The sequence below is a fragment of the Pleurodeles waltl genome, chromosome 4_1 (genome assembly GCF_031143425.1).
Source record: "Pleurodeles waltl isolate 20211129_DDA chromosome 4_1, aPleWal1.hap1.20221129, whole genome shotgun sequence".
Taxonomy (NCBI): domain Eukaryota; kingdom Metazoa; phylum Chordata; class Amphibia; order Caudata; family Salamandridae; genus Pleurodeles; species Pleurodeles waltl.
In genome coordinates, this window is record NC_090442.1 from 422,950,738 (window position 1) to 423,094,916 (window position 144,179).

The window sequence follows — 144,179 nt, forward strand, 5'->3', positions numbered from 1 at the left end:
AATGTATATTTGTGAATGTTGAGATGTTATATTGGTTTCACTGGTAATAATAAATAATTGAAATGGGTATATATTTTTTTTTGTTAAGTTGCCTAATAATTATGCACAGTAATAGTCACCTGCACACACAGATATCCCCCTAACATAGCTAAAACTAAAAACAAACTAAAAACTACTTCCAAAAATATTCAGCTTTGATATTAATGAGTTTTTTGGGTTCATTGAGAACATGGTTGTTGTTCAATAATAAAATTAATCCTCAAAAATACAACTTGCCTAATAATTCTGCACTCCCTGTATATTGCCATAAGCTCAGCATAAAAGCGACAGTCATCAGCTACAGTCAAGGTTTCTGTAGCAGGGTGCGGTGTATATGGGGCCAATAAAGGCCAGCTATGACCATCATTACTTAGAGAACCTAACCTAACATGTAGAATTGTATGGGGTAGGACACCATCAAGCCAATTATTATGGTCTTGATAAGATAGAGGTATTTCTAACTATGCATATGCTCTGTATTGTGCAGGTATGTTTGCAGGTGTATAGTGATGAAATGTGTTTGTGTTCCCATCAGCTGCTGGAAATGTGGCCCAAGAATAGAACATTTCTGTTCTATAGGCTGGATGAGCCTCAATGACAAATGTAACTGGACCCCCCTTGGCCGTTAGGCCATGTGCCAATAAATGTGCAGCAAGGGGTGGTCACATATTGACTGCAATTGCTACTTGTTGTGGGTTTGTCATGATGAATGGTACATTTTGGCCAGAGATAAGCACACCAAATGGGAATTATCCTTTTAGAGTTCAAGCTTGAACAACCTACAAGGTTAGTTAGGTACTCCCTACTTAGCTGAGGAGGGGAAAAATCCTCAATAGCCCAGACGTCTCCGTATATTGTACTGCGATGTCTTTCCATGTAGTGAGACAGAGATAATCAGGAGGACCCGAAAATGAGTGCCTGACCAAAAGTTGGCGGTGCCATGTCGTGTAGGGTCTCATTATCCCAATGAGACTACTGGATTAGGGCGGCAGAATCACCTGCGCAGTGGGGGAATGAGTATGAACCCACTACAGGTGACACCTGTCTGCCTAATACGGGTTTTGTTCTAGCTAACTAGCAGTGCTTCATCTCCGCCCTAGAGCAGGGATGATTGGGTAACTGAGTGCATGACACAATTGACTACTCAGGGAAATCATGGCCACTCAGATCTCATCCGTTTCTCTCAAATACATTAGTCTCACGTATGCAAGGACAAGCAGAGGCAGAGTATAGTTCAATAAGGTTTTATTGAAGTAACTGCATCTTAGATAATAAAGCATGTAATGCAACAACGATGAAGCATGACAGGATTAAAATTGTGACAAGAACAGTAAAGCATAAAAATAATGCTACCATATTGTCACCATGACCGTTAAGAATAGTCCTACCTAAGCTATGTTAGAGCACAGCATTTTAAGCTCTAATTCTGCCCTTCAGGTTCCCCTGGGAAGACATCATCCCTCAAACCTGAGCAAGAGGCCTGTACTCTACAAAAGCAGCTGCAACGAAGCACTCAGCAATCAGCATACAGTTGTGGTCATCTGGCTGCAATCTCCCTCTAATGTACATGGGTCAAAGTATGTTTTTATAATAAAACAGCTGACGTTCCAAGAAAGGATCCCCACGTAAGAGTGTGTATGTCTCTGTGAACATTAGAGACAAAGCGTACCCCATTTTGCTGGCAACCTATCTTACTGCATCCTTGAGAAAAGCGCAGAGTGAAAGAAATGTCTAGTTTAAAAACGCAGTGCTGGCCTAGGCAAAGAACAGCTAGATACAGAAATAAAACAAGCCGCAAATGTGGCTATTGTTAAAATAATAAAAACAAAGCTGAATAAAATATGTCTATGCTAAAGTGCACAGCGGCAGACCTAGTTTGCTAAACTAACGTGTAAGAAGCTATAGCTTAAATGGCTACACAACACCTCCCTTCCACAGCTGGATCTCACCCCGACCTGGGAGAGCTCTCCAGGCCCAGGGAGAAAGCTCTATGGTCCTGGTGGCGTGGCTTCTTCTGCAAAACAGTGCACACCTCACCTGGAGGTCTCTCGGCTTCAGACCCCATCTCCCTTTTCCTTCTTGTGAGAAAGTCCCTCCTTTGTGCAAAGCGTTGCGCTTCTCAAGCCAGTCCCAAGCCGTCTCGGTGAGTCAAAGAAAAGGGTCTTGTCTTGGAAGATAACCTTCAGGCAAGCTGGGAAGAGAAACATGTAACCGGTGTCCATGGCTCTGAGTTTTTGCTTTGCCTCTTGGAATGAACAGCATTGCCATTAGACTTTAGGAGTGTAGTCCGAGAAAATAACCACAGGGGAGGATTTAAATGTCAACGATCCCACTTTATGTGCCGCACGGAGGATCGCATCTCTATCTGCATAGTTAAGCAATAGGGCAATAAAAGAAAGGTGCACCCACTGGGAGCTTCGCGATCAATGCTCGATGCGTCCGTTTGACTATGAAGCAAGTGGAGACCTCTGTTGATTCGTCTGCTTGACTATGAAGCAAGTGGAGACCTCCGTCGTAGGTATCCAGCTCTTTAGGCAGGCAGATTTGAAGGAGGTGGACTCAGTCTCCTCTGGAATGCCCACAATGCATTGACTGTTGTGCCTTGATCTGCCCTCAGTGTCCTCCACTCAAGCCTCCAGCTGCCCCACTAGGCGTTACAGAGCTGTGAGGCAAGATCTGTGCAACTTGACTGTATCCTCAGTCTCAAAAAGCCTATTCTCCATCCTGTGACCCTATGTGGAGTGTTCCGTAGGTCCTGTCAGATCAGGGCTAGAGCTACTTTTAGGTCTCCCATTTTATCCCTCATGGAGTCCTTGAGATCTTGGATTGGTTGTAGGATGGATGAACCTGGAAGGCCCTCGGTGGGGGGCGGCTGCCACCAGCGTCATCTGCCAGGGCCAGCTGTTTAGTGAATTTGTCGATTTTCTGTTGGGATGCAGATCCAGGAGGTTTGTCTCATGCCATGTTGAGCTGGGGTGGGAGGGGTGCTGGTAGGAAGATCCGCCTATGCTGGGGTAAAACACACCGGGGGGCACTCAGGGGGGCCACCCTCTGGCCAATCATAGGGTGTGCACAGTCAAATGCCTGCTCCTGCTGTGCCTGATGGATGTGGCCCCAAGGTCACCCCGGAGAATGGCTGTCACAGGAGCAGCTCCACATCAGGTCCAGACACACACCTCCACGCAGCACTCTGGGCAAAGCGTCCATGAAATGTTCCTGTTGACAAATCCAAATAGAGGGGCCCAGTAACATTTACCTTGGGTGGGCCCGCTCTGCTAAGGTCAATCACCATGTGGCTCAAGCATGCTGCTGAATGAGGGCTGGCCCCGCGGATATCGCGGTTTCAACTAAGGGGCTCCGGACAAGCTTCATGCAGCCAGCTCTGACCCCAGCAACAGAAGCGGAATCACCAGGCAACAGTCGGTGGTGGGGAAGGAGGCCAATCCCGGTTACAAGCAGCCAGCAAGGAGCTAAAGGTGTCTAGGATCCCCTGCAAGCTGACAGAGTAAAATGCATTCAGGTGGCACACACAACGAGGAACAAGAGGGACCAAAGAGTCCTCAAACCAACAATTCTGCCCCCTCATAAGCAGACCACTCTGTAGTTATAGGGCCGTTGTATCAGTCTGTAGCTGTGTCCCTGCCCGTGGTCCCACCATCTCATTTCTGGGCTAGAAAGATCAATAGGACAGTCCCAGGGCCAGCTGCTGACGGAGAGGAGCATATTCTTGAGAGGCAGCTGAGCAAGGTCATGTCACTGGCTTCTGCACCCTCACTCAATTGCCCTGAGCCACCGATGCAGCCCAACAACAGGCCACATGGCAACTTAGCATCACTGCTAGCTGCCCGGCTTGGGAAACAATCAAGGGATGGTCCAGTTTTTCCCAAGCACCCCCGGTCAGCCAACAGCGTGTCTGTGGCCCACATTGCAGTCCTCGAGCCCATGATGTGTCTGGGTATCTCCCTCAGAGGGTCCCAGCCTCTGTGCAGAAGATTGGGAGGGTTTTGAAGTGGGGGGCCTGCTCCCACAACAGTCCACAGGGCCCTGAGGCACCTCAAAGTTTCTCCTCAAGCCAACCACAAGGCGTGGCTGTGCACTCTCGTCAGTGCATCCCCAGAGGCCTTCAGCCGTCAAAGCCTCTGCGCCGCTCAGTGAGGCAGACCTCTACTAAAGGGCGACAGCCATGTTTGGCTCTGAAGCCATGGCACCATGTTTAACATCATAAAAAACCTTACTCATGTCATGGTTATCCAAAAAATTATTGTATACATCCTCCACAGTCCACTGTTTCACACTAGAAAGAAATAACCAATCAGGATTGTGGTTCCCATCCTCACATCATTACAAATGGTGCCAAACCAGTGTTTTCATTGCAAGTGACTCGATTAGCCCAAATCATCTTAGCAAGTTATTTGATCCAATCCATATTGCAATTCATGGCAGACTGAATAATGCATTTAATAACGTGGTTGAACTTTTCCACCATGCCATTACCACTAGGATTATATAATTATGCAGTTTTGTGCTTTATACCAAGTTTTTCAAAACTAAACTTGGCTTTCTGAGGCGTAAGCTGGACACTAATGTTACTATCTAATGATGCTAGATTACTTTTAATCATGAATGTTTGGTCCAAAGACTCTTAAGCCAAATCTGTATATGGTGCGTCTACTTCTTTAATCACAGGCCGTTTTGTAAATAAATCCAACAATACAATAATCTATTTCATGATTCTGTGTAAGACCCATCATGCCAATGGCCGAACACCCATCAATACCTGGGAATCAAAATCACATTTGGGTGGTTGTAACATATGTTAAGATTCGTTACCATGAAACAATGCTTACAATACCTCACAAACCTTTCAATAGCCAAATCAACTCTAGACCACCAAAACATTTTTTTAATAGCAGCTTTCATTCAAGTTATAGCAAAACGATCTACATGACATAATAATCCAATGTAACTCACCTCCAAAAAAGCTTTACTCCAGGCTTTTCCAACAAGTAGACCGAAAGCTACTAGTAGCTCTCAAGCGACCTGGAAGTAGCTCTCAAGCGACCTGGAAGTAGCTCTCCTGTGTGAGCCTCAGCCTACTAGGTAAAAATCATTTGTTTGGTTAAATCAAAGTACGTATTCCTGAAAAGTGTGCATTCAAGACTAAAATGTGTCTTTTCAGAACTTGAAACCTGATGTTTAGAGAAAAACAGATTCCCAAAAGATATTTAAAGTTGATATTTGAGTGAACAATCACGCAGTATTAGTAATACCACCTTGGTGACAAGGGCATTTCAGCTATAGCTGTCATGTATTACACATGTAGAGACATTTCAAATTGAACAAGCTTCTTATATTACTGGCAACCCTGTATGTTGCCGGAAAAAAAACGTAATTCAATATCCTGGAAAAGCACTCAAATGGAAGGAAAGATTAGGTAAAGCTTGTCAGATATAAACAGGAATCACATAAATTACCTTAACGTTTTTTTACCCGCATTAGCATGTGAGCAGGAGACCCACTCCCCGATACTGACCCGCTCACAGGGCAATGTCGGCCCCTGCTGCGCTGCTCACCCTGCTTCCTCCGACATGCCAGAAACGCAACGATTGCAGATTCGGGCGTCCAACTCGGCTCTTCTACATCTGGTGCTCCCGACTCCAGTTTAGAGAAAACTCAGCGAGCACAGACTGAAATGCCTAAACGCCGGCTCTCGTGCGACTGGACCACGGATTCCGGATCAGAGCGATCTCTTCCGGTGCAAATTCAGTGGCGGGTTTTTTGCATACAGAGGGCTTGTCTCTTTCGTGGCGGGTAATTTCTTCTAGTAGTCTGTTGAGTTTACTGGGAAGCAAAAACAACAAAGCCCATCGTGTAATCGACACTGCCCGCCAGGTATTTGAAGCCCAGCTTTCTGATTACGTCTTCGTGCCATCGGATGTTGAAGTCGGATCTTCCGAATTAACAAATAGAGGCACTCGGGTATTTCGACATCTCTGGTGAGGATTCTGACGGTAAGTCCCATCCATGTTCAGAATCTGCTGCTCTAGTTGATTAGTTTTGACATGTAAGATAAGATGTCATGATGCTCAACAGCAGCTAGTTAGTTGTCATAAGGTCTAATAGTGATCTTGCGGCTCACATCTTGTAGGCAAGCTGCATTAAATACTTTAGCACTGGCCCCTTGTGTGTTGTGAGTCACATTCTTAGTTAATTATATAGCTTTTAGCGTTAATGCGTGTTTTAATGCTAGATGGGAGCAAATTAACAAATTATCAAGGCATGGCGTGCCCAAATGTTGAGTGGATTTGGGATGGTGCTAATCTGACATCACAAGGCATTGTGTCCCAGGGACAAGGTTTAAAACAGCGCTTCAAAATACCAGTAATAAGCAAAGGACTGACTCAAAAAGTGAATCGTAGAGCAGAATTTAGTAAAACCATGAAGGTACAATCAGGGCTAAAAAATCTACTCAACCACTAGTTATGGCAGTCATTTGATCAGCGCAAGCTATTTTTAGGACTTACTCGCCCCTTCTGTCGAGTTGACAAAGAACAGGTGTTCTGTTCGGTCAGAAAGTGGAAGAGCAATAAAATACGCTTTTAAATCTTGTTCTTGTATGTCACTTTTGCTCTTTGTTCACAGACAGAGGTCAAAAGTAAGTTTGTCTTACAATTAATTTTCCTTCTAACTGCAGGATTTTGTAAGGTGAACTGTCTGACCTGCTGTTTAGAATGTGGCATACCAAAACACAACAGTGACCTAACACAACATTTAAATGACAGTCATCTGTACAAACATTTACAAATATATTTCAGTAGCTGTGAAAGTCAAATTTTTGTATTTCTGTGTGATGAAACAATTATTTAATAGGATGAAAACAAATCAGAATACGTTATGTGTTGATGTGCAAAGGATATTTTTTTTGAAACCCAGTTTTCACAGATTGTTAATACAATATAGATTTATCAGTAAAGCTGCAAGTTAATGAAAAGGGTTTTGGACATTTCGTGGAAAATTACAGTGTGTAGATGACAGTATGCTACCACATAATAGTTTAGTAATATATTTGTTAAAACTGAGTGTTTAATCAAACTGAGAAACACTCCTGCCCCGATGGCAATGCTTTTAGTAAATTAAAAGCAAGTCATGGGTCATGTGTACCCTATATATGGGCTAGATTCTTGTGATACATGCAGCAAGCTTTAGTCTACTTAATCAAACAAAAGAGGTTTTTTTGTACTGCAGAAATGCTGAGCTTACATATTTGAAGGTGCAATCATGTGGGAATGAAGAAAAAGGCGAGTCTGTAACCTATTTGGCTAGGAGCACACAATTCGAGACCCATTTACGGGTCAAATACATTACAGTTAGGTCGAGTAGGTTATTCAAGTTACTTGACCTGCTGGCCTAGTAACATTTTTGTGGTTTTTGTTTTAGGCCTTTACAATACAGAAGTAATAAAATGCAGATGCAGTAAGAGTCTAATTAAATGCATAGTCATTGCCATGAAGGCTCCCAGTGATAGAACAAAGTAGAGTAATGGGCAAATTTGGAAATAGACGCTCAATTGTGCAGCAAAATCAGGAAGAAATCGGACAGCATCCCAGTAGAGACCAAAAAAAATCCGACTGGCTCCCAAATTCACTGTTATGTATTGCCATTTTCTCCATAGGAAAACATAGAAACTGCAAGTCACCATGGTGTGAGCAAAGAATTATATTTTCATCAAATCATATTATTACAGTATAATGAATAGTCTCATAACCCTCACCTTAACACTAACCCACTATATGAATATTGATTCAGCTCTTTTGACCTATAGTCATCCAGAGGTAAAAAGGACAAACTAGTTACAATGGTGAGTTTCCCTCTGTTAGCGGAAGGTAAGGTGAATAATGTGTTTTTTGGAATACAACCAGAAATGGAGAAACAGTTGCATCGGTTGGAAAGTAAAAGTATAATAGAAGAAGCAGAGGAGGCAGAGTGGTTGGCTTCTGTGGTGACAGAGAGGAAGTCAAATGGTGAGGTAAGGTATGTGTGTGTCTTAACGAGTTAAACAAACATGTTGTGGTGCATAAGTTTCCATAAGTTGCCGATCCCTAATATTTTGGAGATGCTGACTAGGTTGATTGGAGCCAAAGTATGTTCCACCATAGACTTTGGTTCGGTGTACAATCAGATTATGTCGGATGAGAAATCCAAGGGTTTTACAGCATTTTTTGTTTTGGGAGAATTCCATTTGGATTGGTTTCAGCAGCCTCTCTGTCTTCCAAAGATAGATTGAAAAGAAGCTGAGAGGGTTTGCTGAACTCAAAGTTTATCAAGATGATGTGTTAGCTTTTGGAAGAAATGAACAAGAATATTATGCAAGGATGAGGGAAGTTATTAAAATATTCAGTATGGTAAATCTTTTGGTAAACGTAAAGAATTGCAAGTTAAGGAAAACTGCCATTGAGTATTTGGGGCATAACATTTCTGGAAGTGGAATAAGACCTGAAGGGGAATTAATAAACACTATATAGAAATTAGTATTGCCCTTAAATAAGGAAGAATTTGTCCATTTTTTGTGAATAGTGGAGTACTATAATAAGTTTTGTAAACTACTGCAGTGAAAACGAGTAATAGGAGAATTTTTTTTCTTTTTAAAGGGTTAGTTGGATATGCGTGGCATGATGAGTGTGAAAGGGAATTCATTGCTTTAGAGGAATAACTGAATGCAGCACCAAATGTGAAGAGTTTTAATCAATTAGCTAAATCAGCTGTTATAACAAATGCTAGTGTTAGAGCAGGGGTGTGGAATTCCCCTAGTCCAACGCCCAGGACATATTTTGTTTGGGGTCAAGGATAACAAGTTTTCAGGTTTATTTTGTCCTTGGGACAAGTAGACCCGCCCCCCTGCAGCACAAACCTTTTGGCTGCCAATTTACAGTACCATATTACAGAGCAGGGAAAGGAGTTGTCTGCAGTTGAAGTAATAATTGTGTCTACATGTAAATGCTGTTGGAACTTGTATTTCTGGTTCATTAATACAAAGCTTTTATTGTTGGAGTAAGTGTTCTAAATATATGTTGTAAGCTCCAACTGCACTACTGACAGTGGTTCGAGGGAAAAAAAAATGTGTACACCGATATGCAAAATTTAAAAATATGGGGCAACATATAATGCTCTCACAATGCTCATTGATGAAATGCAAATATTTGCAGAAGCTTGAAAGCAAGAATGATGATTTCCAGCTTTCAAAATAAAATGTTCACAAATAAATGCAACTAGGAGAAAAAACATTTTGCTAAACTACTGGTAAATTTTAGGTAACATTTCTTTGAAGCATCATTTACTCTAATGTCTTGACGCATGCTAGTATTTCCAAAAAATATTCACAATCGAAAGTCAGTGTAAACAAGCATTGGCAAAGTTAATGGGTCTGACAATAATGGTGAGTATTTTGGTTTTGTAATTGGTGTCTTATTTTGACACGACTTTTGTAAAGCTTTATTGTTGTGGGAGCTGCTGGGCCTTCATCACTGTAAACAAATTTGAGCAAAAGCCAACATATTTTTTCGTTTAAAAAAGCGCACATTGCTAATCAGACCTTGGCACTGAACAAAACTACTTTGTGTGCCAATATGCTTCTCGTGAAACAGCAGATTGGGATAATAGTACTGTAAGATAACATGAATTTGTAGAGCTCAAAATGTGTCACCTATGAGGGGATCCTGGTGCTGAGTAGGAGTGGGTTCTGCAAGTAGGATCAGTCACAGTGAAGCCAGCCGATAGATGGCTAGGGAGAGAGAATTTTAATAAATAAGAAGATCTTCGTTAACACCAGACCTAATTGGGGTCAATTCTTAAAGAAAGTCCCAAAAATGCACCTATGGTTTATGTTTTTGGATTAGTGCAGATTTGTGTATTTCATTAATTCACCAGAATTTATAGAAGTAGAGCAGGAAATCGTACTCCTAGAAAATATTTTTTTAAACTGTACTTTAGCACAAGCAAATCTGCAGGTGTAGATTTGCTCATGCAAAAATCTGTTAAGCATTTACAAGTTCACTTTCTCTGGAAGAAGTTTTACTTCTGACCCTTGTCAGGAGTACATTTTCGACCTTTCTCCGTAAGTGGTTAAGAGTGCTGAGCGTGATAAAAGTGGGTAAAACATTAAAAAGTGCACAAGTTAGTAGGTTTGCACAGACTCGAAAGGACATTCCAACCCTTGAACTATTGCTTACCACTGCCTCCAACCCCAGTATGTAGACTTGCAGATAGGTGGCGAAATAGGGAAGCTGCTAGTATTCAAGCCCTACTATAGTTAGCCCTGGCATAATCAGAAAGGCTACTATCAGAGCTTTTCTTTACTGATTATTGCTGCCATATCTTGTTGCCGCACTCCATGGCACCAAAGGGACAAGTAGATTTTTTTACAGGACAAGTAGATTTATGAAGCAAGATGTCCGGCAGGCAAGTATATATATTATTCATTTCTCCATCCCTGTAGAGCAGTGATCTTCAAAGTTTTTAATGCAGTGCCCTCCAGTGGGGAAAACAATCATAAGGCCCCCCCTCTGAATTTTTCATTATTATTCTAATAAATTGGCAATGTTTAAATATGTCTAGACTTATTTCAACATTGCAGTTAAGTTCTGTTACTGTTTTAAAAATGCAATCACATTCATGATGCCAAACATACTATTCTGGTCAGGCAGGCCTTACTAACGTGTACAAGTATTCACATTGTGATTATTAGAAGTGGGGGTGGGGGCTTTGATGTGCACACTTTCCAGGTCCGGCACTCCTCCGCAGTCACTCATTCCAGAAAGTCATCCCTTCTTTTAGTGAGAGTCGGTGAGGTGGGGCTGGCCCAGTGTATGGCTATGCATCGTCATGCTTGCACCAAGTCCAGTCGGGCAAATTTGCACCACATTTTTCACTTCTTATTGGGAAGAGGCAACAACCCCAGTAGGCAGTGTTGGGTGCTAAGCTCCACAGTTACATTTGTCACACCTCTTGCCTTACCTCACCCCAAAACAGCTGTAGCCATACGTAGTGCCACGCAACATGTCCGAAATCTGCTGGGATCACACTGCACCAAGCGCAACCTGCCAGGCGTGTCAGATAAGCCCTGTGCAAGTGTTGTGGAGTCAAGTATGCTCTGTAGAGAAAACAAAACAGCACCAGCTTAAATTGGGCATTACTGGCTACTTCTTGCACCTGCGCAAGGACTCTGTTCAACTTCCCGTCTGCAAGCGGGGAGTCTAACTCTCTGTCTCAGGTGGCACGTTTCAGTGCAGTATTTGTCTGCCAATCATATTTTAGGGTTGCATTTAGCCGGGAGATAATACTCTTAAAGGAGCTGGGATCTAAAATCATCTGTAGGACTTGAGACTGCTCCGGTTCCTCAGGGAAAGAAGTCCAGATCTGACAGGCAGTGTGGGATATACTCGCATATTGCAAAAACTGCTGCCTCGGAATCGTAGTGAGCGTCAACCACCCCAATGGACATAAAGATGGCATTTAGAAATCAATCTCCCGCTTTCTGGCAGCTCCCCTCTAGCCATTGTAACATCCATTGAGTCAAGTTTTATTTTATATATGTTAGGAAAAACTGCAGAGGTCCACATAAAAACTCAAATTCTTACAAGTAAATAAAATACAGTTATATACATACAATAAAACCACCCGCCCCAGCCTAGAATATCTAACATCATGAAGACGAACCTGAATTCTAAAACATTCTTTTAAAACAGATTCCATTCTAACAACAGTAGAAGGTACCTGAGGGCACACACAAGTATCTTCAATTTCATAGGTGCAAAATGAGGCCATCCCATCAAAGAACAAGAGGATGTTCATAGGGAATGTCCAGAGTTCAAAGAGCTAACATCTCAATCCCATTCAAGATCAAGTTTGAAAGGGACACATGGACTCTTATTGTGTCATCATTACAGAATGTATCACTAAAACCCAATGATTATAACTTATAAGAACACTTAAAAGGTAACAAGTACTATTGCAAAATATTTAATTTGGGAATATACAGTGACTTAACAATGCAGAGACAGTGAGAAGAAAAGAGGCAACATATCAACTTGCCTGGAATCCACTACAGACCAGGGAAGTAATATTCCAAGGGGAACATCCAGAACAACGACCAACGTTAACGCAAGCGGAACCACGCTTGTGTTAACAACGACTCACTTTTTCTCTGTCTTAACCACGCATGTGTTGAACATCGCACATGCGTGGTTAAGGCAGAGAAAAAGGGAGTCAGCAACTGGAGAGGACGCGGATTAAGTGGGGCAGAGTTGGGGGTAGTTTTTAGGGGTGGGGTGGATTAAGGGCTTGGGGGGAGGTTAGGATATTTTTTTTTAGGGGCGGGGTGGGGCATCGGGGAAGTTCATGTTTTTAGGGGTGGGGGATCAGGGCAGTTCTGTTTTTAGGGGCGGGTCGGGTACTTTTGTTTTTGGGGGTGGGGCATCAGGGTAGTTTTTATTTTTTGGGGGTGAGGGGATCGGGTAGTTTGGTTTTTTGAGGGTGTCGGGATAGTTTGTTTTTTACGGCTGGGGGATCGTTGGTTTTTGGGGGGGTCGGGGTAGTTTGGTTTTTGGGGGTAGGGAGATCGGGTGTAGTTTGGTTTTGGGGTGGGGGGTCGGGATACTTTTGTTTTTTGGGGGATGGGGGTTGGGGTAGTTTTGGGGGGCGAGGGGTCCGGGTAGTTTTGTTTCTTGGGGGTGAGGGGCCGGGGTGGTTTGGTTTTTGGGGGCAGGTGTTGATGTTTTTTTGATGGGTGGGGGTTGGGGTTGTTTGGTTTTTTTGGGGGTGGGGGATTGGGTAGTTTTGTTTTGGGCGTGGGGCGTCGGGGTACTTTTTGTTTTTGGGTGGGGGATCGAGGTAGTTTGTTTTTTGGGGGTGGGAGGTTGGGGTAGTTTGGCTTTCGGGGGTTGGGGCCAGGGTAGTTTTTTTTTGGGGGGGGGTCGGGGTAGGGTGGTTGTTGGGGGGGTGGTAGGAGATCGGGGTAGTTTTGTCATGGGGGATCGGGGTAGTTTTTTTTTTTTGGGGCGGTTGGTTTGTGGGGGGTTGGGGTAAGTTTGTTTTTAGGGGCAGGTAGTGTTTATTTTTGGGGTTGGGGTCGGTGGCTTTTAGGGCGGGTGGGGGAGGGTTGGGTAGGTTTTAGGGTTCCAGGTGGGTGAGGGTATCTGGGTAGTTGTATTTTTAGGGCAGGTGGGGGGATAGCATGTGAAAACCACACATGCCGTTCCACACATGCCTTTACTAGGCATGCCATTACAACAAAAAATCGTTGTAAGGGTATGCGTGGGAAAGGCATTCGTGGAAACAACACGGTCGTTGTTCCGACCGCGTTGTTCAGGCATGTGTGGTTGGCGCATGCGTTGTTCCAACATACATTTATATTCCAAAGATACATATAGCCTCTTTTCATGCTGTCAGTACCAAACGTGCCACTAATATCCCATTAATATAACTTTAAAACGCTTAAAAAAATTAAACATTATATTACTGAATATTTCATTTGGGGTTACGGAAAGTAACTTTAGCAATGCAGAGACAGAAAGAATGGACAGCAACCTAAAAATCGGCCTAGGCCAAGTCCGCCGGCACTGTAAGAGGGTAGGGTAAACAAATAAACATGATTAAGGTTTTTGGCAGCCCTTTTGGCACAAATTACAGACTGCTGAAGAGCCATACCACTTGGCCAAAAGTGGGTTCAAAGGAAGCATGCCCTGCCTTAACAGAATCCAGAAACAATGCACTCCATGTGGAAGGTTGCAAGAAATATAAGTCTGTGCTGTATTTATTAAATAGGAGTCGATAGCCGAAGAATGGCCCCTATTTAAAGTGCAAACCTCTTTATCCAAAGGAAAACTTAAAGCCCAAGTAGCTTGTTTTAGAGAAACTTTTCGTTGCTGCCTAGTTAAAGTAAAGATTAAAGAGGGATCTAATTGCAATAGATTTGCTGTAGCAATGAAGTCTCTATAGATTATTGAATACTCTTTTGGACCATCTAAAATACATTTTCCTAGCCAGTAACTTAGAGAATCATGATTACTCTTTGCTAGGCACAGGCACACGATCCAGCGCACCACCCCTGCGAGAGCCTGGACATAAGCGCTTCTCAGGCCAATTTCTAATCTTAAAGCAGCCACTGAATGAGTTGAATTAATTGTAGTTTCTCTACGTTCCGTCCTATTTAAAAAAAAACAAAAAAAAAACACTTCAAGACATCAGTCAGTTCTATGCCATATAATAGAGAAGCGGGGATCTTAGCTCAATAGACCATGCAAAATTTCCAAATGCAGTTTTTTTTTTTCCCCCTCCTACTATGAGCGCACATAACTTTACTTTTAGATACATTAATCCTCCGGGAATTGGGTCTCAGCAAATTGTTGTAATGTCTTTCGGCGTAAGGTCAAAACTGACTATATCGTCAGCTTACAATAAGGCAATGGATTTTCCCCAAACTTATGGTGCGATAACCCTGCTCCGGGCCACAATATCTGGAAGGTCAGAGATATAAAGGGGGGAAAAGGAGAGGGGTAAGCAAACACCTGTGTTTAACCCATTTGGGGTTGGAATTGTTTGGGCTAAACGCCTATCCCGATCCAAGAGAACGCTACACCAAGTGTCAGTGTGAATATCACAAACTAGCTCCAGGAGGGAACCTGGCATACTCAAACTAGAAAGCTTATTCCACAGCGTGATACAATCTATCTTATCAAATGCTGTGGAAAAACATATGAACGTCATATAGGCCATTTCCCCACAGACCTATTTTTCATTTATTATTTGAAGGTCAGACATATTGCTAACTGTTCCATGCTTTCTCCTAAACCCTGTTTGCTCCATTGGGATGAATTTATGATCTTCCGCCCATTAATTAATCTATGTCAGCAAACACTTTACCAACTGCATCCAGAAGAGCGATCTGGCAGTAGTTTTCTGGTTAAATCGGATTCCCTTTTTGAAGAGTGGAACTAAAACTCTCCCCTTCCAAGAGGGGGGACTTTTTTGTTGCAAAGCAACTTCTAAACACTGGGCAGAGAGTTTTACTCCAGAGAGGTCCGTTTAGTTTATAACAGATGCTGGCATTTCATCAGGGCCCATTGCAGCAGATAGGCACATTCCCCTAATTACTAATTATATCTCTTTTTGAGATGGCATACCATGAAAGGAAGAGTCTTCTGCTCTACATCTATTAGTGGCTCCCACATTTGCAGCATAGATCCCCTGAATATAATTGACCCACTTTGTTTCTTCAGTGGCTACCGGTAAAGAACTGGACCTTGTTCCGCATCCCTCTCCAACAAGTGCCCAAAAGAACCTCATCTGACCTTTAGATACCACCTCCCTAAGTCTTACCCAGAACCTATCCTCCTTTTTCTTTCTGTCTTTCTTTCTTTCTTTCTTTAAATAAACCTTCAGCCGACTTTTTAGGGTCGAGCCTGCAAGTGCATGCGAGACACTGTTGTGTTCAGTAAAGGGCTTGGAGCCCATCTGTCGCTCACCATTTGTTGGTTTGCGTGGCACTCTTCTTTACAGCCTCATAATTTATTAAGGCATGCATGAAATTGTTTCCGTTCCTCTGTGTGGAGCAGGGATCAAGCACTAATTGATTTCAACTTAATTAGCGCCTGTTCGCTGCTCCAGACGTGATTGAGGTACTATTTTATTCTAACCTCCAGTGCCCGGCAAGGAGAAGGCTTTTGACTGGCCAAAACGTGCCCATCAGGACAAACAAAATTGCAAAGTTTTATATTTTAAAGCTAACTTTATTTTCGTTTGTTAAGTCCACTTTTCTCAGTTTCCACTCATTTGTTTTTGCTTGTGGGCGCTGTTGTCGAAAGATGACAACTTTGAAATATGCGAGACCCATTGCATTGCAAATGCTTGTTAAAAGCTGCACCTTGGCAAGCCTCTCCGAAATGAAATCCAAATATTGCTCCCTCACTAGCAGCATTTATTTCCCGGTTTAGAAGGAGAAGGGGACTGAGAATTCCCTTCCATCTCACAGCTGAATGTTTGTTTAACAACTTTAATTATCTGCTTTATGAGGGTATTAAAACATTCTATTTCTTTTCCCATCCAATCAGGGTGTTTATCAAGGGTGGCCTCTAAGAGATCTCGTATGTCTCCAGTTGCCCTAAGGTCCCAGTGCATTCTTCCAGTTTTCCTACTAAACCTCGCAGCCTGCCCATATAACCTCCAAAACCAGCAGGTGATTACCTAACATTTACAGAAAAAATAAGGGGATTATGGGTGCTAAGAGAAAAGTCAATAACATTTAAATCACTCAGTAAAAAGAAGGAGGCACATCCCACCACTGCATAGTCTAATATGGATGCCCCCCAATGCCTTATGTGTATTTGAAGCTGGGGAGTCAGAGGGGAGGCTCCCATTCACTACCAAACCTTCCACCTTTTTCAACTGAGTCACCAAAATCTTCCCACTCTTACTAGTTTTTATTTTAGGAGGGAAAAGAGCTGGGGGTATCTGCATGGCATCTTCTTTGTCAGGGTCATGCAACTGGTCAAGCACAAAGTTAGATACTTTGCAATTCAGATCCCCCACCAGGATTATATGTGGGGACAGTACCATATCTGTCTCTTTCTTAATATAAGGGAAGACCTCACCTAAGAGAGCATCATAAGGAGCTTCAGGAGTGATATAGGCATTTGTCAACAATAGCGGAGGGGTTTTCTGATTTCCCCCACCCATGCACATGGTTACTACCATGAAAAGATTACTAGGATCTTTGTAACATTCGAAACTCCACTGAATTTTGTTGATCAGAAGGCACGCCACCCCTCCCTTCACATGCCCCCCTCACCCCTCCTTGATGGGGAAGCTTTGCAATCTAAGGCAATATAATCTCCAGAAACCCAGTCCTCAGAATATTGGGTCTCCTAGAGACAAACTACATTGGCGTCTAAGGAGCACAAATAATACAACTTCTCCTGGCTGTTCTTTATTCCAGCAGCATTGCAAAATATAATTTTTAGCTCATTGCTAACAAAAGACCATGGCAGATGACTACTCTGCGAAACACTAGATAATGCACCAGGTAACCAGTTCCACTTGGTGGGATCCTCTTTCAGGGTTCCTTGTACGGGAAGTGTAAGAGGTTCTCTAATGGTCACTTGTCTACCATACTTATCTAGATAGATGTTCTACCTCCTTAGATCAGGCACCAACCTCCAGCCGAGAGCGGGGGTGCCTGATAAGAAACTTTGCTTCATGAGAAGCAGCCTATCCTCGTCTCATACTGGAATAATATCAATCCCCATTGATTGTAGGCATTCAGGAAATCTTAGAACCAGATTTGCTTTAAGTTTAGAGTAAAAAGTTACCCTTGCTTTAAAACCAGCTTAAAAGGGTATTAGGAAAACCAAACAATGTCACTTCTTTGAATACGCTTTAAATTCAGTCCCAGAAAAAAATTGAGGCCCAAGTTCCTACTTAGAATTAGTTCTGCATCAAACGAGGGGATGAAATCCAGCCTAAGCGAATCTACAGTACAATAATCCTTCATGCAATGGTAGACCCCTTTTCACACCCATCTCTGTGAAAGGTGCAGCCAATGGGTTCAATGAGGATGGCAACTTGGACAAAAGCTCGCCATATTCTTCTGTCTGCACTGCTGCCCTTTCCTCTGCCACTACATTAGCAGAACCATGAACAAAATCCGTGACTTGAGGGGGTGCTTGTGGAGATCCTATTATGCTTCTACGTGCTGTATGACATCCGTGCCCTCTCTAAAACAAAGCCTCCTACAACCATTTTTTAAAATCTATGGAGGGGTTTTTTCTTCTTCCCTCTTCGTTTTTCCTTCCTCTTCTCAGCCTCAACCTCCGGGGCAACAGGCTCACCCTCACTCCCTTCTGATTGAAAAATTGGAAATAAATTACGTACAGTTCCCTGACTCTCCCCATCCAGACTCTTTGCATTGGGAGTAGTATTAAAAATGTTAAGTATTAAAAATGAACGTTATAGATTCTATGGAGCTTTCAATATGGGAGACGTTCTTAATAGGCTTCTTACATTGTGGTTTACTGGCCTGCGAGCAAAAATCCATTTGCCAGGCGGCTGCTTCCTGATAATTTCTCAAACTGTGAATCAAGGCCCCTTCTGTTATCCCTGAGTCACCTGGGCTCATGATGTTTTCCAGTTTACTACTTACATGCTCCCCTGAAATGTTTGTTACCTTATTAAGAACACAGTCAGAACCAGTTTTTGTAACAACTTTAAAATTGAGCACAAAAGCCTTTTTAAGCACAGTAGGGAAGCTGAAACGTATATCTCTTCCTCGGGAGGGTGGAAAAGTTGAAACCCCCTTACATCAAGGTCTGGAGTTAGAGAGATGCCATTTCAAAGGAGAATTCTATGAGGGGGTGCTACTATAAAGCTGCAAGCCTGTGGGAATCATCACAGACATGTACCCCCTGTCTTCGCAATCATTTTTTCGTCTTGCAGATCATACCTCCTACACAGATCAATGAAAAATCTTCCTGAACATAGGACACTGTGGGGAGATCGAGCTTTTCCTGCGGGAAGGATGGTGATTCTCAGGTGCCACTATTGTGGCTGACCGGGTAGAATTTAATGTAGAAAAGGGCGGAATTAAACCTATGGGGGGGAATCAGTGCAACACCCTCAACATTATGTGCAGAATCTTTCTGCAATCCAGACCGCTTTTCCCCTTCACAGCCAAACGAGGCAGAAACAAAAGGGTGCAATTTCACATTCCCATTACACCCCTGTTTTGCTTCACTGCTGACCGAGCTGAAATACACCCACACTGAGAAGAATCTCTGGATTGCAACTCTTAGTCTAGGAAATACATTTAATAAATCACTCTGCAAGGCTTGTAAAGGAAGGTCAGTACAACTTAAAGAGCATGTTTAAAATGTGTGCAACAATAAAATGAAAACATGTACAAACAATATTCAATCTACAAACAGCAAATATATATAAATACACAATGCAAAGCAAATAATTAGTAACAATTCATCACCATGGGGCACAGTAGCTCTTTCATCTTTCTCTCAGTAGCTTCAAGCCGTAGACTCCAAGATCCGCTGTCGAGAGAGAGAGATCTCATGGGATGTCCGGCATTAATGTCTCAATCTTGACTGAAGTCTCTGAATCTCCTCACCGCCAATCCTGGGTCTCTTATAAACCTTAAACAAGCCAGGGAGGAGATTTCTAGAAACCGCCCGCCCCTCTCTGCAATTGGTTATTCAAAACTGCTGGCTACTTCAGGTCCGTTTTGAAAGGAACACGTCGGAATTGACAAAGATCCCAAGGTGCCCTCTCTCAAAACAAAATCGTTCCTTGCTATACCATAATCATCATCCTAGCACATTCTTATCTTCCTAAGCCCTTGGTGAGAAAGAACACGCAGAATAAAAACATGAGCAAATAGCACATTGCATAACTTGGACATAGAAAAATACTTGCAACTTTTAACTTGGCGTTGGCTAATGCTAAAAGAAAGTCAATAGGCAAAATTAAGCTGATGGTTACTGATGTGACGTACTCTGCTAGACTAAGTGCAACGTGGAGTCAGTGGGCAAAACACAAATATCATTACAACCCCCCATTTAGTTCCACAATCAAATTCGCCTCCTCTTGCAGCTGTTTGTCTTTTACCCACAAGCTGAATAGCTGTTTTTTTTCCCCTTTCAGCATCATCAGAGAGGGGCATCTTTATTCCGATGAAGATTTGATTTAGTCTTTGCGCAGACCCTCCCCTGAAGTAAACAACCTAATCTTTGCTTTCTTACATTCATTTTAATTTTATGTCTTTAAAATTTTACAGTCCTAGAACTCCGCCTTGTTATCAATGACTGCACTCTAGACTTAAGATGCCGGAGCCCCCCAGGCCAGCACTACACTTGACTGATCAAACACCCACACCGCTGTTGCCGAGTAGCAGGGAATACTGTTGTGTCTCCCTTTTCTGGCAACGTTTTTCCCCTCAGTGCTGAGACTCAGGTTTCAAGAGGGTCTGTTGTAAGCACAAAGCTATGCAGAGTAGTTAAGTTCTAAACCTGCAAACATCCCCCACTAGACAGGCTGCTTCCACAGCGATGTACCTCTTCCTTCACCTAGCATCAGTTGTACTTGACAAATTTGATTTTTTTTCCGAGTGCTAAGTGCTTGGAGATACACCTAGTAATAATAAAATTCCATTTGAAACTTGCCAGATAAGCTTGTGATGAGACTTATCAGGCTTCGCAGAATTAAGTCAATTATGTTGATAGAGGTTGTTTTGCAATTGGTATAGTCGAGCAATGGGGCAGATTCAGCAGCTTCAGCAAATCACGGGTGCCACTAGAGGGGGCTCCTTGAATAAATAGTGGCACTGCCAAGAACAGAACAGAACAGGCAACCTTGCCTGAGCAAGACGCACTGGCCTAATCCAACCACCACTGCTGCCGCCACCACCACCGCTGCCATTTAAGAATTATGTGAATACAGAAGGCTCAAAAGTATGGCATTTGAATAGGGTAGTAGTCTTTAAATAAGGTAACCCATGAGCTACAAGTGTGGAGAAAAGAAAGAAGGAATGTGTGCAAAATGATGGTAAACAATTACGTGGAAGTTTAAGTAAAAGCAACAGAGAGAGAAGAAATTTCCTAAACATCTTGAAGACTTTGTAATGAAGGTTAGAGATGTGTAGATCTCTTTTGATACAAGAAAATAGTAATGTGTGTACATAGAGAATATTTTCTCATGTATTTGTGTTATTTTCAGTTTCTGTGATATTTCTAATATAGTTGTCTTGTCAACTTGCTATGCTTTTGTTTGTTGTACACACAGATGTTTGGTATCTAGCTTTCTGTAACGTAAACCCATTGGAATATGAGTAGACAAGGGGAGAACTAGAATGTTAAGGGGAGAGTGAGTGAGGGTAAGGAGTTGAGTGGCTGCTGGTTGGTACACTCACTCATTGGACAATAAAACGTTAATCCTGCCTCATCTGCATTATGGAAAGCCACATCATTGTTACAGAAGGCTTTTCTTAAGTAGTATGAAAATGCATTGTGTCTTAATATTTCACCAAATGGTTCAAAGCTTTTGAGAGGGCTTGTCCGACCAGAAAAGTAAACAGGTCTCACTGGGGTGTTCTCCTTTGGGAAATGTTCACTGGAAAGTGTAGGGATAGATTCCTCACACTCTCTGGTAAAGATGCAGAATCTTATGACCTCATGAAGGCTACCCTGTTTGAGGGCTTTGGATGCTCAGCTGAGGAGTACAGGATTAGGTTCAGGGGGGCTAAAAAAAATCCTTGAGCCAGACCTGGGTGGATTTTGTTGACTTCTCCGTCAAAACACTAGATGGTTGGACAACTGGCAGAGGTGTAAATGATTATGATGGGCTGTATAACTTGTTTATGAAAGAACATCTGTTAAGTAATTGTTTCAATGACAAACTGCATGAGCATCTGGTAGACCTGGTTCCAATTTATCCCCAAGAATTGGGAAAGAAGGCAGACCCATTGTGTCAAGACTAGTGTGACTAAGAGTTCCACAGGGGATGACCAAAAGAAAGGGGTCACAAAGCCTCCCCAGGGGAAGAGTGGTGAGACATCCAAGGGAAAAAGTAAACTGTCTTCAACAGGGCCCCAAAAACCTGCTCAGGAGGGTGGGCCCGAGCCTCTTCACAGTCCTCAAATGGGTATAAGGGTAAAAACTTTAATCCTAAGAAAGCCTGGTGTCGAATCTGTAGTCAGCATGGACACCAAACTGGAGACAAGGCCTGTCCCAAGAAAAGTCCCACAACAAGTACTACTCCAGTTAGCACTGGAATTGCCAGTCTCCAGGTGGGATCAACTGTGTATCCAGAGGAAATCAGGGTTCACACTGAAGCTACATTAGTCTCTGAGGGTTTAGCCACACTTGCTGCCTGGACGCCTAACATGCAAAAATACAGGCAGCAGCTCTTAATCAATGGAACTAGAGTAGAAGCCCTGAGGGATACAGGTGCTAGTTTCACAATGATGACAGACAAACTGGTTTCCCCAGGACAGTACCTGGCTGGACAGGCATATCCAGTCACTAATGCTGACAATCAAACTAAAGTCCATCCCATGGCAATGGTGACATTAGAATGGGGAGGGGTCACTGGCCTTAAACAGGTGGTAGTCTCCTCTGCAATTCCAGTAGAATGTCTGCTAGGAAATGATCTGGAGTCCTCAGCATGGGCTGAGGTAGAGCTCAAGACCCATGCAGCCATGCTGGGTATCCCTGAACTGGTTGTGTCAAGACAAGGGCACAGAGCAGGGCTCAGGGTGAAAAAGAAGTGTTAGAGTCTGGAAGAATGGCCCAACCTTCCAAGAGAAAAGGAAAGAAGACTGGAGAACCAGCTCCAACGCAGCAAAAGAAACAGAACCTCTCTTCACAGGAAGACGTTCTATCCCCTGGGGGGGCTGAGTCCATGGAGCCTTACCAGGTTGAGCTCTTGGGCCCAGGGGGACCCTCAAGGGAACAGCTGTGTAAGGGGAAAGAAACTTGTTCCTCTCTTGAAGGCCGAAGACAGCAAGCAGCTGTGCAAGAAAAAGGAACTGTCAGTGGAACCCACGGGGTCTGTTGGGAAGATGGGCTCCTTTACACTGAGGCAAGAGATCCCAAACCTGGTGCCACTAGGAGGGTGGTAGTGCCTCAGGAGTTTAGGGAGTTCATTCTGATCTTAGCCCATGATATTCCCCTTGCTGGGCATTTGGGACAAACCAAGACATAGGAGAGATTAGTCAACCATTTCTACTGGCCCAATATGTCCCAGAAGGTAAAAGAGTTTTGCACCTCCTGTGTCACCTGTCAAGCCTGTGGTAAGACAGGTGGCCATCTAAAGGCCCCCCTCATTCCACTTCCAGTGGTGAGGGGTGGGGGTCCCCTTTGAGAGAGTGGGAGTGGACATAGTGGGTCCACTTGAACCTCCCACAGCATCAGGGAACCAGTATATGTCCTGGTAGTAGTGGATCATGCTACCAGGTACCCTGAAGCAATTCCCCTTAGTCCCACTACTGTCCCTGCAGTAGCAAAAGCACTCATTGGTATTTTTACCAGAGTGGGATTTCCTAAGGAGGTGGTTTATGACAGAGGTCCCAACTTCATGTCAGCTTACCCGAAACACCTGTGGAATGATTGTGGGGTGACTTATAAATTCACCACACCGTACCCTCGAAAAACCAATGGGCTTGTGGAGAGATTTAACAAGACATTTGAGGGCAATGGGGCTCCCTGAAAAACTCAAAAGGAGATGGGATGTCCTCTTGCCATGCCTGCTTTTCACCTAAAGAGAGGTGCCACAGAAGGGAGTAGGGTTTTCCCCCTTTGAGTTTCTGTTTGGCCATCTTGTTAGGGGACCACTGGCACTTGTAAAAGAAGACTGGGAGAGACCTCTCCATGAGCCTAAACAAGATGTGTTGGACTATGCACTAGGCCCACGTTCAAGGATGGCAGAGCACACGGAAAAGGCAAGCAAAAACCTTGAGGCCAGCCAACAACTCCAGAAGATGTGGTATGACCAAAAGGCTGCTATGGTTGAGGTATAGCCAGGGCAGAAAGTCTGGGTTCTGGAGCCTGTGGCTCCCAGGGCACTTCAGGACAAATGGAGTGGCCCTTACCCAGTGCTAGAAAAGAAGAGTCAGGTCGCCTACCCGGTGGACCTAGGCACTAGCAGGACCCCCAAAAGGGTGATCCATGTTAAACGCCTTAAACTCTTTCATGACAGGGCAGATATAAACATGTTAATGATTACAGATGAGTACCAGGAAGCAGAGAGTGAACATCTTCCTGATCTCCTCTCCACTGACTCTAACGATGGCTCAGTAGATGGAGTGATCTATTCAGACACCCTCTCTGACCAACAGCAGGCTGACTGCAGGCAAGTCCTGCAGCGGTTTGCTGAGCTCTTTTCCATGGCCCCTGGTCAGACACACCTGTGTACCCATGATGTGGACTTAGGAGACAGTATGCCTGTCATGGATAAAATATTCAGACAGTCTGACCAAGTCAAAGAAAGCATCATAGTGGAAGTCTACAAGATGTTGGAGTTGGGAGTGATTGAGCACTCTGACAGTCCCTGGGCTAGCCCAGTGGTCTTGGTCCCCAAACCTCACACCAAGATGGCAAGAAAGAGATGAGGTTTTGTGTGGACTACAGAGGGCTCAACTCTGTCACCAAGACAGATGCTCACCCCATCCCAAGGGCAGATGATTCATAGATAAATTAGGTGCAGCCAAATACTTAAGTACCTTTGACTTGACAGCAGGGTACTGGCAAATAAAAATGGCACCTGGAACAAAAGAGAACACAGCATTCTCTACACCTGATGGGCACTACCAGTTTAGTGTGATGCCCTTTGGCTTAAAGAATGTCCCTGCCACCTTCCAAAGGTTGGTGAATCAAGTCCTTGCTGGCTTGGAGTCCTTTAGTGCAGCTTATCTTGATGATATTGCTGTCTTTATCTCCAACTGGCAGGATCACATGGTCCACCTGAAGAAGGCTTTGCATGCCCTGCAAGCAGCAGGCCCCTATATCAAGGCATCTAAATGTCAGATAGGGCAGGGTACTGTGGTGTACTTGGGACACCTTGTAGGTGGAGGTCAAGTTCAGCCACTCCAACCCAAGATCCTATTCTGGACTGGTAGCTCTAAAAATCCAGACTCAAGTCGGGGCATGCCTTGGCTGGATACTATAGGAGGTTTGTGAAGGGATATGGATCAATAGTGACACCCCTCACAGAACAGACTCCCAAGAAAGTGAACTGGACTGTGGACTGTCAAAAGGCCTTTGGCACCCATAAGCAAGCTATGTGTACAGCATCAGTTTTTAAAGCTCCAGATTATTCTAAGCAGTTCATAGTGCAGACTGATGCCTCTGAGCAGGGGATAGGAGCAGCCTTGTCCCAAACAAATGATGATGGCCTTGACCCGTCTGTTACTTTTATTAGCAGGAGGTTTCTCCCCAGGGAGCAGCGTTGGAGTGCCATTGAGTGGCAGGCCTTTGCTGTGGTTTGGTCCCTGAAGAAGTTGAGACCATACCTCTTTGGTACTCACTTCATAGTTCAAACTGGCCACAGACCTCTCAGGTGGCTGATGCAAATGAAAGGAGAAAACCCTAAACTGTTGAGATGGTCCATATCACTACAGGGAATGGACTATTTAGTAGAACATAGACCTGGGACTGCCCATGCCAATGTTGATGGCCTTTCCAGGTTCTTCCACTTAGAACATGAAGGCTCTCTTAGGAGAGGTTAGTCTCATCCTCTTTCTTTGGGGGGAGAGGGGGGGAATGCCTTCCTTGGCATGGTTACCCCCTCACTTGTTTCCTTTTGTTGATGCCAGTTATGATTGAAAGTGTGTTGGGGCCCTGCTAACCAGGCCCCAGCACCAGTGTTTTTTCCCTAAACTCTATCCCACAATTGGCACAGCCCTAGCACACAGATAAGACCCTTGTAAATGGTACTGGTACCAAGGGACCTGTTGCCAGGGAAGGTCTCTAAGGGTTGCAGCATGTCTTTTGCCACCCTGGGGACCCCTCACTCAGCACATGCACACTGCCTCAAAGTTTGTGTGTGCTGGTGGGGAGAAAATGGCTAAGTCAGCAGGGCAGTCCCCTCAGAGTGCCAGGCCCACCTCTCACTTACCTGTGGCATAGGTAAGCCTCCCCTCTACCAGGCCTTTCAGCCCTAAGGCAGGGTGCACTATACCACAGGTGAGGGCATAAGTGCATGACCACTATGCATCTACAGTGTCTAAGCAAAACCTTAGACATTGTAAGTGCAGGTTAGCCATAAAGAGTATGTGGTCTGGGATTTTGTCAAACACGAACTCCACAGTTCCATAATGGCTACCCTGAAATCTGGGAAGTTTGGTATCAAAGCTGGAGGAGATAATGAGGAAAACAAGGAGGAGCCACCCACCAGTCAGGATAGCCCCTAAGGTGCCCTGAGCTGAGGTGACTCCTGCCTTTAGAAATCCTCCATCTTAAGATTGGAGGATTCCCCCAATAGGAATAGGGATGTGACCCCTCCCCTCTGGGAGGAGGCACAAAGAAGGTGTAGCCACCCTCCAGGACAGTAGCCATTGGCTACTGCCTCCAGACCTAAACACGCCCCTAAATGTAGTATTTAGGGGCGAAGCTGAACCCAGGAAATCAGATTCCTGCAACCTGAAGAAAGAAGGAGGACTGCTGACCTGAAAGCCCCTCAGAGACGACAACTGACTTGGCCCCAGCCATACCGGCCTGTCTCCAGACTCAAAGAACATGCACAGCGACGCATTCGACAGGGACCAGTGACCTCTGAGGACTGCCCTGAACCCAAAAGACAAAGAAACTCCAGAGAACAGAGGCACTGCTCAAAAACAGCAACAACTTTGCAACTTTTTAGCAACTTCCAAAGAACTCACTCTTCCCGCCAGAAGCGTGAGACTTCACACTCTGCACCCGACGCCCCCGGCTCGAGCTCCAGAGAACTAACACGCAGAGAGGACTCCAAGGTGACTATGATGACATAAGTAACCTGAGTCAACCCCCTGCACCTCCACAGCGATGCCTGCAGAGAGGATCCAGAGGCTCCCCCTGACCGCGACTGCCTGGTAACAAGGAACTCAACGCCTTGACAAAGCACTACACCCACAGCCCCAGGACCGAGAGGAACCACCTTCCAGTGCAGGAGTGACCAGCAGGTGGCCCTCTTCCTAACCCAGTCCGTGGCTGGCCCGAGAAGCCCCCCTGTGCCCTGCCTGCATCGCCTAAGTGACTCCCATGTCCCTCCATTGCCCTCAATAGCAAACCCGAGGCCTACTTAGCACACTGCCGCCCCAGTACCTCTGAGGGTGTGTTTTGTGTGCCTGTTTGTGTCACCCCCAGTGCTCTACAAACCCCTCCCGGTCTGCTCCCCGAGGACGCAGGTACTTACCTGCCAGCAGACCAGAACCTGAGCACCCCTGTTCTTCATAGGCGCCTATGTGTTTTGGGCCCTCCTTTAGACCTCTGCACCTGACCGGCCCTGTGTTGCTGGTGCAGTGACTTTGGGGTTGCCTTGAACCCCCAAAGGTGGGCTGCCCATGCCCAGGAGACTAACTAAGTGCTTTACTTACCTGAAAGACTTAACCAAACTTACCTCCCCCAGGAACTGTTGATTTTTTTCAGTGTGTCCACTTTTAAAATAGCTTTTTGCCATTTTAACCTAAACTGTGTGTACTACTGCTTTAAATCAAAGTTCTATACTTACCTGTGTGAAGTACCTTGCATTTTATGTACTTACCTCAAATCTTGAATCTTGTGGTTCTAAAATAAATTAAGAAAATGTTTTTGTATATAAAAACTATTGGCTTGGAGTTAAGTCTTTGAGTGTGTGTTCCTCATTTATTGCCTGTGTGTGTACAACAAATGCTTAACACTATCCTCTGATAAGCCCACTGCTCGACCACACTACCACAAAATAAAGCATTAGTATTATCTAATTTTGCCACTATCAGCCTCTAAGGGGAACCCTTGGACTCTGTGCACACTATCTCTCACTTTGAGATAGTATATACAGAGCCAACTTCCTACAGTAATCACTTCACTGTGTAATAGGCATAGGATCCGGAGACCCTCCCATCTGGACTTTTCTCTGCCCACTACTCCATCACTTCTGTTGTGACCAACACACCGTCACCACGGCACTCCACTCAGTCAAAAATCAGTGTGAAATTCATGCTCTATGTAGTGTCTACAAAACATTGCTTTCAATCATCCATTGTTTCCCCCTGAACTAACAACCCCAACATTATGAGTGTCTCGCACGTTAGCCATCGCGCCATGACTTACTTCCTCAAGGGAACAGCGCCTCCGCCCACTGCCACTCGCAGCTTCATGAAGATGCCGGAGTGGGATATGAGTCCGTCATTTATGACTCCCCTGTACTATGCCTATCCTCCCGAAAAGCCCTATAAAACAAGGTAATTAAATGTTTCCCTTATCCCCCAGTTTATCAGTCCCCCAGCACCTTAGAGGATAATAGGGCAGCCGGGAAATCCCGCCAGACCACTCGCACAACACTTTCAAGCTTTGCGTATTGCAGGAATTGGCCTGGACCCAGACCAGATGTGTTCTGCGCCTCTTGAAAGGAAAGGAACATCTCATTAGGAAATAAATTCCCCTGGCAAGAGGCATCCACCCACTTTCCAGTGATCCATAGACATGTGGTTTTCAATATCACAAAATGAAGCCAGGTCCCATACCTTCAATTCCCTGTCAAAGGGTGCACAACAAAGGACCTTCTTGACAACCTGTTCTCAAATTCTTGCAGTTTTGTAAACCAGGTGAGGGATTGCTCCCTCCGAGCGGCCACCTCTCATCAGAATCCGCGCTAGTGTATCTGTGCCCAGCATACCCTCAAAAAGTCGCCTCTTTCATGTATTGGACTCAACCAACCATTTTGTAGCATGCTGCAGGTGTGCAACATAATAATATAGCCGAATAATGAGCCTAGCCAACCCTCCATCCTCCTGATCTCTGCAGTGTGGACAGAGCCACTCTGCTGTGGTGCCCCGCCCAAACCAAAGAAATCAGAAAACTATCCAGTCGAGCAAATAACCGAGGGGACAGCGGAAATAACAAGTTTTGAACGGGATAAAGACAACACAGGAGGAACACCATCTTGGCGATAGCTGCCCTGCCCATTACAAAGAGTGCCAATCTGTTCCAAAACAAAACTGAGTATTCCAATCCGGCAAAATTCTTTCCGCATTAAATGTCTCATGAGCGGTCGCTGAGTGACCTAAATGCCCAACTACCCAAAACTCTCCAATTCCCAATGAAGACCTACCACAGGCAAGTCATCCAGAGGTCTCCCACGAAGCGTACCCAGAGGGAACAGAAGCGACTTAGGCGCATTCACTCGTAAGCCCCAAATGCCCACAAACTCAGTCAGTAGCTGCAATAAGAGGGGAACCGACTCGTCCAGTGACCGAAGATACCAAAGCGCATTGTCCGCATAAAGAGAGATGAAGTGAGTGGAGAGGCCCACCCGTACCCCCCAAGAAGACAGATCCCCACTCAATAACAAGGTCAAAGGTTCCACTGCTAAAGCAAAAGGGAGTGGCGAAAGAGGGCATCCAACTGCTGACCACCCAGGAATCCGAGAGCTCATCCCCACCCAAACTCGTACTGTGGGCTCTGTATAAAGAAGGCGGACCCAGGCACAAAACCTGGGGCCAAACCCCATTTCCTGCAACACAGCCATCAGGTAGCTCCATTTAACAGTATTGCAGGTCTTTTCAAGGTCCAACGATACCAGTGCCAACTCTTGCCCCATAGGCATGTATGTAGGACATTGGCCAAATGACATAAGTAAAATGTCGTGCTGCAGGCCGGTATAAAACCACATTGATCCTCATGAACCAAACTACTAACAAGCCTGCGCACCCTAGTAGCTAATATCTTACTAAGAATTTCGACATCACTTTTTTAACATCGTGGGTGCCCACCCCACACAGGCCTTGTATTTAGGAAGCGCATCATTAGCTTCATCTATCTCTTCCACAGTCATATCACTGTCCGACTCCCTTCTGCACTCAGAGAGCCTCAATCACTGCAGAAATCCCTGCATAGCCTCCTCAGATGCCAGAGGGCCAGCTCGAGACACTGTCTGCAAATGCCCTGCTGCCAACACGCTTAAGATATCCCTACGCTTGTTAACCAGCATACCCACCTAATATGCAAAATAGGGGACGACTCTACCTCTTGTTACAGGATCCATGCCAGCAGCCTACAAGACTTATCCCCTTCCCTGTGCAGTCTCTGCCGATAAGATTTAAGTGCTAGCGTATCTAGTGCCCCACAAACTCTGGCCTACTTCCCTACTCAAAGATGCTCTCTTCACCTTCTTTGTAGGGGATTCATGCTGTTGTACATCCGCCAGTTGCACCTCCCATTTCTTAAGGGCTATGATTATTGTTAAGAATTATTCTTAACATTCAAGACAATCCACCTGCATAATCATCGATAAAAAATTGCCCGACAAAGGGGAGGGAGCTCTCTCAAGCTTCCTTTAGTCAGTACATTTACAAGTACAAGATATTTACACTTTTAGCAAAATAATCCCTTACAAGAAATGTATATATATATACAGAATTGCATTGAAAATCGTTCTGTGACAAATCGCAACTCATAAATATAACTTGTTGCTGATCACATGTGAAAATTACAAACCTAGCCCCAAATCTAGAAGCAGGCCCTTCCGATGCCTTCCTCGTGTCTGCACCTATCCACTTTAGGGGAGCCTGAACCCGCTAAAGCCACCAGTTTTACGTTTATAGATTTACAGATACACAACAAAACAATGGAACCATCCTCTAGGACATCAGCCCTGTTTTGGAATTCACTGCCGCCAGCTTCACATAGCTCTCCACAATAACATTGAGTTCAGGAAAATGTTTAAAACCTTTCTTACCCAATAATTTAGTCCATAATTGAAGTAAGTCCTTTCACATGGCTGTGATACTTAAATATCTCCACTTTTTGTGGCATGCACTTTCAAAATTCTGGAAGTCTCATGAAGTATGAAATATTTGTAACTTCTTCAAATTGCTTTTTCTCAACTTAAGAGATATAATATGTTTGAATAAAGATTCTTACATGGTGATGTTTTATTTTCTTTATAACAGAATCATTTGTATATCAAAAAGGCGATGTCTGGAAACATGGAAGGTATGATTTTACTTTTCCTTTTCATCTGACCACAATTTGCTTTTGAAGAAAAATGTCCAGGAACCACACATATCATTTGCACCATTGAATGTTTGTGTTTTGAGCACAATTTCTTTATTTCTCTGGATGTTTGGTGCACTTCATTACATCTCCTTGAGGATACCTCGAGGACTAAGGTCAGTAGTAAATACATGAGGGCATTGGACCCAAGTGTGATGTATCAAAGATCCTGTGGCTGGCCTTTTTTCATATCTGACATAGATCAGCTGTTCAAACTATTGCCTCAACAGTTCTGTTTGTAGGTGGGCAATCCACAGGGATTGGTATTTTAGGGTTGACCTCAGTATGGGCATGAGAGGCATTAGATTCCCCATTGTCAATATTTGGCCTCAAAATTAATCTTGACGCTCTGGAAAGGTTGTCTGCCAACAGAAAGTGCTTGTTTATGGAATCCTTCTCTATCTGTGGTGAGACGCAAGTAGCAGCAAAAACCAATCTTGTGTCCCGCAGCTGTATATGCATTGTATCTTTAAAGTCCTCAGGCAAGGGGAGGATTCAATTACTGAGCCTTATTATTGGTCACATTGTATTGTACTGGGCAAGGGGTTTGGGTATTTGTCACTGAGCAGGAGGAAGCAATGAGATCTGCTCAGCCTCAGTCACTTTTTTGAGGATTAATCTGCAGAAATCTAAATGAGCTGCATTTGAGAGGCAATGCATGCTGTGAAGTTTGTACTACCGGAGTGGGATTCTATGGATACAAATGTTCAGATAACAATTCAGGGGAATTTTTGGGCTTGCTGATCCTGGAATGATGGACAAAGCACCCCTTTAAAAAAGAGAGTGCAGATAGCTGCTGAGACCTAAAATTCTGTCATGAGGATCTATTCTGTGGTGCAAGAGAAGCCATAGCCTTCTCGGGTGATCTTAACTGGGGTGATCCATGACCCTGAACGGCCTAACTCAATCTACATAAGCTCATGCAGTTGCAAGTTACAGGACACCCATCAGACAGACTTATCAAGGGTCTGAAGGCGTGCCCTACACTCAAGGGGGTTTGTGGAGAAGTTCCAGCACAAGGTAAGAGAGTACACATTAGAATGTTTAACCTTTACTGGAAGAATGGATCTCTTTACATCAAGTAATAGGTATGGGGAATCTAGGAGCTAAGTAGTGGCTCAGTGCTATAGGACTTCTTATTGGGGTTGTATTATGACACACCCTGGTTCAGCACCTTAGCATGACTAATTCCAAAAACACTTTGCTGGCATGTTGCTTTCTCTAGATTCAGTCTGGAGGAAATATCAGAATTCTGTTGCATCTTTATTAGCTGCAGGGCATTAGCATGGCAGGATGTCAGAGTAAAGACACCTTCATTTCACGTCCCCTTTTGGAAACATCTTTTGAAATTTTGTACATTGTCAGATCCCTGTAGGCTAAGCCCACCTCAGGAAACCAGTTCATCTGGGTGGTTGTGTTCAGGTAACTTAACCTGAGGCAGTTTTTCAGAGGTCAGTTGTGACAACTACAATGTCCATGAACCTATTGGTTATTGTTAGTGTAGAAGGATTTCTCAAGGGGTAATGTCCATACTACAAATTATAAAACACTGCTACGTTACCACTACCTTTGTTTGGTATAACACCCAGGAGAAGGACAGCCCCCGTTGTCTATCTCAAGGGAACTCTTGGTGCACATCTCCCGCCACAGTCGGGTCCTGAACCTTTAATTGTCAAGGACAGACTTCGGCCTCTGGGCTCAGGCTAGAGTAGTATAAGGAGGGGACAAGATCCTAAGTTGGGACATTCTTACTATACTTATTTAAATCAATTCCCTGGATCTGGGGTATCGCCTCCATATTGCACTGAAACAAAAAACATTTGAATGTACAAGGACACTCGTGCCCCAGGAATCGCTATTTACTTAATTTAGTGTGATGCCATGGCCAACAAAAAAAGGTCTGGATAACTCATTTCATATGCAGTTGGGCTCTCATGGCAGGGATACAGTACATTTACAGTGCAAGGGGTGTTCAGCATCTCAACAATGTTGGTTTTTGTTTAAATTGACCTTGGATAACTACTGAATGATTTTTTTTGAATTTTTATTGAAACTACTTTTAGACCCCTTTTAATAGTGTTTTACTCAATATGTTTTCCCCTATTGCATCCGTTTTCCTATTGTTTGACTTACAGGCTATATCATACATTATTCCATCTCATTCCTTAATTGCTTTAGATCTTAAGTTCTGTACGTTTAAACTGTATTGCTTAATTAGCTGTGGAATACTCACACTTACTGTGTAGACAATTTACTGCTTAGACTGAACTGATAATGAAGCATCATGTTGCTTCCTAGAGAAACCAAATTGGGTTGTTGAGGACTAGTGGAAAGTCAGCCACAGCTCACATCAAGACCTTAGCTTCAATTCTATTGCAGCCTGACCTCCAGCCTGCAATTCTTACATGGGGACCACGCAACAGCTTTTATAATTGTTTCCCATTTCTCGTGCTTATTGTGTTTCACTTACTGTTTCCTTTCAGATTCTGACTTGGATTTATTGACATCATTATTAGAAGAGAACGAGGGTCCCCAAGACCGAGATTCTGTCAGTGGGAGTGACCCACCGTCTGATGCTAATGCCCAGCATGATGAATTTGATGACCTCTTTGATGCAGATGAGGATGGCTCTTACACAGAGGAAGATATTGCTTCTGGGGATGCAAAGTTGTGTGGCATGCAGGAAAATGTGGCCACCCTTTTTGGGGAGTTGGAAGATCTAGAGGATGAGGAGAAAGAAGATTGTGTACAAGATTTTGCTGAAAAAAATGTAATTCCCTCACCAAAGTCTCCTCATGAGAAAACAAAGCAGGACCTGGAAGGTATTTTTTCTTATGCTTTTCTTCATTCATGCACTTAAGTCCTCAGCAAAAGAATGTTCACCTTTGCCTATCTGGTTTCTTTTATCTAAGGGAATTGCACTAACAAATTCTGTGTGTTTATATATGTGTGTGTGTAAGTGCATTTATAATTTATTGAACATTAATTCAGTCCTTGGCATGCAGACATTAATGCTGTATAATACACTTTGTATAAACTATGATTTTATATATCTAAGACCAACAAATGGTAAGTCTGCTTTGCATTAAACCAGGTTCTTCTCAACACTTGTTACTGCTCCTGAGGGGACAATTGACTCTTCTTTTTGAATACGCTTCTAAAACGGCTGTCCGACTTCTACAATCGGTTAGCCCCTTACACCTCGATCATAACACTCATTTGTCAGAGTTTAAAGAGTTGTATTTCCATTTGGCCTTGTAATTAATTCTCTCCCCCTGTGTAGAGCAAATGTGGTCGAGAGCCCAGATCTCTTCTTTAACATCAAGCACCCACATGCTTTGCCATCTCAGGTTTTCTTGGGAGTTTTGATGGGTGTACCTTACATTGTAATTGTTCTTCTACTAACTAGTTTCTAGTCCAATAATGGGTAGAGTTGTACTTAAAAAATGACTTGGTAGATTTATGAATGATTCAAGTTCCCTGATAGCAACACATTGTTTTCATTGTAGAAGAATTAAAGCAAATGCAAGAGCAAATGAAGAAATTACAAAAGCAGTTGCAGTCAACAGCCCTTGGACAGTTAACAAGAAAATCTCCAGGGGCCAAGAGTAAAACTACAGGTAAGCCTGAAAATAGTCCTGTTGTGCTTTCTTGTACAATGAACAATTAGAAGAAAGGGCCTACTTTGCATTCGCTGAAGCATTGATGAGTGTAAATATACTCGGCTATATGACTATATTGAAGATAATAATATCAACTGACATGAAGTTTGTGTCAAAAATATAATCTACAAAAATATTAATTTTAAGGGCCTGATTACGAATCTGGTGGTTAGAAGACTGCCAGATTTGCGGTGCAAGTTGGACCGCCGTGGCTCTGGCCATATTGCAAGATTGGTGGTTGGTGCTGCCAAAAGACCGCTGTCTCCACCAGGATCTCTGATCCCGATGAGATGACGGAGTTCGTGGTTGTAATCAGCCACAGCGGAACAGAAGTCCTCTCCGCCGTCCTAATTACAACCATGTTCTCTGCCAGCCTTTTCATGAAAAGGCTGGCGAGAACAAGTGCAGGGGGTCACAGGGGGAAGGCTCACTGTCTGCTTTGCCTACACTGCGCATTCCAAGAGTGCTAGGAACCCCCTGTGCGACGACATTGGACTCTCCTCCATGTGGTGCCGAGTCCAATGCCGCCGCACTGGGCTGACCAGTGGAAACCTTGGTTTTGCGGCAGTCTCCTCACCACGGTTCTGGCGGTAGAAAATTCCAAATTTGAAATCCGGCCCTTAGTGCTTCCTATGTAAATGATAAAACTATTGTGTCAAGAATATTGTGGTAATTTGTTTAAAATATTAAAATACTAAAACAATATAATTTAAAATAGTTTTAATGCTAATATATATATATATATATATATATATATATATATATATATATATATATATGAACTAAGTAAATAAGAATGTATAATACTAAAATACAAATATAAAAACAATATTTGAACAATGAAAAATACATTGATACTAGTAACTAAAACAAAAAACCTAATTTTACAAAACACATCAACATTAAATAAAATTAATATACAGAAGAAAATAACTTCAAATAAAATTATAAATAAACATTAAACAAAATATATTATTAACATTTAAACATAGCAGCAAAAACGAACAATGAAACTCCATCAAAAGTTTAAAAACCTTTGTACTTTTGAGCAGTTAGCTTTACAGTTCCCACTCCAATGTAAGCATCATCAGGGAAAGTGTTAACTCCTAATTATTTTTTCCAAATATTTAAATAACTAACACAATATTATGAAAGTACATTCAAAATAAGAAATATGTGGTATAATTCAGGGCTCGAAAAATCTACTGGACCACTTGCATTGGCCAGTTTGATTTTATGAGGTTGAGCTATTTTTAGATTCCACTTGACCCTTCTGGCAAGTGGACAAAGAACAGGTGTTCTGTGCAGTCAGAAACTGAATTAGCAATTAAGATGCCTTTAAATCTTATTCTTGTCACATTTGCTCTGTGTTCAGAGACAGAGGTCAAATGTCAGTTTGTCTTCTTGCAGTGGAAATACTTTTCCTTGGGACTGCAGAGTTCCAGGATTTTGTAAGGTGAACTGTCTGGCCTATGTGAAGTGAAAGGCGTTTGGTATCAGCTTTCCCCTAACACACAGCATTTATATAACTAAGTCACCTTTACAAACCTTTCAAAATATATTTCAGTAGCTGTGAAAGACCGTTTTTTGTACTTCTGTGTGATGAAAAAAATAGTTTGATAGGATGAAAAGAAAATTCAGAACACTTTACTTGTTGATGTGGAAATGATAAATGTTTTCTGAAACCCAATTTTCACTGATTATTGGTAATGCATTTTATAGTTTTATCAGAAAGGCTGCAATTTAGTGGGAAGTTTTTTGGACATTTCTTGGAAATGTACTGCCTGTAAATGAAAGTGCGCTACCACATCATGCTTTAGAAATATATTTATTTCAAGTGAGTTTTTAAACATAAACTGAGAAATAGTTCTGTCCTCATGTCTAAGCTATTAGTAAACTAAGAGGCAAGTCTTGCATGGATCATGTGTACCCTATGTGTGCGCTAGAATTATTATACATGGAGCAAACATTTTATGTATTTAATCAAACAAAAGAGGATTTGTTTTACAGCAGAAATGCTGAACTCACATATTTAAAGGTGCACTTGTGTGAGAATGAAGAAAAAGGCGAATGTAAAATACAATATTTGCCTAGGATCACACAATTTGAGACCCGTTTCCGGGTCAAGTACATTAGTTAGGTTGAGTAGATTATTCAAGCCACTTGACCGGCAGGTCTAGTAACATAGTTATGATTTTTCGAGACCTGTATATAAGTAAATTGTTGAGTAATACTTTAAAAGTAAAAAACAAAACATTAAAATAATTGCACTTTCCTCTCTTTTCAAACCCAAAATATTCACAGCCGGCCCCAAAAGATGATAGAACCAATATCAACATTAAATTAAGAATTGACTAAAACAAACAAAACCAATAATAAATATAAAATACATTTAATAAACTTGATAACTATATACACTTATCAACAAATTAAGTTATAGTACATCAAACAAATCACATAAATCAATTTACATAATGGACATATAAATAACTAATATAAACATAGTTTTTTTTAACAAATTATACATTAAATTAATTCCCATTCTGTTCCCTACAAACAGAGCATCCTGTCACTAAACAGTTACACACATTAACTTCCCATTAGTGTTATGAGTGTGTGTGTGTGTGTATGTATATATATATATATATATATATATATATATATATATATATACATACACACATATGTACTAAAATTATATTAGTGATTGATCTATAAAACAATATTCTTCAGAAAAATATACACATAAAAGCATTCTTAGCTTTGGTATACTTATCCACAATATTTTTTGAGTGATATTTTTGACTTGATTTTCCAGGTCGCGCAATATTTTGGAGTCAATGTTTGTGTCATTCATCTATAAAATCAAAGCACCAGGTTTCTTAGAGGTTCATTCGTGAAATTCTAAGGGAACGTATCAATTAAAATGTTTGGATCGAGTACAAAGGGAATAAGTCAATTATGTATATTCAATACATTATTCAAAAAGTGAAGAAACAAATACAAATATTTTGTATACTTTCTTAAAGCAAATACTAGTAACCGTCTCACATTATCACCTACCTGTTCTAATCCAGGGACACCTACTCCATTTCTAGTAGTAGTCTTTAAACATTGGCTCTGCATTTGCTTTTTGTTCCTCTCCCACAGGCATTCAAAATTCATAAATAAGATGATTCATGATTTTAGGTTGGAGTGGGAGTTTTGAATTGGGCTAAGGAATGGCTCCCTGCTTTCTTAGATGAAACTGTATAAAGGGGTTCCACTTCCCCTGACAGACTCCATCCCTTTAAGACCCAGCCACTGGGAGGGACATTATAATGGAAAGTACTGGGCATATCTCCTTTCCACATTTCACCAACTTTCAAATAAACGGTCAAGGCATTTGAAAGAAGAAGGCATTTCGGTACTTTTAAGGTCTACTTTGGATATGGTATCCCTCTATGAATATTTTGTTTTACAGAAAAATCGAACTTGAATCCCTTAAAGGAACAGAATGCCAGGAAACTAATGGAGTCCGATGTTTTCTCTGCTCAGCTTGTATGTCCAGCTGTGCCAAAGGTCAAACATCAAGGAGCACCAAACGTGAAGAAACATCAAACAGGTACAGTGGTGATGTATCTGGTTTTCCATATTCACATATCCTTGTGCTACCCCTTTTGTCACCAACATATTTTTCACATCTGTGTATAATTTGCAATAATATTAATATCAATTTTTGTTACATTATTAAAACATAAGCCAGTCCATATTCTTCATGCCATTTCTCTAGTTTCCCTCAAAGTGGCCCATATATTTGGAATCCCTGGGGTTGGTGAAAGAAAAGAGAAGAACGTTGTTAAACAGTTAGGGGTCATTGCTCATTTAGTTCCGTAACCCCCTCGCAAAGCTTCCCACATCCCGTAAATGAGGAGTGATGGTGCCATGGTTGTTCTGGCCAATGGCTGAAGGAGGCTAAAAGCCCTATGATTTTTTTTTTTATTACTATTTGTTTTTACATGGGGTCCGGCAGAGACTACAAGTTGTCTCTAGCCAGATTTATTGCTTCTGTGAATTGATCAAATAATGTGATAAAGCAACTGAAGGTCGTTGACCCAAATCACTTCTCTGTATACGTTTTTGGGTTGATAATGTGAGCTGTAGCTGACAGCTAAAACTGTTTGTAGCCAGACCTAAAAACTAAGCATTTCCTTCCTCGTGTAAGTGTGCAATGGTCATATCAAGAGATGTTTTCTTCTAATTATAATCCAAAGCATAAAACAGCTTTTTATATTTACTATAAGAATAATTTTCACTGCATCCAATTTTCCACATGCATTAAACATTCCCAGATGTAAAAGAACTTGTGTACAAAGGAATGCTGGATGTCACTACTGTGAGAAGGAGCTCTTGTACAGGGTTTTCTTTCTTTTCTTTCTGAGTTGACTTTCAGGAGTGAACATTTTACACTGGCAAGGTGTATAGAACACCTTTATGTATAAAGGTATGTGGGTGGGATACACTGACAGTGCTGTTTGCTGCCAAATGTTCAAACATGATGTTCTGTGTCCCACTCCAAGTGTGTAGAATTGTAGTCTATTTCTTGCTGTCCGGATTCTATCTACCCAGACCTCTTTTGCTTCTTTACTTCATGGTGATAAACCTGGGGATTGCAGCATTGTTTGATGGTTTGGATGCACATCTGTTACTCTACTTGCATCATATATGGTTATGGCACCATATATTGGTAAGTTGCATCTAAAGGGGTATGTAGTGACTTACCAGTACATCTTCGTGGCATTGGGTGAAAGGTTTTGATACAGTTCAGAAGAGGTACTTTACATTGAAATGGAACCTGCATCTAAAATATTCCCTACACACGTTCCTTATGTGTGAGCTTATCTGGGTAACCAGTAACCAGCTGCTGGAACACAGTTGTACCCAGAAAGGAGAGGTAGCAAGCCACAATGTTTTATTTCATGAATGTTGATTAATACATTGTGTCTATTGAAGTATTTATTGTGAGTAATATTCAGAAGACAAGTGTTTGAGCTGAAAGCTATTCTGAAGCAATTGTTTGGCATCAGATTTGCAGTAAACTTTACCCACTTTTCTGTAGATGATTAAACCTTGAGTTTCATTACGTACACGTATGTATATTCGAGCTCTCTCATTTGTTACATTTAAGATCTTCTCTGTTGCTATCTTGCTTACCACACAATTTATAAATAGCATATTAATATTTTGCATCTACAGAGAACAGGAGTCCTCCTCCAAGACAAGATTCCAGCGTGTCAAGCCAGCTTCTGAATCCAAAAAGTTGTATTAGTGCTAGAAAACAAGAAACTTGTCCTGATGCCGCAATGTCTTCAGTGACCAAGAGCCCACAACCCAGACAGGCACCAAATTTGTCTTCCCAACCAATGAGGTCAAATGCGCACCCCAGTGTTGGAACAGGAGAGAGAATCTCTAAGTCTTCTCCCAGTATAGCAAATAAAAACACACCCCCAAAGCCAGTACCAAACATATCAACCAATCAAGTGAAACCCAACAATCACTACAAAACTGCTACTGGTGGGACCTCTCCTGGAACATCTGGAACTTTTAATGCTACGAATGGAAGCGCCTCTGTGGAGAAATTCTCAGGGCTTCGAATAAGGTAAGTGAATAATATTGGATGAAGGAGGCCAAGTCTTAGCTGGTTTGCTACCTTGGGTTTTGTTTTTCAATCATATTCAGTACATACAATAGTTATGTTATACAGATTTGTAGAGCGTGCTATCACCTAGGAGGATGTCCTGGTGCTAAGCAGGTGCGAGCCAAACCAAGGGCCTAATGGGACTACTCAAAACCAGGCATTCAGCTTCTTGTAGGATTCAAGAAGTGAGGAGACTCTTATGTGTAGTGTCAGGTCGTCCACGCTTTCAGAGTGATGTAGAAGAAGGCTTGACCGCCAGATCAGGTTTTTCATGTAGTTTGGATGTGTGCAAGTAGGAGTTAGGATGAGAGGAGTCTGGAAGGTTTGTGAAACTAGATGTTTCATTGTTGAGGTATGCTGGGTCAGTGTGATGTGGTGCTTGAAGTTGGGGATGTGAAGTTTGAATTGTGCTCATTTGTGTATGGGGAACCTGTGGAACCTCTTCAGGAGCGTGTGATGTGAGTGCGATGAGTAGGTTTGAGAACGAGTTTGGTTGCCACGTCCTGAATGGTCTAAAGCCTTCTGGTGCGTTCTTTTCTGATCCTGGATTAGGTGCTCCTGTAGTCCAGCTTGTTTGTGACCACGGTGCCAGACGCTATTCTGGGTGCTGGTTGGGAGCCATGTGAAAAATCTTCCTCTGCTTCTTCAAGGTATGGTAGCATGAGGCAGCCTTGGCCTTAACTTGGGCGGTCATCTTGAGTTTGCTCTTGATGACGATACCAAGGTTTGTGGTAAGGGTCAGTCTTAGTTCTGCTGGCCACCAGGTGGACTCCCAAAGTGAAGTGCTTTTCTCGAAGATCACGATTTTGATCTAGTCATTGTTCAGCTTTAGGCAGTTGGGTTTCATCCAGTGGGTGATTTCAGTAATAGGGCTTTAACCTTGATCTGGATATTAGGCACCTTGTCCAGTAGGGAGCAAATGAGTTGTGTGTGGTCAACATAGGAGATAATGTTGATTTCGTGAGAGCGATAATGCTGACAGTACAGATCTTGTATGTGTTGGAGAGGGTTGAGCTCAGGTAGGATCCTTGTGGAAATCTGCTGATGAGTTTGAGGGTGCCTGAGATGTACAGTGCCTGGCTGACTCACTGGGTCCTTCCAGTCAGGAACAGATCCATTGGAGTGCATCTCCTTGGATTCCGATGTTACGTTGGATGAGGATGGAGTGTAAGACTGTGTCAAATGCTGCAGAGAGGTCTTGAAGGATGAGGGCTGCAGTGTCGTGCTGATGTCACCTGTGGCGCTGATGAGGGTTGTTTCCATGCTTTGACTGGGTGATTTGGAGAGGTATTCAATGAGCCATCTGTTGATGATTTTCTCTAATACCTTGGCTGGGAATGATAGCAGAGGGGGTGGCCTGTAACTGGTATGCATTGAAGGGTCTGTGGAGGGTTTCTTTATCAGTGCACGTTTCTAAGCATCTGAAAAGGTCATGGAAGAGGTGGGGGCATTCGGAATGGGTGTGAGCATGGTGCTGATTTGATTGTAGTCCTCTGGAGTAGGTGAGGAGTGTGGTGTGGTGGGGTAGGGGTCAATGGGGTCCCCTGAGAGGATGAAATTCATGGTGGCAGCGGTTTCTCCTGGCGTGATGATAGGCCATGTGGGTAGCATTGGTTCTTTGGATAAGATTGACAGGCATTTGGCTAGGTCTTTTGGGTCTGGTTGCGGGTTGAAATTGCTGTCAATGGCATTGATTTTGTTGCTGAAGATTTGAGAGAGATTGTTGCTGAGATCCTGCGAGGGAGTGATCAAGTTGAAGGTGGCCACTGGTGAGGTGAAATCCTTCACAATGGTGAAGATTTCTTCACTCCTGTTGGTGCTGGCATCGATGTGATTCGCCAGAGTGGCACGTTTGGTGGTCCAGATCATTTAGTGGTAGCATCTCAGGGCAGATTTGAATTGAATTTCATATGGTAGATCTTAAAATTTGAGGTAAAAACATGGTTACAAGTGATCTGACAGGCAAGTACTGCTTCGCAACACCATTAATCCTGCAGCGAATAAGAGTGAATGAGGAGACAGGAATATTATAGCATCACACCTTTATGGCGTTATCAACAGGCAGCACAAGCTGCATATGGGAAACCAGTGACCTATATGCCAGTGGCAAAAAAAGCTGCAAAAGAAGCTACAGGATGTGGCTGACAGAAGAGTTGTCACCTTCTGCTACTGGCTGTTATGTGCCAAGCAGGATGATGATCAGTACAGAATACAGCAGAAGAGACAAGAGGTATAGACACTTAATAATGCTGCTACTACCTACTGTGACATAATGAACCGAGTGCAAAATGAACACGAGGACTGTGAAAGCTGTTCGTTTTAGTTGGGAGGACAACAACAATTTGGATTAAGATAAGTACCATTGAGAATGCTGGATGAAGAACATTGTGAGGGGGGAAAAAAGTGTTAGAGTGGCACATTTTGGTATGGCCCAAATGCCAGGAAGCTGGTTAAATGTTAGCTGCCGCCTGCTGTTTGTGGGAATTCAGAGATGACATAAGAGATCATCTGGTGCATAAAGACAAGAATAGCAAGCTTCAGAGGGCTTTCTTGCTACCAAAAAAGTGACTTCAGGTAAAGAAATGGATTGCGAAAAGGGCTAAATGAGTTAACCAGCGGATAAATCAGGTCGTAAAGCAGGAGAAAGAAAACTGAGTGTGTATTGAATTAGATTTGGAGCTAGTGATGGAGGTCATAGATTTATGAGGCATGCAGCTGCAAACAAGGAATGTACAACGTATTTGCAAACCTCCCGGAAGCGCAATTAAAAGAGGGTGTATTGAGTAGTATGCAATGGTGGTTATCTGAAGAGTTCATGAAATACTGTGACAAAGCTATATGAAAAAAGTTCAAGAAATGGTCGAAGTCGGGTCATAGGGTCATATAGCTTTGTGGGTCTGAAATAGTACTAACTGCCACTTGTAGAAAGATGATGGTTAGTAGTTATGGTGTTACTTTCATTGGTCGCATGGCAGAGGCAACGCGTGATGCAGGCTGCAGTGGCCTCCTGTCGAGAAGGTTGTCATTGAGCTGATTGAATCCTCAGACTGGCTGGATGTTTTTGGACAAGAGGGGCATAAATGCAAGCACATTAATTAAGAATTTTTTGTAGGCTATTTATCTCCTTTCATTTACTTCAAATTGTAAAGCAAGATGCAGCTTGGAAGAGTTGGAACCAAGCAGTAAGGGGACATTCCCAGTCCTATGTTTTTCAGTCACTTCCCAAAGACGTGTGGGGTTGGGTAAACATACATTGGAAGAGATCAGTTCCAGGCCTTTTCTGAAAAAGCGTAAGTTGGTTGCACCCTCTTGGAGAGATGTTGGATATTCCACGTAAGGACATATTTCTATTTCCCAAATAATAGTGGGTTGAAAAAAATGTTATTGTTGGAGGTAGTTAAAGGGGCAGATTGAAAGGTTTGGACGTTGGCTGTAATGAAGATAATTTGAGCATATTGCAAAATGCCTCACAGCAGCACTGGGAAGGGGGTCTGTTAAAAAAAAATGGAATCCCTATTGGACAAGTAGAAGTGATGCTGGTTTAGATCAGAGCAAGAAGAAAGAGAGAAAATTGAGGCAGTATGGAAAGGGGAGTTGTTTTGGGGAAGCAATATTGGTGTCAGTGAAGATGTTGCAGGCCACTAGAAAAACATTGTCTAAATATTAATAATATTGAAAATATTTCTAGATAATTAGAGCAAGCACATTGCAGTAAAGTTGATTGATGGTTGTGATGTGTAGGTTTCTACTGGTGGGATGTTTCTTTTTGCCCCTGATAGTCAGTGCCTTTGTCCCATTTACTTTACTCCCCCAATCTTCAAAGTGATTACGTTTGTGCAAAAGAAATACCTCTTTACTTGTCATAAGGCTCTCCTGTCCCAGTACATGCGTTGCAGTTCTCACCAGTGAATGTCATCAATCACTAGAAAGAAGGCAAAGGCAGGACATAAGGAGATGCACTTGCTATCGCTGAAACCCTCAGTTTGTTTCATGAACTCAGACTAGTGCATGTATTTATTTTGATTGTTTATTGCTTCCTGCGTACCATAATAAATCGGTTCATTTCATAGACCTCAAATACAAACAGTACAATACAGAACTCTGTTAGCCCAGGACAGAACTCTGTAAAACATTTGGATCGATCACAGACCTCATACAGCCTCTAGGAAGCTCTTCTGTTTGATACGACCGACCTGTTTCCTAAGTAACATAGCTGTCTGGTGCAATGAAACGTCACTGTTATGGTGTGGAAAACAAATATGCATGTTAGGAAATCTGCATTCTCCATGATTTTACTGCACTATTCTTTGTCTCTTTCTGCATCATTCAGTCGCTTTGAATAGTCGATGAAAGGCTGCCCAGTGCTAGATTATGTTAAAGTTGTTATCATTGTGGGAACTTGGTTCCATTAGCCAGTTTGTGCAGCTCACACTTATTGTAGAAATCAGATATATAGTAATGTGGGCATCGTGGTTGGAATTGGGCAGTTTTCAGTTTAATTTGAAATAAATATGTATTTCCTCTCCTCCTTCCTTGGAATGAATGAGGTTCAATGTGAAGGATTGCTAGGGTTGTTTCTTCTTCAAAATGTAATAGCCTGATAAACAAGAGTACCTAAACTCTGTAAACTTACTAATTAAGAACCCTTAACCATTAGAAGTAATAGGGCATAAGAGGCATCCTCCTACATGTTGAAAATCGGGTCTCTACTTGGCAGACGTTTGGACTCTGTCCAAGTAGGGATCACAATTCTAGTCAGGGCAAGTAAGATACACACTAAAACCTAAACGGTGCTCACCCTCTGGTAGCTTGGCACAGAGCAGTTAGGCTAAACTAAAGAGGCAATGTGTAAAGTATTTATACACATGCACAGTGAAAAAACTACATACGGACTCAACACCAGTTTTGAAAAATAGCAAACATTTATCTGAGTCAAGCAAGAACAAAACCACAAAGATTCAACAACATACATAAGCCAAGTTATGAATTCAAAGATTAAATCAAAATGCAGTCCTTAGAAGACAATAGCTCCAACTGGAACTATCTTGTCCGGGGCAAATTCAAAAGTGCAGTCCAACTGCAATAGAGTGAGGGCCGGGTACAAAAGTCATGCACACCCGTTGACCGTACCTTTTTTGCATCAGTGCTCAATGATGATGTGTTGTGCTTGCAGGCGATGTGTTGTTTCCTGATCGGGCAATGTTGTTGATGTGTCGATTTCCAGAAGCGATGAGTACTGATTCCAGTGTGTCAGGGCTGCGTTGTAAGTTAAGGTCGTTGCTTTGCGCATTCGGCGAGCAGTGTCTGCAGCTTCGGTGCAGGCAGTGTCAAAAGTGGTCTTTTTGCAGCAGGATGCATCGGTTCCAAGTGACACGTCTGTGTTGTTTGTCAGTTCTTGTGTTGCAGCGTCACACTCGCCTCCAAAGGTAGAGGACTGGATTTGGCACCATGTGACAGAGCAGGACTTTCAGCAGAGGAGTCCAGGTGCTGGTAGCAAGATGCAGGTGAACTCTTTGATGTCCCTGAGACTTCAAAAACAGGAGGCATGCTCAGTCAGACCCTTAGAAAAACTTTACATTGCATGAGAGTTAGATCCAGTCCTCTCACTCCCATGCAAGAATTAGCAGGCAGCAGGCCTACAGAGCAGACCAAAACCGCACAGTGATCCTTCTTCCTGGTAGAATGTCCTCAGTCCAGACGTGTTCCTAGTGAATGGTGTCAGAGGACCAGTACTTATAGTAGACTTAAAGAGGGGATTGAAGTTCCCCAATTCCCTTTCAGCTCAGTCCTGTCTTCCAAGAGGTCTGTGCAGGGTTATCAGTCCTTTGCGCGGGGTCAGGTCACTACCCTTGGAAGAGTGAGTGCTAGTCCCTCCACCCTTCCTGCCCAGATAGGCCCACCAGTATGCAGGGGCTGCGGAGTGTCCCATATTTATGGCTGTCTGAATGGAATCCACAGATGTAGCTGTCACCTAAACCTTACACAGACCAGATGTGGATTGGAGGCAGTCTAAGAAACAGAATGGTTAAAGTAAGGAAAATGCCAACTTTCTAAAAGGGGCATTTTCAGACCTGCAATTTAAAACCCACCTTTACCAAGAGATGTGTGTTTAAATTGTGAGTCCAAAGACACCAAACTCCATGTTTCTATCTTTTCCCAAAGGGAAATTACACTTAAAAGATGTTTTAAGGCAGTCCCCATACTAGCGTATGGGAGACTAGTTCTTGCACTAGTGAAAAATGAATTTAAATGTTTTTCACTACCTGGACATGTTAAACTTAAAAGTACATGTCCAACTTTTAAATATATTGCACCCTCCCCTGGGGGCTAACCCCGGGGCATACTTTAGCGGTGTCACTTTAAAAAAAAAAAGGGAGGTTTGGGCCTGGCAAGTGGATACAGCCTGAGACATGTTTGAAAGGCAACTGTAGTGGGTGGCACAACCAGTGCTGCAGGTCCACTAGTAGCATCTGACTTACAGGGCCTGGGCACACATAGTGCACTTTACTATGGATTTACTAGTAAACCATATATGCCAATTGTGGAGAACCCTAGGTCGCCAAGTTTTGGACACAGAGCACATGCACTTTAACACCGCATAGCAGTGGTAAAGTGCACAGAAACACCGCATAGCAGTGGTAAAGTGCACAGAGTCATCAAGCCAGCAAAAACGAAGTTCAGCACACAGTCAAAACAGGAGGTCAGAAAGCAAAAAATCAGGAGAAACCACGCCAGAAGATGCCAGGTTTAATACCATACAACATGTTTCTTCACAAAAGTGGTTGTTCAAGCCTCAGTAGCTTTTACATGTGGTCTACAGTGATTCCTTTTCATTTCAGAACCTTGCACTGCGTATGGGTTCTATATCCAGCTATATAGTTGTTTCTTATTTTAGATTATTCTCTTATTGAGTTGTTGCTTATTTTCCGGTGTTTTAGGTATGGAAATGTTACTCCTTGTCAGTGAGGCTTTAACAATCTATGGTCTGGGACGTGGCCGTGAATATGTTTGATTGTATTTTCACTTCTATTAGAATAATGCTGGCGCCAGATGTCCACTTTTGTTATTTCGTGTACCAGTTGGAGTCTGATGTCATTCTCTGTGGCTGTCTATTTTGCAGGAGACCTCGAGTATCTTCTGTTGAAATGGAGAGGAGAATGACTGGACGGAAGCTGATTCGCCTCTCTCAGTTGCCAGACAAGCTTCCTGTGGAGAAACTGGAGGATTCTGATTGGGTGACATTTGGCGTGATAGTGAAAAAAATTACACCTCAGAGTGCAAATAATGTAAGTTATCTTTGGACTTAGGAAATAAGTGAGAACTCACGCTGTTTATCAATGAATCTTCTATTTTTACACAAACTTGCATTCCATTCTTTGAGTGCTTGTTACATTTTTTGCTGGGCCTCCATTTTCACATTTTCTGGGCTGAAGATGTGCTTGTCTGCTTCATACTTAGCCACACTTTACTTAGCACACAAAACACTAGGATTTCTTGCTGCTAATTCTGTTACAGTGAGAGTTAACCAGAAGCGTTATTCTGCGGTGAGTGGTGGGGGTTCTGTGTATGAGATTTTCAGTCTTTAAAGCGGGATAGAAAGAATTGCCACAAAGTACTAGTGGTAAGTAGTTAAAATTGTGGGATCCCATACACAAGTACGCTCTAACATTGTCTTTTGACACTGGGAGGATTCACAAAAGGTTCCAATTAGAACAAAATAAAGAACATGCTATGCTGTAAACGGCTAACCATACTGTGTAAATAACTTTGAAAGTAATGCATTTTTGAATGGGGATCTACTTGAGTACAGCAAGGTGGTGAGGGAGGCATCTAATTTTCTATGACCCTAAATTGCTTTGGTGCCTCCATTCCAAATTGTATTGATCATGTAGATTGACGGTTCAGAGTGCCTTAATCAGGAGACAGTGAGAGCGGTATCTATTTTTGCTCATCTAGGATAACATAGGTAAAATTGTACGCAGTTTATGGTGAAAATAGTAGATGGAGGCCGCACTCACTTGTGCTTTTAAGGTCTGTGAAGAATCCTAAATTGCTGAACGAGTCAGATGTGTGGGACAAACCATATTTTCCCTAGGCCATAAAGAGTAGACCAGGTGTTGACACTTTCTCCCACTAACAGAATTTCAATGTTTTAAGTTTCAATCAGCAGCTTCCCATTTCCCATCTACTGTTAAACTGCAAAAGGTAAGCGTTAAAAATAAAAAAAAAGATGATGTTTATGATGATTGGGGACTAACGGAAATTACCTTCCTCCCCAGTTTGAGGATGATCTCTTTGTCATGGGTCTATGTGCATATCAAATGCATTTGAATGGGCAAGGGTACCTGAAGTTTGAGCATACATCTTATGCAAGATGGATCTTATAGAAGCCCCTTAGGGAACTCCACACCGAGTCTTTCTGTTAGAGAAGTTGAAAAGAGGGAAGCAACGGCATGAGAGCAGCATGAGAGGGAGGAGTTAATCCAGGAAGTGCAGCGCTTGCTTTTAAATAGGGAGAAGTGGATGTTAACCGTTATGCCTTTGTGGCTTTAATGCAGTTTGCCAAATGAAGACGTGTAATACAGGTTAACCTACAGCTGGTAGCAAAACAGTTAAGCAATTAATTTCAGTTGCCATGTTTTTAGGATTTAATAACATTTGCACGGAATGGTGGTAGTTGATGCAGCAGAATTGCACTTCTTTCACCAAGTAGAATGATGGGAAATTGACTTATTTGTGAATGTGTGCAATCCAAACTGTGCTTTGTTTGTAGGGTAGAACCTTCAGCATCTGGCGGCTGAGTGACTTGAAAAACATGGACAAGTTTATCTCCCTGTTTTTGTTTGGTGATGTACACAAAGAGCACTGGAAGACTGAGCAGGGCACAGTCCTGGGATTGCTGAATGCAAATCCATTGAAGCCGAAAGAGGGTTCAGATGAGGTGAGTTTTGCACGCTTCTATCCTTCTTCTGTAATGAGGATTGCAGTTTGTGTGGAATCTCAGCTGAGCTCTTTCCTATTCATGTGAGACATTCTCTTACTCCTTTTCTTTATTATCTTACACCTGGCAAAGTGGGATGAGTAGATGGGCCTGCAGCACAGTATACATGTGCCTTACCTGTGAATGCCGTTTTGTTTTGGACCGAAGATAGACTTTGGCAGGAACTTTGTTTCAAGAATATAGACTGTTCTTCCTTCTCCCTCCACAGGTCTGTTTCTCTGTTGATAACCCCCAGAAGATCTTGATCATGGGTGAATCGCTTGATTTGGGAACCTGCAAGGCCAGGAAGAAAAATGGAGACCCCTGTACACAGACAGTTAATCTGGTTGGTGACCATTAGTCTGATTTGGTGCATGTTACAGTACAGTTTTCCACATAACTTGTCTAAAAATCTTTTGGCGTTACAAGCAGCTATAAAGGCTCAACCGTAAACTGTTTCAGTTCTTGATAGCCTGCAAATACATCCTGAAACTTGTCATTTTGATTTATGTATTTTGTGTGGGTCATCATTCAAGGGAATATGAGGAATTCTAGCAATAACAATTAACAAAAAGATGAGAGAACAGTGAGACGCTGCCTTAGAAAATATCTGGCCTCACCTGAAATAGAGTGCTCAAGAAGCACAGTTTACTTATGATTAGGGCTCCCGGTTTCATGATGTGTGTGATATATATTATTATATTTTAACATTTCTGTTTGTATTTATCCATATTTAGTTTTGGCCATCTTATTAATATTTATCCATACTTATTTTGTGGTTTGGGAATACGTGGAGTCAATTGCACATTTCCACATTTATTTAACTAATAAACACACTCTCATTTGCTGTTGCCTGTCTCGTTTTAGCGAATTCAGCAGCCAAATGTAGCAAAACAATACACACAGGAAAATATTTGGAATTTACTACAAATATATTTTAACATATGCCTGTATTTAATGATACCTAAATCTTTTTTTTTAACTTCCCATACTGTATGTCTGCTCATATGTCATCTGGAAATTCGCTCTTTAGAAGCACAGTTTTCGGTATTTTCCCGCTTTAAAAAAAAAAGAAAGCAAAACACAGAGGAAAGCATTGTTTTCTGTCTGTATTTATCCGTAAAAATCAGTAAAAACTGAAAACTGTGAGCCTTACTTATGATGCAGGTAGAATCTCATTCTGGAGCAAAGGAGTGGAACCACTCCAAATCAGGAGATATGCAACTAAAAAGACAAGTAAACAACATGGCGGTTCTACTGATTCCTCAAAACGTGGCAACAATAATAGTTAAAGAAACATTACCAGACATTAACGTACCATCTTCCACAAAAACAAATTAGCAAATAAAATGTGCATTCTGACACAATTTTGTAAAGTTATTTTCCTAAAAAGAAAACGTATTCTGGTATGTCATTTCACACAGTTTCCAAAATGCATTGCGTATCCCTTCACGTCTTTCATTTGTGGATTGTACTCCTTTTAAATAGCTTAGCTGACAAACTTCTAAGGAGAAGGATTAGAAAAGGAAACATTAGAGTATCCTGAAAATCTCAGGCTTTAGGCAAGAGTTGCCTCTGAGGTTAGACAGATCTAAAAGGTTATACCGATCTTTTCAGCAGTCATGTACAATCAGGTTACATAAGGCACTGACTGTGGAAAATAAATTGGGTCTTTAAAAGTCATGACATATCGGCATCTGTTACTAATCAGTTGATGCCATTACATCAGGAATACAGGTGCCCAGAACAGTGTGCATTTTTAAATATTAACTAAAAACACTTTGCTAAAGTTTCTGCTTTACTCTAAATTTTCAACTCAGCTTATTTTCTGAAAAACTGTCCCTAATGCCCCAAATACCAATATTCCTTAAGGACCATGCATGTTTTTCCGAGATGTGGTGCCATAATCTGTATTACCAGATATTGGTCTGTGAGCAAACTGCGATACAGAGAAATTGCTTCATCAGTTAATGTTCCCATTATTTGTAATTACGTAATCAAAGGACATTGCTTATTTGAATGCGTTAGTCGTTACCAGTTTTCCACCCAAAAAATAATGCTATTATCTTTACGTTATGCATGTTATTCATAAATTCAATTGAGTAAAGTTACAGTAAATATTTTTATGTATCCTAAAAATGTCATATCTTCATTTAGAATGTCACAAGCAAACTACGTGTTTATTCTTCCACCAACAAAACTTTTTGTTCGGTTTCTGAAAATTCTCCTCAGTGACACAGGAATTTGCTATTAAGATTTCAAGTTGTAAATGTGACCTTGTGCAGTGCTTAAATAACTTAATTCATAATCTCTATCAATAAAATAAACCGATTACAAACCTTATTTTATAACATAAGTAATCCCTATTTACCAAACCTTATTTTATAATGAGTCACAGTTGACATAAATTGACAACTTGATCTTGGAAGTTGATAAAAGAATATAAGGAGGAATCTGAAGTACAGGGAGGCAGAGATTATATGATGTAGATGCACTGTCTATATTTACGGGGTGGACTCGCAATATATTGGTGGAGGATACATTCCAGCTATGCAACCACCTTTCAACTAAACAGTGAATTTTCTGGCTCCGAATGTTCTTAAACACATAAATTAACTTTTATATTTTCCCCTTTTCTTAAAGCAAAAAACTAAACTTGTGTGAATGACCCAGTTTATGGCTTTGTTCTTTCATGATCTCAGTAATCTCTTGCTCCCACGTGTTTGCCAAACCATAGTGAAATATGTCCAGTCTAGGTTTCTTCCTTGTTGTCAGTTTATATGTACTGACTGTCTGTTACAAATTTGCACTTAAAAGTCCCTTTCCTTTCTGCAGAATGATTGTGAATATTGTCAGTATCATGTGCAGTCTCAATATAAGAAGCTCAGTTCAAAGAGAGCAGATTTACAATCCAGTTTCTCAAGTGGTCCTCCCAAAAAGATGTCTCGGAAAGCATCTGGGCTGAAGTCAAAGCTTTGCCAGGATGGCTTTCACTATGGAGGTGTTTCATCCATGGCCTATGCAGCTTCTGTGTAAGTCCTTTGTTCAAACTCTGTGTATTAGCGTTGTTCTAGTCTCTAAACCATGGCTTTTTTTGTATTTACTTGCCTGCATGTGTAAATGTAGACTGAGAAATGCTTTTTTGTTTGTTTAGTAACAGCGCACAGTGCATCAAATAGAAATGTATATGGCTGACCAAACTGAGCTGTTAATGCAGTTGATTTTGGTTTTTGACATCATTTATAGTATTGCTCCCATTTAATTTTCTAATATAAATTTCAAAACATGTTTAAACACAATGCTGTTTTCTATGGTTTAAAGCTATAATGGCAAAATTAGGCTGAACTTTCTTAAATTCTTGGTCAGGATATTTACAGCAGATTGCACATAAAGCAACTTCTAGGCAACTTGTTTTGCAGTTTGTCAACACATTCTTGAGAAATGTTGCACAGTCTGTCTTTAAGCTTGGGACCCACAGCAGCAAAAAATGCCCATTCAGTTAACCATCTGCTGCTGAGAAATGTTTGCAAATTCCATTCGCCAGTTTCGAAACAAACTAGTTGATTCCTCTTTCTGAGATGTATAACATGTTTTGTTGAGTAATAACACCTGTTGTATAAAGAAGAGTGTTTCAAATAATGTTAACTATTAAAATACATGGTGCAGAAAATAGCATGCTAATATAGGACTCAATAACCATCCTTGATTGTGGCATTTAGGTAGGTTGTACACTTAATATAATATCAAATGGATCACTGGGTATTCTTTTGTCTTGTGCGTTTACAGGGCAGCTGCTGTGGCACCAAAGAAAACCATCCAGACCAAGCTGAGCAACATTGTTGTGAGAGGAGCTGATGCCATTGCCCTGGAAGCACAGAAACTTGGTAATATGATTTTCTTTTAAATAGCTCTCAGCAGGTTTATCTTGTGTGTGTTTCAAAGAGTGCGTCCTTGCTTGTCTTTTAAGGCCATTTTGATCTGGTTGCGCTGCTCAATGATCTTTGTAAACATGTAAAAAAAACAGGTAGCTAGGTTTGTCTCAACTTTATATTTTTAGGGTCAGTTAAAATTTTCACTCCACTAAGTTTTTCCATATAGGTCTTTGTTGTTGTGTAAAAGTTTCTATTTTTTTGCATATTTACTCATTAAGGTAATAGCGGCCCCCCCCCTTATGATTCATGATGCATCAGTGTTTCAAAGTCCCAATTAGATTTCCGGCACTTTGAAGGTTCAGTTCAATATTGAGTGGGGCATAACATAGCCCTCTATGCAATTATTAAGAAAATAATATTGTTTCTCCCTATTGGCAATCTTCCCAATTAGTTTTTTAATACACCACTGCTAGCCTCTTCTTCTAGTCTGCCCAGTGGATCCTGATTTTATTGCATCTCCAGTCAAACCTCCCAACCGCATAGTAATTTGGCCTAATGAGCATTTGTCCTCTCCAGCTCTCACCAGTCCTTTTGATTGACTCCACTGTTACCACCTGTGAGTTTGTTTGCACTGAAGCCTGCACAAAATATGTTAGTCTTTCTGCTGATCTCCCCCTTTTTTATTACTAAATTTTATTGTAGAAAACAAGCAGACCAAGCACATAGTGTAATCATATCAGTGGAAATAATCAGGATGTTATAAGATACATTGCGGCACATCATCTATTAGCTAAGTTGTAATAAGACCACAATTTCCCCCAAATGTTCCCGTGTATATGCGGGCAGCCTTTGCTTTGTAAAACAATTTCTCCAATATAGTGTGCCAGTTCTCTTCTGCCTAGGTGTTGCGTGTGGAAGTTTAATAACCCAGAGGATCAGCTTTGTGCAGTATTGGAACCATGTCACCCCCTAGCAATGATTCAGTTAAGAAGAGCATATCAGGATGTGTGTCTGTGAATACGTTGAAGATGTGATGCTTGATTTTATTAGTAGGCAGTTTAGAGATTGTGTTTTGGTGGTTTTGTGAACTTGTTTTCTGGAAGAGTGAGTAGTGTCCTTTAGCCTTGTAGTAGGTGGACTATTGGTGATGTTGCTAACTGTATGGGGATAGCAATAGTGTCTATATCGTTATCCTATGTCCAACAGGCTTAGAAGGCATAGTGTTGGATCTGTGGGTGCAGGTGGTGAGGTTAGTGGTTGAGTGAGGTGGTGGGCTGTGCAGTTTTTCTAGGTTATGAACAGGGGTGGTTTATGTCATTTGGGTATATGGAGGGTGGAAGGTGTACATGTAAGGGATGGTGGTTGAGTTTGTAGGCCATGTTTTAAGGCTCTAAATTGTGCAATGGATGAAAGGCGGGTGGATGAGTATTGTGTTTTGAAGTAGTTTGTTTGGTGTTGTGAAAGTTTGAAAAGTTATGTGCAAAGTTGTTTTAGGATGTGCATTATTTTTGTGGGCATGAGGGAGGGAATAGGTGTTTGTATTTTGTGATGGGATGTGAGAAACTGTGTTTTATGTTTGGTTTTTGAGGGCTAGTCATATGTGATTGATGTAGTGAGTTTGTGTTTAGGATTTGTTTCTACAGTGCTAGTGAAGAGTGTATGATGAAGCGGACAATGGGGTGGTGAAGTGTGTTGTAGGAGAGTGTATGTGGTGTGTGACAGGAGATGCACATGGGTTATGAGTGTGTGTAATTAAATTGGTTGAATGAGGAGGTAGTATTTAGGGTGGAGTGTAAAGAGTGTTTCTGTTTTGGTAAAAAAAGAGGAGGGGGCTGTTGTAAGATGATATGAGAGAGGGTTGAGTAAAGGGGTGCTGGAATGGAGAGGTTTAGAAATAAGTAGAGGGTAGATACATTATTTGTATAAAATGGAGGATGTGTTTGTGGGATTAAGGTTATATGTAACATGTAATATGTTTTTTGTGTTGTGTTGGCTATGTGTGTGGTATAGAGCAGAGTAGTGATCTGTGGGAGAGTAAAGGTGCCATTGTAGGGCATTAGGTGCTGAAGGGTATATAGATGTGTTTTGTCATGTTTGTGAGATTTAATTGTGGATTCAATATGTTTGTTGTGAGTAAGTGGTGTGTGTTTGCTGATACTGTGTTTGTAACTTTAATGATGTGGATGGGTTATGGTGGTGGTTGTTAATTAAGGGGGGTCGGGAGGTAGCATTTCTGGTCCTAGCCCCACACAGACAATTCCCTTGTTCTCTCCGACGTATGTCCTCTCCGTCCTTAGCCTTGACGCCCGGGCAAGATGCCCTAAAGTTAATAGCCCTAGTGATCAGGTGACCTTTGACCAATGGGAACTCTAGTCCTAACCCTAGCCAGTCAGAACCTTACCCCTAAACCCTAGAGCCAATCGGAGCCCTAGCCCTATCACCCAATCAGAACCCTAGCCCTGTCAGCCATTCAGAAACCTGAAGCAACGAACAATAAAACCTTATTTTTAGAGCATGTGACTTTAAACTTAAGGGGCTGTAGGAGGTGTGAGGGGAGGGACAAGGCCAGCTCAGGTGATTGTGGGTCAGCGAAATGCTTCTGAGCTTAGAATTTCCTTGGATGCATACAGGCCGAGTACACACTTTGTAGTTCCTGTTCAATCCAGCAGATAAGGCCCAATTATAAAGCCATTAAATAATGCTTTTCACACACTTAAAAAAAAAAAAAAAAAGTTTTTCTTGCCAAAAACAAGTGCTGCATGCACTTTGCAAGGGTAGAAGAAAACAGCAGTTTTAAAGTTAAAAATTGCACAGACACAGAGTCTGTACTATTACCACCTGTCCTTTGGCCTTGCTCACTGGTCGCGATTCCCAAACCACAAGGAGACCCAAATAAATTCAAACCGTAGTAGTGGTATGATATTCGCATCTCCTATCCTATAGGCAAAAAAAATATAGTAGTAGGCAACATAGAATACAGTAAGAGAAGAAAACTGTCAGCGAGGTGCATATCAGTATTATAGCCCTACTACCAAGTGCAAAAGCAGTCCATGGCGCCAATTGGATCCACTGAACCTCTATAAGCACAGAAGATACCAAATGCACTTTGAACATCTGTCACATTCATGACCTTTTCAAGGCGAGTCAAATGTAAAAAACATATGGTTGTTTGAGCTCTACACTTGGAAAGGGACTCAGTGTCTCAGATGGGGGACTTATCATGGTCCTGATGTTTTCATACACTTTGACTTTTACTTATTTATATGTTCCACTACCAGCGGATAAAGGGGCATTATTACATTTCTGACTTGAATATCTGGACACAGACATCGTTTACATATTCAAATGAGCATTGCATTCTTTTATCCTGCCATGTTTGACGTCTTTATTGGCTCACATCATAGGCCATTTGGATTGCTTTATATCTTAGGATTGGGCCCTTAAAAGTTTCAGACTTCATCTGGTGTCTACGCATCCTCCCTATCTGGATTTTGAGACTTATATTTGGACTGGGTGTTCAGCGTGTGTGTTTGGATCTTCTGTGTTTACACATAGAAACCCAGCTGATAGGGTCTTTTACAGACTCCTGTCAATGTTTAATTTGGATTACAAAGTAATAAGTAAAGTATTGGCACAACAACTACATTCATATATGACATCTTTGGTTCGTAGGAATCAGAATGGGTTTATACCTATGAGAAGCACAGAATTGCATTAGAGCACTAATATACGTCCCTGTGCCTTGGTCTTGTCAATTTACTTAGAAAAAAAAATGGACTCACTGCTAGGAATATATTATTAAAGTCCTTGAACAAAAGACAATGAGAGAAACTGCATCAGTCTCCTTTATTGTAACCCTATGGCCAGGGTCAAGATGAGTGGGGTAGCTTCTTCATACTCCGTATCCCAGGGGCCAAAACAGGGTACCTCCTATCTCCAGTGCTTCTTACTGTGGCTCTTAAAGCTTTTGCTGCCACACTGAGAGACAGGTACAGGGGTAGAAGTAATCCGTGGTAAGATGGGCCACATGTATTATCATTATATGCTGATGACCTGCTGATTTTATGAGGGCCAGAAACCAGGGTCTTGAAACTATGGTGAACTGCCTAGAAGACTTTGGAAGACTGTCTGACCTCTGGGTCAACTGGTCGAAAAAAAGAAAAAATAAGTGCCTCTGATATAGATTTGAATTGAGTATTGAGACCTGGACTGCTACCCTCATCCCACCTCCCCCCTCCATCTCCCCCCAAACCTAAAAAAAAAAAAAAACATGAGATGGGAACCTCAGACATTCCGGTAAGTGGGCATTGGCATTTATCACAACACAAAGAGCTTGATGGAGGGTAATTTGGGTGCTGCAACATGAAGTTTCAGAGGCAGCATAGACTTTTGGAAAACTTTGCAAGTGTGAATAATGGGTAGGGTTGCCTTTATTTAAAAGGTGGTTACGAGGGGGGAAGATCAATGACAATTGTATAATTCTAAATTAATCAACCGTATAATAAATCATCTAAGATGTACTGGACCCACTCAGTAGATATGAATTTTCAAAGTATGTTTCTCCGTGATCACACAGTGAATAATGTCAAAAACAGTGAAGAAGGGTGTGTGATAGAGAATAAAATGGAACAATATTCAGTGTTTCATTAGTCTTAGCAATGCTCAGGTCCTGAGGTTTTAAACAGATGAAGAGTTCAATATTGCCATGGTCGTCAATGGTGTTTCAAACCTGTATCATTTGACTGTCATCATCAAAAGTAGAAGACGGTATGGTGGATGCAAGATCAATTCACCTGTAAACAAAAATGGGCCAGCAATTAAGAAAAGAACTAGTATGAAACTGGCAGAGTAAAACTTTCTGTGTGTTGATACTCACTTAAGACATATCCACAGCCAAACAAACTACATACCTTGGACAAAATACCTATTGTGAAGATGCATAGATTTGAAAATATGTATGTATAGCCAGTAGGTAAATATAGTTAGGACCTAGTTTCCATAGGAATTATTTTTTTTTGTTTTGCCGATAGCTTTAGCGTCATTTGCTGAATCTTCATGAAATTTGCTGAACTAGTTTGCCACCCACTTTGATGCTGTTTGAAAAGTAGTTTTATGGTGATTCGTTAAGCAGGGGCAGAGAAAAAGGGGGAGGTTCCAAAACACATTTTCCCCATGCAATTTACGTTAGGGATTTTAGACATGACTACAGCCCGAACCGCTGGATGGAATTACACCACAATTGGCAGAAAGCTAGATCTTGGACCAGAAAGAGTGCTTATATTGATATATTGATTTGGTGAAAATCCGTTCAGTAGTTTTGGAGTTACTAAAGGAAAAAGAAATAAAGATATCTAAGTACGCGGATCCTTCATGGGGGATTCGAGGGAAAGGTAAGGCCCTGATTGGCTCGCTGCAACCTGAGAGGAAAGTTATGGCCGTCAAATTGTCCTTTCATCACCTGGGGTAGGGGAAGTGGAGAGACAATGAAAAAAACTGACATTAGGGGTCATGATACATGTATAGTGACCCCCATAGGATACATGGTGGGGCCCCTCACGGTCCACAACTGGGCCAATTTATTTAGTTACTTGGGCGAATTTGCCGTCGCGCTCAGCACGGCCCCCCCAGTGTGACTCCGCGAATGATCCGTGGATCGAAAATCCAATTAATAAAATGTACGCCCACTTGCACACCAAAACCCGCTGCGTTGGACCAAAAGCCGTGTGCGGCATGGAGTTTGGTGGATGCAGGGGGGCTAGCTGCAGGCAGTGGTTGTATTTACACACGGTAATTATAAATTGCTTTACATTAAAGAAATACAAATTCCCTGATATGGTTATAGTTATCTGAAGAAGCTATAACTTATGCCGTTAAATTCCTTCAGGCTACGAATTATAGTTTCTTAACATAATTATAACTGCTGAATTTCTATTGCTTTGTATGGATAAAACATCAACCTAGCTTGAACGTTTTCAAAAGATATTTCTCTTCTTATTGCCCTGTCTCTCCATTCTTCTGTTTGTCTCCACTTGAATTTATCCTGTGTGTCAATTTCTCTCTTTTTTCCTCTTCTGTCTCACGCTGTCCCTCCAGTCATCACAACCACTCCTTCTTTCTTGCTCTTTCTGACACTTTATTCATCATGCTCAGTCTTTTCTCTCCTTCTGCATTTTGATATTATATCTGAAGTGTTATGTTCAAATCCCCATTGTCTTTCAGCTGATTTAAAGAAGAAGGAGCTGCAGTGTTCAGATGAATTCAAGGAACTGCTGGGCATGCCCAGTCCAGGAGCACTACATTTAAAAAAACACTTGAACAAATCAGCTGCACAGGGTAATGCAATTTTGAATGTGTCTTATTTAATAAAAAAAAATTATGTCAAAGAGTGATCTTATATTTTCATTTTTAATCTTCAAACTACAGCTAGTCAAGGGCCGGGGTTCCAGTCAATATCTGCTTCAGCCCTCCTTAAGCAACAGAGGCAGCAAATGCTTGAATCACGTAAAAAGCGAGCAGAGGAAACCCAGAAGAGGTATGAAGACATACACGACTTTTAAAAGTATGATTTAAACTTTAAGTGGTTTTATTGTTACTTTATCTTTTTCCTTTGTTTTGGTTCCTGTTAGGTTGCTTGAAGTCCCAGACCGAGGAGACTGCCCAGGTATGCCATCTTTGGGAGAGCTCGCTCTGCCCTCTCCTAAGCTGGGCAATGAATTTCCAAAAGAAGATCAAGTAGCAACCATTCAGCTGCCCAAACTAGGGCGGGGCTTCTCTGAGGGAGACGATATTCTCTTTTTCAACAACTCTCCTCCACCGGCACCTAAGCTGAGTGTTTCAGCAGAAGCTAAAAAGGTAAGATTTTTTCATTACCGGTAGCTAACCAGTGTTTTTTTTCTTTTTGTCACTCCAGCAAATCTATTTTTGTCTTTACAGATTTTCATTTATGATTAAAGTCCCTCCTTCCAGATATATAGCTAAAAAAAAACTGCATCTCTCAACTATTTTTCTTTTCGTCTTTAAATGTATATTATTATTATACCTTGTTGTTATTGTTAGTGTGTGTGTATCTTTCATCCTGCTTGACCTCTTATCAGCTCATTGACAGTTATGTGCAAGATTAATCGTTGGAAAGATCTCGTTGAGATGTTGTTACATTGAGAATGTAATAGAGGGAGCTTGTCTTACTCATACCCAAATTGCCCAGTTGCTATTTGAAGAGGCCTGTGATCATGACCCCTCTTTATTCAATGCAGTTTGTAGAACCCTTGTATTATTCAGTACGTTATGAACTCAGTCCTCATGCTTGTTAAAAAGGAGATCTTAATCTGCATATATGATAGTTCTGGGTAATTGCTCTGTGGGTAGCACTGTGAGGAAAAATTAAGAGCCATAGTACAACTAGTTGTAAAACATTACGGATTATGCTTGCATCAAGACAAACCGAAGACCTATTCCACCAGCCCCTTAGCATCTACTGGTCAGAATGTTGGTACACAGTAAAGGTCACCTAAGGGAGAAAGTGGTCCAGTGTTCAACGTTTCCACTTTATTTTTAGGGCATTTAACAGATATTCATGGATTAAGAGTAAATCTTGTTTTGGAAACTAGATATTCCCTGTTAGATTTTTTTCTAGCCTACTGTTTTATCCTTGATGCTGGAGATACTACAAGCGCACTGAAGAAAGCTATGAGGAGCTAGAACGGTTCATGGCAACTTATTCTATAATGTAGTGACACCGGTCTTTTTGCCTGTGAACTTTGGTGTAATGCTAAGTTTTGAATCTTGATTATGGTATAGATTCACACGCACTTTTTATTCCTGACATGTAGCGGTCTGGTCAGAAAGTCTTAATAACTATTTGTTCTTGAAAAAGGGTTTTCAGTTAAAGAATTCCATTGACTGGGGGAACACCTATAATAAGATTGACCTGTGATACTGACAAGAAACTCTAGCTTGCAGTTGGTACCATCTTCAGACTTGCTTTTCCCCTAAACTGGCATCACACTTTGGTCAGTACTCATGGATTAGTAAACCTCATTTCCCTCTAAGGCCTACCTGAATATGTATACTCTAGCCACAATACTACTTATCACTGCGATAATTTGAGGTTCCTTTTCCATCCGGGTGTGTTTTGATAAAAAAAATTAAAAAAAAATTTAACAAAAAAATTGTGCTTTTTGGCTTGAGGTACCTATGACTGTCACACCAAAGCTGATGCAGAGTATCAATCTTTTTTATCACTATAGCAGGAGATGCAAGAATGTCCTTTGTTTATTGCAGGGTTCCCGAAGTGTGAAGTAAGTTTTGCCATTGGAAGCACTACATTTAAATTTTATGCTTGGAATTGAAAGTTGCTTCGGGCTGGCCAGCACAAAATGTGTAATCGTGTACAAAGGGATTGTCAGGAGGATATTTGCAAGGCTTGCAGCATGTTTATGCTCCAAAATGTTCAGATCCTGAGCTGGAAGTGTTGTCTTGATACGCAGTGTCCACAGTGGTGAGAAGCGAGTTTGAAAGCCAGAAATTGGCAAGATGAAGAACCTTTTAGAGGAAGCTCCAACAATGTCCTCCAGCAGCTACAGTTTCACAGGACCCATAGCACAGAGAGGAATCAACTGGCTGAAATGGCCCTAAAGAGCCTTATATCAGTACCTGCAGTTAAGATCACAGTCCCAATAGAACTTGATAGTAGAGATTTAGGATGCTTATTGGCCGGGTACACTTCTTAACGTAAAATAGAGCTACATCAGTTGGAAACTCTACATCTGAGGGGAAGACCAAACCTCAGAATTAAAATGTCTGAGCTATCCACTTGGAGCAACACCACAAAATAAAATGATGAATGGAGTTTTAAAACTTTTAAAACACTCACTCCTAGTGTCAGATCTGGGTTTAATCTATTGTTATTTTGCTTGCTACTCCACTCCAGTATGGACCCAGCCATACGCAACTCAGTCTTGAACCTGCTCCCCAGCCTTAATTGCTAAGCTATGTCCTTCCTGGATTGAAAATGAGCATCCTGGGACTGGTTTAGGGGTATCACTCTTTATCAGCCAGGCTAGCTTGAATCCAGTGGCACAGTGCTCAAGGAACCCACGTCTGGGCATACCCTAGCTTCTTACGGCGCACACAGCAACACCACAAAATAAAATGATTGACGAAGTTTTGAAACTTTTCAAACACTAACACCCAGTCACAGATCTGGGTTTAATCCATTGTTATTTTGCTCGTCACATCACCCAAGCTTGGACTCTGCCATATGCAAATCGGTCTTGACCCTGCTCCCCATGGGAACAGTCAGGTTCTCACTGGCCCGGAAACAAGCATCTTGGGACCGGTCCAGGAGGACCTGGGTTGGATTAAACCCAGATCTGTGACTGGGAATGAGTGTTTGAAAAGTTTCAACACTTCATTTATCTTTTTATGGACTGACTGTTTTCAGGTGGCACCTCTAAGGTGCCTTCTGTGTGCATGTCATAATAAATCCAATACTGGCATCCGTAGGGATTTATTAAGATGAGATGTTTGATACCAAACACCATAGTTTTAATTGAAGCCATTGGGTAACCCGTAATGACCAGTGCCCAGTACAAACCCTAAGATGGCTTCCCTGTTCACTTGTAATGTCTAATAATCAAACTAGACATCACTGGGGGTATATCTGCTCATGCTGATGTGTCTTTACATATAATATAATGCACCCCGCCTTAGGACTCTAAGACCTGTAGTAGGGGTGACTTTACAGATATTGTATCCAATGGCCATGTTTTCACTCATTGTTTGCACCATGTCACAAAGCCTGCAATGGCAGTCTGCATGCAATTTGTTGGGATGTCCCTAGGGTGGCATAGTACATGCTGCAGCCCTTAAGGACTCTCTTTAGTACCTAGAGTACCTAGGCCCTTGGTACCTGGGGTACCATTTACTAGGGTCTTACAGGGGTGCTAAAGGGTGTGCCAGTTGTACACCATGAGATCAGTTTACCTTGTGTTAGGGAAAGAGCATTGGGGACCTGTTTAGCAGGAACCTAGTGCACCTTCAGACAAAAAAACCTTGGTACCAGTGGCAAAAATTTAGGGTGACCATGTCAAAAGGGGCACTTTCCTACAGAATCCATGGTACAAATCCCTATTTAACATCAACAAAGGCCTGCAAGCCGATATATATTGTGTGGGGGCACGTCCTGGTTTGAGTAGGAGAATTAACAATTCTTCCTTCATATACGAAGACTAGACATGTCCCTCCATTCCTTTGCCGCTTTATAGACTTTTATCAGGCGTGGGACCATCTGGTCACTGTAAAGGACAGGGTAAGATAGTTGTTCTAAAATTGTCCATGGTCTCAACTTGAGCCCTCCAAGAATATAGGGTGGTGTAATACTGTCTAATTACCTCATTGATTTCAGATTGTTTGTAAACTGATGCAGCGCTTGTTCCATAGCTCCAGTATTTGCGATCCCCTCTTAGTCTGGCTTGCCAGCTAGGCTAGAAATGGCCCTGATTTGTCCTGTCCTCTTGGGCTTTCACCATGAATCCTTTTAGTCAAAACAGCGGAGTCCTTCTATCAATTCTGCTAGTTTCCCCTTCTCTTCTTGGAGTAGTTGTTGCGTATTAGGGTTCCCGGGTCTGTTCATTTCTGATTGTTGTTTCCTTTGCTTTTACTTCCTCCACTTGTGCCTGACGGATTCCCACCGCTTCTGCTTTGCACCATCACCTGATTGCTGATTTGAAGGCCTCCCAATAGAGGCTGTGCCTTCATTCTCCTCAAAGTAGTTCTGGATCCCTTCACCTATTGTATGTTGAAAAATCAGGTCCTTGACGTTGTCAACCTTGATTCTCCAACTAGAAATGCAAGTTTGGGTTTGATCCCAAGATAGTGTTATGACAATCTCGTTATGATCTGATATGGTTCTAGCTAGCCAGGAATGGTGATCATCATACGAACATTCACTGTGCACAAGAAAGCATCAAGGTGGACATGCAAATTGTGTAATGCAGAATAAAAGGAGTAGACTCCCCATTGATCCTACATACTTTTTTACTAGTCCTGTAACTGGAGAATCCAACAATGGTGAGTGTGAAAAATCTAGAACAGGGTTAGTAACACAATAAAAGTCCCCTTCATAAGAGTGTGGCATGTATGATGCCATTACATGTGACATTTCTTCTATGAGCCTCACCTGTTTTGGAAGCATAGATGTTAACAATCGTTACATCCTAACCCCTAGTCAACCTTTAATCACAACATAGCCCCTTTTATCAAGTTTCTTTTGCAGCACTTGAAATGAGACCCAAAGTTTCATCTGAATGGCAACTCTCCTTTGCAAAAGCTGAGTATGTTGTGTAATATATGTGGCCCCGGGAACATTTTTGGAGGGCTACCCCCTCGGACGCTGTCAGTAGGGGTTTCTTTTACTAGAGCGATTATAGATCCCTCTTCGCTTAAATTATGCTAGGTCCTTGTACCTTTTTGTCATACTATTCAGCGCTCCAGGACATTATCTTATACACAGTATGGCACCCTGCCATTGTTGCTCGAATGTGAATTTACCTTGAAAATTCCAGAGGCGTTTTCACAAAACAGGAACGGTTTGTTTAATTAAGCATTACGGCTGGGAGAACAGTTACAGAACCGGGGTCTAAGGACTGTCTCAAAGGTCTTGGGTTCTGCAGTGTTTTGTAAATTTCTTTGGGTACAATAAAACAATTACAACATTCCTTTTGAGGTGAAGAATGTGAACGGTTGTCATGGAGTCATAAGGTCCTGATAACAAATGCTAATAATGATGTGATTTCTTTGGTATATGTGATCGTGTCATGGTGCACATCAACAACAACTTTCCCAATATTAACATTCCCCCATCTAGTTGAATTTTTGTCTACGCTATCCAGCCCATACATCAATTTTGCTTACTACTACTTCCCTAGCTACTTGCATTCTAACCATTTTGAGGACTGCATATTTACAGCAGGAAACCCCCACTTGCAGGAAACCACACAAAAACGGTAACATATGAAAACGGGCATCAATGACGTGCACAGACTGGTCAGCCACCTGTGGAGCCAGGAGAACCAGTTTTTGAACTACTCCTGCTCAGGGGCACTTCCTCTTCACGTATGTCTTTTTGTAATCGGTGCAGTGCTTGGATGGCAAGAGTCAGAGTCACATTGTTCATGCCGTTGATCTTCGCACACACCCCACCCTGCATTGCGGTCATCATATCCAAAACATACCAATGTTGCATCACTATAGGGCGGATGGCTCCTATTTGTTCCTTGATCCCATTAAGGCAGAGCTCGATGCAGTTCATTATTTTGAGCATTTCCCATTTGGTTATTTGCAACCAGCGGGTGTTTGCTTTTGTCTGCACGGTGAACGGTATGGACCCTCCCACTGATAGTTGCGCATCGGAGAACAATCTGAATTCCTCTGGAATGTCCTTGTACTGAGCCCAGCAAAAAATAATCAGCAGTTCTTTTCTCTCGACCCTGATGCAACAGAGTTGTATTCTTATTTAGCGGGTGCTGGTACAGTTCTGACAGATCTTTTCCGGTAATGACCAGGGTGTGTTTGGTGACTAGGGAGCAGACGCCGTGCCATCAGGGGACGAACTGAGTGTAAGGAAACTCGCAGCATTACCAGTAAGTGTTCATCAACGTGGAGGTACCCCATTGCATGTCCAGAATGTGCAGGATTGTGACACAGTTTTCGCTTGTACCCTGCAGAGTTGTTCCTTTACCTCAGAAACATAAGGAATACAGCATGAGTTTGCGTACAATTAGGGGTGGCCCCTTCCCTTCTATCCACTTGTACCTATCTATCTCAGTATCCCAGATTTCCTGACACGGTTATCTATGCTGTTATTCAACTCTCCCCTACAATATTAATTTCCCTTCATATCATCGAGGTGGATGGCCCTACACTGAAACTCCATTTCTGGGGTCCATTTGTTGTTAATGAAGAAAGTCCCAGACACGCTAAGGGCCACCCTTAGAACACAGATGGAAGCAGGCGTGTTTGTGCATTGGTTTGGTGGTTTTGCCATCTCCAGGAATCTCTTTTCTGCAAAGTATCCTTCCCTCTATTGCCCTTTTGGTTATGATGATTTGAGGCAAAGGGAATTTGAAACGTTTAGGTGACCAAAATTAAGCATGGCCCTTACTAAGAAAGAGCTATTTGAGAGTTGTTGCCATTTTGTTGTCTTGATAATGATGTTCTACAAAAGTTGACCTTTTGTACCTTTTTCTTTTAGTTGCTGGCTATCGGCAAACTGAGACAGAAAGGGCAAATTCTAAGCAAGGCAAATCCAAACAGCATCAAAAGGAAGCTTTCTAGCCCCAGTGATATTGTGAAGGTGGCGCAGAGAGTTGAACAGAGTGGGCAATCACCGGAAGGTATGCACTTTGTGCCATTCACTTATTAAATTAGATAATGAAGCTTTCTGCTTATTGTTGTACATATTATGATGTGCATCTTGCTTTCAGCAAAAATAAAGCAGTGTTTGTTAGTAGTGGTGCACAGAAGAGAAATCCATGTGTCCTCTACCCATGTTGCACAAAACCATTTTAATTTTTTTTTTCAATGAGTTCAGCATAACTATGTTTTACCATAATCTAAAACTATAGAATGGTTTAGTTCAGTTATGAAAGCGGCACTCAATGAAATATGCAGAATTCTTATCTCTAACCCTAACTTCAATGATTGATAGCACGTTAGGTGCCTGTGCCTCGTCACGTTCTAAACAAGTCTGTTTTTAATGAAATTAGAGACTATCACATTTAGTGCTCCTGCGGAACGATGATGAAAACTACTCTAGCAAAGGATACCGGTTGTGTCCTGTTGTCATGTTATTATTTATGCTACGCAGCCACGCTGCAGAATGTTACATGTTAAATGGAAGGCAGGCTCGCGCTGCCGAATGTGAGATGGATCCGGAAGGCAGACCTCGTCAGTTGTAGAGAGTCTCCCTCCCGATCTGACTTCTATTAAACTACTTATAATCACCCACGGCGTGTCTTGGATTATTATACTGGCGACGAGCTTCGTGACCGGGAGGAGAGACGGCAGTGCGGTGTGCTACAGACGCGAAGCGACTTTCCTGTGGTTCAGACGTTGCAGTGCGATTCTGGCGTGGGGCCTGCTGCCGTATTTGGATTCACACCAGCAACGTGGAGGAGTTTGGCTGAGTGACAAGCGGGAGAAAAAGAAAAGAGGATTAAAAGCGGAAAGAAAGTACTTTGTATACGACCCATCATTACATTAAGCTGGTTGCTTAGCAACACTGTGCACGAGCATCGCTACAACGGATTAGGCGTCACCAAGCTTGTGGCAGCAGCTGGGCAACGGGAAAGACTTTGTGAGTATCTTTCCGTTTTCATGGTGCATAGTTGGTGGGTAAAGTGGAAAACTTTGCGAGCGTCGGAGCGTCACCAAGCTCGTGGCCGTTGCTGGGCAACGGAAAAGACTTTTCGAGCGTCTTTGTGTTTTCATGGTGCCTAGCGATTTTTGGTCACAGTTAGCTTGGCAAGAAAATTACTTCGGAAGTGGATTTATTTTGATTGCGCTGATTTTGTAACACTTCCTTGCCACAACAAGCTCTGTGAATTTACCTAATGGATTGAGTGATTTTATTTCCAGAACAATTATCTTGTTTTATAGCTCAATGTTAATTGGACAATTAGGAGCTCCTGCAATTTCTGCTAATGTTAGTATGCGTAAGCGAGGAGTTGGTACAAGTAAAAAGCGTGTTGATGGATCACTCTGCACTAGTTGCATTATACTAGACCTACGCTTCTAGTTTTCTGGCCACATTGCTTCTATTTTGCATATTATTTAGGTTGTTCCGTCTTTCATGGTGGTGCGATGGAAGGTTTTACAGCGCCTGGGTTCTTTTTAAACAATCCTGGCGAACAGATTATGCCCTGGGAAGACTGGAAAGAAGGCTTTGAGGCCTATGTTTTGGCTGTGGGTGTAGATATATTTACAGCATCTAGAAAGTTAGCCATGCTAAAGCATTGCTTGAGAGCGGAAGGAAGGCACATTTTGAAGCATTTGCCTTATCCTGATGATGAAGATAATCAGGACAATGATGGATATGAAATTGCGATGGAATAATTGGATGCCAACTTTGGAAAGAAAAAGAATGTAGCTGTGGAACGACTTAAATTTCTAAGGAAAAGCCAATTACCAGGAGAGTCTGTGAAAAGTTATGACTTGATTTGTTTTAAGTGTGGGTTGAAGGGACACATTGCAACTGATGTGTGTTGTCCTGCAATTGGCCAGGTTTGCAGGAGATGTAAATCTAAGGGACATTTTGCTAGGGTATGCAAGGGAAGACAAGTGGGTGTAAAGAAAAGTAAAGGGATGATCAATTCGGTGGTGAGTGACAATGAGGAATGGGCTGGTCAACAATTTATATTGCCAGTGGTGGATGTTGGGAGTGTAAGTGCTGGTGATCTTCATTGTCATCAGGATTGATGGAGTGGATATGTTGGTGATGGCTGATTCAGGGGCGAGGTATATACTGATCGGAAAAGAAAATATGTAAATATTTCTGAGGCATGAAATCAAACTGCTGGATGTGCGTTTAGTGGCTTACGGAAACAAGCCTATTGAGCTAGTGGGGCACCTGGAGGCTTTACTAGAGTTTCAAGGGACAGCTGTAACTTCTAAGGTGTATTTTGTGGAGGAGGGTACCAGTCTTTTGGGATGGCCACAGCAGAAGGATCTTGGTATCATTCTTGATCCAAATCATCCTGATCAAGTGTTGGGGGCATGTTCTAATGTATACAATGTACAAAATACCAATTTTGTGGAAGAATATCCGCAAGTATTCAGGAAGGGCTTAGGGAAACTGAAGGGATTCATGCATAGAATTGAATTGAAACAAAATGCTGTTCCTAAAGCTCATAAACCACATCCAATTCCTATGGTGGTAAGGGAACAGCTACGGCAAGAATTATCTAGGTTGTGTGAGCAGGATGTGATTGAGGAGACTGGAGCGTCAGAATGGTTGGCTCCAGTGGTGATTGCGAAGAAAGCTAACGGGAATATACGTTTGTGTGTGGCCCTTCGTGATCTGAATGCTGCAATCTGGGTTGACAGACATCCTTTACCTAATATTGGAGAAATGTTATCAACTGTGAGAGGGGCTAGTATATTTTCCACGTTGGATTTGTCATCTGCTTATCACCAGATAGAGTTGCATCCAGAGTTGCGTGCATTGACGTTGTTTGTCACACCTGAGGGGGCTTACAGGTTCAAGCATATGCCTTTTGGTTTGGCGTCAGCTGTGTTCCAAAGAGCAATGAATCACTTGTTGAAGGATGTCCCTCATGTCACTTACTTTCAAGATTACATTTTGGTGTTTGGAGCGGATCAAGCTGAGCATGATTGTATGATGAGAACGGTTCTGAGTGTTTTGAGGGAGAGTGGTTTGACAATCAAGTTGGAAAAATGTAAGATGAGTGTACCAGGAGTAGAATACTTGGGTCATTGGATAAATAAAGAGGGTATCTCTCCTAAATCAAATTTGGCGGCTGCCATAGAGAATGCTTCTACCGTCAACAAGTATCAACTTAGATCTTTTTTGAGTTTAGCGGAGTATTACTCGAAATGTATTCCCATGTTTGCAGGTAAGACTAAACACATGAGGAAGTTGCTGTGTTTGAAAGAACGGTTTGTGTGGAGCGATGTATGTGAATCAGAGTTTAGTTTGTTGAAAAAACAAATAGTATCGGCGCCTGCTCTTAAACCTTTTGACACCAGGGATAGCATCATCATTAACACTGATGCCAGTTCGTGGGACTGGGTGTGGTGTTGTTCCAGGTTAGAGATGGTAAGGAAGTAACCATTACTTATACCTCCAGACCTTTGAGTTTAGCAGAGAAAAATTATTCCACTATTGAAAAGGAAGCTTTGGCTTGTTGGTGGGGTGTAAACCACTTTCGCACGTATGTGTGGGGCATGCATTTTGTAATCAGGACAGACCATCACCCATTGATTGAGGTGTTTTCGACTAAAGGTGTAGGTAGGGCTACACCTATGAATGCTCGATGGGTGGTAGAAATGTTGGAGTACCATTACGAATTGTAATATCTTCCAGGAAAGAAGAATGTATTGGTGGTTTGTTTGTCTAGACTTCCGATTCAGACAGATCAGAAAGAAGGTGATGAACCTGATGAGCTCATAGCTTTAGTTGAAATTGATGTGGGAAATGTAACGGAGGGTAGAATTTCTCACGAAGAGTGGGTGAAGGAAATCCAGAAGGATGTAGTTTTACAGGAAGTGATGAATTATAGTCAACATGGTTGGCCAACAAAAGGTGGTGCTTCTTGTGATGCTGAGTGCTTCTGACAGGTTAATGTGGAATTATGTGTGGAAGGGGGTGTAAGTTTGAGAGGAGAACTGTTGGTGGTTCCAACTGCTTTACGTGAACGAGTATTGAAGTTGGCTCTTGAGGGTCATCTGGGAACGAGTGCGTCAAAAAGACGGATCAGCTCAGAATATTGTTGGCCTGATTTAGATAGAGATGTGAAGCATCACATTAGGGAATGTGTTTTGTGTGCATGGAGTGACAAGTGTCAGAACGTGGTAAGGAACTCTCCTGTAGTATCTGATAAGTCTAATGGTCCTTGGAAAAAAATAGCCATTGACCTCATAGGTCCATTTATGTGTTGGGGAATACGCCTTGGTTGTTGTGGATTATTTTTCTAGGTGGACGGTTGTGAGGTTTGTGGAGAGTGTCACCACCACAAATGTGGTGGAATTTTTGGTGGATTTGTTCGATTAGGAAAGGGATCCCGAAACGATTGTTACTGACAACGGAGTGCAGTTCGTGTCAAACATTATGATTGGCTTTTTGAGAAGATATGACATTGAGCACATAAGAGCGTCTGTTTATAACCCAGAAAGCAATGGTTTGCTGGAGAGGTGGAACAGAACTTTGAAGGATGGTTTGCAATTGGCAAAAAGTAATGGAATAAATTGGCGAAAGGCAGTAAAAGATTTGGTCTTACCGCACAACGCCCCATGGTGTGACTGGGAAATCACCTTTTGAGATTATAAGAGGAAGGAAACCTAGGGCATTGTTTTCTAAAGGGGTGGAGAGGAAAAATGTAGCAGGAGAAGTGGTGCGAGGTGATTATACGGTTGATGATATGGTCCGGGTTGTGAAGGGCGGAAAAACCACTAAGGGTGAGTCTAAGTTTTCAGAGCCCCTGGAGGTGATGAAAGTGTATAAATATTCCTTGTTGTTGAGTGATGGCAATGTGTGGAATTGTGGGAAGATTGTAAAGATTCTGGATTGTGTTAGACAGGAGAATTTATCTGATGTAGACACCAAATCAGGGGCCCCAAAAGCTTTGACCAATAAGAGTGATTATTCTAGAGTAAGTGTGAAATTGCCAAAGAAATTTGAAGACTTTGTTGTACAATAAGTATGTTTTTCCTTTTCTTGCTATTGTTACATTATTTATGAGAAAAGGGGATGTGTTGTGTCCTGTTGTTATGTTATTATTTATGCTGCAGCCATGCACTGCAGAATGTTACATGTTAAATGGAAGGCAGGCTCGCGCTGCCGAATGTGAGATTGATTCGGAAGGCAGACCTCGGCAGTTGTAGAGAGTCTCCCTCCCGGTTTGACTTCTATTAAACTACTTATAATCACCCACGGCGTGTCTTGGATTATTACAATACCCTGCTCAAAAGTTGCAGTTTAATTTTGATTAACAGGAACACACTTGTTAACTGACAGTTATTCTTTATAGAATGATGCCTGTCTGTGTCAGGAAAGCGAGAAAACAGTTGATTAGCAATATCATTAGCATCTAATTGTACCTCTTAGAATAATTGCCACACACAATCTAGTAACATCAATCTGGCTTTATTTGGGTATTGAAAAGAAATCGGTTACATACTGGTAGCTCAAGGTCTCCAGCATTGATGTATTTTTGTAGGTCTCATCTAGATAGCCCATGTGCTGTCTCTTCAAGACGATTCATTTACATTCAGTGGGCTTACTGCCTGCCCAGAACATACATTGGTTAGCTCCAGAGTCGTTCTCATTTACTTTGTTCCTGTTTGTGACGCCATGGGTCTTGTTTTCTTCATGTGTTTGGCCCTCCCCAGGAGCAGGTACCAACTACTTGTGCCCATCCACTGCTCCCATGTTTGAAGCTACTTTTCTCCTTTTGTCCAAGCACTCTGTATAAGCACTTGCGCTTTAGGCCGTCTCCTTTCCCTGTTGCTTCTCAGTGCCTAACCTCCCACCCAAACTCCGCCCCCACATCGATCCTACCTGCTGCATCTTTCTTCTACACCACAACCCACAACACAACAGTGAGGGACTCCACTGCTGAAAAGAATGACGTTTATTTTACTTTTGTTCCCGTACTTGTTATGTTTGCCCTAGATTTATTTTAGTCGTGCTAGTGAGGTGCTATACAGTTCTGTTAATCCTTATCCTTGGGTGAACGTGTTCATTCATCTCTATTGAGGGAACCAACCCTCCACCCCCCACCTTTCAGCCGGCGATGAGTTCAGAGGATGAAACAACAAGGGTGCAGTAAGCTGTTCCCTAACAGTCACATCCCTTACTGCTTCTCTGGTGCTACCATCTGGGGGCTGTGTTCACTGGGACATGAAGGCAAACAGAGTGAGGTGACCTTCAGAAAGGAGTGAGGGTAGAAGCGAAGCAGATACTACTACATGGTTTCAGTACTTCAATGAAAGTTGAGTTACTGTCGATTCTCACGCTTTCAAGGAATTTCTCACTTCTGGTTAGCATCTGTGATCGCTGACACCAGCGAATTCAATATAACCAGGAAACCATTGTTCTTTTGTTAAAATGCCATATTTAACCCAAGATCTCTTTGTGTGCATGAGAAAGCAGTTTCACTAGGGCGGTCATGCCGGTTGTGTCATGTCCTCGTATTCTTCTCCTACAAGATGACCTGTTTGGTAGATAAGTGCATGTTAGAACAGGGGGAGATTTAGCTTGAGGACCACACTGAGTAGTGCCAAAGCTCTAGGCATTGGTTTGGGGTATTTTTTCATTTAAATATAGTGCAAACTCAACCTAAAGGTATTGGAGACCTTTACATGAGAATCAGTTACATTACACAAGGAGAAATATGAATGCTTGTGTTTCAGGCTGTCCGTCTCCCATATCCCCGCCCATTATGCTTGTTTTACCTCCCACCGCCTGCCCCCATCCATTTCTCCTCCACCCCTTCCACCCCCCATCCCTGTTTCATTTCCGCCCCTCCCACCCTCATCTGTGTTTGGCTTGTACTTCTGTTAAAGGACAAGGGGATCCACCGCTGAAAAGAATGGCATTTGTTTTGCTTTTTTCTTCTACCTGTTAGGTTTCTGCAGGATCGTCACAAGGGCATCATCTCCACAGAAGAAAAGTTCCAATTTAAATGGGTTTTTTTTTAAGTAACAAAGAACGCTGACTACAGAAAGAGCAGCATGTAGGGGATTTAAGTGGACAAGGCTGTACATTTTGACACCTCTTTCATTAGTGTGTGTGTTGTCTTAAACTGTAAAACACAATTACGAACCCAAAGGGACAGTTACTGTTGTATGCTGTTTTCAGAGTGTGTTTGTTTCATAAAACTATAGCATTTTATAATCATGTCCTTACTGTGCCATTAATGAAAGATGGTGTTGACGTAGTTACTTTAGTTTTCCTTATTTTTTGGACATCAGAAAATGAGGACTGAATGTAATTTTGTGGTATAAGGGACCCCGCCTTCCAAGACATTCAGTTTTAAAACAAAAAAGAAAGCTTAAGGGTCAGGATTAGTTCTGATAGCACATGTTTTTGTTGTTTTTATTTTTAAATGCAGCATTATTACTTTTGGTGATAGGTGTTTGGAAAAAGTAATAACGAAAATCAAAACCCGCAACAACCACCCTGGCCAGATATGCAATTATAATAAAAGTACTGTTTGATGCAAACGCATTATGCACCACTCGTCGCAGTGGTCGTGCAGTCATTTCCAGGGCATTGGCTGCATAAATGATTAGCATGGTTAGAAACACCCAGTCTTGTTGTGAAAGTATTTTGTGAAGTTTCATATAGAGAGGGTGAAACTCTTTTGCTTTTGTACCAGAAACAAAAATACTTCCACTTGGCATCCTATGTATTAGTGGCTGGTGCCCGCTCCTATGTTAGGATGGCTCTACATTATGTTGTCCGTTCCCGAGTACCGAACTTTAGGTTTTCAGGTACCATGCTGCCAGGCTCAGTGAATTGAGGTTGTGATAAAGTACCTCTTTTGTGTCTGGAGAGGAGCCTGGACTGCATTTTCAGTGATATCGCCAGATGTGCGGACTGATGAACGGGTTCGCTGTGCTTGCGTAGCTAAGATGGAGCAATGAGAACCACAGTGCTGTTATCCGCCATCCTCTGAACGCAGGGGCTCAGTATGAATGGTGAAAAGTCATATGCAGAGACGCTAGACCATTTGATAGAGAATGCATTGCTCATTGTTCCCTGTTGCCAAAATCTTCTGCCCTAGCACCAGCATTTCTTGCTGCTCTGGGTGGCGAACAAACCCAGTGACAAAATTCGAAAAAGCATGGCCCAGCCCCCATACTGTTGCGCCTTTTCTGAGAGCGGTCTGGACATTGTTTCCCTTTGCTTGGTGATGTAAAACATTGACATAGAACCGCTCGACCTGCCAGTCTTTGGAGAAACAGTTGAAGGCTCAGTCGTATGGACTGATGCTCCAGGACATTGATAGGGAGCATCTTCTCTGCCTCCGACCAGACATCTCTGGTTGACAGCTCCTGCATGTGAACCCCAGAGGAATCCATGGGCGCATCATTGTGATCACCATCTGAAAAATGGAGGTTGGAAAGGAACCTGCATTAAGATTTGCGTAGAATCTCCATTGTCGCAGCACCTGATTCATCCGTCTTTTAACTTGAAGGTGGTTCCATGTGCTGTCTATTTATTTCCATTGATTTTCAAGCTTTTGTTGGACAGGTCTCATTGTACTGCCTGACCGTGACTGATTATGTGATGGTGAGGTCCTTTGCAATGACTTGGAACTTCCTCGCTGTCTCCTGTGAGGAAAAAGCCTTTCCGAATTGCGAGTCTAATATCACTCCCAGGATTTGAAGTTTCAGTTTGTGGTTTGAAACAGACTAATGGAGGTGGTTGTAGAAGGTTTTGCACTGGTTAACTTGATGACCCTGTCATCTGAGGAAGGCAGCAACTGGAGCTAGGCTTTTCATAAATATCTGAGGTGCTAATTGAGTTAAAAAAAGAAGCGCCTTGAATTGATAGTGCTGTCCCGCCACTGAAAAGTAGAAATATTTAATGTGCTTTGGGGTGCAATTGGAAATCACCATCTTGAAGGTCCGGAGGTGTCAAGTAATCTCCTTCCTAGAACTGTAGAAGGACTATTTGGAGCATAACCAGGCCAAAAGATTTTTTTTCAGTAACTTCAAATTATCTCAGATTTAGAATCTGCTTCCATTGTCCAGTTTTCTTCTTTATCGAAAAGAATATTTTTGGTATCTCGGGATGCTGCCTATCGCTACTCAATCGGAACTCTGCCTATCACTGTCTTTAGGAGGAGGGAGAGAATTTCCTGTTGTAGCTCCCTCAAGTGAAGATGGCGTCCTTTCTTTGGCAGGCAGATCAGTAGTTTCTGTAGAAACTCCAACATATATCCTGAGCGTACATTCTGCTGCACCAAACTGCCCAATATTATGGACTCCCATGCAGTGGTATAGAGGGAAATTCTCCTCGCACCCAGACCATACCCCCCCCCAGCTCCTGGGATTGGGGCAGTGTGGGCATTTGCTGGAAGTCAAACTCTCTTAATTGTCATTGGAGCATGTTTTAGGGGGGTTCTGTCTTCCATCCGGATAATCTGCCATTCTCTTGCTTTTCATTCTGATTGGTTGTGTATCCCTAGTCCTATCTGGAATTGGGGTGGGGGGTAATATGTTTAGCCTTGAACCTCATACTAATTGAAGGCTCTTCTGTAAACCTGGGATCTACGTGAGCCACAAAAATTAGATACTGAAGACCTCCTAGGGATTTTGCAGTGTCTGTACCTGTCTTAATGATCTGTGGGGCGTAATTCACATCTTTCCAAACCGGGTGAGACTGGTGAAATGCATACCAAGAAACACCACTGCTCTGGCCAGCTGATTGAAGCTTGCATTGGAAATGCCCATTACAACATCATTCATTGCTGCAAAAGTTACAGCTCTCTCCTTGACATCACCCTTGCATCTTCCATTTTATTCTCTGGAATGAGGTCTAATAGTGGCAAAATGTCATACCACTTTTGGCGATTTATATCAGCCCAATATTTCATAAGCATTTGGCCGCTTTCAAGTGCAGCCAATGAAAAAACTCTCCACCCTATATAACCAATTTACCATCCATCTTTGTCTGGAAGATCTGACAATGGTGTGATTGGGTTCTTCGATCTGCATTGGGCACTGATATAACAGAGTGTGGCTTCAGATGCATTTCAGACAAGAGCTGAATCCGGAGCCCTGTACTTTTTCTCCAGCTGTTAAATCACCCCCAGAACTGTAAGTTTTGCTGCTCCACTAAAGCCATTGGGAGATTGAACTTTTTTAGCCAGTTTTTCCAATATATCATGGCTACATCGTCCGGAGGCAAATCTGGCCTTCCTTGGTTAAAACGTAGTCATCCCATTCCACATCACCTTTGTCATCCTCCTGTGGGTATTCACCTTCTTTATCACATTCCGACTATACAGAATACGATGAGTCTTCATTCCCAATGTCTTTAGAAGTTGGCGGGACCAGTGGCTGTTTGACAACAATGGGAGGCATGTCCATTAGAGATAGGGGTGGTGGAGGAGGCAGAGGTAGTGTAGGTACTGAAGTAGGGGTAGGCTAGGTTGCCCTGCAGGTTTCAGAGGAAGTAAATATTTGAAAGTGCCCATAATTTGATGCAAAGTCGACTGTAGGAAACTGCCCCTTTTTAGGTTTCGCCTGCACAACGCTTGCAAAATCTTTTGTATAAAAAAAAAAATCTTAAAAGAGGCCTAAAACCCACCCATCACTTACCATTGGCTGGCTCCTACGACACATTACTTACCATTGACTGGCTCCCACATGTTTCCACATTGCTGTACTTGCCAGTAGCTGGTTCCAGCGTGGCTCTTTGCTGGTCAACGCTTCCTCCTCGCCTCCGTTGTCGTGCCATGAAGACTGCTTATGAGCCCAAGTGCTGCTACCGGTACCAGTCTCCTTCCACTCGCGGCAACGGGATGTTTCTAACGGTACCTTTTTTTGTTTTTTTGTTGAATTACTCTCCCCTCGCATTTTATTTTACTTTATTAGCTACCTAGCACTCCATACACGTGTGTCTGCAGGCCGTCTTCTTTTCTCCCTGTCGCTCACGGTGCACAGCTGCTCTATTGGTTTTGTTAATGTTTTTTTAGACATGTTACACAGCAGCGTGACCAATAGGCAATACCTTTAGCACCCCTGCAAGTCCCTAATAAATTATACCCCTGGTGCCTAAGGTGTGGGTACTAAAGGGGTCCCTTAGAGTGGCAGCATGGAATGTGCCACCTTATGGAACCCCTCACCACACGCAGACTGCGTGACATGATGCAGACAAAAGTGATATATATGTCACCCCTACAGCAGGCCTTTCACCCCTAAGGCAGAGTGCATTATGCTACATGTATGAGCATATCTGCATGAGCAGATAGGCTCCTGTGATGTCTAAGTCGATTCTTAGACATTACAGGCGAACTTGGAGGCCATCTTAAGGTATGTACTGGGCACTGGTCAAAATGAGTTTCCCAGCTACCTATTGGTTTCGCTGAAACCTATGTTTTGGTATCAAACACCTCGTGTTAATAAACCCACACTGATTCCAGTGATGGATTTATTAATACATGCACCTAGAGGGTACCTTATAGGTACCCTCTGAAACCCACTAGTCCTCTAGTGTGCTGGCTGACTGGTACAGTCCAGCCTGCCATCACAGATAGGTTTCTGACCCCCTGCCAGTGAGAGCCTGCGCCCTCGGAGGCCAGAAACAATGCCTCTCCGGAGGAAAGTGTTCACATCTCCTCCAGCATGATGGCTAGTGAATTAGCATACCAGGGAGTTCAAAGTTCCTGCCGCCTTTGATGTGCGACCCCAGCATCCCCCAGACCTTCAGGATACCACTCTGTCCTGGGTTCCATTTGGCACCAGGAAAAGTGGGAAATTAGCTATGCCAGAGGCGTGGAGTGCATGCAGGTCAGACATACCCCTAAGGTGAGCTACCTGATGTGACCCACTCTGGGAAAATTCTTCCTTCTCGGTGATGGCAGACTTTAGGAAACTGGAACAGGGTTATCCCACTTCCCACAGGAAGTGGTCATATGTTGGGTATAGTAAACCTATAGATAGACAGCCCATTGGCTACTGTTTTCCTCTCTCCTAACACCTCTAAATTTATTATTTAGAGGGCAACCCTGAATCCAGAACGTCCAATTCCACTGACTAAAAGGAAAAGAGGACATTGAAGAGCCGAACCCTGCAAGAACTGAAGACAGCGGTGGACTTTTGGTGGCAAACCCTGTCTGCCTCACAGAAACTTGACAATTGCAAAGACCCGACTCGTCCTGCAGCTGTGCATCCTCCAAGAGCACCGGAGGATTTCCAGCACTTCACCAAGCAGCATCTCCCTTGGAGTAGAGGAGCTACTCTGCTTCAGGGACTGACCGTGATATTGGTTTAAAGAAGCTGCTGTCCACCGGGTCCACCGTACAGTAGCCACCCAGGAGAAGGTAATCACACTCCCAGAGGGCAGATACGTCTTCCTGTGAACCCTGAAGACGCCAGGATCTCTATGAGCCTGTACCTTGAGAAACCAACTGCTTACTCTTGCTCCCAGAACCCTCACAATCAAAACCTCCTGTTGGGATCTCCAGGACTTGTCCCCAAGTTCCCCTCATGCAACCTAGTTTGCGGTAGCCTCCCCTTCCTTTCTGCAGCTTGGAGCGCAAGGCTACCAACCTGTCCAGCACCTCTGCACCCGGACTCACCAGGGCAGATACGACCAATCTGTTGGTAGAACTTTGGTCCTTGGCCTTCACCACCTCACGACCGAAAGGGGTCCCATGGAAACTCCTCACAAGTATAAGAAATGCAGTGAATGTACTTTCTCCCATTGGAAAGCATGATGCATAAACATACACTGTTGGTTAACATTGCATAAACATACACTGTTGGTTAACATTGCAAAAACTGTGAAAAGTCTATTCCCAAAAAGTGCTTACCTGTTTACAAAGTTCCTGGTTTCCAAGTATATATAAAATTACCAGTTTTTTTTTCTAAATTGGTGTGGATGTCCTTATTTAGCTTGTAAATCATTTTTTGATTGTGTGTATAACAAATGTCTAACCCTTCTCTCTATTAAGCCTAAGGCTGCTTGACCACACTAACCCACATAGAGCATCTTGGGATTGCTCTCCGCTTATAACGGATACCTGGACTCTCTACACAGCATACCTCTTTTTTGTGTACTATATAAAGAGCCATCTACCTACATTGACAAAAATGCGATAGGTACCTGCATGACCTCTGGTTATCTATCATAATGAGGATCTCCAGAAGAGCCAGGAGGTTTGCCAACTACAGAGGTGTGGGCTTAATACTCTTTGTTCTGATAATTTTCAACTTAATCTAATGCTTAGTCCTCACACTGCAGGACGTCCATTGGAGTAGGACTATAGGCAGTGTCCAAGGCGTCTTAATCACTGAGGTCTGCCTCCAATTTGAATTCGAAAATCTGTGGTTGGTAGGGTTGTGGTCACCTTGATGGGTGAAAATGAAGCTTGAGTAGAAAAATACATTGTCGAGGGCGTTGTCAAGGACCGTGTCATTGTCGGCAAACTGGCTGACATTATTCCTGTACTTGTCATAGATGATGTTGTCCACATCAATGGCAGAAATAGGGACATCCTTAGAGTGGTAGTCGGCAATGTCTTCCTAAACAGTGGTTTCTTTACCAGCTGTGATCTGCAGTAATCTCCTCATGGTAGTTGAGGGGGCTTTGTCTCATGGATGACAAACAACAAAGGTTTTTTTTCCTTCAATCCTGCGGGCAGCGGTTGAGATAAGACACCACAGGAACTGGATTTTCGCCTTTTTTTTGTACAGGTATGAGTGCATCCTTCTTGGAGCGCTTTACAGCAGAAACTCCAGTTTTTTCCTTAAGGAGGTAGGTGCAAGTTCTTAAATTCGTAAGTCCAAATGTGAACATGTACATGTTTCCTTTTTTGTGCTGACTTTGTGGAAGTGGTCGGTGAAGCATTTTTCACTGGCTTATTACCCAGATGAGTCAGATACCCCAATGCAGGAAGGTATTTTTGCTTCCTTTCCAAGACATACAGTGCCAACCTTGTCTCCCTGCCTTCAAGGTCCTAGATGGATAAAGTCTGAAAATGTCACTGGGCAAAGCCCAGTGTGCTGCAAAAAGTCAATAAATACATTGCTCATGTGGATCTTCTGTATAGATCTTTTTCTATTCAAATGTAGAACAGGATTGGAAACAAGACTTCTTCTCTGCGTCAGTCATGATGACAGTTGGTTAGAGAGATCTCTATGTCCAATAAAGTTGGGCTTATCCAGAAATGTACCCTAAAAACAACTTGCAATTCTCTGAAAGCTGATGGTTGGGCTTAGTTCCATAGTAGACAAGGATAAGGCCACAGAGGTTAGAGCAGAGCTGTACTTGGGGCTTCCTCACACACGACTTGTGGTAGAAACCAGAACTATGGTGGCATCTGGGGGAATAGGAGAGCTAGCACTTGCACCTCCTTGGCTGAAGCTCAGATTGTTTCAATTGAGGTTGATGAGCTACTCATCAAACTACTCTCAACATGTTTGTTTTGCCTGCTTTTTCCTGGGAGATATTTATGTTGCAGACACCTGGGTACTATACTCACCCAATTAAAAAGAATCAGTTTATATACTATGCATGGGATATTAAGGGCCAGATGTAGCAATTTCAGAATTTGCAATTCTGAAATTTCGAATCAGTGCGACTCGCAATTTCGAAATTGCAAATTCTGATGCAAAGCGGTGTCTCAGACACCATCTGCGAATCGCTATGGGGTCGCAAAGACCCACCTCATTAATATTAATGAGGTGGGTCGCATTTTGCGACCCCGTAGCGATTCCCTGCACTCACAAGGATGGTGGCCTGCAGAAGACAGCAGACCTCCATGTCTGTGACTGCTTTTTAAATAAAGCAGTTTTTTTGTTTGTGTATTGCAGCCCGTTTTCCTTAAAGAAAAACGAGTTGCAATACAAAAAAAAATACGAAACCATGTGGTTTCGTTTTTTCAGAGTAGGCAGTGGTACATTGGACCACTGCCTGCTCTGAAAAAACATTTTGGGCAACATTCACAAAGGGTAAGGGGTCCCATGGGCACCCCTTCCCTTTTGCGAATGGGTTGCCACCAGCGTGACACTGGTGGTATCTGCGAATTGCTATGCGATCGCGGTCACAAAGCAATTTAGCATTGCAATGCGAGTCGCAAATAGTAAGGGTACACCCCTTCCTATTTGCGAGTCGCATTCACATTTTGCGAGTCTGTACCAACTCGCAAAATGTGAATGAGCATCGCGATGAGCATTTTGCATGGCGCAAACTGCGATTCTCTCAGTTTGCACCATGCAAAATGCTTCCTACATCTGACCCTAAATCTCTTCTGTCCACAGGAAAAAGAACAAGATTAATCATTATTAATATAATTATTAATATTACTATTATTATTATTATTCGTGGTGGTAAAGATACAGATAGCATAGGTATAGGTGGTGTTACTACATGACCAAACGGCATGAGTTTGTTGTAAAATCTAGACCCTCTATACAATATTTCTGATGGTTGCGGTCTATCCAAGTTTCTGTGTTGCAAGCTGCTTATGCTACCTTGAAATGAGAAGCCACTGTTTTTAGCACCTTGGTCCTTCCAAGTAGATAAGTCAAAGCAGACATCATGAAAACCCCTGTTATGGCTTGAATCAAAACTTAAGATATTATTGGGTTACATTAACCTAGCATCATAGGTAATTATATGTATCATCTTTTATTCCTTTGTCTGGGTTTGAGCTGTGAAATAGATTGTTTCCTGGCTCTGTTTTACCTTTATTAAACATTTCTGTCTTGTACAATTATGCAATAGTTTAATTATTAGAGGTCCAAAGAAATTACATAAGCATTTATTAAACTCAATCCAACTAAACCTAAATGCTTCAACCATTGTTTTCATTAGTTTATCTCATTTGATACACAGTATTGAAATCCCAGTATGATGCGACTTTCTGGTGATGAAGGAACTTAAAAAGTTGTTTTCCTCAGTGCGACACCCTAAGTGCTATGGGCATGTCCATACATTGGACCTGTGTTCACTGTGCCATAGGACTCAAGCTGCACTTTACTACAGTGGCCCAAATGGGCTGAAACATGTCTAAGGTTGTTTGCGTTCCAGTTCAGAGGAGACCTGCCTGGCAGTTTGGGCTGCACTGTCCTGCTTTAGAAGGAGCACATCTTATTTGCATGTGGATGATTTCTTTCTTTTGTCTTATGGTAGACAAAGAAACGAACAGCTGGATTGTGGCCCAGGGTACTTACCAGTCCACCTTTCATTTTTTTATTTTCCTCAGTGCAACAGATGGCAGCCCCCATGTCCCAAGTTTATTAAAGAAAATGGCCCTTGCTAATACTTTAGTTTTCTTTGAACTAGTCATTATCGAAAAATGGACCTACAAGTCTTCAAGGTCTTTGTGTCCATGATATGCTACTGTGTGGTTATGGTCTTTATGTATCAAGAGGAGGAGAAAAGTCCGAGTGGCACCCGGAATGTCTCCTGTCTAGCTGTGGTCAGACTTGTTTCAGGTTGTTGTAGCCTCGGTTTTACTTATGGAAGTGAGAGTGGTGTATATTGGGTCTGCGCCTACTGATTTCCCCCTAAATGGAAATCTCCTTACCGTCAATTGTGCCTTAAAGTTGGGGTGCACAGTTTTCAGTGCATCAACGTTTTCTACTTCTAACTTCTCTGCTTCTCTTGACATTATTTACAAAGACTCAGAATTTGGTATTAATGACTCAAGCGGATCCTTTGTAACTGTTAAGTGTTCAACACATGTCAGTTGTTAAAGGAGTTCCTGGTACTGAGAAGGGTCATTGTAAAATAATTCCAGACTTCTATGCTTGAATTTGTGCATACAGCTTATTTTGGGGCTCAGGGCCCTTGGGGGCCTAGGCCACATGTCGGTTGCCATGTTGTTACCCCCAAATAATTCAAGTCGCACTCAGTAGATTTCCCATGCTCCAAAACGAAACTGCACCCTTTTCAAGAAAATAAAACTGGCAGGTGTTTCTCACGCTTTTCCTACTAAGTTATGGTTAGGTAGGTGAGAGTGTTAGAGATCAAACAAAGCTGTTGGAGAATCTCTCATAAGTAGGTGGTATTTAGAGGATATTCCTGTATCAAAAACAGTTCGCTCACAGTTGGCATCTTACTCCATATGATAATTTATTATGTTCCACTCACCTGCAGATCATATATCCCCACAAGGTCCTATATCCTCATAGCAACACTTCAGCTGACTTGTTTGTACAAAATAAATAGCCTTCAGTAGCTTGTTACTGTCAGTCTCACAAACATTACACAATCAAGCTCACGTTTTATTGGCTGCATGTTTTGGACACACAATCCTACTTTTTATGCCCTACACTTATACCACACACACCAGCATATTAAATGCAGAAACAGTGACTAGGTTAGTAAACCGCAAGGCTTGTATGGTTTACAACGTTATGAAATATGTACAAAATCTTCCTACACGTATAAATATTGTGGAGTAGTTATAGCAAAATTAAGCTGCTTTGCATAACACACACTCTAGAAAATTCAAAGCACGAACAGTGACTATTTTAGCACACAACCAGGCCTGTATTATATACAGCTTTAAGAAATATATCTAAAACCTTGATACATGCATCAATGTTGTGGACTAGTCATGGCAAAACTAAGCGGGTTTTACACATGTAAAGGAAAGCAATTGTGTGGAATGTAAAAATGTGCTTGGACCATTTTTACTTCTTTTTGTAATGGACAACTGATGGCCACCAAAACTCAGTAAATAACCTACTTCATAGCACAGCAAATTGTAATATAACCCAGGAGGGCAGAGTCTCGATTCTGTATACTATCACTATGGCAAATACTTAAGCCAAACCCAGAATATGTGCCGAAGAAAATGTCTGCAATTTAGGAATTACCCAAAATACTATACACACTTTGAATATAGAGGTAAGCACTTTACTTATTTTTGTAAATTACCCCTACATCAGAATCTAGCCTTCGGTGCATATGTAATACCCATACTGAGTCATCTGACTTATTTATTCTAAAGTGTGATTGGCAAATCTACTAGTTCAAATACCAACGCTTGTTTTTTAGCTTAAAGGATGTGGCTTTAGGGAGATGTGTTCAGGTGGCATGTTGACTAGCACAAGGTGAGAGGTAAAATTCGGGGGGGGGGGGGGGGGGGGGTACCAGAACTTCATTGTAAGACATGTATCCATGTTATTGGGCAAAAAACATTTTTTTTTATGTCCTCCAGCTGTAGACGAGGAAGAACCAGCTACGAAAAAAAAGAGGGAGCAGCTGGCCTATTTAGAATCTGAAGAATTCCAGAGAATTTTGAATGCCAAATCCAAACACTCTGGTTTCGTCAAAGAGGTAGGATGATTTCATATTCTAACTTCTTGTTCTAACAGGATGGTTTGGTCCGCCTTCCACAGTTATTTATTTATACCACCAAAACCCATCGACTGTGTGAGCTGTGAGACCGGGGGTGTTCTTGTAGAAAGACTCCTGTGAGATAAAAGGATATTATAGATTTCCCACGATCATTATATACGCATACATTTTATGTTCACAAGTCTTGGAAATGTCTTGCAATGTGATGTTTTTGCAGAATCTATTCGATATGCAGTTATTTGAATTTCTTTTTGTGGTTTGAAGTGAATTGTTCGTCAGTATCTGACAAAGCGTTGGGCCTAGGACTTTAAATGAGAAAACAGCTTTGGACCGAATGAAGAGTTTCATTACAAAAAAGATGGAAGCAACTGGAGGATTTATTATAGCCCGATGCTAAGAGCTATACAGTTGTTAAATACCCTGAATAAGGTAGAGGGCCTTTAACAACTTATGTAGCCCGAGCCAGAAGGGCTATAAGGCTATTGGAACATTCCACCAACTCAGGGTACAATGTTCTAAATTAAAATAGGAGAAACCGAAAGACAAACATTGAAATGTTGGAGCAGGTGGTCTAGACCAGCTGTTACTTGCCTCAAGCCACTTAATTGTCTTTAGTGTAGCTCCAAACATTCAAATGTTCCAATAAACCATTGTTATAGGCTCCTGTGTGGAAAAAGTGCAGTGTGTTGAAACGGAAGGGGACATAACAAGAGGTCTGTTCTCGTAATAAGGGTGAGATTTTTGACTAATATCAAAAGCTTAGCGTGAGGAAATAAGAAAGCTTTTATTGCCTTTTTGGTGTGTTCGTGAATTAGAACAAGTGAATCATATACACACCCGCTCCTTTGTATCTGTAATGACTGTGAATGTTGAGCTCCATGTATGATGTATGCTAATAAGCTGATCACTCAAGTATTGCTTGATGCATGCATTCCTTAAAGTGATGCATGGATTCATGTTGAGGTAAAACCTGGAGGGTTATATGTTTCTTATTTTCTGTGAACCTTTATTTGAGTTTAAAATTGGGATTGTTTAGTGGTGGATTACAGATCATGTTGTTAGAGCCTTGACACACTACCAGTTTGTATTGTTAGTTACTTGACCAGTAGCATTAATCAAGGTTTCAGTGTTTGAACTAGCTATAAGAGCCTGATCGTTTGGGTTGGGTTGTAAGGTTCCAGAGCCTGAACCTGTAAGCTGTTTGAGTCATGAAATTGGAGTACCCATCAGTTGAGAGAATCCAGTGGTGTTCCACATTTTTCAGGTATTTGTACATGAATTGCTAAAAAGACATCACCTGTGAAAGCGATATTTCAAGACAGTGCATTGTAAAATTGAAGCCTACTTTTTTCGGGTGTCTGATGTTTGCATAACTGTGTGTGTGATTACTGAATGCAACCAGTGATTTGTTATGATTTCCAAAGTACTAGTTTAAAAGCCAATTATACCAACTTTAGAAGAGAGCACGTGCACTTTAGCACTGATCACCAGTGATAAAGTGCTCATAGTCCTAGAGCCAACAGCAGGAGGTTAGAAAAAAATTGGAAGAAGGAGGCAAAAAGTCAGGGCATGAACCTGAAACAAGGGCCAGGTCCAACACAAACTATAAAGCACACTTGTACTCTCTCTTTGTCCCTACCCAATTTCCTATTTTATATTCAAAGTGTTTATGTGCAGCATGAAATTGCACTATGCCTGTTGAAATTCCACTACGGGCGTATTCTGAATGGGAGAGTAGCACCACTTCTCAAATACCGTTCAGTTTATGGTGTGCGCCTTATAAGTTAATACTGGAACAAAGTTGCCCATCACCTTGGTCTAATACTGGTCAGATACTTCCCTTCGTAGAAAAGTGTGTTCCTAGGAACCAGGCTGTGCGGCGCAAATTGTGGCAGCAGTTCATACTCCTATATGTACTTACTGGAAAAGCAGGCAAAACAAGAGTTCTTAGCCCTTTAGTCAGCCTGTCTTTTTCTTAGATTCTTAGGAATCTGCTGTATTAAATTTAGATATAGCTTACTCGATTATGTTATGAGGCGATATGAACTTACTCTAAATTGCGCTGAGCTGATTGTATTACACAGGTTCAGAGCTCTGTGCTAACGTCATAAATCCCCACTTTTTGATGATGTGATGAACCCTATGCTTTGGTAATCGTCCTTAGGAGCAGAGATATTTTAAGAAATGGGCACAGCAGGCTCTGGCCCTTGGTCCCAGCCTTTAACGGCACTCCCTGATTGAGCCAGCTCTGTTCTGCATAGTCTTGCCCTGATGACCTTGAATAATTCTTAACAGATTGTTTTTAAATACCGTTTTCCATAAATTCATTTTTGATGTGGGTGATGTGTGATAGTCTAGTATAGACATTTTGCAGAGAAATGTGTTAATTTTTCATGTAACATCCGAAAAAAAAGTTTTTTAGATCACAATGGGATCTCACATATGAGAAATAAAATGGTGTCACAAAGATTATTTGCAGTAATATTAGTGAACTGCTGTTGTGTTAAAATATTGACAACACGCATCACCATTCCTGAATAGTAGATGTAAACACATTTAGAATTTGGACAATTGCACCTGTGCACTGTTTAGTGCCCTCTTTAGAAAGAACACTGAAGAGCTGAAATTAGATCATCAATTCAAAGCTGTTCTGAACAGGGGACCCAAAAATAGGTTTGACCCAGAGTCCCCAAAATCATTAAGATGCCCCTGCTTAGGAGGTCCACATTAGAAATCTTACTCTCTAAAGCAGTTCTGCTTCTTCAGTTAGAAAGGATTGGGTTATTATTTGTGTCGTCTTTTCACACCTTTGATGCTTTTGTTGGGACCTTTTCAATATGTCTTTGCAAGGTCTTGGATGTGTTTCTGTGATTTTGTTTTATGTGCCCAATCGTTCAACACACATTGTTCACAAGGAGAGGGTATCTTCTTTCCATTTCTCACGTATCATCTCTGATGATAACCAAATGAAAGGTGACATTGGAAAAAGTGTCTTGTGTAATTAGAACCTGAGCAGAAGTTGCTGATAGGTGGCTGAGTGTAGGTTCTGTCATGGACTCCAGCCTCAGTCTTGGGCCTAGTGCGGTTAGTGATATTGTAAGGCCTGTTCTTGCGGTATCTTACAGTGCTGTGTTATGCATGTAATGTGTTAACCGTTCCCTCATTTGCAGGCGGAAGCAGAGCAGCAGGAACGCTACTTTGAACCTCTGGTGAAGAAGGAGCAGATGGAGGAAAAGATGAGGAATATTAAAGAGCAGAAATGCCGAGCAGTGTCCTGTAAAACAGTGAGTATAATCTGTTGGGTTGAGAATATGAAAGGATTGTCTGGCTTTGGAAGAGCTAGCCAAGTGTCTAATAACATAAATCATTGTATTCAAGAAGCCTAAGGTTTCCTAAAGGTAAGGCGAAATACACATATCTTGCTCCTAAACTCTCTTTAAGGACACTCCTTAACCTTCCCCCACCCTCCCAGTTAATTAGTTTGATACAGATAAGACAGATTAGAGACAGAATTATGAATTCATTTTACAATCTTGATTGAGGTAGGCTCTACCACACCAGTCTGAAAAATTGTCCTGAAAGCTAGCACAGGTTTTCATGTTAGCAGCCATTCTAACCCAAAATGTGCCATTTAATTAAGGATTGTGTTTCTGTCCTTCTGTACATGTATTCATTCGCTTAAAAGTTATGAAGTTGCTGTGTGGAAACATGTTGAAACTGCGATTAAAAAAAATCATTAAAAATAAGAAATTGGCAGCGAGGCCTTGGTTGAAAACAAATGGCAAACTAAACAAGCATTTGAAATGCAGTGGGTCTTGCGTTTGCTTGAGTTAGAGCTATTAGCTTTGTAAATTCCTAACTGGACTTTTCTTGCCACTTAAATTGAAAATGAAAAGTAAAACAGTTGACATAAGCAAGCCAATTCAAAGCACCACGGCCGCCATGAGTGTGAGAGCGAAGGAGAGAAACAAAAGAAAAAAGAAGTTTGCTCGCAGTCAAACATATCGGTAAATGTGCAATTATCCATGTAACTGGGACGATGGCCAAGGTGTTAACAAAATTGCCTCAAGGAGGGTGAAACTTAAAGCATTTACCAATGATGAAGGATTTTTGAAAGGCAAGCCCATGAACCAGTGATAGTGATGGGCATGCGGTGGGCGTGGTTAGAAGCCCACAAACAGATTACAACATGTCAGAGCGCTAGCGCTCGACCTAAAACGACTGTTCGTGGCAAGAGTGCTCATTGTTCCATGAACGTTAAACACAGCATATAAAATTTCATTCTGAGAAACAGTGGCGTCTGAAATGCTGATGAAAAAAAATACTTTCACTTGTGAACGTTTGACGTGTAATCAGCCCGCGAAAGGCAGCACTTTAGTTAATTCAGGTGCACTGCTTAATGTAACTGAAATGCGATTTTCCAAAAAGGCCTTCACACTTAGAGGCTTGCATCATAGCGAAGATCAACAAATCTCAAAATTATAGAGCTATTCGAGATTTTTCCCCAAACCTATAGTTCCTATTTGTTAAAAAGAAAACATACACTGCTGAAATGACATCTACCAACTTGCATAGAAATGTATCGTTGTGACGTAGATGCAGTGACCTCAGTCAGCCCTTTTAAAAAGATAGTCCCTGTGACAGCTTTTTAATGCACAAGCACTTTGTGGTGAGGTTAGAGACCACCGCAGACACTCCTAATGCTTTGTTAATAAGCAAGCCAGCCAACTGCAGCCTTAGAAATACATTTAAAAGTAACAGGCTGTAGCAGAAACTACAACCCACGTGCTGTTCTATTTGGAGCTTTAATACAAAGACAAAGGTTTGGTCTGTGTTGTTCCGTTGCTTTACTTTTTGTACTCGAAGTACATTTCTGGAAACATAAAAAGAATGGCTAGAGCTAATAAGTTGAAACACCTTTTTAAAATGTTAGCCTGGATTTTAAATGCTTTCAAAAAAGTTTGTATTTAAGAAAATTAATTATGATTAAACATGGGATAGTTGTCCACTGCCCTAGGCCTTGTAATCATACCCACTCCCATTAATAGCAATTAGAAAAAAGGCTGCCTTCAAAATCAAACACCAAGTTAATCGGGACTCCACCTGTGTCAAATGCAGTGTGTTGTGTGATTTCTACATAAATTCATCTGTTCTTACGGGGTCCCTGACAGGATATACTGCATTTTGGGCAAAGACTCGACTATAGCCACCAAGGAGCACACACTTTGGGATAATCTTCTAGAACAGCACTGCTCGTGGGATTGATATGGAAAGCATTTCAAAGGCCTGTAAAATCCTTTGGATCGTGGTCATGACAAAGCGGAAGGTGTTAGGACACTAGCAAGACCCCTCTCAGGACAAAATTAAATTGGAAGTTTCTGACCTATGTGACAGTGCTACATTTAAGTACTACGCAGCTAAAGAATCTGATCACTATTGTGAAGTATAGTAATGGCAGCATCTTGGTATGGGATTGTTTGCCAAAGACCTCATAAAGGCATTTGTCAGGGGAGGAAGTAATATGAATGGAGGGGAATACAGAAGAATCTTTGGAAAACCTACTTCTGTCTGCTGGAAAGGTGAAGCCGGGGAAAAGTTCACTTTTCAGCATGACAATGTTGGCCCAGTCCAAGCCATTATCTAAATTTAATTGAACGTTTGTGACATTAATTGAAGATTGCTGTCCATCAATGCTCCCCAAGAATCTTGGCTGGGTTTGGCTAGTTATGGAAAGAATAATCTTAAAATGTTGTCAGATGTAGGCGTGCAGCAGAATGGTAGACATTTCCCAACCCTACTGTATTTGCTGCCAAACTTGCCTCCACCTTATTAATTTGTGGGGACTGGGAGGACTGAGGTAGGCATTGGATATGTAGAATTCAGATACATTGAAGTATATTTTCACATATGTTTTTAGACAAAAATAAATTCCCTTAATTATGGCGCATTGTGTGTATACAGAACAAACCACCGTAATTTATATGCATGAAACCCCGAGGAGACAAAACGTGAAAAGTTTCAAGGGTGGTCTAGACTTTATTGTTCAGTAAAAATGTACTTAGTTTTCCACCATGTACCTTATAAACAGCAGCAGGACCTTGGTCTTTAGTGTTTGCCAAACCTGTACCTGTGCACTTTAACTGAATGCAGTGTGGGGGCCTTATTTCTTCCCACTGAATGATAAAAAATTATCATGTTTGATTAATCAAGAGATTGTGGTGTTGGGACATTGTCTGCTCTTGAGTGTTGTGCAAACGTCTCTCCCTCCCCCACACTAGTTCTCCAATGAAAGCACACATTTTTCAAACAAGCATTCCTGTGTTAGTTTGGAAACAATCCCAGTGTTCTGCCTTAGCCCATCACTGTGGACCCCAAGCCAGAGGAACAGTAGAGTTAAGAGTACATGCAGTTTTGCAGCCAACTGTGATTTGTAAGGCATTTGAATGCATATATATACATATCTAGACTTCATCCTGGTGTCTCTGACCTTTGCTAGGTTAATCAGCCACACACATATGGCCCACCTGTTATCCTTAGCATGACATGTGGTTTATTAGTTTTCTGGCTAATGAGACATCAACCACACTGACAAGGACTGCTTAACATCTTTCATGCAGTAGGTGGTTTAATAGTCTTCTGTCGATTGAGAATGTGACAACATAAAGGCATTCTTTCCAATGTGTTGGGTCTGAATAGCAAACACTATACTGTGTGCCCCAAAACATTTTTGTATCAAAATATGGTTCTGCAGGTTTGTGTTACTTTAAAGAAAGTAATGTTTCTATTCACCTAAACATCTATAAGTTTAGACATACACATCACACACAACCTTGTTCCCCAATAAAACTCAATAATAAACTGAAACTGGAGTTTACAAGTGATTCTGCCTTGGAGGAGATATTACTCTCCTGCCAGTTCCTACACAGCTGTTTTCTCTTCCACTGGATATATGTTGTGCTATCATGTCACTGTGATGCCTTCTGGATGCAAAGTCTAGCAGTGCACATAATGACTTTGTTACTAAGGGCAATCTTAAGTTAACCCTTGTTAGACCTGGCATCCTTGGCGTGGTTCCCCTGACTTTTTGCCTCTGCTTCCTTTATTTCTGACTGTGTGTTGGACTTCGTTTTTGCTGGTTTTTGGTACTCTTGGCACTTTACCGCTACTGGCCAGTGCTAGAGTCCAAGTACTCCCTGTGTAAATTGTGATTGTGATTGGTTATCCCTGATTGGCATTTTTGATTTACTAGTAAGTCCCCAGTAAAGTGCACTAGAGGTGCCTAAAACCTGTAAATCAACTGCTACTACTGGGTCTGCAGCACTAATTGTGCCACCCTATAAACATGTCTCAGACCTGCCACTGGGGGTCTGTCTGTCTGTCTGGTCTTGCACTGCCAATGTGACCTGGCAAGTGCACCCTCTTGCCAGGCCCAAACAGTCCCTTTGCTACTTGGCCCTAGGTAGCCCCATGGGCAGGGTGCAGTGTATTTAAAAGGTGGGACATATGCTTGTGTGTTTTACATGTCCTGGTAGTGAAATACTACCAAATTCGTTTTTCACTATTGAAAGGCCTATCTCTCCAATAGATTAACATGGGGACTGCTTTAAATATCTTTTAAGTGCAGTTTCCCATTGGGAGCAGATAGAGATGGGGAGTTTGGGGTCTCTAAACTCACAATGTAAAAATACATCTTTTAGTAGAGTTGGTTTTTAGATTGCCTGTTTGAAAATGCCACTTTTAGAAAGTGGGCATTTTCTTGCTTAAGCATTCTGTGCCTATGCCTGCTGTGGAATCCACGTCTAGGTCAGACCGACAGTTGGACTGTTTGTGAGTTCCCTCTAGACAGTGATACAGAGGGAGATGAGGTGTGTTCTGCATATTCTGATGGGTCTTCCTGGGCTAGAGTGGGGATGGAGGAGCTGACACCTGTATCTGAAAGGGCTGTGTCTGTCCTCTCACACTGCAGTCTCCAACCACCTGGAGTGTGTCTAGGGCCACGCTTGGGCAAGTCAAGATCTTGTGAACTCAGAGACTTTCCTTTGAAGTTTGCTTACTTCAAAGGCAGAATTGAGTATAAGTAGTGGACACAAACACCAGATTTTTAGAACACTTCTGGATCAAGAGTAACCTCTGCCAAGGAGAAGTGCTGAAGAGCTGGAGGAGGAGTGCTGCCCCTTTGCTGTGTGTGCTTTGCTGGGTTGGTCTGCAGGTACTGCTTCTGCCTTAAAGAGGGCAAAGACTGGACTTTGATGTGTATCCTGCTTGTGAAGTTTCTCCAAGCTCTGGAACTGAGCTTGCCCCCTATTAAGAAGTTTCAGGGACATCAAAGGCTTCCCCTACCAGCCTCTGGGTTTGCTTTCTGTGGACCCAAAACTTGTCAGGTGGGTCCTATTCCAGTTTCTGGGCGCTTGGGATTAAAAGCTGGCCTAAAAACAAGAAGAATCAGGGGCACTGACTCTGGACGACTCCAGGACAGACACCACTGCCCGACTCTGACACCACTTGCAACCGAAGCCGTGGTCCCCACTGGAGTGCAGTAATCGTGACTGACACAGCTGGCCCGATGCCACTGCAGTCCCGCTGACGTCCCGTGACTCCTTGAGTCCTCGGGTGCTGTCACCGGTGTCTGTGACACCCGACTCTGCCGCCGCGCCTGTAGCTATGTGGCGTGACCGCGACCCTGTGAGGTCGCCCTAAACGTCTTGACCAGCCGGATCTTCAGGAACCGATGCCTCGCACTGACCCTCCATTACCACCCCTGCTCTGCAGTAAGGGACCAACGCCGCACAGGATCAAGTGACTCCTCACTTTTCCGACTCCGTGTAGCAGCCTGTTTCCTCGTTTACCAAAGGTAGTGTACCTGGGGATCCGTTAGACTTCGTGACCGGCGCCACCCTCCTCGTGGATTGTTGGGAACGACTCCGTCAATTACATTGTGATAGCCCAAGTTGGAGCTAATGGGTTTCTAAGTGCTATATTGAAGTTCAATCTTTGAAAATTTGTATCTTTGCTTGTGTATGTTGGATGTTTGTAATTTTGGTCTTGTTTTACTCAGAAAAATATTGGGTATTTCCCCAAACTGGTGTTGAGTGCTTGTGTGGTGTTACTGTGTGTGTTTGTACTAATACTTTACATGTTGCCTCTTAGATAAGCCTGACTGCTTATGCCAAGCTACCAAGGAGGTGAGCAGGGGTTATCCTCGGTGTGTATCTCCCTTACCCTGACTAGAGTGAGGGTCCCTGCTTGGAGAGAGTGCAAACTGACTGCCAACCAGAGACCCCATTTCTAAAAACCCTTCTCACAACTTTGTTAAAAGGAGGCAGTGGATTGTTGTTGTACTCAAAGATAAACTTTCTACTACAGGAGGACTATTCTTCTTGGTTTCAGATTCATGATTCAACTTATCGAAATATTTGAAAACTTGTTTATCAAGGCATAGTAAATAATGTATCTACTCGAGTTTTTAGTATTGTTCATATAATAAGCACTAATAAAAAGCAGTTGTCTTCTTCAGATTCTTACAAGAAGTTGACTGCTTGGTATAGTAGCTGGAATGATTCATTGCGCATGTTTTGTGTAACTAAAAGTACAAGTATATGAAAACGTGTAGACTTTGGTAATGGCAGTAAGGAGCAGGCTTCTGTGCTGCTGCATACACTTAAACATGTACTGGAAAGGCTTAGTTCAGAATGAGTGAGGTTGAAATGCCCCCTCTAGCTGTTGGTTGAGGTGAACTGCACTACCACGCTCTGATCACGTCAAAGGAGGCTCCTGGTTATACGTAATCTGCACTGGTAAGTCCGAAATTGAATGAAATTGTACCAATCCAAATATTTGTTTTTGCCTTTATGCAGTGTAACTATACTCACTTCAAGCCTCTGGAGTCGTGTGTTGCTCAGAATCATGATTATAAGTGGCATGACGCTGTGAAACGATTCTTCAAATGTTCCTGTGGGAACAGAACAATCTCGCTGGACAGACTGCCTAATAAACACTGCAGGTATGGAGAGGGGTGCTGCTTGCATCCTTGCCTTCTCAAGTGAAGAGTGATTCTGAACAGATAGTAGGGCAAGAGTTGGTTATTAAAGGTTTGGTAGTGCAAAGAGTATTTGAACCTTCTAAGTAGATTTTCTAACTTTGTACACCTATTTGAAAATGGAATCTCTTTCAGACATGCAATTATCAGTTTGAGCCAGTAACACCTCCTTGTGCAGTGTAAGCTGTGCTCATCACCAGATATCCATGGAAGCTGCTGCTCCAGCCATGTTATCATGGGTGTTTTGTTGCACAAGGAGCCTTGCATGACCTGTTTTACTAGTTTTGTTTCATATTGTTTGCTTCTGTGTCTTTGCCTCTATCCTGACAGAAGCCCCTGAGCATACAAGAACTCAGACGGGTCCCCAAATTGCATAAATAAAGTACACTGCAGTGCTTTTGCCCAACACTGAAACAGTGGTTTCCAGTTGTTTCTTGAGAGTGAACATGCCAGGATAACTAGAGATCTGTATTTATAAGCAGCGGACGCTTTTAGTCCGGCGGACCGAATATACAACAAAACCTTTCTGTTTTTGAACAAATAATACATGAAACTTTAGCCTTTTCTCTTTGGTAAGTATAGCTGCTTAATCAAATGCTGGTTTGTTGTTAACTTTATTAAAAAGTATTTTATTTTCTTAAAGGCACCTACTTGATAAATAAATATGTTGAAAATGTAGTTCCATGACACAGCGGCTGCTTTATCCGATAAATACAAGAGGTATTGTAATATTGCACCTTTCCTAACCTGCTGTTTCTTTTTCAGTACATGTGGACTTTTCAAATGGGAAAGAGACACTATGCTCAAGGTGAGTCGGCTCTCTAAAAGGAGCTCTTTGCTTGATAATTTCTTGACGCATTATAACACTGCATACATGTTTTGCCATCAGTAAATGTTCACCTTTACATCTGCCCAAGTCATTTTATCACGAGCAAGGCTACTCAAGAGATATGTGGACCTTAGTTAAATGTGCCCACTCTGCACTGTTACACCCATCATGGATGTCCTACTGGGAGTTTCCCTGATCCTACATTTATTAACCATAGACTTGATCACCCACTCGATTTTCATAATTTGAAAACCTATTGAGACTACTTATGGGACAGTTACTGACTGTAACATCAAGGCCAAGGTGGCACTTGTTGTGTAATTATTGCTGATTTTAAGAGACCAAGAACAACACTCTGCAGCTGCTAACAACTAACAATTCTAGCTTGTGCGGATTGTATCCATTAAGTTTGGTTGCAAACAGTCAAGTTGCACTGTGTATTAGTGACGCACAAGAAAGGTGTCAGAGACATCCTTCATTTGACATGATGATGCATTGTGCTGTGTAAAAGATCTTTTTGACAACGTAATTCTTTGTTTCTGCAACACTGAGAGGTTGTGAAAGCTCACTGCAACGTGTATTGTAGAGCATGTTCTCAAAGGCTAGGTCTTGTTATTAGCACCTGAGCCACAAATTAAAATTTGTGTACTGCATGAAAATTCTGAAAAATAACTAATAAATATCACTCAGTGTATTCACCTGTGCCTAGTCTCAGTATCTCGCCAAATTGTATCCTGCAGCACGTTCAACAGTAAAGATAGTTTTGAACCTTCTTGGGATGTTGGATCAAATGGTCCAAAGGTCCAAGTACACAGTGGAAAAGTGAACATTTTCCATAATAGTTTGTGGAATCATGTCAAACATATTTGTATATGGGATTAGAACCCATCTTTCTATTATGGCTTTAACAAAATAACTGTTAAAATTTTGTGAATTATGGTTGTAAGATAATTAAGTCAAACACACAAAAGGTGATGAGAGAAATGGTTGCAAATAGTCTAACCACTGGCAATCGCTCGGGTGGCATTCCAACCCATTGTATTTTGCACACAATGTCACCTCAGATAGACCAAGTCATATACAAATCAGCTTTGCTCTTGTTTCAGTAAGAACATTACAGCTAAAATGGCCAAGCCAGGTCCTCTTTGAACCGGAAGACAAGCATCTCAAAACTGATTTTGGCCTGGTCCTAATAATGAAAATGTATTGCATCTCATGTCACGCAGTTGGTGGATCATTCTGTGGTTACATAAGTTGCAGTAGTTACAGGGAGCCTTTGTAAATGCCCACAGCTTTTTTCCCAATAGAAAGTTGATGTGCTGTGCTTCTTAGACGGCTTTCACAATCATTGTAAAAGCAAAGACTCTGGCATGAAAACTCTTTGGTTCCCTTTAGTTGTATTATTTTTTAGATATGAGAGGAATGTGTTTTTCATATCTATATGGTGATTCTGGTTGTAATGGCTGTGTAGCATGGTGTTGTGAGATGCCCATTGTTGTAGCTTTGTCAGTGCTAGAACAACAAATCACACTAAAACTATATGAAATATGCAGTAAGTGGCTTTTTAACAATCTACTAAAGGGCATTGCCCTACTTTTAAACTAGCCACCTACCTCTACAGCCAAGAATACAGGTCCCTACAAAGTCTACGTTCCCTGCTCTTACCTGTATGCACAAAATGCAGTCTTTTCACACAACTGACCACTTGTCACTCAAAATCCTCTCTTTAATCTTGTGTTAGTTTTCCTTTTGTTTTTCTACCACCTCTTGCTCTGCTAGCGCCTCCATCTCTCGTACTTTCCCCCTCCTCCTTCAAGGAACTTACCTCTATCTGACACACCTCTATCCTGTGTCTCGTCCATTCCCAGTACCCTATATTAACTTACTTATCCATCACTCACCCCCATTTATCCCAACTATTCAAGCAGCCTTTGTTCTCTCTTTCAAACAAAAAAAAGCTCCACCTACCAACTCATATAATCTCCCTATTCAAGTACCACCCACTGTCTCACCCCCTTTATCTCCAGCCCATGAAATGTTTTTCTTAATCGACTTGCCCAAAACAATAACCTCTTTTCTGTCCTAACACTTCTGTACTTCACTGTAACTTGACTGTCAATCATGGCGTGTCCTGTTGTGTCATGCCTGATCCTTGACATGCTACTCATTCCTTTCATGGCTTTCTTGCTGTCTGTTTGACTGTAGTTGTGTAACGGTGTTACTATTTTGGAGTCCACCCATGAACCAGAGGATGTTCTCAACCTCTCTTAGACAATCCTGGACCAACCTCTCAGTACAATCCGCTGTCATCTTACAGTTTCTTACATGAACCTCATAATCTCTTCTCCATCTTCTCTTCTTTGCTGTTCAGTGTCACATGGCTGTGAAATATCTAATGCTGTACTTAGTTATGGCAAAGATATTCTACTCCCTATAATTGACTGCCCCTGAAGCCATCTGGTCTCATATCTCCCTGATATACTACTTCTACTAGTCTGTAATCTCTTCCCATCATGCCGCCTCTCTCCAACATCCTATCTTCCCCGCTTTCAATCCACCTTTTCCTCTCTCCAATCTCTCCTCCCTGCCCCACTTCCCTTCCCCTCACTATCCTCTCCTTTTCACACATTTTTCCCACCTCTTTCTCAACTGCTTTTCCCCCTTATCTCCACTTCTCTCTTTCTCCTCATCTCTGCGACTTTCTCTCCTCGTTTCTTTTACACTATTCAGCACCAAGAGACCCCTTGAGATAGCGGGCACTCAATAGATACTGTTAATCACCATTCCGTTAAAAAGTGAAACTATCAATTCTATTTTTTGTATTCTTTAACAACATAGATACTGTAGGACCCGTAGTTTCACCATTTCCTCTATGCCTGACAGAATGTACTTAATATTTTGGCTAAAAGCAGTTTTAACTTTAAACTCAAACCTGTGTGCAAACTACTTAAGCGGTTTAATGTTTCTGATTATACATTGCAGGAGCGGAGTGGTCCAAAGATTGCTGGAGAAACATTATTGACCAGAGGAGAAGAGCATGGCAAATTCCTTAATAGTATTAAATAACCACTCTATATTTTGTTAAACAAAATATAATTTTAACAAGAAGCATTTAATAATGTTTTAAACTTATTGTTTCAATTTTTGATGTTTTAATCAGGAAGTACTGCAAATTCCGCTATCTTATTTTCCTATCTCATCAATTTCAAGTTTAAAATCTACCTCATTTTTGTTTATCATCACAGAGCATTTATTAAATGGGTTAAAACACTCAATGAAGGATCATATGTGTAGCAGAAGAAGAATCTTGCGTTATGCAAACATTGTTGCTGAGAAACGTTTGGCATATATTCAAAGATGGATCATATGTGTAGCAGAAGAAGAATCTTGCGTTATGCAAACATTGTTGCTGAGAAACGTTTGGCATATATTCAAAGATGATATATATATATATATATATATGCTACACATGATCGTTCATTAAGTGTGCCTTAACCCTATTTAGTTAGATATCTCACTGGCTGGCGCGGAACAGTAGTGTGACGGCTAAAAGTGTTAGAATTTGATGGTTGTGTATTAAAGTTATCTTTAATTGCCATTAAAGGTGGTGCTATTGTTATTACTGTATTTGGGCAAAAATCAATTTTCCTGGGTGACGTTTAAGTAATCAATAGCCTGAATATTTCCTGCTAGAGTTGCTATACTGTCTCCAGTCTTGTAAACTATAACTTTGTTGTGGATTACTACACTGTTAAAGTGCATGATTGAGTACTTGTAAATATTTAAATGTGCTTTTTTGTCTCCATTTGTCATTGTCGAACGTTCTTGGGATTGTACATTGTTTTGTATATTAGTAAAAAATCTATCAACAATAAAATATTTTGCTAAAGTATGCCAGTGGTGAGTTGCACTCAGAAATGTTATTTTGTTTTATGATGAGTTGAAAGGATTTCTAGAAAGGCATCTATGTATGTTCAGAAATTCTTTCAAATAATGGTCATTTTAATAAAGTGCTTTTTATACACTGGCCTCTGGCTAATTTCATGTTTTTTTTATATTTCAACTAGTGTTGTGGAGTAAGTGTGCTCCATGTTTGGTATTTTCAGGTCTGTCATATTTTGAGGATTTTCTTCTTAGTATCCAGCTATTTTATCGCATTACTTTGACATTCTTCTCATATTGTTTCTGTATAATTTTTGACTGGATTATTTTATCTTGGGCCCTATCTGGGTGTTTTGGAGAAACATTTTCCTTCTGCAGGCTCCTGCTGGTGATGGATGAGAATGCCTTCTGAGATTAAAGAATTTGTCAAGTTTAACTGTAAAAGCAGGTAAAAGTATGGTGACCTAAAAATAGACTTCGTGATTGGATTAGGGACGAAAGCAACCACAGCAAAGGGCCCCGGGAATCGTGGTAATTGCCACTGCCTGTTTTTTTTGTGTTTTTTTTACCTGTGACACCCGCCTTTGGTCAGTTTGGAGTTTTGGTGCAGCTTTCATGGCCTGACATTTACAGATTTGATGATAAAGGTGCCTTGATTTGGACCACTCTCTCGGTGTTGATGGTTTGTCATTGTTGACACCACTCCATGTGGATGGGGTGTCCTTCCAGAAGCAGAAATACCTCGCTGCTTGGGTTGTCCCATTCCCTGACCGTGCATCCACCTGACTAGTAGTTTAACCTAGAGGGCCTGAGGCTGCTGTACTGTAACCTCCGAAGGCCCCTCTCCAGCTCTCATATCCAAACAGCTTTCAGAGGAGTATTTGAAATCCACTGTGAAAGCGCACTCAGATTAAAAAAGCTGTAATGTGACGTGTATATTTAGTGTGTGTGTCTACAAGGGATAACGGTGATAATACATATATGTAGGAAGTTGGCTCTGTATGTACTTTTTCAAAGTAAGGAATAGTATGCACAGAGTCCAAGGGTTCCCCTTAGAGGTAAGATAGTGGCAAAAAGAGAGAATTCTAATACTCTATTTTGTGGTAGTGTGGTCAAGCAGTAGGCTTATCAGAGGAGTAGTGTTAAGCATTTGTTGTACACACACAGGCAATACATGAGGAACACACACTCGGAGACAATTCCAGGCCAATAGGTTTTTGTATAGAAAAATATATTTTCTTAGTTTATTTTAAGAACCACAGGTTCAAGATTTACATGTAATACTTCAAATGAAAGGTATTGCAGGTAGGTACTTTAGGAACTTTGAATTAGCAAAATAGCATATACAGTTTTCACATAAATCACATATAGCTATTTTAAAACTAGACACAGTGCAATTTTCAACAGTTCCTGGGGGGAGTAAGAGTTTGTTAGTATTTGCAGGTAAGTAAACCACCTACGGGGTTCGAGTTTGGGTCCAAGGTAGCCCACCGATGGGGGTTCAGAGCAACCCCAAAGTTACCACACCAGCAGCTCAGGGCCGGTCAGGTTCAGAGGTCAAAGTGGTGCCCAAAACGCATAGGCTTCAATGGAGAAGGGGGTGCCCTGGTTCCAGTCTGCCAGCAGGTAAGTACCCGCGTCTTCGGAGGGCAGACCAGGGGGGTTTTGTAGGGCACTGGGGGGACACAAGTCCACACAGAAAGTACACCCTCAGCAGCACGGGGGCGGCCGGGTGCAGTGTGCAAACACGTGTCGGGGTTTCAATAGGTTTCAAAGGGAGACCAAGGGGTCTCTTCAGCGATGCAGGCAGGCAAGGGGGGGCTCCTCGGGGTAGCCACCACCTGGGCAAGGGAGAGGGCCACCTGGGGGTCGCTCCTGCACTGGAGGTCGGATCCTTCAGGCCCTGGGGGCTCCGGGTGCAGAGTCTTTACCAGGATTCGGAAACAGGCAGTCGCGGTCAGGGGGAGCCTTGGGATTCCCTTTGCAGGCGTCGCTGTGGGGCCTTAGGGGGGGCAACTCTGGCTACTCACGGTCTCGCAGTCGATGGGGAGTCCTCCCTGAAGTGACTGTTCTCCACAAGTCAAGCCGGGGGCGTCGGGTGCAGTGTCAAGTCTCACGCTTCCAGCGGGAAACGCAAGTTATTTCAAAGTTGCTTCTTTGTTTCAAAGTTGCAGTCTTCGGTGAACAGAGCCGCTGTCCTCGGGAGTTCTTGGTCCTTCTAGATGCAGGGCAGTCCTCTGAGGATTCAGAGGTCGCTGGTCCCTGTGGAAAGCGTCGCTGGAGCAGTGTCTTTAGAAGTGGGGAGACAGGCCAGTAGAGCTGGGGCCAAAGCAGTTGGTGCCTCCGTCTTCTCTGCAGGGTTTTTCAGCTTAGCAGTCCACTTCTTCTTAGGTTGCAGGAATCTAGTTTCCTAGGTTCTGGGGAGCCCTTAAATACAAAATTTAAGGGCGTGTTTAGGTCTGGGGGGTTAGTAGCCAATGGCTACTAGCCCTGAGGGTGGGTACACCCTCTGTGCCTCCTCCCTGAGGGGAGGGGGGCACATCCCTAATCCTATTGGGGGAATCCTCCATCTGCAAGATGGAGGATTTCTAAAAGTCAGAGTCACCTCAGCCCAGGACACCTTAGGGGCTGTCCTGACTGGCCAGTGACTCCTCCTTGTTTTTCTCATTATCTCTCCTGGACTTGCCACCAAAAGTGGAGGCTGTGTCCGGGGGGGCGGGCATCTCCACTAGATGGAGTGCCCTGGGGCATTGTAACACGAAGCCTGAGCCTTTGAGGCTCACTGCTAGGTGTTACAGTTCCTGCAGGGGGGAGGTGTGAAGCACCTCCACCCAGAGCAGGCTTTTATTTCAGTCCTCCGAGAGCCCAAAGGCTCTCACCACATGGGGTCAGAAACTCGTCTCTCAGCAGCAGGCTGGCACAGACCAGTCAGTCCTGCACTGATCAATTGGGTAAAATACAGGGGGCATCTCTAAGATGCCCTCTGTGTGCATTTTGTAATAAATCCAACACTGGCATCAGTGTGGGTTTATTATTCTGAAAAGTTTGATACTAAACTTCCCAGTATTCAGTGTAGCCATTATGGAGCTGTGGAGTTCGTTTTTGACAGACTCCCAGACCAAATACTCTTATGGCTACTCTGCACTTACAATGTCTAAGGTTTTGCTTAGACACTGTAGGGGCATAGTGCTCATGCACCTATGCCCTCACCTGTGGTATAGTGCACCCTGCCTTAGGGCTGTAAGGCCTGCTAGAGGGGTGACTTACCTATGCCACAGGCAGTGTGAGGTTGGCATGGCACCCTGAGGGGAGTGCCATGTCGACTTAGTCATTTTCTCCCCACCAGCACACGCAAGCTAGCAAGCAGTGTGTCTGTGCTGAGTGAGGGGTCCCTAGGGTGGCATAAGACATGCTACAGCCCTTAGAGACCTTCCCTGGCATCAGGGCCCTTAGTACCAGGGGTGCCAGTTACAAGGGACTTACCTGGGTGCCAGGGTTGTGCCAATTGTGGAGACAACTGTACATTTTAGGTGAAAGAACACTGGTGCTGGGGCCTGGTTAGCAGTGTCCCAGCACACTTCTCAGTCAAGTCAGCATCAGTATCGGGCACAAAAGTGGGGGGTAACTGCAACAGGGAGCCATTTCCTTACAATATACATCAGGATTAGAGTGTTTGCAGCTCTCGGAGCATTTTACATGTGGAACTAAAGCAAAATGTCGGTTTGTGACTCATGTCCAATAGGCCGCAAATTATTCCATTTTATTGCATAATATCTGTAAAAAAAACAAATTGTTAACTATTGGGGGTGGGGGGTAGGAGAAGCAACAGTTTTGAAATTAGCTGTGGCTGACCTCCCCCAAAGTCTAATTCCATTTGTTTGAATAGGTTTCTTTGACAAATGTGGGTCTTCTTCTTGGTAGCTTGCTACAAGCAGTAAACTCATCCTCGGTGAAAATTGCAAGCTGACATTCACAGCATCACCAACCCAACATCAATTAAGGTATAAGCAAGCTTAAGTTTCCAAACCAGTTTCTTTGAAAAGAGAAACATTTAATGAGCAAAGTAACAGAGCATTAAAGAACGCTTGTTATGAGCATCTGGGTTTAATTAAAATGGTCTTATACAAAGCAGTTAAAACTCAAGATTCAACACAAGCCAATTGAGTGTGGAAGACAGGGACCTAGCACCCTCTGAGGCTAACTAGCGACAGATGGAGGTCAGACATAGGCTGTTGGTTCATACCAGTCATGCAATAAGGAGGAACAGGAACATGGACACCCTTTATGTCAAGAGGATCTGCTGTTCATTCAGGCAAATTTTGCCTTCGGGCATTTAAACTTCACTGGAAGTCAAACATCCTCACAGGGTAACACTGGAAGTGCTGGCCAAGCAATCTTCCACAAGGGAGATACCTTCTTTTTTGTGGTCTGTGGCAGCAGGATGTACCTTGAAAATACGGTCAGCTAGTGCGTACTTACAGTTTAAAACAACTTTAAATCCCAATTTTCAGAAAGAGTTATATAATTTCTTTCCCTCTCTTTAGACAAGCTTGACTGCTATGTGCAAAGATACCAGAATGTGAGCACAGGTTATCTTTTAGAGTGTCTTAGTCAGTTAGAAATGGCCAAGCACGAACCACCACTCTAGTCAAACAGTCTTGCTTTCACATTGCCCCACTCAGTCTGATTCACTCAATCTCACTGTGACTCACTCATTCTCACTCAGTGTCACTCTGACTTACCGAGTCTCACTCTCATTTTAGTCTGATCCAATCTGTCTCACTGTGCCTCACTCAAACTCACTCAGCCTTACTGATTCTCACTCTGACAAACCTAGTATCACTCAGTCCTATTCCTTATCACTCAGTTTCACTTACTCTGACCCAGGCGTGCCCCAGGGCTCGGCCCTTAGTCTGACTGTTTAACATCTGTATAACCCCATTAGCAGCATTGGGCTAGTCCTTTACCTTGGCCAAAAGGACTGGCCCAATCTACTATACTGATGACACTCAGCTCTTGTTTTCATTTAAGAAAGGTGAGCCTATTGCCCAGGATGCCATTAACCCTATCAGCAATGTTCCAGCGGAGAAGTATTAATCAACTCAAATGCAACACTGATAAGACAGAGGTTCTTAGTTTTGGCTACAATTTTAATCTAAACCTAAAAGCACATTGGCCGGATGGTTCTCCTCCGCCCAGTTTACAAGCTGATGCAGTAAAAAAAACTCTGGTGTCAAGTCTGAGAAACATCTGTCACTACAGAACCAAATCAACACAGTAGTCGGCACATGTTTTGGTCTTATGCACATTGCTAAAACAATTCTTGCAGATGCTCTTCTTCCTGTGAGGATAACAGTGATCCTGTCCCTGATTGTGTGCAGGCTGGATTACTTCAATGCCCTCTATGCGGGCCTCCCACAACATTTGTTAAGGAAAGTGCAAACCGTCCAGAATGCGGCAACCTGTCTGGTTCTTAATCTACCTAGATGAGCTTTGGTCTTATCTGTTATGAAGAGTCTTGCACTGATGACCTTGATTAATTCTTAAACAGTTTTACATACCGTTTTCCTTTAATTTATTTTTAATGTGTGTGATGTTTCAGTTTCTTTTTACAAATATTTTGCAGAGAATGTTGTGTTTATGTTGCATGCACCATCCATTAAAAATGTTTCTTTTAGATCAAACAGTATCTCACATCTGAGAAGTGGGAGGGTGTTGTAGAGATTATTTGCATTAATATTAGTGAGCTACTGCTGTGTTACAATATTGAAAACACGTCACTATCCCTGAATGTTAGCTCGATCTATCAGTCAATCAATTAGGATTTATAAAGTGTGGCTAACCACAGTATAAGGTACCCAGGCTCTTGTAGGTACTGAGGCTTATTCGAACAGCCAGGTCTTGAGGGCCTTTTGGAGTTCCGGAAGTGAGGCGATGGTCCGCCTCACTTCCGGAACTGGGGAGGCTGTTCCAGTTATGTGCTGCAACATGAGAGAAGGAGCTTCCTCCACTTTTACTTCTGTAGATGCAGGGAGTATGGGCAAGTGAAGGGAGGCAGAGCGTAATCTCGATGGTTGGTGGAAGTTCAGGTGGTGGTTAATGTATGCAGGTCCTTGCTTGTGTAGAGCCTTGTGTGTGTAGGTCAGCGGCTTGAATTTGGCTCAGCAGCTTGAATTGGCTGTAAACATGTTTAGAATTTGTACAAGCGTGCCTATGCACTGTTAGTGACCAGAGCAAACAGAGCATAAAAATGCTGAGTTGCATCATAAATTCAAAGCTGTTCCGAACAGAGCCCCCCACCCCCTATATGTTTGGTCCAGGGACCCCAAAATCCTTAAGATGTCCATGCACACACACTGCTTTGAAACACTTGCCTTTCAGGATACATTTCTACTCTCCCCCTAGAACTGTGCGCTCTTTCCACTGCCATATGGCTAAAGTTCCAGGATCAGGCGGGTGAAAACAGAAGGTCGATTTTTGCCTGCTTTGGCCTTCAAGCCTGGCGGAGCCTTCCTGCCAATGTGCAACACATTGAAAGTGAGAGGCCTTTTAGAAAGCAAGTTAAGACCTGGCTTTTCACTCCCTAACCCTGCCATCTTTCTGGTCTCTTACATTCTCTACGTAGTAGCTGTGATGAGTTTGGAAAGGGTGGGGTGGCAGGCTGATTGGCGTGTAGCCATGGGCACTGCAGAGCTTAAGCCTGCAGTGCCCATGACTACCTTTAGCAGTACCATTTCTCCAGTATTAGATCTGTCGTAGATTCACATGCTTGAATCATTCCCAGTCGTCAAAGTGGGAGTCCCATGGTAATTTAATAAAGCAGTATATATATATATATATATATATATATATATATATATATATATATATATATATACTTATACAATGAAAATGTCAGTTTAATAGCCTATGCATGTCCTTTTATAACAATTTAAAATAAAAAGGACCAAACATGAACTATAACCTATCAGGCAACAGCACCCTCTAGAACACTCCGAACAGAGGCTGAGTCCCTCACATTTTTCTACTTCGTGTGAAGGGAGTCTCCCTGAGCTCTGCTCAGTTCTTCAGATTTTACTTCTTTTTGGATCATCCAAGATTATATTTCCTGTTTCATTTCTCTAACCCTGGCACTAATTTGTCAGAGTAGGAGAAAACAAGGTAAAAGACTACTTAAATATGTCTAACCTTTTCCTCAAAAACATTCATGTTCTGAGAGATGAGGCCATTATTGGGACTAGAGAATCTTAAATCTGTCACTATTATGACAGTGAGGATTCCTTCTCCTCACAGGAGAGGTCAGATGGAGATGTTGCGCCAGGCTCCCCAGAGGACGAGCAGAAAATCCATAAAAAAGACTTAACAGGAGTCTTCATAAGGCGCTTCTCACAGAGAGAAAAAATTGAAAAAGACCCTCAACTCCCTCTTCAGCTCTGAGAAATACAGTGGAGAGATCCTCATAATCAGACAATGGGGCGTCTAAAAACCACCTGTAAAATCATCTTTCACAAGAATTACGATGATGTAGTTGATGACCATGTTGACTATTATTACCTCGTCTATGATGGCCTCATCTATGAAGGGGGGCCTGGTCTATGATGTCCTCATCTACGGGGGCCTCATCTACAATGGTCATCTTTGACAGCCTCATCTATGACAGTCATGTACAGTGATCGTCTGGAAGTCATCTGCAGTGGTCTATGATGGCCTCATTCATCTACGATAGTCATCTACTATGGCCCCATCTATGACGGTCATATACAGTGATTGTCTACGACAGTCCTCTACACTGGTCGTCTACGACACTCATCTACAGTGGTCGTCGATGACAGTCATGTACAGTAGTCATCGATGGTCATCTACAGTGCTCGTCAACGACAGCCATCTACAGTGCTCGTCGACAACAGCCATCTACAGTGCTCGTCGAAGACTGTCGTTGACAAAGGCCTCATCTATGATGTTCGTCTACAATGGTCGTCTGCGATGGCCTCATCTACGATGATCGCCTAAGACAGTCATCCACGACAGCCTCATCTATGATGGTTGTCTACTAAGACTGCCTTGTCCACAATGACCTAGTCTATGGAACCACATCTATGGTGGCCCCATCTCTCTATGCTTTGTCGACGAAGGCCTCGTCAACAACAAACATTGTCTACATCAGCCTAGTCGTTTACATCTGCCTCGTCAAACTTGATCACAATACAAATTAAGACAAAAACACCTTATTGTCAACAAGAACAAAACACATAATCCAGGATAATTTAATGTCAAGCATTATGAGCATGTCTTCAACAGTCAATATATTGAGGGGCAATATAGGGAGCAATTACACTACTCCGCCTCCAACTGCAGAGCATGGGTCAGGTCCATGTAGCTCTACCAGTAGAGCTTTAGAGCATATTACACCCGCAACTGGTGGATTCCCCCGCCAGTTTATTTTTGGTGGTTTCCATACCCTTCGGAGCGAGCGACCAAACACTTCCAGCTTCCTGTAACAAACAAGAAATTAGTTTATTTTTTCTTTATGATTTTAACTAGGAAAGCTTTAAAACCTATTCCAATTGCTGATATAATCCAGGAGGAATTACAATCATGGAAAATCCTGTCATTCATAATCATGCCTAACCAGCAAGGACACATTCTCATCTAGGTCCAGACTACTGTACGGGCTGCCAATTCACTGGCAATACTGGGCAGGTATAGCCACCAGATGTGGTCAGACATGGACACATAAATAAAATGTTTGCTGGAAGATTTTTAAAAAAATGCGGCTTTATGGGGGTGAGATGTCAGCTTAGACTGTGCTGTAGATTTTGCTTCAATACGATTCCCACTACTGGCAGGGTCAGTGGTCCTTGAATGCTATGGTTCAAGGCCACAACATTTAAAATTTGAGGTTCAAATATATCTAATATTTTTATAGTAACATGCCAGCAGTCAAGGCTGACTAGACACTGCACGATCTTTTGGGGCATTACAATTTTGAAAGAAACAATCTTTGGAGGGACCCAAGAAAGACATTTATCCATTGATAAGTATCTGACTTAGCAACCCTCTCAATAGCCCTTGGACTAGCTTACCTACAGTGACAATGTGCTGGTGCTAATTACTCCACCCAATGAGAAGAACAGTTTAAAAAATGTTATCAGTGGCAGAATATAGCATCGGACAAATAAGTCCCGGATCTCATCACATATAGATATATGTTACAATTCACCCAGATTTCGCCCACTGCTCCACCGATACCTCATCACCATCTCCTTCAGAAGGAAGTGCTAGCTTCGCGGACCAAAGGTTCCATAGAGAAAGGCCCACATTCTCTGCAAGGAATAGGCTTCTATTCTTGGTTATGCCTCCTAAACCAGAAAACAGAGGAGTGTCCATCCATCAACACCCCCAGAAATTAACAAGTACTTCCGGAAACAATCCTTTTGTCTGGTCTCCTTCAGCACAGGATTTATATCTTTTGCATCCCCACCCACTCAGCAGAATTCTTCCATTTGGCTTCAGATCAGCTTTTTCTGGAAGAGTTTCCCCAACTTTGGCAACTCATTGATAAAAGCACCATCTGCATTTCAAGCTTCCAAGGCCACAGAGGCTTGCCCAAAGTTGTTTCACAAGCTACGTCTCCTTGTGAATTATCGGAGATAATCAACTCCTCCATCAAAGAAGATACTGTCTGTTCAATTAGCTTTTGGGCATCAAATCCTCAGCGATCAATAGGATCCCTCTTGTACGCCTGAAAATGAATGCCTTACAGGAGCAGCTACAAAAACAATATATTCAATCGAGCAAGTCATTTGAGGGCCTGATCAGTTTTCACATAGGTGTGATGGATGCTCTCGTCTGGTAGTCTCAGACTACAAATGTTTCCCTGGAAAACTGGGGCAGTCATCTTCAGAACCTCTAATTTGAGGAAAATGGTCTTTGCTCCAGAAGAGCATACATATCACTCACCTAGATCTCAAAGCCTTCTATTCGGTCTCCAAACTTTCCTGCCAATGTAGCAGAGTATTTGCTGTTAGTTCGTAAGGACAATACCACCAGCATGTAATACATGAATGAACAAAGGGGCACAAGATCTTTGTCACTGTCCAAGGAAGACCAGGAAATCTGGAGTTGGCTAATGACACACAGGATAACTCTTTGGACCGAACATATTCCCTGGACTAGAAATCTCATTGCAGACATGCTAAATAAAACTGGAAACAGCCTCCAAGAAGGGGAATTTGATAATTCGGCTCTAAGTATAATCTTCTCGTTCTGGGGCAAACCGGCTTTACATCCCTTTGTAACAAACAGAACCTGCAAATGTCAGTTCTATGCAAGTTGGCATCCATGATCTTGGAGGAATGCCTTTCAGCAGATGGTCCAGGACCTATACCTATCTTTTTCCCCAATGCATTTAATACCAAAGATTCTCACCAAGAGGAAAGCAACAGTGTTGTCTTGTCCTGATAGCCCTCAGGTGGCTAGCGCAGCATTGGTTCACTGAGCTTCTCCTGCTATCAGAATACAACCACATTCACCTACCAACATTCTCTAAACCTTTGATGATAAACTAAGGTCAGGCTCTTCATCCTGACCTGACTTCGCTTCTCTTATGTACACAGCTCCTAAATTCCATCAATTCAAGGATCTCAATATTCCTTTGGCCTGCAGGTGTTTTCTCTCCAAGTCAAGAAAGAATCCATGATAAAGACAGGTAAAAGTTAATGGAAACATTTCTGCCTGTGGTGGCAGAAAATCAAACCTACATCCTCTGCTAGCATAATCTGGCAAATAACTATCCTATGTCCACTCACGAGCTCGTCACAGTTGGTACATGCGTCCCTAAAGGGACAGCTTACAGCAGTATCAAGATATAACTGTTCATCACATTTTCTCTTCCTACTCTTGCAGGATCATCAAAAAGTTCATATAATGATTTATTCAGTGTTTTCCTACATAACGGGATGCTTCCTCGGACTGGCACCTGAACATACTTCTATTTCAAATGATGAAGAGTTCATTTGAACCCATTCATAGAGCACACCTCATATTTCTCACAAGGAAGGTCGTCTTACTAGCGCTCTCCACGAAAAGTGAGGTAGAGGAAATGCAGGCTTTCTCAACTCAGGAGCCTTCTTGCATCTCACAGGCACTTTAGTATTTCTCTGAACCAATCCACAGATTTATTCCCACGGTTCCTTCAGATTTTGCCTCAATTAACCTATAATATTTGGACTTTTCTCCCCAATTCAACATCATCAGCTGAGAGGTCTATTGATACTCTAGGTATCAAGTGATATCTAAGATTTCTACTTACATCGCACTAAACAACTCATGTGAACTGACCAACTGTTGGACTCAGATAGTCACACTCATAAGGGTGCTCCAGTCACAATGGCAACCATCACTTAATGGATTTCAGCTGCAATCCAGTTCTGCCACTCAGACTTGCAATCCCCCCAGAGAACAGTAGGATGCATTCAACTGGGGCAGTTTCCACATCAGCTACTTTGTTTGCGTAAGTACCTCTGGAGAAGTAATGTTGAGATGGTTCTATGTATTAATGTATTCATGCAGCTGTTAACGTATGATGTCTATATATGGGTGTATATGTATATACCATCCGCTATTTGTGCTAGTACTGTAAAATATTCAAATGCAGTGACTGCTTGCAAGTCTGATTCAAGCTTGTGAATCTATGAAAGATCCAATACCGGAGAAGAAAATTAGTTACTTACCCGTAACTGCAGTTCTCCGGTATTGGTATCTTTCATAGATTCACATGCAACCCACCTTCCTCCCCAGAGAGGCTCCCCTTATAGTTTGGGATTATCTATTCCCACCTGTGTTTGAAAATCTGAAGGACTCAGCCTCTGTTGGGCGTGTTCTGGAGGGTGCTGTTGCCTGATTGGTTATAGTTCAAGTTTGGTCCTTTTGTTTTTATAAAAGGACATGGATAGGCTTTTAGACTGACACTTATTTGCCATTATAGCCAATGATAGTGATATACATACATACTACTTTATTAAGTTACCGTGGGACTCCCACTTTGGCGACGGGGAATGATTCAAGCATGTGAATCTATGAAAGATACCAATACTGGAGTACTGCAGTTACAGATAAGTAACTTATTTTCTTCAGGACATCACAGATGGTGGAGGCACTGAGTTATACCAGTGTCCTGAGGTGAGGGCTGGGATTTCACCAACCCTGGCCAATCTCTCTGATGGCTGGTGCCTTAATGCATCTAAAATGGAATGATTTGTGTCTACAAAGCATGGATGAGATGAAGAGTGAAATGTGTACTTTTCAGAAGTTAAAAAGTTATTTTTTCATTCCAGTTCAGGTGAAAAGATGCAATACAAACCATAGAAAGACGGTGAGATTAGGCTGCTCCTATGGACTGATCCAAGATGTGACTGACAAGGTCTTGAGCCAATAAGGAAAGGTTTCTGAAAGCTTCTCTTTGGCCCTTTAAAGATCATTGGTAGATTGGGATGTTAAAAGAGCTTTTAATTAAAACAGAAAAAAACGTTAGTCAAATGTGACTCCTGAAGGGAGTTATTTGGCTTATAAGAGAAATGACACAAGTTACTAAAGGCTTGAACCATAAAAGAAAATCTCAAAGCCTCTAAATAGAAATGAAAAACCAAACTGTTCTATGAATGAAGTCTCTAATACAGTGTGTCCTATGGCAAACAATTATGAAATAGCTGGGGATGGGGTTCTAGGATGAAAGGAGGGGAGAACAACCTGTCCATCCAGTAACTTAGAACCAGAACATTTTTGGCTAGATGAAGACCAGATCTGGGGATGCATGGGGAACCAGGTGAACGGATTAATAAGATCTAAAATATGCAAACATAGCAAACAAAAAGGTAGCAATGGCAAAATAAATGCACCTCCCCCATAAGTGTCCAACAGTATATAGGTAGATTTACCTTATTTCAGAGTGTCTATTCATGGTGCTATGTGGTTGTCTAGTCTGCTACCTACAGCTAGAAGTATGTATTAATTTACACATAAATTCAAAACACTGCAACCACAGCACTATCTTTGTTCAAAACATGTCAAAAGTAGTCCATATCATAAGTCTTTCAGACCAATCCGTCTTGTGTTGACAGGTCTTCTTTTATTATGAAACTTTGATTCAGTTCATGTTTCCGTATAGTTCTTCATAACAGTTGTCTAGTATTTGACAGCCAACACGTGTTTCATCACAAAGTGACTTTACCAAGGCTGTGGGATAGATACATGAACATATGTAAAAGAAACAAGTGTGCAAGATGAGCACCGGCTTAATGTGAAGTGACTTCCCAACAACAATCACTGACATGCCTACACCAAGTGTAATATAGAAATATGTAAAAAAACAAATACTAAATAAAAAATATATTAGAAGACAAAAAAGGAAGGAAAATAAACATAGTGCAATGTATGCCCCTTTACGTGTGTAACGATCCTAATGTGAAGGGTACAGTTCATGCAAAGACAGATTAGGCAACTAAAATTCAGAGTAGACAATGCCTTAGGTGTCCATAAAAAGAAAACGTTTAGAAGAGAAAAGTCACTACGTTCACCTTTCATAGTTTCTAGTGCTCATTAATTCCCGATAATCATTGGAGCGATATTTTAGACGCAATTATTGGACCTTCGGGACACTCTTTGGTTAGTACGATAGAAAAAGACCGTGATACCTGTTCTTCTCCACTAACTATCGGGAATTAATGAGCACTAGAAACCATGGAAGGTGAACCTAGGTACTTTGCTCTCATCTTCTTCTGGTGTCCCAGCATTCACTGCAGGGACACCAGCACAGGTTCCTCAGCAATCCTGGCCCTGCTTTCATGCAAAACCTAGCATGAAAGCAGCGGTAGGTTTTGTCTGAGCAGCAGTGACTGCCGCTCAGACACAGCCCTGGGGTCTGTGCAGTTTCTCCAGCCTGGCTGTTAAACACAGCTGGGCTGGAGAAATCTAACTGCGCATGTGTGTTTGGCCAGCCATAGCGAAGGAGCCACCCCTGCCTAAAGTGTGTGATAGGGGGCTAGAGTAGTCTGAAGGCAAGCTACCTATTTCTGTCAACTGGCTAACACTATTTGAGAGCCTGCAGCATTTGTCTTAGGACATGTTAAGGGTCTGTAAGGGACACCTGTGGATGCTCAAGGACCAGTTGGCGGTATCTCATAGAATACTATAGACCAGAAAAGGTAAAATGATACACTTGGAGGGCTCCCAGATGGTGACTGAGAGTCAGTTGTGTGCCTGTTAACCTCTTTCAAGGCACAGTGAGTGTCTATGAACTACTGTGGCCGTCTGACAGTGAGCTGAGGATCACTGATAGTGTCGGGGTTGTCTGAAGGTCAGTCATAGGCTTCTCATAATCTCAGAGGATTTTGAGGGCCTGCTACTGGTGTAGATGAGCCAAATGTTGATTTCTTAGAGCCATCTAGCGATGTGCAATGATTAGCTGCAGGTGACTCGGGGTTGCTGAGAGTCTCTGCGGGCATGTTGGTGATGCTTGAGGGCATGATAGAGATTTCTGAGGGCACACAGGGTCTTTGAAGGCCTGCCAATGATCGCAGAGAGTAAGGTCAGGATGTGTGATGATGTGTTGATGGTCTCTGGGGTTAAACTGGGGGTTGGAAAGGCTATCTGGGAGTATCTAAATATAGGCAGCAGATTTTAAGGGTCCAGTCGAGTGTCTGTAAGGGCCTGTTGTGGCTATTATTTAAAGACGAATTAACAGTCTCTGAGTAGTGGCTAAAGGCCCCTGGGTATCTGAAGGCAGTCTGGCAGTACCAGATGGCCTGATTGTAAAAGGCCTGTGTGATTTGTTGTTTTTCCTGCAGATAAATTGCATTGTGGCTACAGAGTCTGCAGGTAGAGTTGCAGCATGTTTTGTTTGTGAGCCGCACTCCTCAGCACACAGGCAGTGCTTCTCTAAGCTGAATCCATAATTGACCACATCAACATATTTTTTGGTGGTTGGGGCACTGTGCCAAGGGGATTATTTTAAAGAAATAATCATAATTAATTCAAAATGCAAAACAATGTTCTCACCAGTCTCGCAGACGCTGTACCTTCCCCATTGTAGCCATTATAGGTGGGAGAGCCCCTCAGAGCTCTACCCTTGCTTGAGCCAGATGCTCCGCTTGGGCTCCTTTTGGACCCTCTAGCCCAACATGAGCTGAGCCCAACCACTTCTTCTTAGGTGGGATCAGCTGTCAGAGACTGTGAAAGCCAACATTTTATTTCCTTTGACTCATTGCCTTTTGGCATCTCAGACCAATAGACAATGTGTCTGTGTTGGTATTTCATAGAGTTTTAACACAATGTTGGTTTTCACAGGCTGCGAAAATCAGCATCTGATAGAGACATCTAGTTGCAGATTTCTTACCTTAGAATTTCACCCAGACATCAGTCTGGATCCATAGAGTTTTCTCGAGCAGTACCGTTGCTCACTGTTACTGTGTCCATCGGCAGCAGCGCCCACATCGGATATGACATTGCGGGTCCTATATAAACACACCACTAGCGTGCTGATGCCAGTCCTTTTCTTTCCGCACCAGCCCTGTGCTGATCCAAAGAAGAGCTACCCCTCAGTCATTTTTTGACTGATCTTTTTCAACTTTTTGTAAAAGGTTTTGAGTGTTGAGACTCCTGGTCCGTCGAGCATGTCTTCACGTAAGACCGGGTTCAAGCCCTGCGGATCCTGCCATTGGGCTATGTCAATGATTGGTCCGCACCTCATGTGCCTGTTGTGTCTGGAGCGCGAACATGACCCAAAGTTGTGCTTTGTGTGCCGGGCCATGAATCGGGAAGCTTTGAGGGAGCGGTCCAAAAAGCTCCTTGTTGCCTGGCGCTCTGATCAGCTTCGCTCCTGATCTCAGTTGAGTGGAAGGTCTCGAGAACGGTTGCGGAGCCCCCCTTCTTTATTGTTTCACTCCAAGTCCGGGGCGCTCTGGTAAGTCGAGGCAGAAGAAGAACAAGCATTCTTTGACTTCACCCCATCCGTCGGCTGACGAGATGAAGGAAAAGGAGCGTCCTCTGTGGGCCTCCGTCCTCGGAGTCTGCTTCTGGGTCGGATGCACACCTTCCAGAGTTTCTGGGAGCCAGAGTGACCCCTGCCCAACTCTGAGTGTTTTAGGAGGCCATGCATCACATCGTTGGGCAGACAGACTACGCTGAAGCGCTTTTGGGCCCATGGATCCATTCCTGGATCCAAACCAGCTTCGGTCGTACCAACTCGACTTTCCCCGATGCCAGTTCCAACATCGACGCTCCTGAAGCCACCCATGCCTCCAGTTGGCATCGTCCACATCCTTATTGCCGACTCCGACACGGAGCCAGACCGGCCTCGCATAACGCTGATTCAGACTTCGACAGGGCCCCCCTCTCTCAAAGGGAAGGTAGTGCAGGTGTTTATGGACATCACCACCATGTGGTCTGCCTTTCGCCCATTTTGTGGCCACGGAAGGGGCTCCCAGCCATGTTTGCTCCCCTCCAGCCACGCATGCTACCCAGCCTCTGCGTGGCCAGGGACGTGGGATCCACTGTCCTCCTGTATCAGGAAGCCAGCTCTCCGGCCAGTCCACTGCCCCACCTCTGCAGCTGCCTCCAAATCGTCTTAGTCTGCCGCTTCCCCACCAGTGACCAGTCTGCCATCACCTGCCCCGCTGGCAGTCCATCACGTCAGACAGGTGGGTTTTGCAGATAGTCGGAAGGGCCTACTCCTTTCCCCTCAAGACTACCCCTCCATCCATGCCACCATCAGATTACAGAGGATCACTTGGCACTTCTGCGTGAGGAAGTTACAACTCTCTTGGTAAAGAAGTCATAGAGAGGGTCCCTGTGCCAGAAGTAGGTTGTGGTTGTTATTCCCGCTACTTTCTGATGGCCAAAAAGGACAAGGGCCTTCGCCCTGTCCTAGACCTTCCGTCCCTCAATCTTTTTCTCAAGAAGAAGTTCAAAATGCCCACTCTGGCTCAGGTTCTATCTGCCCTGGACCCAGCTAGGATGCCTACTTCCACATTCCCGTCCTGCCTGCCCACAGACCTTACTTGCAGTTCACGGTAGACCACAAGTACGTTCAGTTCACTGTGCTCCCCTTTGGCCTTACCAGTGCCCCTCGTGTTCACCAAAGTGATGGCGGTAGTTGCAGCTCATCTACACAGATCAAGGGTTTCAGTCTTCCCCTATCTCGACGACTGGCTGTTGAAGGCAGGCTCACCCCAGGCTGTTGTCTCCCATCTCCAGATTATAGTGGACTTCCTGCATTCACTGGGGTTCACTGTACACATGCTGAAGTCCAACCTGATTCCCTCTTAGATGCTCCCTTACATCGGAGCTGTTCTGGACATAGTGCAGTTTCGGGCCTATCCTCCTGAGCGGCGAGTCCAGGATATTCAGGCTATAATACCAATGTTTCAGCCTCTGTCCTGAATTTCGGTGAGAATGACTGAGGCTGTTGGACCTCATGGCCTCCTGAATCCTGCTGAAGACACATGCCAGATGGCATATGTGAGCTTGGCAGTGGGACCTGAAGTTCCAGTGGGCACAGCATCAGGGAAATCTCACCGACTGCTCAGATCTCAAAGGGAACTGTGCGAGATCTGCAGTGCTTGCTAACAAACTGTGATTGGGTCATAAGCAGATTACTCTCCCTTCTGCAACCAAATCTGACATTAGTGACTGATGCTTCACTCCTGGGATGGGGCTGCCAACTGGGAGAGGCAGAGATCAGAGGCACCTGGTCTCCAGTGGAGTCTACCTCAACCTGTTGGAGCTCCAGGTGACCAGACTAGCATTGAAAGCATTTCTTCCCTCTCTCACAGGGAAGGTAGTGCAGGTGTTCACAGCCAACTCCACTGCCATGTGGTACTGCAACAATCGGGGCGGTGTGGGGTTATGAGCCCTTTGTCAAGAGGCTCTGCGCCTCTGTACATGACTGGAACAGCAGGGCATATACCTGGTGGTTCAACATCTGGAGGTGGGCTCTCTGAACGTCAGTAAGGATGAACTCAGCTGACAATGCTTGATTGATCACGAATGGCAGCTCCATCCAGAGGTAGCGAAAGATCTCTTTCAGCAGTGGTTAGATCTGTTTGCCTCTGCAGAGAACGCACAATGCCAGCAGTACTGCACGTTGGAGTTTCCAAGGTGGCACGTGCTGAGCAACGCTTTTCATCTCAAGTAAAGCTCAGGCCTCCTGTACGCCTTTCCACCCACACCAGTTTTGCCCACAATTCTCAAGAAGATTAAGAACAACTGGGCCCAAGTAATCCTTGTTGCTCGACTGGGCATGAAGAGTCTGGTATCCCGAGCTATTGAGCCTAGCCATTGATCTTCTGATCAGACTGCCCCTTCAGGAGGATCTTCTGTTGCAGCATTAGGGGAGGGTTCTCCACCTGAACCTGTCCAGTCTCTGCCTCCTTGCATGGAGATTGAGCAGTGGCAGTTGACAGCTTTGACCTTCCGCCCGAAGTCTGTAATGAAATCTTGGCAGCCAGGTGTCCCTCCACCAAAGGGGTATACACCTGCTGTTGTAAGAAAATTGGGGCATGGTGCACAGGCAAGTCTTTTGACCCGCTCTCTGCCCCTCTCTCTGATGTTCTATTGCTTATACTTTAGTTGGCCCTGCAGGGCTCTGCTTCGGCCACTCTCAAAGGTTATTTGTCTGCAATCACTTCTTTCTTATGGCTGCCTTCTTTGTTTAAATCTCCAATTTAAATAGGTTCCTTAAAGGCCTCACCCATATGTTTCCTCCTTCCCCACTCATTATGCCCCAATGGGACTTGAATTTGGTTTAGAAAATTCCAGACGTCTGCTCTTTTCAAGCCTCTCCACAATTGTCCTCTAAGGCTTCTCACTTTGAAAACAGCCTTCTTTGTGGCCATTACATCTGCCTGCAGGGTGAGTGAGCTTCAGGCATTGTCATCTAAGCAACCTTACCTTTCCATCTGTTCTGACAAAGTAATACTGCGCACCCGGGCCTCCTTTCTCCTGAAAGTGGTTACGCCCTTCCATCTAGTCCAGTCCATCACCTGGCCTACTTTTTACGCACCCCTGCATCCTTCTAAGGAAGAGGGGAGACTCCACCTCCTGGATCCAAAAAGAGCCTTGGCGTTCTACCTTGATCGTACCAAAGAGTTCTGGTTAGATGATCAACTCTTTCTTGGTTATGTGGGTGTGAAGAAAGGTTGGGCAGTACAGAAGAGAACCATCTCCAGATGGGTCATACTCTGCAATAAAATGTGCTATGCATTGAACAACAACCAACCCCCTGAGGGCTTGCATGCTCATTCTACCAGAGCTAAAGCTGCAACCACTGCATTGGCACGTGGAGTTCCAGTCCTGGACATCTGTCAGGTGGCAACTTGGGCATCCCTGTAAAGGTCCGTAGGGACAGGTACTTTGCCAGTTTGGTCCTGCAGGACTTTCTGGTGTGATCTTGGTTTGCAGATTCCTCCGGGGATGGTATTGCTTGGGTATCTATTCCAAGGTAAGGAATCTGCAACTAGGTGTCTCTGTCAGATTGGCAGGTTACTTACCTTTGGTAATACCTTATCTGGTAGAGACAATACCTAGTTGCATTTCCTTACTGACCCACCCATCCTCCCCGCTCTGTGAACTGATTTCTAAGGACAACGATGTCCCTTTCAGCGCCCAAGTTTTGGCTTCATGGCTTTGTGCTTCTGGTGTGGTAAGTCATGAAAAGAAACTGACATCAGCGCAATGGGGTGATGCCTAGGTATGACCTGACACATCCTATCTGGCGCAGATGACGGACGCAGAGCTGATTGACACAATCTAAAGGCGTAAAGGCGCGCAGGGGTATGGTTTGAGTGAAATCTCCGGATCCAGACTGACGCGGGGGGCAGGGTGTTAGGGGGGTGCTGAGGGGGTCAGGTGGAATTCTAAGGTAAGGAATCTGCACCTAGTTATTGCCTCTACCAGATAAGGCGTTACCGAAAATAAGTAACTTGTCCGTTGTGTTAAAACTCTAAAAAAAAAAAAAAAAAAATCTTTGATCAGGAAGCCTAAAAGCTCTCTCACAGCACGTAGAGTACATAGGGAAAAAGGGGCAGGTAGAGTTGCAGCCTTTGCCAGAAAAGCACCACATGGAGTGGAGGGGGAGCTTTCAGTGAGTGTCCTGGGGCCGTACTACACAAAGTGCTGCAGAGACGCAACAAGCGTTTGCGTCCACTTTGCATGCCCCTAGGGCACATTGGTTTTACAGAAGTGCCCGTCGATGCTTGTGTCGCCTCTTCTGTAATACAGATTGCCCCAGGGCTATCAGAAGAGGGCATTCCCTCAATTGCATGGAGGCATTGCCCCATACAAATGAGGGAATCTCTTTACCTCTACGCCCACATCATATTACCGATGTGAGTACAGAGGCAACGTGCCTTTAGAAGACGCACTGAAGGTGCTCCTCAAAAAGGTGGCACACTTTTATTTCGCCTTCTAAAGGCAGCCTTCTGGAGGGAAGAAAAGGGGTCCAGTGGATCCCCCAGGCATCTCCTTGCTGGCGAGTTCCGTGACCCACTGTACACACCTGCAAGAGAGATGTCTAATCCCTCTGAAAAGTGGAGGCGGATTGCTGCGTGCACAGAGAAACATGGAGCAGCTGTTAAACATCTGCTCCGTATTTCTCTTGAATGCGCTGGCCTGGGGGCAGCACAAGTTTGCGGTTGTCCTGAGACCAACGCATTCTGCCTAATAGGTTGCACTTTTCCACTTTGCACCCGGCACACCTTCTTTAAGGTGCGTTGTGGCCCACATAGGAAAAGTGCACCCTATAGGTGATACAGGCCCTGGAGTGGCGCTTTAGTTTTCAAGGTTTCCATGCTGAATCATTTTTTGTAGGCTGGGCTCTTAAAACCAAGCCAGATCCCTGGCTAGGCCTTCCCATGAATTGTCTGGCTCATGGACCTCTCTTGTCCAAATTCCGTTTGTAGAAAAGCTGCACGCTCTTGACTCCAGACAGCTGAGTCCCCAGTTCTCCCAATAGCTGTGATTTTAATATGTGTGATGGGTGGGACTGGTGTAATACGGGCAGTGCAAGCCTGCACCCCATGATCTCCACAGAGGTGTCAGGAGTCTTTGAGAAGCAAAGTAGAGATGTCTGACAGGCTTAGGCTGGCACGGGTAGAGCCAATGAGGCCTCAAATTCATTGTGTAAATAAGAGTTTTAACCCCTTCGCTGCCAGGCTTTTTCCCCCTCAGATGCCAAGCCTTTTTTTTTGGCTATTTGGGGTAGTTAGCGCTTAGGCCCTCATAACTTTTTATCCACATAAGCTATCAATGCCAAAGTTGCGTCCTTTTTTCCAACATCCTATGGATTCTAAAGGTACCCAGAGTTTGTGGGTTCCCCTGGAGGAGACCAAGAAATGAACAAAAATACAGCTAAAACTTTGTTTTTTCAGAAAAATTGGAAAAAGGGCTGCAGAAGAAAGCATGTTTTTTCCCCCTGAAAATGGCATCAACAAAGGGTTTGATGTGCTAAAATCACCACCTTCCCAGCTTTCAGGCAGACTTGAATCAGAAAAACACTTTTTTCAACACAATTTTGACATTTTACTGGGACATACCCCATTTTTACTATTTTTTGTGCTTTCAGCATTCTTCCAGTTAGTGGCAGAAATGGGTGTGAAACCAGTGCTGGATCCTGGACAGCTAAACATTTCTGAAATGTAGACAACATTCTGAATTCAGCAAGGGGTCATTTGTGTGTAGATCCTTCAAGGTTTTCCTGTAGAAACAAAACAATATTGAAATGGGGGTGAAAAAAACAACAATTTCTGGCCACGTTTTCTTCTATAACTTTTTCCAACTATGGCAGATTTTTTAAAGCAAAATACCGTTAGGTCTGCTGGACTCTTTTGGTTGCAGGAGTTTGTAGGTTCATCAAGATCCCTAGGTACTCAGAGCCAATAAACTAGCTGCACCTTGCAATGGGTTTTCATTGTATACCAGGTATACAGCAATTCATTTGGTGAAATATAAAGAGTGAAAAATAGGTATGAAGGAAACCTTTGTATATCCAAAATGGACACAAGTTAAGGTGTTGAGAAGCAGTGGTTATTTGCACATCTCTGAATTCCAGGGGCCCCATACTAGCATGTGAATTACAAAGCATTTCCCAAATAGACATCTTTTTTACACACTGTCTTACATTTGGAAGGAAAAAATCTAGAGAAAGACAACAGGCAATAACACTTGTTCTTCTATACTGTGTTCCCTCACGTCTCCCAATAAAAATGGTACCTCACTTGTGTGGGTAGGCCTAATGCCCGCGACAGGAAATGCCCCAAAACCTAACATGGACACATCACATTTTCCCACAGAAAACGGACATGTTTTTGGAAATTGCCTAGCTGCGGATTTTGGCCTCTAGCTCAACCGGCACCTAGGGAAACCTAGAAAACCTCTTCACTTTTGAGAACTGGACACTAGGGGAATCCAGAATGGGGTGACTTGTGGGACCCTCACCAGGTTCTGTTACCCAGAATCCTTAGCAAACCTCAACATTTGGCAAAAAAAACACCTTTTCCCCACATCTCAGTGATGGAAAGTTCTGGAATCTGAGGGGAGCCACAAACTTTCTTCTACCTAGTGTTCCCCCGAAGTCTCCCAATAAAAATGTGTGGGTGGCCCAGGTACCTGCAACAGGAAAGAGCAAAAAAAATATAGAGATTGAGGGGATAGCACAATTGATAAGCACAATTCTTTTATCATACATTTTTAGGCTGACTCTGTTTTGAGGACCCACACAAGTGAGGTATCATTTTACTTGGGAGACTGAGGGGAACACTGCTGGTAGGAAATGTGTGCTGGTGTGCTGATCCTACAAAGAAAAGTGAGGAAAATGTGATTTTTTTAAACCAAATTTTAAGGTTTGTAAAGGAGTCTGAGCAAGAAAAGTTTGGGGGAATCCATGCAAGCCACAGCTCTCCGGACTCCACTGGGTGTCCAGATTTCAAACTAATCTAGAGTTGGTACTTTTTCCCTAGAGAAGAAGCAAGCACACTACCAAGTCTCTTACTTCTGTGATGATCCAAACAATACAATTGTGAAAAGAAACGCACTTTAAGTTATGTTAAAACCTAGTTGGTGGCATACTTCATCATCGGGGTCCCACCAGAAACACCTAGCATGTCACAGGTGTGCTTCGACACCTGATTACAGCGGAGCAGGTTTTTTCATTTTTACCACACATACTGGTTGGATTTGCAATGAGGGTGAGTGATGGTTCAGTAGATCAAATTTTATTAACAAGAGATTTCACAAAAATGAAATGCACTGTTAATAACTGAAGGGCCAAAAAAACTGAACCAATGACTCACAGCTCGTGAGCTGTAAAGCCACGTCAAGGCACCAACCGCTTTAAGTTCCTTCACACCTTTCATACATGACATGCACAAGACCATTCACTCCGCCTAGCCGCAGTCCCAGCACATCAACAGTTACTGCCATTCAAGGGCCCATCACTTTCATACACCCACATGTCTGAAACAGCAATCACACCAGCTGACGGAGTCTGTGGACTGGTGTTTGGCTAGCAGTGTGTTGTTGTGGCCAACAACAAGTCACTATTTACACCGCCAGCCAAGTGCCACTCCAGGCAAATGGCCATCACTTTTTGTTTTTTAAACAAAAAAGAAACCACACTTTCTTTTTTAACAAAAAAGAAACCAGTAACTAATTATATGTAAATACAAAACTACAAACACAAAAGCTCTAACTAAATACATGACAGAAATGCCAACCATGAAACTGAACATATGAAAATTTATAACAGGCAGTTTACGCTCACAGTAGTTCCCAATAATTATTTTGGGCATGGTAACCGGCCACGCACAGACCAGGCTTTGAAGGACAATCGGGGCAGTACATACGAGTCTCCCTCCGGTTACCTCTTCAGGCACAGACTCTACATTTCTTAGCTGGAAAGTCTTTTTTGGGCGTGGGAGGAATGTGCTCAGGAAAGTGGCGATCTTTCAATCTAGCCACATCCTCTACCACAGTTTCTCTAAGAACTCTTGACTTGTTTTACCACAACAAGGTTCGCTAAGACAGACTCCTGAAATTTCACCAATGTCAACCTTGACTCTGGAGAACTATACTTGAACACAACAACAGCATTAAAAGTTGGCAAATGGAAAAGATGAAGAGCTGACTTCTTAAACCTACATCCCTCCTCTGTGCAAATTTCACAGCTAGCAGCTCCTCATTACGCAAGGCACTGCACTGTCCCCTCTCATGTTTTTTACACACAAGCTCCCTTGGATAGCCTTTACGGTTAGAGTGGATTATGCCACAAGCAACAGTGTCCAATCTGAACAATTCCCTGAACAATTGCACTCCAATGTAGAAATTATCTAGGTACAAATGACGACCTTTGTTAAACCGTCGTCTACCAAGTTTCCGCAAAATTTTCTCTCTAACTTCAAAAGTGGGCATACAACCATGGGGGTCAATACTGGAATCCCTACCAGTGTAGACCCAAAAATTATAAACATACCCTGTACTACTTTCAGACAGCACATACATTTTAAGTCCATACTGTGCCCTCTTACTAGGAATGTACTGCCTAAAAACCAAATGACCCTTGAACAGGATGAAAGACTCGTCCACAGCTAAATCTTTCCCTGGAACATAGACCTCTGAAAAACGATCAACAAAATGATCCAGGACAGGTCTAATCTTAAAAAGACGGTCAGAATCAGGGTGATCTCTTGGCAAGGCTAAAGCATTATCAACAAAATGCAGCATCCGAAGAAGCGCATAGCGGTTACGACTCATGGTTGCAGGAAATATAGCAGTTGCCATCAAGGGACTAGTAGACCAACATGAAGAAAGTGACTGTTTCCTTATCAGCCCCATTAAAAAAAACTTTAAACCCAAGAACTTTTTAAGCTCTTCCAGATTTGTGGGAATCCACCAGCTAGCTCAAGACTGTGGCTTAAGTCTGGCAGCATTGTCCCTCAAATACTGCTCCGCATACAAATTAGTCTGCTCAACAATCTCTTCTAAAAATACATCGTCCATAAAAAACTGAAAGAAATTGACAGGCAAAATGTTTTCTGTATTCACACTACACCCTGGGAGACCAATAAAGGCAGGCAATTCCGACTGCTTCATGTCTGGTGCAACCCAGAGTTCAGGTCTTCCAGTGAGAAGCGTTTCAGCCGCTGGCTGCTGCTCTATTGGAACATCAGTGTCCTCCTCTAAAACAGGCATTTCCTCAGCACTGAGAGTGGCTTCATCATCAGATGATTCCTCTCGGAAAGAAAATTCACTGCCAGAATCTTGACTTCCTCTTCTGCCTCAGATGCAGAGTCAGTCTCATAATCATGGTAAGAAGACGACTCAAAAAAGCATACCAAGAACCTGCTGAGCAGTCACCCTACGACTAGCCATGATCCTTCCTACAAAAAGTAACTGGACAAGTGCACCACCAACAACCAGCACTGTGTAAGATAAGTAATAAACAAAGTGTGGCTTTATCACAGAGAGTTATAAACTCAAAAACTATACCACTCACTTGCCTGAAAAAGCTAGACTCACCAGCAACCACTCTGCACAGCCACAGCAATCACCAATGATATCCCACTAAAAAGAAAAAAGAAAAGAAAATTACACATAAGACAACACAAACATCATTGTGCACTAATCTGAAGACAATTTCACACACACAATCCTGCATTTAGTACACCACTTACAAAATGTCATTCATGCATGGCAACAATAATCATTTGGAGTACATTTTTTAATTTTTTTTTTGCAACTAGGCAAACTGCTAATCAGCCACTGTCAAAACCACAAGGAGTCACAGCAAAGGAAGCAAAAGCTTTGAACTAGAACAAAAAGGAGAAATAAAACATTTTAATCACGAATGCAAATACTTTGCTAGTTGACAAACACCCCGCCACCAAACATTTAGAAATTTCCCCTGGTGTTAAGTAGGGGGCAGATGAGCCTGAAAATAATAGGCCAATCTGCCCCAAGCGAGGGGGAAATGTCCAACAGTTATGTGCCCCCTTTGTGGGGGGGCAACCCCCCCACACAGAAACAACAGAAACAAAAACAATCCGTGGCACCTGAGTGGCTTCTGCCCCATCCTAAAAAAATGGCCAATCTGCCCCCAAAATTAGTAGAAATGGCCAACAGTTGTGTGCCCCCTTTGGGGGCTGAAAGAGACATTGAGGGAAAGGAAAACCCTGTACTTTCCCCCGATGCCTCTTTTAAAGGAATCTCTCCCCCTCCCCTCGGCCGGAAGAGAAGCTCACCTCTCTCTCCGATGTAACGCTGGAAGCAAATGGATTCCAGCGCAACCTGCGCCCTCTAATTCTGTCAGCGCATGATTGCTCGCTGAGGTCATTAGATGGGGGGCAGGGGCTGTAAGGGAAGCAATAACCCTACCATCTCTGCCCCTAAGGGCCACATAATGGTTACGTCCATGGAGTTGAAAGGGTTAATTCTGCTCCACTGAGTCAGAAATTAAGTTACACATAGAGAGATTTCTAGCTCAGGAATTGGAGGTGGAACAAATAAGTCCTGCCCCACCTACCGCCCAGTGTTTGTATCTTCGGGCGAGACCAAGCAACCACAACACTTACACAATGTAAAGTGGAAAAGGCCGCTTTAATAGAACAGGTCTGGCAAATAACAAAAACAACCTTGACAAAAGAACGTTACAAAACTACCCAACCTCACTAATACATAAAAGGCACCTGAAACCCACCTCCTCCCTTCTAATACTTACCCCCCAGGTGAGCCCCTTCCCATCCAAAACCTTGTAACCCAAAATCGAGAATCCCTCAGCCCTGATCTCCACCTTGATTTGTTACCCTTGGCCCTCCATGCCTTATATCGTTCTGCAATATATCTGAGCTCAAATCGGTCTGATTTGGACCCCGCACCCAAGAATTGCCTTTTTCCCCTGCCAACCAGGAAAATCTGCAGGTGTTTTCCTCACCAATCCCAGAATCTTTCACCCAACAAATCAGCAATTTTCAGCCTTCGCTCCATGAGATAAAATTCAGTACCACGCAGGAAAAAATGTACCCCCTCCTGTCTAAAGATACATCCTCCTGAACAATTTCCACGTGATATACTGTGGAAATACCTTAATTGATACAAAATTGTCTCATCTCCCTATTCAACTTCTTCCTTTGCTTTTCTATTGTCCCGGGATTCCTAGCCCTCTCCAATAATGACGAGGGACCAATTTGGTCCATAAAATATGGGTTCCAGACCACTTCTCTCCAATCCGTGCCAAATATACTTTCATGGCTTTTAACAAACCTATACCTGATAAAGATACAAGATCGTTTTCTCAAGATGTATGACAAGACAAATCAGGTCAAAAGTCAGGTGATAATGTCTTGGAAAGGACACCCAACAATTCTCCCCAGTGCATTCCACTTTTACCCCACCACTTAACCAAACCTTGAGAACCATCCAGCCCAGCTGTCTGCCAAAATGTCTGGAATCTTCATGCCAACGGACGAGTGAGTGCCCAATAATCCATAAGGTAGTCATGCTGCTGCAGGGACCCTCTATACAACCTGAAAGGAAATGAAAATTACCCACAGAGCAACAACTGAACATTCAAAAGATCAAAGCTTAATCAAGCATGTTTTCACAAACATAACTCTTATAACACTGTGACCTATAATGCCCGCCTCACTGGCCCCCATTCTCCTCGCATCTGTCGCTGCACCTATGCGAAAAGTTTGCCTACCACACACATTGGAAGGTAGATCCAACTTACCTAATGCCATTCGTAGAACTGTAAGAACCTGAAAATATGTTAACAGAGATCTGTCTTCATGTATAAAAACTAATCCTAAACCAACTGGCAAGATGATTGCAAAAAAACACCAGCGAAATACAGGGCATGTCGGGAGAACCGCTGGAACCAAAAAGACTTCCTGACTCCTACCCAAAGGATCAGTTTTGGAGCGAGCCAACCAAATTCTAACCCCCTCCTGGCCCAATGATTCATTGGAACTAAATTAACCTTCTTTTCCTTTCGTCCCCAATGGATCTGAAACTCGTAAACCCCCATAATACATCCATACCGCACATAAAGAAAACAATTCAATGCCCCAAGAACATGAGCAAATACTCTTTAACTCCTTATCACTGTCATACAACTTACCTGTAATAGGTCGCCTGCTATTCCACCACTCCCCACCTTCCCTATCTCAACCAGCCACCATTCGTCTACAAACCTCCCCCTCCATAGGTTCATATCCACAAAAATACTTACCATAAAATGAAATACGTGACATTTTGCCTGCTATGGTAACTGCTGAGAACCCAGAGTCAATCTGCTACAAAATAAAGTGAACAGCATCCTATCTCCTTTGAAACAAAACCAATGGACCATCCACATTCCGAAAATCACCTGACAAAATAAACTCAGACCAAGCCAATTTATAGGATCTTCTGGTTGTAGGCGCAATGGACTGCTGAATCAATTGCAACATACTCCATCTCCCAGCAACCATAGATCCCTCAGCATTTCTTTCTTCTGTGCATCCGCTCCCGGTGCTAGCCCACGGAATATCTGCCACTGTGAACGAGATAGCGGATCGCCGATATCATTATTAACACCTGGGACGTGCCTGGCCTTAAACATAATGCTAAATATCAAGCATCCCAAGTGGGAAATCTTCATCAGTCTTGAAACTTTCCATCCTGTGCTTTCTGAAAATTAACCAAATTCACAATAGTTTGATTGTTAATATTAAAAACAACCCGTCTGTTGGCTATCCAGCCTCTCCACAAAACCATAGCCACCATCAGCAGAAAACAACCTAAAAATGCAGCACTATGATGAGCTGCCTTCCAGCTGTCTGGCCAAGCTTCCGCCACCCAATGACCATCCCAAAAGGCACCAAAGCCATGAGCACCAGAAGCATCAGAGAAAATTAGCATCTACCACAGCCAATACTTGTCATCCGTCCACAAATTCACACCATTGAACTCCTTCAAAAATGTAATCTAGTTCTTCAAATCAGCACATATGTTAGCACGGAACCATATCCTATGGTGAGGCAAGACAGCACCCTTCACTGCAAGGCCAAGTCGCCGACAGAAAGCTCGCCCAACCCTCACCACACGGCATACAAAATTGAGATGACCTAGAAAACACTGCACCTGTCTCAGATCCAACTTAGGCTTAACAACTGCCTCTTCCAACAATGTAATCAATTTGCTGACTTTTTCTTGAGGTAAGTGAATCTCCATTCTTAGAGTATCCAATTCGATACCCAAAAAGTAAATACAAGTAGGTGGACCCTCAGTCTTGTCTGCAGCAAAAGAAACACCAAGCTCATCCATAAGGACCTTAAAGAATTCCAAAGCTTCCAAACACTAAACTGATCCACCCTTTCCAATCAATAAAAAATCATCCAAATAGTGCGTAACATGACGCACACCACTTCTGAATTGAAAACTCCACTGTAGAAAGGAACTACATTTTTCAAACAAAGAACATGAGACTGAACATCTCATTGGCAACATTTGGTCAACGTAAATATGGCTGTCAAACTGCAAACCGAACAATGAAAAATCATCAGGATGAACTGGTAGGAGTCTGAACGCTGACTGAATATCAGATTTGACCATTTCAGCTCCTATTCCACAAAATGTTACCAAAACAACGGCATGATCCACAGACGCATAATGTACCACTGAATCCTCCTTTGCAATAAAATCATTTACTGATGAACCTAAGTGCCAAGATAGATGATAGATCATCAAATGAAACGTTGTTGCTTTTTTGATACCACTCCTAAGGAGAGATAATTAAATCAGACAAAGGCCAGTAACTAAAAGTACCACAATCCTACCCTGACTAACTTCTTAAACTAGCTTAGCCCTAACTACAACCACATTCTCTACAGCTGACTTGAATTGTTTTGCCAATATTCTAATCCTTGGGCCTTGCTAACATAAATGAAATCCTTTAAGTAAACCCCCAATACAAATATTTAGCATTATCATGGTTGGGATAAAACTGAAGACAGTAACTCAAATCTATAAATCAATAGGGGTAGGTCCCTTTTCCCACCACCGGCTGCATCGTCCCCTGACCTCTATCCCCCCCATAGCATTGGATAAGAGGGTGTTTTCCACCGCAGTTGGAGCATTCGTGTATAAATATGCACTGCAAATGCTGGTAGGCCCCTCTGTTGAAGGACCAACACAACCCAGTTTAAGGGAACTAACCTCTCCCGAAAGACCCCACCCCATTTTAGGTGAAAGGGCTTATATTGTAGAGGTAAACCGCCAGCTGTGTGTACCACAGGGACATTCTTGGCTGTACGGAGCCATTGCATCCATAGCTCGTACATCTCACCCCACTCCTCCTCGAGGTTGATGGCCAGTCTGGCACGGAACTACTCAACATACTTAAACCATCTAAAACCGCCATTATTCATCTGTGCCCTGCACACAACATCCATATATTAAAAAAGAGCCACACATCGCTCAGGAGGGTGCACACAATGCATGCTTGCAAATATCAGGAATGCTGATGTCCAATTCTCAATTTTAGTAGGTACCTCAGGTCTACGAGCCAGTTTCTACTCCTCTTTGGAACCTTCCTTCGCTTGCACCTCTCTATGTAATAGCTTAAAGAGAACTACAAACTCTCCTCCACAAATTTTATCCTTCATCTATTGGGTGAGATTCCCCCCCCCCCAAAGGCATCGACACCCCTATGTATAGCAGGTGTTTACTTTTAACACTATCTTCTGAGCTTTTTACCTTCTCTTTAATTAACTTTTCAATCTCCTCTGTTAACCCTCCTTCATCTGTAAACTTACCATCCTCTTTGAGCTATCCAATGAGAGCCCTTTGTCACCCTCAATGCTAGACTGAACACCTATATTTTTAGACAAATCAGCACCTTGAATACTCACCGGCATTTTTACTGGGCTATTGCCCACCACCACCGATACCAGCCAGACCACTTTGTTCTGTCCCCCAACAGTGGATGTAGCCCGCGCACTGATTTCTTACCTCTAGGTAGGGCCAGACACTGATTAACCGGCCACCTGACGCTCTGTGACCCTTCTCATCACGCTGGATTGATTCCACGTACTCTTCCTGAAAAACACCAATGCTCCTCCTCAGGTTAGTCACCTGCCCACATCACCCCCTTCTTCAACCCACCAGGCACAGCACTTGCTTCATCAACAATTTTCCCTTCCTCCAAAACCCCTTCTTTGTCATAGTCAATCAATTCATCATCATAACTTTCTGTAAACTCACACGCACTAGCGCCCCTGCTGTTGTTCATCATCCTGTGCATTGCCAATGAGAGTCTGGGTTGCTCCCCCGATGTCGAGCAGGTTGCTCCAGAACCTGCTCTCCCTTGAGACCAGTGCCTAGAGGATGCTCTGACCCTCACTGGCATCCGTACAGGTGTAGCACGTGTCACAATGCGCCTTGGATGGCCATACTCCTCTGGGCAGCCCAGCCGGGAACAGTTGTCACACTTTGGCAACCTAACAGCTGCCCTGGGCCGTGCTACCTGTCCTCCTACAAGTGACTGATTAAACAAATCCTCAACCTGACACTTTGAAATACCTTATGGGCTCTGTTAAAATCTCCCTCTGACCTATTTGCTCAGCCATTAATAATGCCCCATTATCCACATCCCACCTCCCCACTTTATCTAACATGGGGCTACTCCACACAGGCACAAGCTGCTGAGAACTCTCTTGACAAAAACCTCCCTCACCCATTAAAGGACCGCCCTCACCGAAATTAGCATTTCATTCCACCTGCCCAACCTCCTCCTCATCCCCAGTTTCAATAATTATTACATTTTCATGCTGCATTGCGGGCACCGCCCTATTGGCTAGCGCCCTGAATGTACTTTCATCTAGTTTGCCCGTGAAGCACCAATCAACAACCGGCGCCTCATGGACAATGACATCAAGCAAAATGTCAGACGCACTGGGCGGGACCAATTCTTCTCCCAGCGCTCCTGTTCAATGAACATCAAGCCCGCTTTGCTCTTCATACCACACTCCCAGTGCAGGAGCAAGAGCCACAACTGCACACTCCACCTGTTGGGGACATAAGAGACCTCTGCTCCCACGCGATCTCTAAACAAGGCTCCAGAATGACACACTAAGCGCGTACCGCCCTGATGGACCGCCGTCCTGCCCTGCAAATGAAGGCATGACTCAATTTGTTGCAAGTCTCAGGAGCCGGAAGCACTATGAGGTAACAAGCTTGACCTTCGCCTGATTGCGCTCTTTTGCTTATATTTCTTGGACCTCACTTCAGGGGAGCTACAAGCCAACACCCCCTCGGTAGACGCCCATTTAGTGAGTTTCAACCCAACCCATGCCTGCTCTAAATCACCTACCTGCACAAAATCCTCCCTTTCTTCATCTTGAAAAACCTTTAAGGCTTGTCCCACATGATTGGCAGTAGCCATGACCACTAAGTCTAATATAAAGACGACACAATTATGCTATTAATCAAGAGAGAGAGAATAGCAAACATAACACCAGCATCCACAGACACACAACACCATCACATATACAACATCCACGCACCTCAAAGAACACACACCAACACAACACATCCCACAGCACAATAAACACATCACCCACACCACATTATGGCACCTCAAAGACACCCCAGGTTTTCTGAGGAGGAGCTCAGGGTCATGGTGGAGGAAATCATCTGGGTAGAGCCACAGCTTCTCGGATCACAGGTGCAACAGACATCCATTGCTAGGAAGATGGAGCTATGGCGGAGAATTGTTGATAGTGTCAATGCTGTGGGACAGCATCCAAGAACACGGGATGACATCACGAAGAGGTGGAACGACTTACGGGGGAAGGTACGTTCAGTGGTATCCAGGCACCAAGTAGCCGTACAGAGGACGAGCAGTGGACCCCCTCCTCCTACCCCACAGCTAACAACATGGGAGGAGCAAGTCTTGGGGATCATGCATCCTGAGGGCCTCGCAGGAGAAGCAGGAGGACTGGACTCTGGTAAGGCAAATATTTACTACTTTATCCCCCCCACCCTACCTGCATGCCATCACAAACTCCTACCCCTCCCCTCACACCCATCACCCCAACACCTCACAGATACCCCACTATCACAACCCACACATCCCAAAACCAAGCCCTGCATTTAACACCAATGCATGGACACTCATTACAGACCTGCATGGACACCCATCACCAAAGCATGTCCAGTGGAGAGACTCACCCAGGCTCCAAAATCACCAATCACATAAGGTCAAAGACAATAATGAAAGCACAGGAGTAGAGGGTAACTCACCCATTCCACAAGATGGCACACACGGATACAATAACTATGCATTTACACCCCAACAGGACCCCTACCCAGGGTCACCGGACAGGAGGTTCCAGACATATCCAGTCCCCACACAGAAGAGGCCCACAGTGACGACAGCAGCATTGCACGCCTGGATCAAGATGACCAGCCCATCAGGGACCTCTGGACAGTTGGTTCCCCTGCCACAGTCACAAACCACCACTGAACCTCCCCCTCAGGAAACACCACCACAGCACCCACCCAGCGGGCCCATGCCACTGTCCCCAGGACACGTCAATCCTGTATTGTATGTCCACCACTACAGGGACGCCAGGCAAAACCATTAACTCAAGACAATCAGGGACCTGGGATCAGTGGCAGTGGGCACAGGGTTCAGGGGACAGAGGCACAGGATTACAGGGATGCTGGGAGGACTGCTGTGTGACAGGGGGAGGACAGGCCCAGGGAGCCCACTCTACACAAGGCACTCCAACATCATGGGAGCATACCACCCACAGTACTGGCCAAGTTTCAGGAGACCCAGCGGCTGCAGGAGGAACAGTACCTGGGGATCAGGGAGGACTTGAAGTCCATTAACACCACCCTGGTCACCATTGTAGAGGTGCTGGCAGACATGGCCATCACCATGAGGGACACAGTGGCACACCAACGGGCTCCTGACACTAGCCTGAATGATGAACAGCCCTCCACCTTCGCCAGCGCTAGTGGACAGGAGGTCCCGCCACAGGACTAACAGGCCACCAGCACCCCACCACCTGCAGAAGGAGAACCACCCCGCAAATGGTCCCTGCGATCCAGGCACAAGACAGAGATCATTGCCAAGACCCCCGCAAGGAAATAAGACTCTCCTGATTGTCACCCTTCCGTCCCACTATGTCACCCTGACAACCTTGAACTGCCATTACTTCACTTCCTGTGCCCTCTTGGAAAAAGCACCTGTGATACCAATAGACTGGACTCCACCATGGACATTCCTCCACCATAACCCCAGCCCATTGCACAGCCCCCTCCACTTATTAGCACAGAAGTAAACACCCTTGAATCACAAATTAATCTGGAGTCAGTCTGTACTTTCACAAATGTGTTATTGCAACCTCTCTGAAAAATAGCAATGTCAATGTTCATTTTCACAAACCAATGTTCGACAGTTGTTGGGCAACAGTAAACATAGCGGAAGGCAGAAAGTGGTACCCAGATCTGTGAAATGGAAAGCCAAAGTGAACTGTCAGGGTCCATACACAGAGGTAAAAAGGCAGAATCATGCAATGTCCTACTGTAGTCTGATATGAGAGGAGCAGTGCCAGTCTCTTACCTGTGTCTCACTGGAAGTATTGCATGATGATGTTGTTTCTGTTGTCTATATCTTCTTCTTCTGCCTCCTCTTCCTCACTGTTCACAGGCTCCACACCTGCCACAAGACCAACATCAGGCCCATCCTCCTGCAGAAACGGTACCTGGCGTTGCAAAGCCAGGTTGTGCAACATTCAGCATGCCACGATGATCTGGCAAACCTTCTTCGGTGAGTAGTATAGGGAGCCACCTGTCAGATGGAGGCACCAGAACTTGGCCTTCAGGAGGCAGAAGGTGCACTCTATTATCCTCCTAATTTGCCCATGTGCCTCATTGTATCGTTCCTCTGCCCTTGTCCTGGGATTCCTCACTGGGGTCAGTAGCCATGACACGTTGGGGTAACCAGAGTCACCTGCAAATATTGAGGGGTATCTGTTAGACACACACCAACCCTTAGTGACTCTCCCATTCCCAGACACCTATTGAAACTGTGTGGGGACCTTGGGCTCACCTATTAGCCACACACAGTGCCTCTGGAGTTGGCCCATCACATAAGGCATGCTGCTATTCCTCAAAATGTAAGCGTCATGCACTTAGCCAGGATACTTGGCATTCACATGGGAGATGTACTGGTCTGCCAAACACACCATCTGCACATTCATGGAATGGTAGCTTTTGCGGTTTCTGTACACCTGTTCATTCCTGCGGGGTGGGACAAATGCCACATGTGTACCATCAATGGCACTAATGATGTTGGGGATATATCCCAGGGCATATAAGTCACCTTTCACTGTGGGCAAATCCTCCACCTGGGGGAAAACGATGTAGCTGCGCATGTGTTTCAGCAGGGCAGACAACACTCTGGACAACACGTTAGAGAACATTGGCTGTGACATCCCTGATGCCATGGCCACTGTCATTTAAAAGGACCCACTGGCCAGGAAATGGAGTACTGACAGGACCTGCACTAGAGGGGGGATTCCTGTGGGATGGCGGATAGCTGACATCAGGTCTGGCTTCAACTGGGCACACAGTTCATGGATTGTGGCACGATCAAGTCTGTAGGTGATAATGATGTGTCTGTCTTCCATTGTCGACAGGTCCACCAGGGGTCTGTACACCGGAGGATGACGCCATCTCATCAGCTGCCCCAGCGTGCCCTATGAGAAGGGTGAGCAGAGGCTCATACACCACATAGGTTTCACAAGGGTGTTTAGAACAATTGTGATGTAATCGGTGTGTGGCGCTGTCTGTCCGTATTCCTGCACAAAAGTGATGTGACGCAGTTAGTTGGCCTATCATGTGGCCCCCTGAAATGGCAGCTGCCTGACCTGTAAGGAGTGACAAGGGGAAATGAGGTAACTGCGCTGGTGTTGTGCAGCGTCGCGGTAGGCGGACGAAGACCGCGGCGCAATTCAGCATTGGTTATCATCGGGTCCTATGGGTACCAGGAGCAAATGACGATGTACGCCGGAGGTGACGGTACGCACCACCACAGACGTGACCGCCATTTTCTATCTGTTCACTGATACCTGACCTTCAACAGAAGAAGACCTACACTGCAAGTGCTGCTGTAACCTGAGTCTGGAAGCGACAATGGGTACAGGGTCTGGGGAAAGGGCCCCTGCCTTCACCGCGGAGGAGTTGGACAACCTGGTGGCTGGGGTCCTCCACCAGTACGCGCTACTCTACGGTCCTGCAGACAAACAGGTGAGTACACTGTGAGCATGATGGATGGGACACGAATGTATGGAGTGGCGTCGATGGAAGATACAGGGGGGCAGAGGCCAGCATGTGAGGATGGTCAGTGTATGTGTTTCTGGGCCAGAGTGGGAAGTTGTCGCCAATGATTAAGAAGAACCGGATGGGGGAGTAAAATCCATCCTTACTTCACTTTTCCTCTAGGTCAGCGCCCACCAGAAGAAGGGTATTTGGCGTGCCATCGCCAAGGAAATGCAGACCCTGGGGTCTACCATAGACGGAGCACCCACTGCCGCAAAAGATGGGATGACCTGTGCCGCCGGACCAAGAAGACGGTGGAGTCCCAGCTGGGGATGGCCTCCCAACGTGGAAGGGGTGCCCGTCGTACCATGACCCCCCTGATGTACCAGATCCTGGTGGTGGCATATCCTGAGTTGGATGGGCGCTTGAGGGCATCACAGCAGCCACAAGGGGGTGAGTACAGTCTCATTCAGCTGACTCTGCATGCTTAATGAGGTGTCTGGGTGGGGGAAGTGGGCTGTGGGTTCCCCTAGACCAGGGCAAATGTGCCAGGGTAGGTCCATTGTTAGGCAGGCTCTGTGGCACTCTAACCCCAAAAGTGGTAGTTGCCATCTACACCTAGTCAGGCTCTTGTGGGTTCCAGGTGTGCATCAAATGGGTCTAGGCACAGTCCCCCATGGGGATGTGATTTCCCCTGAACTGTTAGTGCATGGCCTAGTGCATAGGGCTGCTCCCTGTGTGTTGTGTCCGCCAACGGTGGTGTTGTTGCAGGCAGTGACCATGTGTCTCTTCTATCTTTCCTCCCCTATTTGTTTTGTCACCCTGTCCTTGTATGCATTAGCATCATCTGGCGGAGGAGCATTGGTACTGGAGCAGGAGGGAGCTGCAACCCACATGGCCCAGAAGGGTGAATTTATGGAGTCTGAAGGCACCAGTGGGACGGAGAGCGAGGGGAGCTCCACGACGGGGACAGGAGGAGACACCAGCGACAGCGGCCACCCACCCTACCAGCACCGTCCTCCCAGCAGCCCCTCAGCGTGGTTCCCGTGCCCGCTCACCCAGGAGGGAGGTCATCTCCTTCGCCCCAGGCACCTCAGGCCCTGCCCCAGTCAGCCCTGCTGCCCTCAGTGAGGAGGCTATTGACCTCCTGGGATCCCTCACTGTTGGGCAATCAACCATTTTGAATGCCATCCAGGGTGTCGACCGGCATTTGCAGCAAACAAATGTATACCTGGAGGGCATTCATTCTGGCGTGGCAGCCCAGCAGAGAGCATTTCAGGCTCTGGCCTCAGCACTGATGGCAGCCATTGTCCCTGTGTCCAGCCTCCCCCCTCCAACTTCCACTACCCAGACCCAATCCCCTCTACCTTAGCCTAACCCAAGCCCACCATCAGACCAGCATGCATACTCATCAACACAAGAGTGGTCATGGCAAACATAAGCACCACACATCCCACAGGCACTCACACAAGCACCATAACCATGGAGACACACCAACATGCACTGCCTCCACTGTGCCCCCCTCCTCCACGTCCTCCTCCTCCCTCCCAGTCTCGTCTCCACGCACACCTGCATGCACTGCATCCTCAGCCACTACCTCCATCACCAGTACGCCCATCACTACACACCGCTCACGTGCAATCACCCCCCCACTACCATGCACACGTCCCCTGTGTCCTCTCCCAGTGTGTCTGTGAGCCCTCCCCCCAAATTACACAAATGGAGGCACACCCACTCAACAGCCATCCACCTCACAACAGCCTCCAGCCCATGCACCTTCACCCAAATTCAGCAGACGTACACCACCTACAACCACTACCTCTTCCTCCACTCCCAAACCTCCTCCATCTTCCTGTCCCAGTGTGTCTAAAAAACTTTTCCTGGCTAACATTGACCTCTTCCCTACACCTCCTTTCCCTCCTTCCCCTAGGGCCAGGATGTCCAGATCCCAGCCCTGCACCTCAGTCACAAAATCATCGAGCACTGTGGTCCCTGCAAGTACAGTAAAATTGCGGGCGGCACACATCAGGCCTGCCAGTGTGCCACCTAGTGAGGCCAAGGTCACCCTATTCCGCCAAGGTGAAGAAGGGGCCCACATGCCGTAGGGAAAAGCCACACCAACCACCCAGTAAGGCCTCGTCCAAGACAAAAGAGGACAGTGCCAAGGTCCCAGCAGCAACTTCCAAGGTGGGGAAGGGACACAAGGCTAAAGGGAAGTCAGCTCTGGGCACAGAGCCTCCAGGTGAGGAACTGGTGTCACCCCTTCTGCAAGACTGAACAGCAACCTCTACGGCGGTGGCAACCACCGCCACCTGCACCGCCACCTGCATGTCTGCTGCCTCTCCTACAGTCCCCAGCATAATCCCCAGTGGGCAGCCATCCGAGGCTGCAGGAGACGTCCTGCTGTCTCCCTCCACAGGTGCTGACACATGCACCACCGGCAGCATCTCCACCGCAGACACCGCTGCACCCACCGCCACCTGCCCCGCGACGTGCTCAGACAGTGCCACCACAGCCGAGATCAACATCATCCCCAGTCTGCAGTCGTCCGAGGCTGCAGGAGACGCCCTGGACCCTGCACACACTACATGAGGGACCACAACCAGCCCTGGCAGTACCAGCAGTTGGCAGGCAAAGTCTTCGCAGGTTGGAGTGTGTCTCTGCCCCCATGCAGTATCATGCTACCTGTTCCCAGAAAATCTTGTGTCTCTGACACCCAGGTGAGGGAATGGGAACTGCCACACACCATGTGCAGCACTCTGGCCACCATGGCCCCTCCAGAACCAGTGGAGAAAGACATCCACTACCCCAGTCCTTGGCAGGATGAAGCACTCTGGGCACTAAGCCCCCTCCAGAACCAGTGGCGAAAGACATTCACTACCTCAGTCCTTGGCAGGATGAAGCACTCTGGGCACTAAGTCACCTCCAGAACCAGTGGAGAGAAGCATCCACTACCCCAGTCCTTGGCAGGATGAAGCACTCTGGCCACCATGGCTCCTCCAGAACCAGTGGAACATGTCGCCCACTTGAGAGACTGTGGCTTTGTACTCCCCAGGACCAAGCAGTGGGTAAACCACCCACTTGAGAGACTGTGGCTTTGTACTCCCCAGGACCAAGCAGCGGGCAAACCACCCACTTAAGATACTGTGGCTTTGCATTGCCCAGGACCAAGCAGTGGGCAAACCACCCACTTGAGAGACTGTGGCTTTGCACTCCCCAGAACAAAGCAGTGGGCAAACCACCCACTTGAGAGACTGTGGCTTTGCACTCCCCAGGACCAAGCAGTGGGCAAACCACCCACTTGAGAGACTGTGGCTTTGCACTCCCCAGGACCAAGCAGTGAGCAAACCACCCACTTGAGAGACTGTGGCTTTGCATTCCCCAGGACCAAGCAGTGGGCAAACCACCCACTTGAGAGACTTGAGAGACTGTGGCATTGCACTCTCCAGGAGCAAGCAGTGGCATTGTCCCATCATCCGGCTGAGGTGCCCCTCCTCCCCTTCCCCCTGAGGTGCCTGTTTTTTTTCGAACTGATGCCCCAGCAGTGTTCTCTCTTTTTTTTTTTTAGGCAGGTGTCATGTGTGGGCTTCGCCCATGCATTTTGGGACCACTGGTCCACGGACATTGAATGGAACACTTTCCGAACTTGTGTAGTTGCTGTACATATTTGTATATATTGAACTCTTACAGACAAATTCCCCTATCTGGATTTTCGATGATTACACTGGTTACAATCATTTTGTTTGGTCCTTGAGTTCTTCCACAGGGTTACGGGGTGTAAATGTAATGTTGTTGCATGTATTTGTGTGTATGGTGTTGTGGGTGAGGCCGGGGGTGCGGGTGTTGTGTGCTGCTTGTGTGTGTCACTCTCTTTTTCCTCCCCCCCTCCCATGTGTGCTAGGTGCAGTACTCACGTGGTCGTCACCACTGTCTTTGATGTTCCTGGTAGAAGAGGAGGTAAACCAACATTGGTAACACCTGAAGTTCGGGCTCCATGGTATCCTGGTTCCTCGTTGGGTGTCGAGAGGTGAGTGGTTTTCGTTTCAAAGACTGTTTCCGCCGTGCTTTTGATGGCGTTGGTACCGCCCCAGAAAATCTGGTGGATTGGTGCCTTGTAATACAGTGGGCGGTACCTTGTCTACCGCCTGTCTGTTGGCAGTTACCGCCGCAGTGTTTGTTTCTACCGCCGTGGCAGTCGTTGTGTTAAAGTAGCTGTCTGTGTTGGCGGTTTTCGCCATGGTTGTGATTCCATTTTTTTTTCCGCCGGCCTGTTGGCGGTATTACCGCCGCTTTAACACCGACCACCAGGGTTGTAATGAGGGCCTTTATGTTGTGGATAGCCTGGGAATCAGGGCGCACGCACTGCAGTGTTTGAACTCGATATGGTATAGTTCACTTATTGAATCAAGGTTCCTTCTGCGTTTTCAGCATGTTAGCTTTGGGGACAACCAGCTGTTCGAAATTTCAACTAATGGATATTGAGACGGCAGTGGGCGTTAGCTGCATGGTTTGTTAGTTTCTCTTATTTTTCATTTGATTATGCGTTGCACTGTTGGTGTTATTTTAGTAACTCGCACACCTCGCAGAGGGAGGCTCATCCGCTTGTGTGATACCTCTACCTTGATAGATATATTTAGTACTTTGGGACGTCTCACAGCCCTGCCAAGTACCACGCATCAGGCATTATTCCAATGCATTTCCGTGTGGTGGTCCGCATCACCGCACTGAAATGCATCCATCATGCATTATAGCGCTGCGTTAATCTGATTAGAGAACCGTGCAGTGACCACTCTCACTCAGCCTCATTAATAGCGGGCAGCGCGCCAAACGGACCTGGAGGGGTGTGCTACCTGCTAACAAATTTTGATTTTAATTATAATACTGCACAGTACTGTCACTTTTGAAATAATGCAGCCAGCAGCCTATCTGCGGTTGAGTCCACGAGTCATCCGAGATTCAGATTGTTATAATAAAAGGCTGACTGGCAGCTGAGAGATCTGTGTTGGGGGCTTGGTTTTCGATTAGGTTATTCAGGGTAGAATATTAGTACATTTTTAAACGGGCAACCCGCATGAGTTGGATGGAAACACTATGGCTTTTCGATACAGCAAACCAGTGAAATTTAGAAGCATTACAGGCCTGTATTCAACTATGTTCACATGTGCGTAATTTAGTTTTTTTTTTTTTTTTTGGTTCCTTTTTGGTGTTTCCTACATATGTATTTATTGTTTGATTCATAGAAACCTGTGAAGATGGGTCACATGACCCAAAATGCATTGGGTATGATTAGCTATTGTGGTATTAAGATCTGGGCAGCACAAACCATTGTGTCATGAGGATCTATTGTTCATTTGGAGGTGTTGACCATGATGTGCTTGGAACAACTTGATTTTTGCATGAAGAAAATTCATTTGGAGCATTAAATTTAATAAATTCAACTGCAAGCACATGGCTTCACTGGTAGATCCAGTTGGTACAAATTTGAAAAATTGGAAAGAACCTTAGGTTCACAGCAAGCGTGCATCTGAAGCTGGCCAGTGGTATCACCACTGGCGCACATTCTAAACATGACTTTCTCACATGTTTCTTGTCCAGGACCCAGTCTCCGGTCTCAGGTCGTGACACTGGTCTTGGCTTGGATTTTCAGTCACAGCTTCAACATGTCAAGAGACAAAACACACCACATTAGCCAGTAATTTGCAATAATCGAGTACCATGTCATCTGGCATATTCACAAGTGCATTTGCTGGAACTGCAGGTAGTCTCATTGCTCGACCCATCAAGGCTTCATGGGATGATGAGTCAGTCTTCTTGTCAGGTGTACTTCAGTGGAGAAGTGTGGCACAATGGTTAGAGCGGCAGGCCCTGAAGCAGAGATCTGGCTCAAGACCAGGGTTCAAGTCCCGCTTTGGCAGGTCTTGGGTTCAATTCCCTTGGACCAGATAATTCTCGCCTTGGTGCTTAATCTAATTAATGAGTCCCACTCTGCAACTCTGGGCAATAGCTTGCTTAATCTCCACAACGGCCCCAACAGCGCTTGGATGCCTGGCTTCACCCTGGGGGTGCCCAGGAGTGGGCACCTCACAGGGAAAAGCCAGGAAGGGTTCCATAGCGGTATGAGTACAGTGCCTTGAGACCCTAACGGGTGAGTAGTGCGCTATACAAGTGCAAAGTTTACAGTTTACTGACTCATTAGTACAAAGGGTAAATCATCAGGCCATTTTAATAAAGTAGTTGCACAGACCTGTGCAAATCTTGATTTGATAATACCATTAAACTACTCCACAATTCCTGAAGCTTCTGTATGATAACTGCAATGGAGCTTCTGTTCAACTTGTAATGCTGAACATAGCATATTAATAATCTCACTGTTAAAGTGAATACCCCGATCTTACTCTTGAGAGACAGGCACACCATACCTAGGTACTAGTTTCCTCAACAGTGACTTTACTACAGTGAAACTGTAATTTTTTCTTGTTGGATAGGCTTCCACCCATTGGGAAAAAAAATGCAGACAATCACATGAACATACTTCAAGTCATTGCAAAGGTGCATTTCGATGAAGTTCATTTGCATCCTATGGCAAGGCCCTCCTGATTTTCCTACATGACTCAATGTAACAAGTATTAATTTGCCTATATTCATTTGACATGTCACGCATTGGTGACATAACTCTTCTGCTGTACTCTACTCTACTCTTCTGCTTGCACTCTGAATTTGGGATTAAACCAAAACTGCCCAAAGCTCCTTCGCATCGCTACCTAGATGGGCCATGAAAGTGTCTGGTCATGGGAATAAGTAAACTGTCTGGCAATATTTGCCTTCTATCCATTGATACCCAAACATTGTTCTCATCAATCCCACAAACGGCCCTTAGCCATCCGTGTGTTTCTTCTTCAGGTACTTTCTCTTGCATTTGTCTCACTCATCCCAATTGTCAGCTGTTCTGAATATCATGGTGTAGGGGGCTGGCCCAGTGTGTGGTGGACACCTATGGTGTTACACCTTATACTGGGTCCAGGCAACCCTTATTAGATAGTGTTGTAGTGCCTAGGTAGCCAGGGCTCCTCTAGTGTTAGCTGTGGTGAGCAGCCAAGACTTATCTAGGAGGAGTGTGAAGCACTTGCAATACCACAGTAGTCACACAGTAACTTATCACACATGAACGGAACCACACAGTGTTGCAAAAATAAAGGTATTTTATTACAGAAACACCAAATTAGATTACTATAGGCAAATCCCCTTTTGGAGGTAAGTACACACAAAATATACACAGGTAAGTATTAGCAAATAGTACAAAATAGCAAGGGCCTATAGGGAAGCCAACCCATATACTAAAAAAGTGGAATGTGACAATGGGTCCCCCACCAGAGGATATGGAGTAGTTAGCCAAGGACTGGGAGAGAGTGGAATCCCAAGAGGTAAGTATCTAGAAGACCCCTGCAACCAGGAGAGCAGAGGTAAGTTACCTGGTCACCCCATAGGCTAACATGGTGACTCGTAAACAGAATATTGCAAGAACAGGACCATGCTGGTGGAACCCAGCGGTGGATTCTGGAGGAAGAGGACCTGCAAAAGAAGGGGACAGAGTCTAGTCCACACAGGAGTGTCCAGGTGGGACAGGAGGCAATGCCCACCCTTCTGAAGATCCAGGTTGACGGTGGTGAATGAAGTCCAGCTGCGGATTCCAGGAGCTGCACGGCAGTCCCTGAAGTCACCTAGGAGCTGTCCCTTCATTGTCGCCAGATTGCAGATGTATCAGTTGTCAGGAGCACCACCAACAAGCAAATGCAACTGTAGCTGTTGGAGATTTGCAGAACTGAAGAGGACAAGCAAGGTCCTGGGGACTCAACCCTTGGAGGGGAGTCTGGGCTGACCCTCAGAAGACAAGAGAGCCAGCAGAAACAGTCGGAGTCCCCACAAGCAACTCACTGGCGGTAGGCACAGTAAGTCTCATAGGTGCCCAGGCAGCACACCTGAAGAGGATCCCCACATTGCTGGAGCAGCAGAGAGCATGTTGAAGTAAGCCTCAGCAAGTCCTACTAGTGCAAGGGGTTCACCCTTCTCTGCACAAAGTCCTCAGACCATATAGGAAGAAGTTGGCACACAAACTGAAATAAAAGACAAAGTTTATTAAACCTCATGAGGTGGTACTACAGTTCAAACAGCACCCTTCGGTAATGTTTGAAGTAGCACACTGAACTGAGAGAGCATCGTCCTTTTATACCCACGCAGGGGCTAAAAGGAGGTGGTACAATTATAGAAGCAAGACTT

General features: G+C 43.5%; 1 protein-coding gene across 1 annotated transcript; it reads left to right on the forward strand.

Annotated features, from left to right (window-relative positions):
* Window positions 1–5,754: 5,754 nt before the first annotated feature.
* On the forward strand, window positions 5,755–99,683 carry MCM10 (minichromosome maintenance 10 replication initiation factor). The gene is made up of 20 exons (XM_069228674.1): window positions 5,755–6,050; window positions 30,716–30,758; window positions 33,302–33,640; window positions 34,328–34,438; window positions 37,944–38,084; window positions 39,716–40,118; window positions 47,278–47,443; window positions 48,931–49,098; window positions 49,367–49,483; window positions 51,973–52,169; window positions 52,924–53,021; window positions 59,229–59,342; window positions 59,433–59,541; window positions 59,636–59,861; window positions 66,262–66,403; window positions 84,659–84,777; window positions 87,969–88,082; window positions 94,653–94,798; window positions 95,600–95,642; window positions 98,646–99,683. The coding sequence occupies exons 2-20, from the start codon at window positions 30,740–30,742 to the stop codon at window positions 98,727–98,729; spliced, it is 2,856 nt and encodes a 951-aa protein (XP_069084775.1). The 5' UTR covers window positions 5,755–6,050; window positions 30,716–30,739; the 3' UTR covers window positions 98,730–99,683.
* Window positions 99,684–144,179: the final 44,496 nt, after the last annotated feature.

Excerpts from the sequence above, each read along its gene's own strand:
- MCM10 (XM_069228674.1), top strand. Across the intron at positions 40,119-47,277 it reads TTCTCAGGGCTTCGAATAAG|GAGACCTCGAGTATCTTCTG; the intron begins GTAAGTGAATAA and ends TCTATTTTGCAG. Across the intron at positions 66,404-84,658 it reads GAGTGGGCAATCACCGGAAG|CTGTAGACGAGGAAGAACCA; the intron begins GTATGCACTTTG and ends TATGTCCTCCAG.